This window comes from Eumetopias jubatus, unplaced genomic scaffold, assembly GCF_037043125.1.
Source record: "Eumetopias jubatus isolate StellerSeaLion01/CBP00866 unplaced genomic scaffold, mEumJub1_p1.0 scaffold_2, whole genome shotgun sequence".
Classification (NCBI taxonomy): Eukaryota; Metazoa; Chordata; class Mammalia; order Carnivora; family Otariidae; genus Eumetopias; species Eumetopias jubatus.
The window spans coordinates 69,369,877-69,514,055 of NW_028274808.1; the positions used below are offsets into that span (position 1 = coordinate 69,369,877).

At 37.8% G+C, this 144,179-nt stretch overlaps 1 protein-coding gene and 1 long non-coding RNA gene across 2 annotated transcripts; one reads left to right on the top strand and one right to left on the bottom strand.

Moving 5' to 3' along the window:
• Positions 1–7,343: 7,343 nt before the first annotated feature.
• On the bottom strand, positions 7,344–100,541 carry RXFP1 (relaxin family peptide receptor 1). Its single transcript, XM_028104361.2, has 18 exons — positions 100,457–100,541; positions 66,755–66,892; positions 47,427–47,525; positions 43,533–43,638; positions 38,590–38,661; positions 35,356–35,427; positions 31,267–31,338; positions 31,109–31,180; positions 30,457–30,531; positions 23,032–23,103; positions 20,638–20,709; positions 19,503–19,574; positions 16,207–16,278; positions 15,255–15,326; positions 13,224–13,453; positions 10,513–10,923; positions 9,569–9,787; positions 7,344–7,678 (listed from the first exon to the last, which is right to left on the bottom strand). Exons 1-18 carry the CDS (start codon positions 100,503–100,505, stop codon positions 7,377–7,379), a joined length of 2,277 nt encoding a protein of 758 aa, XP_027960162.2. The 5' UTR covers positions 100,506–100,541; the 3' UTR covers positions 7,344–7,376.
• Positions 53,189–65,276, top strand: LOC148164846 (uncharacterized). The gene is made up of 3 exons (XR_015767010.1): positions 53,189–53,276; positions 56,278–56,358; positions 65,158–65,276. It is a non-coding gene; the product is annotated as an uncharacterized LOC148164846 (long non-coding RNA).
• Positions 100,542–144,179: the final 43,638 nt, after the last annotated feature.

Sequence of the window (144,179 nt, forward strand, 5' to 3'; positions counted from 1 at the left end):
GTGGTAGCTAGCTTCCAGAGGGCCACAATAGTCTGCCTCCTGGTATTCATGCCCTGTATAGTTTCACACATTGAAGAGTGCTGACTTGTATAACTACTAGGAGATTGAGGAAACGCAGTGTGTGATTTCTGAGGCCATACCTTTGTCCGTTTTTCTATTATGTTTTGTCTTTCCCTTATCAATTTGTAGGTATTACATATTTGAATACTAAGTAATGATCTGTTGTCTATGCTTCAACTATCTTTTGTAGTTTGTGATTTATCTTTATATTTGTGGAGTTTTGTGAAATAAATGGTTTTAATTTTAATGAAAATCTTACCAATTTTTCATAAAAGTGCTTTCTGGGTCTTTTGGAAATGTCATAAAGATACCCTCCTTTACATCGTTCCAAAAGTTAAATTTTTGTTTTTAATGTTTAGGTGTTTAATCCATCTGAATTTTGCTTATGGTGTGATTTTGGGATCTTGTTTATTTTTGTATGTGTATTGGTGTTCCTCCAAGTATCAGTATTTTCAAATGCTACCTCTGTTATTCAATTACCATATAAGTGCTTGGTTCTGAGCTCATTATTCTATTCTGATCTATTTGCTTAACCCTATGCTAAGATTCCCTATAACTTTTGTTATAACTTTATCATAAATACGATATGTACTACTTTGATTTTTGTGTGTGTGACTTCCTTCCCCAACCATGTATGTATTTTTTATGTTAGAAAAGAAAAACCATGTTAGTTTATTTCTTATTTTGTTGAATTGTGGTCAGCTGAGGTTAACCCCTGATTTTAGGCAGTGAGCTTTCTGTGGACACTAACTTTATTCCTCAGCACTAAAACTCATAGCTGCTAGTGTCGGGAGTCTGGTAGGCCCAGAGCTCAGCTCTGTTTAGTTTCTGTTGCCATGTGTGGCCCACAGAGAAGTTCATCTTATTTTTAAGAGTTGCTTTTTTAAAAAGCATTCCTTTTTATATTTCTTTTTGCTCTGCTTCATGGGAGGGGTTGGGAAGGCTTCAAAACATAAACATTTTCTTAAAGACTTAAATTTTTTTCTTAGTAGCTCATTACCAGCTCTATATGAACCTCAGAGGAAACCTTAGTATTTTGACTAATGTTATTAAAGCCTTAAGAGGCCAAAGTGAATATGATGAATTTTTTTTTTAAGATTTTATTTGTATATTTATTTGACAGAGCGAGAGAGAGCAAGAGCACAAGCAAGGGGAGCAGCAGAGGGAGAGGGAGAAACAGGCTCTCCGCTGAGCAGAGAGCCCAACAATGGGCTTGATCTCAGGACCCTGGGATCATGACCTGAGCTGAAGGCAGAAGCTTAACCAACTGAGCCACCCAGGTGCCCAATATGATGACATTTTTAATATTAAAAATAATGTTTAAAAACTTCTGAGTATGAAATATGTGTTAGGCACCATGCTAGGAGGTTTATAAGCATTATTTCATATTAGCTTTTTGAGGAAAGATATTATTCCTATCTACAGAAACAGAATAGGAAAAAGCCTGATATGAAATAATTTGCCTGTGGGTCCCTTACACCAAAATTAATATCCTTATCTATACCATACCTAGCTACCTAGCTCTTGGTTAGACCTATTAGTATTCAAGCTTACTTTGTGGACTCTCCCCAATCATGATGGTTTATTTTATGTGTCGACAGGGTCACAGGATAGCCAGATTTTTGGTCAAACATTATGGGTGTTCCTTTGAGGGTATTCTTGGATGAGATTAACATATTGGTAGGTTGAGTATAGCAGATCGCCCCTGGGAATGTGGGTGAGCTTCATTCAATCAGTTGAAGTCCTGAATAGAACAAAAGCCTGCTCCTCCCCTGAGTAATAGCATTCTACCTGATGGCCTTGGAAAAGTGGCTCAGCTTGCCTGATGACCTTTGAACTAGGACATTGGTTTTTCTTAGTTCTACAGTAGCTTCTGGCCTTTGGATTCGAACTGGGACATGAGTTCTACAGATTTTGGACTTGCCAGCCTTCATAATCATGTGGGACAATTTCTTATAAATCTCTTTATAAATATATAGATTCGGGGTGCCTGTGTGGCTCAGTCATTAAGCGTCTGCCTTCGGCTCAGGTCATGATCCCAGGGTCCTGGGATCGAGCCCCGCATTGGGCTCCCTGCTCCGCGGGAAGCCTGCTTCTCCCTCTCCCACTCCCCCTGCTTGTGCTCCCTCTCTCGCTGTGTCTCTCTCTGTCAAATAAATAAATAAAATCTTTTATATATATATATAATATAGATTCTGTTTCTCTGGAGAATTCTAACACACTATTTAAAAATGGAACTTACACGTTTGTCCAGTCATCCATCATAGAATACTTGTGCTAATAACTGTATTATATTCAATTTTCTTCCCTTAGATTAATTTGAGAGCTCTAAATACTTGAGCAAATTACAACTGGAGGTATAGAAACTTGTTAGAAGGTTATTGCAAATATAGTGATGAGACATGATGGTGGCCCAAACTAAGGTATTCGGAATTGGAATAAAGAGACGTAGATAGATTCAAGAGCTGTTTATTAGATAGAATAATTAGATAATAGAATAATTCGATAATAAATTAGATAGGTGAGTTTGATATGGTGGATAAAGGAGAAGGAAGAGCCAAAGGATGACTCAAAGATTTCTAGGTTGGGCTGTTGTTACCATTCACCAAGATAGGGTCTTGAAGAGACTCAGGTGTTGGGGTCAGAGTCCATAATAATGACATTAAAAAGCCAGTGAGATACCCAAGTGTTAATGTCTAGGGGTAGTTGTATGCATAAGTGACTAATTTAGGAAAGAGAATAAGCTAAAGACAAAAATGTGGGAATCATCAGTATATACATAGTAATTGAAACCATAGGTTTCAACAGTAGGTAAGACTGCTACTCCATAGATAAGAAAAAGATTTAAAACAGTATAGGAGGCTTCTAGTGAAAGATTTTCTCTTTAAAAGAGGAGTACATTAGTAAAAATTAAATACATTTTTGAAGTATCAATTCACTAATTACTTTATTAAGCAGTGAAATGCATGGACCTCACTATTCTGGCTGCATATATCCCTTTCCCATTTATTGTTTTCCTTCAACTTTATCAGTGTCTAAATTGCTAAAAGGCAGTAAATAAGTAATTGCTTTGTGAGAGATTATGTACTAGCCTGATGTATTAGGAGCCCTTAAACTAAAAATAGAAAGAAAAGAAAGAAAGAAGATGAAAGAAAAGAAAGGAAGGAAGGAAGGAAGAAAGAAAGAAGAAAGAAAGGAAAGAAAGAAGGAAAAGGAAAGAAAAAAGAAAGAAAGAAAGAAAAGAGGAAGGAAGAAAAGTTGAGGTCTTTCTGATTTATTTTTTAATTTTAAAACACTTTGGTTTAACTTAGAGGATCACTCTGACCTAGAGCATGGTCCATGAGTTTTGGACCACAGTTTTTTTTGTAAGAGAGAAAACTATGACTTGTATCTGTATTAATTTAGTGCTTCTATCACACCTTTCACTGCAGTTAGTAGGAACTAGTTATATAGTATGCTAGTAAATTACTTATCAAATTAAATTAAATGGAAGTTATTCTGTTTGGGGAGGTGGAAGGATGGAAGAAATGAGTAGACTGAATAGACAAACCAAATTGCTTCTAGAAAATTATTTGAAAATATTTTAATTGCTAAAAATAGTTTCAGATGTATATTTTGTAAATTCACTGCATTCTAAGACCCTTAAACATAGGTTACAATCATAATTTTTGTAGGATTACATATTATCTAGTCTTCATGATTATTGCTTTTTTCTTTTAAAATTTTTTTTTAGAGAGAGAGAGCACGTGGGGGTAGAGAGAGGGGAAGAGTGTGAGAGAGAATCTTAAGCTGATCCCATTCCCAGCAGGGAGCCCCATATGGGCTCCACCTGGGGCTGGATCTCAGGACCCTGAGATCATAACCCTGAGATCATGACCTGAGCTGAAATCAAGAGTCGGACACTTAACTGACTGAGCCACCCAGGTGTCCCTGCTTTTTTCTTTTTCAGAAATTCTTTACTAGAAAAATATATTTCGGGGTGCCTGGGTGGCTCAGTCGGTTGAGCATCTGACTCTTGGTTTCCGCTTAGGTCGCAGTCTCAGGGTTGAGCCCCAGGTAGGGCTTCACACTCAGCCTGGAGTCTTGTCCCTCTCTCTCCCTGCCATGCCATGCCCCTCACCCCCATTTGCTAGCAAGCGTTCATGCTCGCACTCTCTCTCCCTCAAATAAATGAAATCTTTAAAAAAATATTTTTCTATTCTATTACTTATTAGTAATAAGACTTCTTAAGAATAATAAGTAATCCTCAAATAATCTTATAAGAGAATTTAAATATGCTTTCATTTTTGTAGGCTTTAAAAAATTATGTAGTCTGAGTAGTTAGAGAATTTATATTTTTTTTAAAGATTTTATCCATTTATCAGAGAAAGAGAGACAGAGGCAGGCAGAGGGAGAAGCAGACTCCCCGCTCAGCAAGGAGCCCGATGCAGGACTTGATCCCAGGACCCCGGGATCACGACCTGAGCCGAAGGCAGACGCCCAACCGACTGAGCCACCCAGGCGTCCCTTGACTATATTTTTTTAAAGATTTATTTATTTATTTTAGAGAGCGTGAGATAGAAACCATGGGGGAGTGAGGAGGAGAGGGAGATAAAGTCCAAACAACTCCAAGCTGAGCGCAGAGCCTGAGGTGGGGCTCGATCTCATAACCCTGAGATCACAACCTGAGCTGAAACCAAGAGTCAGATGCCCAACTGACTGAACAACCCAGGTGCCTTGAGAATTGAATATTATAAGAAGAACTATAGCTTTCTATTCTGATTTTTTGATGAAAGCATAACCATATTCCTCAGGTAGAAAATTTACTGGTATTATTCCAAGTAAGAACGGAAAGGACTCAAAGCAATCCATATTTTTAATAGAATTAAATTGTAGGCAATTTACTTTCAAAAGAAATCTATACAATTATATATTCAATAAATATATTTTTGATTCCAGTATTTTCATGTTTCAAACATTTTTGGTGTATTTAAAAGTACCTGAAAACATTTTATTCCTATTTAAAGATTTCAAATTATGAAACCAAAAAATTCCAATAGCTCAGAGACCAGAAGAATAACTAGCCAAAAAGTTAATCTCTTATGAACTGGCTGGCCATGCAAAAGGCAGGTAAATCCATCTCTTGATGACAACTACTTCCTCTTTGAAGTAAAACATGTACATGCAGATCTTTCCTTCCTTAACTTCTTGAATCAGTTCATTCTAGCTCTTCTTTCTTTTCCCTCTTGCCTGCTTTATTGAGATCTAACTCAAATTCATCCACCTAACATGTACAATTCAATGGCTTTTAGCGTATTCACACAGTTGTTTATCCATCACCACAATCAATTTGAGAACCTTTTTTCTGCCCAAGAAAATACCCTGTACTTTTTAGGCAGCATCCTCCCAACCCAATCACCCTCAGTAATCTCTAATTTACTTTCTGTCTCTATGAATTTGCTTCTTCTAGATATTTCATGTAAGTGGAATCATACAGTATTTGTCCTTTTGTGTCTGGCTGATTTCATACTCATCATGTTGTAGATGATGTGTCAGAACTTCATTCTTTCTTATAAATGGTTGAATAATATTCCATTGTATGTATATACCACACTTTGTTTATCCGTTTATTAGTTGATGGGCACTTGTGTTGTTTCCAACTTTTGGTTACTGTAAATAACTAACACAATGAGCATTTGCATACAAGTACCTGTTTGAGTCCTGTTTTGTATTCTTTTGGGTTTATACCCAGGGGTGAAATTGCTGGATCACATGGTAATTCAATGATAAGCTTTTGAGGAACCACCAAACTGTTCTCTATTGCAGCTGCAACATTTACATTCCAACAAGCAATGCAGAAGGGTTTCAATCTCCACATCCTTGTCAATACTTTTCTTCTTTTTTCTTTTGTTGTTTTAATTACAGCCTTTCTAGTACGTGTGATCTATCTCATTGTGGTTTTAGTTTTCATTTTTCTAATGATTACTGATGTTGAGCAACTTTTCAAGTACTTATTGGCCATTTGTCTATCTTTTTCGTGGAAATGTCTTTTTATGTCCTTTGCCCACTTTTAAATCGGGTTGTTTATCTTGAGTTGTAGGAGTTCTTTATATATTGTGGGTATTAACTCCTTCTCAGATATAGGATTTGCAAATATTTCCTTCCATTCTGCAGATTGTCTTTTTACTTTTTTTTTTAAAGATTTTATTTTTAACTAATCTCTATACCCATTGTGGGGCTTGGACTTACAACCCCAAGATCAAGAGTCACACATTCCACCTACTGAGCCAGTCAGGCACCCTACCCTGTCTTTTTACTTTTTTGATAACATTCTCTGGTGCATAAACTTTAATTTAGGTCAAGTCCAATTTATCAGTTTTCCCCTTTTTTTTACTTAAGATTTTGTTGTCACATCTAAGGATCCATTGCTAAATCCAAGGTCTTGAAGATTTACCCAAATGTTTTCTTCTAAGAGTTTTATGTCTTATATTTAGGTTGTTTAATTTTGAGTTAATTTTTTGTATATGGTATAAGGTAGGGGTCCAACCTCAATCCTTTGCATGTGAATATCCAATTGGCCCAGCATCATTTATTGAAAAGACAGTTCTTTCTTCCTTTGATTGTCTTGGTATCTTTGTTGAAAATCAATTGACTGTAAATGTGAGGATGCATAGAGAAGTGCTATTTTGAGTTTATATCAGAACATCTTTTTTCAGAGTAATATTGTGTATTACCTCTCAAGCATACAGGGACTTCAAGAGAGGTAAGATGAATTCTTAAAACAAAATATCTATTTTGCCAACAATCAGACATTTTTTCATTCCTCATTTTTCATTATATTGAGTATTCCAAAACCTTAAACCTTTATTTACAAGTGTCCATGATTATTGTTTTGCTGATATGCATGACAGACAAAGCTCTACCTTAAACTAAGAACTGCAAATGGCCTTTGTATATTCTGTTGCAGCTACACATAATTTGACATTGCAAATTGAAAACGTTCTATGCTGTGCGCTTCCAGAAATTTACTGCAGTGCTACGTGCATAATGGGTACTCAATAAATGCGTGGTAAAAGAATGAATAAATCTTTCTGAAGTAGATTTCTCTTAATTTCTTATGCAAAATATGTACTAATATATACACATTATCGATATAATTTATTTCCCTTTGTACGGGCCCCCATCACTTTGATTTTTCAAAAATAACCTCATGTCCTTGTAATAGCTTTATCTTAGCCATTATAAATTATTAATTTTGTGGCATTCATTTTATACTAATAAATCCATCGTGAAGCATCCCACAATATTCTCTGCATAGCAATGGGTTTCAGAGTCAGTTATGAATAGGAATTGAGTCTAGTTGATTGAGAAATTAGTGACAATTCACAGGGGTCTGTGAAAAGAGCTGGCTTTATTAACTCAGATGGTATCTCTTGCAGTGGCCACATTTCTACCCAGATGAATGATGGAGCATATGTTTTCTGACTTCCTTTGCTGTCAATAGATCTTCTTTGTCTGTAGTTATACCAAAACTGATGGATCATTTCTTTGAATGGTCTTGTGGTCAGAGTATACAGAATTGGGTTCAAAGCACTGTTGATAGGCAGAATAAAGATCACTACCCAAGAGGTTATGGTACCTAGAAGAGAAAAATGCAGTAGCTTTAGTGTTCAGGGATGTTTACAAGGTACAGAAACCCCTTTCCCTTGTTTCTCCCCCAGCCCCCTTTTGAGTCTCAATTTTTTCCCTTTGATGTCACATAATTAAATACCAAGTCTAATGTGTTTCCAGGATGTCTTTCCAGGGTGCCAGTGTTTGAGGGGAGTGCTGGTGCTGCAAAAAAACGGGGTTCTTTGCTAAGTAGCTTTTCTTGAATACACCCATAAAAGTATTCCATTAGGTAGAAATATTTTCCACCAAGTGATTGCATATCATTGTGATATGATTCCATTTTAGGAAAAGCAGTATCATTTAGCATTCAAATCATACCTTTTCCAATATTTTAATTGCTGGATAGTACATATAGTGTTTCTCAAAATATATAGATAGAGTTCTGCTATTTCTTTGGTTTTAAAAATAGGTATGCATTTTTAGACTTTTGACTAGATATTTATTTCAGTAAAAACATTGCTGGCTAAACTTATCTTAAAAATCACTATAGTACATAGGTAACTACCAAAAACTCAGATTTGTTATTATAATTTAATTGATGCTATTTTCCCTCTTTGTTGTTTATAAAATGTAGGATACTATTACCACCAATCACAGGATAAAACAAAATTAAAATTGTATGTTTATAACTTTTAAAAATGTGAATATATACTGCACTATCCTTATAATTAACAGCATTTTGCACATTTTTTGTTGTGATAAAATATACATAACATAAAATTTACCATTTTAATCATTTTTAAGTGTGCCATTCAGTGGTAATAAGTACATTCACAGTGTTGTGCAACCATCACCACCATCCATCTCCAGAACTTTTTCATCTTCCCCAATGGAAACTACATATCTATTAAACAATAACTCTTCATTCCCTTCTCCTCCCAACCCCTGACAACACATTCACAAACTTTCTGTCTCTATGAATTTGACTACTCTAGTTACCTCATACAGTGGAATCATACAATATTTTCCCTTTGTGACTGGCTTATTTCACTTAGCATGATGTCTTTAAGGTCCATTCATGTCGTACCATGTTTCAGAATTTCCTCCCTTTATAAAGCTGAGTAATAAACCATTTTGTGTGTATAACACACTTCGTTTATCCATGCATCCACTGATGGACACTTGGGTTATTTCCAGCGTTTGGCTCTCGTGAATAATGCTGCTATGAACATGGGTGTACCAATGTCTGTGTGAGTTCTTGCTTTTGATTCCTTTAATTCCCAGAATTAGAATTGTTGGGTCATATAGTATTTCTAGGTTTAATTTTTTGAGGAACCACCACGCTGTCTTCTATAGCAGCTCCTTACCAGTGATGCATAAGAGCTACAATTTCTCCAAATCCTCACCAGTTTGTGTTATTTTCTGTGTTTTTGATAGTAGCTATCCTAATGAGTGTGATGTACATTATTTTTAAATACCAAGAATGCATTCTTCAATCATCTCTCACACTCTGGGGTAATGTTCTCTAAATTGCTATGTAACCTGGGAAGAAAAATGTCTTATGTTCCCAAAAACAATGAAGTAAAAAAAAGAAAAAAAATGAAGTAAATATTCGACAATCATTTTTACCTGTTTGGTCATCTTAAGCATGGCATTATCAGAATTACAGAACACAGAGTGTTATTTATTTGAGTCGTTACTTTGTTCCAATAATAATTGTGTTTTAGGCATTTACGGAAATAACTGAACAGTTTCCTCCCAGTAAACTTTTGATTGATGAACAGAGCCTGAAGTACATATAACTCTGACTTACAATTCTTAAAATGAGTTGGTGTTAAGGATCCTAATTTTCTTTCTTAGAGGAACACTGCAGAGACAGACTTATTAATTTTTTACAGAAAGAAAAAAAACGTTGTACCTGGTATTTCTACCTGAAGCAATGAAAGAAATTTCAGTACAAAAATGGGTATCCAGCATAATGCATCAGTAAATACAATAAAGAAAAACCGTTTGGCAAGGATCATCTCTTTTTTAACTTGATTCCGTATTTCAGTTGCTGTTATTGCACTTTGATGAACGCTGTAAAACATGCTTCCATAGGAAAAGACTATGATGATAAATGCCGCCAAGTTAACACCTGTTTAGAATGTAAAGATTATTATTGATGTGTATTAGCATCCTTTCAAAACAAACACACATACTCTTAGCTGTTTGAACATGAATATGTTTTTTTGTTCTTCATAAGAATTACTAAGGTACACAAAAATAATGAATTTTTTAAAAATTTGAAGTAATGTTGAACTAATGAGGAATAAAGGAATTTTAATTTAAAAATGGCATATTAAAATGAGATTATAGTGATTCAATGACTATCCTGGGTCTTTTAAATTAATCTTTATAATTTTTTTAAATCATTCAATTAGTTTAAGTTATACTTTGAGAATATATATATATTTTTTTTTCTTTACCCTCCCCCGGAGAATATTTTTTACAAGAGAAAAACACTTGTATGTCTATTTTCAAGGCAAAGACTTGTGTGGCTATTTTGAATTTTTTCGTATTATAAGTGCAAAGGGTTAAAATATGTTTTATTTAGTATTATTAGGGTGACTGCACAAGATACAAGTATTTACTGTTTTGTCTTTTATTAAGGAGCATGTTGGAATTTATATGATAAAGTGGTCATTCAGGGCAAAAAATCCCTTTAGGGATATTCTGACAGAATCCGTCCCAATGTCAGTGAGAAAAACTGGTTAGAAGATCTGAAATAAAAATTTATAAACATTAGAAGAAATAATGAGACTGACATTATGATTTATTCTAGTCATTAAATAAAAGGACTTATAATCCAGAGTTTCTCACCAAGAAAAATTGTCACTGAATAAATCTGGGCTCCAGTACTTCCGGTATCTTCTGAATGAAGAGGGAAACACACTCCATTGGTGCCATAGTAGTTTTTGAAAAATTCCTTATTGGTCAATGGAATGAGAGCCACTATAAACCCAGCAATCCAAATAAGAATCAGAACTGTAATTGTTCTGCATTTTCTAGGTCTTAAAAACCTAAAAGGATAGACAATGCAGATATATTTTTCCAGTGTCAGAAATGTTAGAAGTAACACTGATACTTCAGTGGACAGAATGGCCAAAGATCCCACAAGCTGACAGTGAATACTCTCCATCCACAGCTGCGCATGCTTGTTGTATTCTCCACGAAACTTTAGGTCAAAGGCTCCAATCAGAAACAGATATATTCCCATTAGGCAATCAGCACCTATAGGATCAGTAGATGTTGCAAATTTAGAGAAATAAATAGGTATAATGGAATTAACAATAAGCGGTATTATTTTTAGTATTAGCGAAAAATGCCTAATTTACTTCCATCTTGGGAGGAGGTACTTTTTATTCTAACAGTTCATTTATGGGTAAGGACCTCTTCAGCAACTCTCTTCAAAAACCACCCTTGGGTGCCTGGGTGGCTCAGTTGGTTAAGCGACTGCCTTCAGCTCAGGTCATGATCCTGGAGTCCCGGGATCGAGTCCCGCATCGGGCTCCCTGCTCGGCGGGGAGTCTGCTTCTCCCTCTGACCCTCCTCCCTCTCATGCTCTCTATCTCTCATTGTCTCTGTCTCAAATAAATGAATAAAATCTTAAAAAAAAAAAAAACCACTCTTATAGCACCCTCTATAGCTAATTGTGTAATCGTTTCCTCTGTTTTTTAAAATTTTCAAGTCTGTGTGAGCAGGGATTTTGTCTGTTTTGTTTTCCATTCTGGTCTCATCACCTAGAGGTGTTGTTGAGTAAATGGATAAAATGCAATTATGTTGAGGGGCGCCTGAGTAGCTCAGTCGGTTAGGTGTCTGCCTTTGGCTCAGGTCATGATCCCAAGGTCCTGGGATTGAGTCCAGAGTCAGGCTCCCTGCTCAGTGGGGAGTCTGCTTCTCCCTCTGCCTGCCACTCCTCCTGCTTGTGCTCACTCTCTCTCTAAAATAAATAAATAAAATCTTTAAAAAAATGCAATTATGTTGAGCATTCGATTAGGGACCAATATAAGGATGTTATTATTTGGATCACCTCTTCTGCTGAAATATGCCCCTAGCTTAACAAACTAAGGATATTATCCAAAATCCTAGAGGAAATAATTCAGAAGTTGTTGTGATAGACTAATGACTATGAATTTTGGGGTCTATACTTTAGAAGATATGAATAATTAAGAAGAGCTCTATAGGGGCACCTGGGTGGCTCAGTCAGTTAACATCTGCCTTCAGTTCAGGTCATGATCCCTGGGTCATGAGATAGAGCCCCACATGGGGCTCCCTGTTCACCGGGGAACCTGCTTCTCCCTCTCCTCTACCACTCCCCCTGCTTGTATTCTCTTGCTCTCTCTCTCATATAAATAAATAAATAAAATCTTAAAAAAAAAAAAGTGCTCTATAGTCAGTACAATTTTGAAGGGCTTGAGTTATTTACCCAGAGCTGGTCTAAGCAAACCTGTTCTCTCTGATTCTCTCTTCTCATTTTTACATCTTTCTCTGTCTCTTTTTAGGCTCCCCCATCCCCCAAATCAGTTAATGTGATGCACTATTTGGTGATTTTGCTTTTTAAGCAAACATTTCATATCAGAGAGTAGGTGAGATTTTTTGACTACACAGGCATTCTACACAAGGTTTCTGAAATCACTTCACTGTATAAATCATAAAGCTGTCCCTAATCCTTAAAACACTGAAGTTATATTCTAGCCTTCACCAGAGAAATTGAGCATACTCAAAATTTTGTAATTAACAATACAAAGTAGTAACCAATTTCTGACTTCTATTTCTTAGGTAGCTTGCAATGAATAAAACAAACATTAAACTTTGAATGAAGGGGGGGAAGAAATGGACAGCACACATAAAGCAAAACATCATGTAATTTGATACTCGCTGGAGAAAGTATGGATACATTGTAGGCCACTTGACCCACACTATGAACAGCCTGAGCGACCACTGGTTTCTTGCTTATTTTCCTTTGTAGTCCTCATTTAACACAGTACTCTGCAGTCACATTTCAAAAACTTTAAAAAATTTAATACTATGTAAAAACATTTTCTTATTCAAATATTTCAAATTATGAATGGAAGAGATTTTAGTAGCACAGAAACCAGAAAAACAGCTATCAGTTAAGTCAATATCTATAATCCATACATGCAAACAAAAAAGTAAATACAATTCTGAGTGTAAAAATGTGACCGTGAAAAGTTGCCATTTTATTCATAGTAGAAGAGTTTATATGCTTTAACAAAACATGCCCTCAGAGAAGAAAACTAACGAACGAGATATTCTTTATGAGACAAAACTAATAAACAAGAGCTTCATTAATCTGTGTAAGGTAATTGAATTTTCCTGTTTTAAATACTTAGTTTCCTTCTCACCAAAGTCATTTTATTTTCATTACAGTGAATGTGAAAACAACATATAAGCAAAAAGGAGAAAAATGTAAAATCTTGTAATTCTACCGCTCTGTTTACTTATTTTCTAATACCAGTGCTTTTATGTATTTCAAAACTATAATTCTTCTTCAATCAAGAAATACTCACAGCAGAGAGAAATGATTGACATGGCATGTAGCTTGTTCTCAGACCTGATATAAGGTCTCATACAAATGACAAAGATGTTTCCAAAGCATGTAACTGCAGATACAACCCAGACAAACACTCTCTGAATAATGTTTGCCAAGAGGTTTTCTAGAGATGAGATCCCATCAGTGTTTGGTTTACAGCTGCGAACATGGGGTGCATACCCACAGTACTGGAATTTCTTAAAATATCTGATGCACAAAGAGAAAGTTAAATAAGATTTTAAATTTAATTCAGTGCCACTATACATTCATATTTCTTTTCTACATTTTCTCAGTAGAAAGAAAATGTCTTAATATGAGCCTCACATCATGTAAAACATTAAGGATACTAAAGGTTTACATTTTAATTCTTGTGAACTTGATTTCACTGCAAAAGAATATGTGGGTCAGAGCAGCAAATAGGCATCATGAATATACAAGTGTGCGACATGCCTCAAAACATAAATAAACCATTAGCATGGGATCAAGAGAATTAATCCATCTAAAGGAACTTTTATTGGATTTTTAGTGTTTACGTAGCTCCTATTTTTGCTTCAACTAATCTTTTCAGCCCTCAGGGGAAGAGGAAGCCAAATGTTTTCTCCTCTGGCTTCCGAGGCTTTTCTACTATAGAAGTTATTATGTGAGCTGTACCTGCCTGTTCACATGCTTATCTCTCGACCAGATTTTGGTATGTAATAAGGTGTCAATAAATATTTGTTCAGTTAATTTTTTCATCAATAGAGAGACCTCTCGTGTTGATGAGGACACTACCCAGATAATCAGTAATGACTACTGTGTTACCAGCAACACCAACACCATTTATTGAGCATCTTCTAGGTATCAGGAATCAACTCTCAGATCACCTCCATGAGCTAGTTATTAGCATCACCATAGGAGGAGATGAATCTTCAGTGGAGGCAAATTATGTGCTATGAAATTTTCTAATAAATGTAGAAATTGATTGAAGTTCAGATTAGATCTATTTGACTCTAACGCTATGTACTCTGGCAAAAATTATAAATTATTACAGTTTAGAGAGTTGGAGTAATACAAGATAAAAGCTTGACAATTACAATTACAGTATATTGTCCTGTTTTTAACTCTTGCTGCCTGAATCCTTTAGATCTGATATGGTTTCTGCCCAATTCAAGTCTGTTCCTTGAGTTGTTTCTTGGGTTTTATGAGGTATACCATTTTCTCCCAATAAACTCTGTTTGGCTTACATTAGTCCGAGTGTTATATGTTGTGTGCAATTAAAGAAACTTTTATAAGCATCTCTCTGAAGAGTTATGGAAAACAAAAGAAATGTCCTGCGTTAGACTTAAAATATAAGCAAAATTATAGAGTGGTGTTGGCTGACATGACACTTTCTAAATTGTTGAGACTTAATTACTCTGGCACGGAGATCATTCTAACCTCTGCTATAAGACTGCATTCAATTAAAGAAAAATGTTTCCAAAGCATGGAATCAATGGTACCATAATACACACTGTTTGAATGAAAGATTTTTCAAAGCTTGCTATTTTATCCATACACACTTGTTCCAATCATGTCCTGACATTGGCGGCAATTTTTACTGAGGAGGATTTCTCCATACTTTCCTCATTTACAGCAATTATTTACTTACAGTTATTTAGTGTTGCTTATATAAGTTCCTATTTCTTCATCTGGTAACACTTAGACAATGTGTGCGAATTACTAGCTCATCAGACAAATATCACTATGTATGAATGTTATCAGAGCTAAGGAGAGCTTATAAGACTGAGTGTGTTCTCTCCACACTCATGTTCTCTGACATTTAAAAAATCACCTTTGATTCTACCAAACCATGGAACACTAAAAATCATCCCATCCAATGGCAACACTTTAAGAATAATATTGTTTAGGCAAATGAGTCAGCGGAAAGTCTGATAGATTGGATGCATTGGGTATGGATGTATTAGCACAGTGCACATGGAAACATAAAAGATTGAAATCAAGGTGAAAAACAAGAAAAACATCTGCTTACATGTGAGAGAGATTCATTAGAGGTCTAAACATCCTTTGTTGGATATTTGAAATTTCAATTCCTTCTAGGCTGCTAAAAATATCAAATTAATTATCAAAATAACATATATTACAAGTGTGTAATAAAACGAGTTTTTGTGAAGGACAGTTTAATAAAATGCTGTCAGTTAACACCGATTGTGAACCAAACATTAATACTCAGCCTGCCCTATGCACTTACTTCCCCAACTCCTTTTTGATTCTGACATTTTACACAAATATCTCCTCCATTTGAATTTTTTTGATCCTTATAAATCATAACACATGCTTTGTGCATAGTAACTATTCAATAAGGGTGTGTGGAATAAATGAACACACATTATCTTTTAGATAATATTACAATAGCAGAGAGGTTTGACATTTTTCTAATAATTTTTAAATAATATATTTTTTCTAATAAGATGCCATTTTACTGAGAGAACATTTAAATTAAATGAACTGAAGCTTATATTTTAAAGGCAATTCTTAGACCATAACAGATTTGTGTGTGTGTGTGTGTGTGTGTGTGTGTGTGTGTGTGTGTGTGTGGTGTAAGTACTGATTTATATAATCTAGAATATTGCATCTTTGGGATAACAAGGGCTATAATAAAATCCTAGATACCAGTGTTAATGGAGAAATGAATATGCAGAGTTGCCTTCAGAAGATCAAAGCAAACAATCTAATATAAGCTCCTGGTGATTACAGAAAAATGTAAAATCATTAACTGATTTTTAGTTTATAAATATGTAAGATAAAACTTCTTGTTCATAGTCTAGTGAGCACTCATATGGTTTCGTGGTGTTTAACGCGTATCCCAGGAATAAAGTTTCTGATTTGAAAGAGTGTACAAATTTTATTTTATAAAATTTATTAGCTATTAGTATATAAATAACAATTTCATCATAAAACTATCCCCATAGGTATATACTTACAGAGACTTGAGTTTGACAAGATAATCAAATTGATCTGCTTGAATTTTCTGGATTGGGTTATGGGAAAGATTCCTGTTTTTTAAAAAAAGGCAGCAACAGGTCATTTCTAGAAACTGCTTAAGTAAAGAGAAAGTGTTATCTGTTGACCAGATTACTTTTAAACATTAACAAAAAAAGTGTAGTAACAGCACTTGCCTTACAGAGTTCATCAAATATTTAAACGAATTAATGGAGATAAAACACCTAGAATTGCGCCTGGCTCTTAATTAACACTATGATTTTGTTAGTGAGAGGGAGTGAAGACAACATAAGAATGAAAGTGGACTTGTCAAGAAATGGCTTTCACCATAGAATTAGTAGGGTGCTCTGCAAGAAACCACACATACTTCATCTTTTGCCTAGGATCTCATTTAGTTAAATGGAAAACAATCTCATTTTGTCAAAATTTGAACTGATGGAATCATCCTGAATATTTTTTACAATAAATCTTATGCCAAAGAGTGACATTTGTGCTAATGATTTGTGAGGCATGAAATGAAAAGTAAAAGGCTATAGCTGGGAACAAAGAGATAGAGACCAGAGTTATAGTGCAGCTCAATTTCGATAGAAAAAAATTTCAGAATCTTTGTAAAAAAAACCAAAAACCTTGAGACAAAAATCATTGATTAAAGGGAGCTTCTCAGGGCAAATTCTCTTAGAGAAATTTATTCTAGGTCAGATCGTTAGTTAAGTGGGGAAGCTTCTGGGAGGCAGTGATTGTAGAAAGAGAGGAAGAATGACAATGAAAATTGAGTTGTATAAAGAAATAAAGTGGACTCAACAGTCTAGGACTAGAAAGAAACTATCTGAACACAATACCGGCCATATATGAAAAGCCCACAGCTAACATCATCCTCAATGGTGAAAGGCTGAAAGCTTTTCCTACAAAATCAGTAATCAGACCAGGATGACCACTTTTGCTTCTATTCAACATAGTATTGGAAGTCTGGCCAGAGTAATTAGGCAAGGAAAAAAAAAGCATTCAAATTTGAAAGGGAGAAGTAAAATTATCTCTGTTCACATATGACATGATACTGTATGTAGAAAACCCTAAAGATTTCACACATATACACAGAATTGTTAGAACTTATAACTAAATGTAGCAAAGTTGCCAAATACAAAACCACTACACAAAAACTGAATGTGTTTTTATACGCTAACAATGAACAATCCAAAACGAAAATGCAAAAGGTAATTCAATTTACAATAGCATCAACAGAATCAAATATTTAGGAATAAACTTAACCAAGGAAGTGAAAGACTTGTGTTTGAAAATAAAATTTTGCCAAAAGAAATTTAAAAAGACACCACTAAAAGGAAAGACACTGTATGTTTATGGATTAGAAGACTTAATGTTGTCAAGATGTCAAACTCCCTGGGGCGCCTGGGTGGTGCACTCGGTTAAGCATCCAGCTCTTGGTTTTGGCTCAGGTCTTGATCTCAGGGTTGTGATCTTGAGCTCCTGGGATTGAGCCCGTGTCTGGCTCCACACTGAGTGCAGAGTCTGCTTAAGATTCTCTCTCTCCCTCCCTCCACTCCCATGCTCTCTCTCTAAAATAAATAAATACATGTTAAAAAAAAAGATGTCAATACTCCCCAAAATGACCCATTGATTCAGTGCAATCTCTGTCACAATCCTAATACTTCTGGCATAGAGAGAAAAATCCATTCTGAAATTTGCATGGAATCTCACAGGAGCTTGAATAGCTAAAGTAATTTTGAAAAAGAACAGAGCTGGAGGCTTAACACTTCCTAATTTCAAAACTTATTACAAAGCTACAGTAATCAGAACCGGGTGGTACTGTTACAAAGACAAGTATATAGACCAATGGAATAGGATAGACAGCAAAGGAATAAACCCTTGTATATATGGTGTCAAGACTGTTCAGTGGGGGAAAGGACAGTCTTTTCAACAAATAGAGCTGGGAAAACCAGACTGCTATCCACATACAAAAGAATGAACTTAGAACTTACCTTACATCATGTATAAAATTAACACAAAGTGGATCAAAGACCTAAATATAAAACTATAAAACTCTTAGGAAAAAAAACATAGGGGAAAAGCTTCAGGTCACTGGATTAAGCAATGATTTCTTGTATACAACACCATAAGCATAGGCAATGACAACAAAATAGAAAAATTTGACTACATGTAAATTAAAAAATTTTGTATGTCAAAGGAGACTATCAACAGTGTAAGGGCAATTTACTGAATAGAAGAAAATACTTGCAAATCATATATCTGAAAAGGATTTACTATCTAAAATATATAAAGAATTCCTACAATTCAACAACAGAAATCAACCCAATTAAAAAGATGGGCAAAAGACTTGAATAGACACTTCTCCAAAGAAGATATATGGCCAATAAGCCCATGAAAAGATGTTCAATATCATTAACCATTAGGGAAATGCAAATCAAAACCACAATGACATTTCACATCCATTAGGATGAATATAACCCCCCAAGATAGAAAAGAACAAGTGTTGTTGAAGATGTAGAGAAATTGGAACACCCGTGCACTGCTAGTAGAATGTGAAATGGTGTGGAAATCAGTGTGCTGTTTCCTCAAAAAGTTAACATGGAATTACCGTATGATCCAGCAATTTTACTTCTGGGGCTATATACTGAAAAGGATTCAAAGAAAGGTCTCAAACAGATATTTGTACACCCATGTTCAGAGCAGCATTACTAACAATAGCTAAAAGGTGGAAGGAACCCAAGTGTCCATTAATGGATGAATGGATAAACACAATGTGACATATATATATATGTATATTTACATATATATGTCACTATATATAGTGAATTACTATTTAGAATAATATTATGAATTAATGCTATTATTCAGAATAATATCCAGAAATTCTGACACATGCTACAAAACCTATGCACCTTGAAGACATTATGCTAAGTGAAATAAGCCAGTCACAAAAGGTCAACTATTGAATGATTCCATCTATATGGGGTACCTAGAATAGTCAAATTAATAAAAACAGAACAGAGATGCTGGTCAGGGGAGGTGATGAGGAGATATTGTTTAATAGGTATGGAGGTTCAGTTTGGGAGGATGAAAAAGTTCTGGAGATGGATGGTGGAGATGGTTGTACAACATGAATGTACTTAATATCACTGAACTGTACATTTAAAATGGTTAAAATGATAAATTTTGTGTTATGTATGTTATTACAGTTTAAAAGATAAAAGACATTAAAACAAACAAAGAAGTGAAACGACAAAATTAGTATCGGTCTTACAATTGTGAGAGCTCCTTCAGATCCTTAAATACTTGCGGTGGAAGATTTTCAATCTTATTACTTCCTAAATCCCTGGGGAAATAATTGCAACCATGTCATATCAGTTTCTTAAGACTTTATTCATTGTTCTGTAATTTGTTAGGAAATGATTATATAACTTTTTAACAGTGCTGTTAGTTACATTAATTACCAGAAGTCTAAATGTTTTAGAAAAGCGAGTGTAATGGGAAAATATAAAAATAATTTATCCCATTTCATCACTTCTTCAGAGACAAATGCTTGCTGATATTTTTTTATTTTCTAATTTAATTAATGTATGTGTTGTGCCTCTTTTCCCCTTCCCTTCATTCCTTTCTTCCTTTTACATTAGAGTAGGAATATGATTTGGAGCCTTAATTTTTGCACAGTTCAAACCCAAGTTGTTCAAGGGTCGACTGTAGTGGCTAGCCCAAACTTTAGCAAAATCCAGTTGAGAAAATTAATAGTAAAACATAAAAAAATTGTCTGAAGGACATGTACTTCATCCATTGCCCAACATATATTTTATTCTGATAATCAGCTACTATGTGCTCGGGCCATAAAGCTTTGGTTTATAGGAGCGCTGTTTTAATGCCCTTTGGAACTGGGTCACTGATCTTAAAAAAAGGACAGTATAGACAGTTGATTTAACTTATGTGTCTCTTACATTATTATAGGTTGGGATGTTATCCAAAGATGTCTAATTTCTTTGTGGATCCAAGATTATCTTTTATTTCCAGAATTAGCAAAGTATGTCTTTTTATCTTATAGTCTCTGAATCCTAACTCTTTAAGAAACTTAAAAACAAATGCGCTGTTCCTCTCTAGCAGTGGGACAGAGTGATGTAGGATGTATTTTATTTATTAAATTTACCCTGACTTTATTATTTCTTTGTAGCTATGTTTCCTTTATCTCATTTTCCTCAAATAGTTATTGTATATATGTATATATATTTTTTTAATGTGTATTTTTGTAAGCTATATAGAGTTCATTTATGGCTCAAAGTACATACAAATAATGCTAGGAAAAGAGATAAATATTTCTCAAATGTATAAAAGCATATATGTGTAACAAGTTTGAACTAAAACCATACAAACAAAAGTCTTATCAAACTTACAATTCATCTAGCTTCTGGAGAGGTGCAAAAGTATTTTGATTTAGGTGATTAATTTTGTTTTTCCTCATTACCCTGAAAGTGAAAAGAAAAATTTGTGGCTCCTTGAGGTAAGAGATAAATGAGTTTTTGGAGGGAAGATTAACAACCGGAAAAAAAAATAATTATATATAGTGCATTTTCACATCATGTATTTTTAGTATGGTTACTTACCCAGTCTAATTTTAGTTTTAAATTTCTCAAGTCTTTCAATGATGATAAAAATAAAATATTATTCAAATTTTTAAGTGAGGTAGGGAAGAACTCTGCAAGGGAAATAGTGAAAATGTGAATTCTTGAGAATACCGACTGAATTTCATGCACCGCAGAGCACCGAGAACTGGATTAAAGTCGCCTCTTCTTCAGTCCGCCTACTGCGTCTCTAACAGAATACCCCGCGCGCACGCGCCCAGTAGCACTCATACGCATCTGCTAGGTGATGCGACTTGGGGTGGAGTTGCCTAAGGATGTCTAATCTAAACTGGACCAATTCAGAAGATCTCTAGTTTGGGATGTTGAACCAGACTGTATGTAATTCCTTTTTTTTTTTTTTTTAAGATTCATTTATTTGACAGAGCGAGAGCGCACGAGCCGGCTCCCAGCTGAGCAGGGAGCCCCCGCTCTGGGCTCAATCCCAGGACCCTGAGATCATGCCCTGAGCCGAAGACAGATGCTTAACGGACTGAGCCACCCAGTTGCCCCACAGACTGTATGTATTTCTTGACCAGTACATTTCTGCACTGATCTCATGTATTATGAGCCAGCATAAAGGAGTAACTCATGGAAAAGTGTTAAAATCCCGTGGCCTGGGTGGCTCAGGCCATTAAGCGCCTGTCTTCGGCTCAGGTCATGATCCCAGGGCTCTGGGATCGAGCCCTATATGGAGTTATTTGCCCAGCGGGGAGCCGTCTTCTCCCTGTACCTGCAGTTCCCCTGCTTGTGCTCTCTTTCTCTCTGACAAGTAAATAAATAAGATCTTTTTAAAAAAGTCTTAAAATGTTTCCAATTCTTTAAATGTGTGATATTCTCAAAGGTTGGCCTTGTTCCATCTTGAAGTATTTATTTTCTCTCAGCTCTCCAAACCATTACCACCTCCTGCCAGTATCCCTAGACCAGAAAAGCACAAGCCCCTGCCAAGAGGGAACTCAAAAATGATTTCCTCACACAGAGGCTTCTTTAAGAACAAATAAAAGTAGAACAGCAAAGAAGTTGCAAGTTTTGGTCGATGTCCTTCAGGTGCAGTTTGGTTTCTTTTGGGCAGTTAGTAGGAACTGTTTTGCATGACTGATATAAAGCATCCCGCACCTGAAGACTGCTGAGCTCACTGTGCAAGAGTTCAAACATCTTAGTGGCTTGAACCCATTGGAATGGGGGATGCATATTGGAGGAAAATTTTTGTTGTATCAGTGATAGCTCTTGCATTGCCTGTACACAGAGGTCCTAGTATTATGTTTCTAGTATGGATTTCAAGATGGGTTCTGGGATGTTTCCAGAAGGATTCTAGTATAGTGGTTTTCAAAGTTTTCCCCTGGTAACTGCTCTTAAAAACATTGGGACATAACATACACCCACAGAACCCAAGACTCAAGAAACAGTACATTTAATTATCTGAACTGCATTCTGATACTTCTATTCAATTCAATTAAACTTTGTTTCATTAAAAAAGCAAGTCGGAAGACACCATATTGCTTTCATCACCCACTTGTGACTTTCAACCCACAGTTTGGAAAGCACTGTTCTAAAAGAATAACCCATAAATGAGGCAGTTGTGTTTTTATATTGAAAGAAGCTCCAGCCTCCTTCGCTTTCATGGAAAAATCAGTGTGAGTTTAAAATAGGCCAGAAAGACGTAAGGAGAAATTATACTCAATAACATTCTAAAGTTTATCCTGGTGTCCACAATTATATCTTCAGGGGTGTAGACATTCTGCGGTATTTTAAAAAATTCTGTTTGTAATTAACTTTTTTCCACAATCTTTACATTAATAATTTGCAAAGGGCAAACATTCTTACAGATTAAGACTAACTTAGTGTTTCTCAACTGAGATCCAAGGAGAGATTTTAGGTGGTCAATGAAAATTTCCTTCCATTAAAATGGGTATTATTTAAGTGTGAGAAAAACAGATCTCATAAATAGAGTACTGTTGTGATGATCCATGCATGTTGTGAATCTTGATGAAGCTTGGTGTGAACTTCAATAATTTTGCCAATGCACTTCAGTTTCAGAAAACCTCAAGTCATAAGTGAACATTTACCATAATTGCTGTGCATGTTTATGCTAACTTATGTTCATATAAATGATTAATTTTGTTTGTAAAGATATTTAACATCACTTCAAAAGGATAAAACACTACTTACAAAACAGTTAAATTACTGCAGGAAACAAAAGTCAAATTTCTTAAATTATGGATATGGTTGCCTTCAAAGTCCCTGAAACATAAAAACAAAAATGATGAAGCTAAATTTTAATCATAGAAATAAATTGGTCAAGAATTATTTGCTTTCTCATAAAATATCTTTTTTTCCACATGCTGTTTATTTCATATAGATTCCCACATGTAGCCACTTACATAAGAGCTGAAATAATACATATATGTACTGCTTCTTTTTCTGTGTTCATAGTAAAAATGTTTTGAGTCACATCTGTATCATATGTTCATATGGGTACATATGTTATCCTGAGAAATGTGAAGAGAATGAGAAGTCAAATTAAAAAATTTGTTATGATAAATATCCACTTCCTTACCAGATATTTAATAGCGATATGTGTTAAACATCTGTCTACACCGCTCCCTTGTGGTATATTCAATAAACTCATGTCCTTAAAAAATGACAACAACAAACAACAGAACATGTGTCTAGACTTACCAATGACATTTCTCTAAGTGGTGTGACCCTATTTGCTACAGAAGTCTGCAGAAGATTCTAATATTGCTGCAGAAGCTCCTGCTGTCAAAACAGTGTTTCACCTCTACGTCCCTTGCCTAAACACACCCTAGGAAAAATTCTCAATAACCTTTTACCACTGAGAACACCATTGTTTGCTTTATTATATTGCCACACAGGCCACGCTGTCCTTGGCTTTCCAACTTCCAGTTCAGGGAGATGCATAGAGACCCTACTTATGCTCCCTTGCTGTGTGATGCTGTCACCAGCAGGAGTCTGGTCTGAGAAGTAAAATGTGTCAAAAAACGTATATTTTAGTGTCTCTTCTTTATGGTGATCATGAAGGCATTCTTTTATTGTCCCTCTTTTGTCTTATCATTAGGTTTATGGTGGAAGTTTGTAGAACAGAGAGTTAGCCAAGGTTAGGGATATACTTTCAGGAGTAGGTCCTTAAATCTGTTCTGTCTACCCCAATACTTAGTTTTCTGGTCACCAAATAATATAGAGCTATTCAAGAACAATTGTGACTAAGGTATATGAGCTGAAGTGTGACACAGGTATGAAAATCTGCCAGGGAAACATGGGTAACATTAAAAGAAACACCTATATTCTACTGGGTAGGCTACATCTGGAATAGTCAGTTCTATTTTAGGCATTGCAATAAAAATAGACTTTGACAAATCAAGGCATATCTGAACAATCTGGAAGACCAGGATGTAAGGGGCCTAGAAATCAAGTCAGTTGAAGAAAAGGGTGTATTTGTAATAGAAAGGAGCAAAATAAGAGAGCTAGATTTGAAGTCAGGCTGTAGAAGATATCATAGTTGCATCAGGTTGCAACATTAGATTTACTGGATGAAGGACACAAAATATTTCAAATTTCAGCTCGCAATCTAGTGTCCAGAGAATAATCTTATTATTGCTATTGATATTTAGTAGAGGCAATATACCACAACTCAAGAATTTTGTAGACAGGATTTCTGTACTATATGGAATATTGTATTAAGTCTTAAATCTTGATTCTAGATCATCCTTCTAAAGAAAAAATTCTACTGTCCTATGAAATTGGAAACTAAGTACTTATAGTACTACTTTTTTTGGTCATTAGCTTTGGTCAAAACTTCTGGTCTCTCACAATATATATTGTCAGTGACAGAGACCATCCATTTCTTTCCTCTTTTATTGCTGTTACCGAGAATCTACCACCAGGTGGTGATGCTTTCTTAAGTCTCACAAAGTATCCATAGGTGAGCTGATAGTTTTTCTTGTTAGTTACTATTGTAACATCTTTTTTCCTAGTAAACCAACAAAAATATTTAAGTTTTAATTTATATTTATATATATATACTTATATAAGTATATATATTTAAGCATTAATTTACTAATTTGTAAAAATCAGTAGGAGGCACACCTCGAGGCATCATTTAGGGACTTTTGATTAAATTGTCAGTTTAGGTTAATTTTGAGTTCATTTTAACCTTTATTGGGAAATTTATTTTTGCTTTCTTCCTAAAATGAGAGGTTTTAGTCCTTGATACACAGGGATCCGGTTTGAGGCATAAACTTGAAAATTTGTTTCTTTGATCTGAAGAACAACAGTAACAACCCCCAAAATCTTGCCTGTTTCTTCTCAGCTTCCTCTCTTATCCCCTAGTGGCATTCTAAACATGCAAATCTCCTTAACCTCTACTTCCTCCCCCTACCTTTGAAACATTTCTGACTCCTATTTTAAGGAGAAAATTGAGGTGATGAGGCAGGGAGAACCCCCAGACCTACTCAACATCTACACACTTACCTGTATATGCACCTGGTCTCCTAGTCTCAAGAGGAAGAGTTGACCCTTCTCCTGTTTTAAGCTAATCCCTCCATCTGTTTCCTTGAGTTTGGTCTATGTATGTGTATGTCCTAAAATATATGATCAATTTTGGTGAATGTTCTTTGGACGTTGTTTGCTTTCAGGTTTATATCTATTAGAATTAGGTGCAGGTAAGTCTGGCAGATACCCAACCATAACAGCATAAATACATAACTACAGTTTGGTAGTCCAGGGCTAATTTGGTAGTTTCACAAAGTTGTTTCATGTTCACTTTTTACATGCCCTTGTCTTCATGGTCCGGGATGATGCTAAAGCTTGAGCCATCATATCCATGTTTTCTGGATAAGGAAAGAGAGGAAAAGCCTGCCTATTTCTCCTTAGGGATATTTCCCAGAAGTTCTACACTGTACTTCGTCCACCTTATTCACTGGAGCTTAGTCATGTGGCTATATCAAGATGTAGGAAATCTGGGGATGTCGTATTTTTGCTGGGCACACTGCTGTCCCAAATAGATCAGTTCTGTTATTGAAAAGGGACATTTCAGTTTGATATACATAAATTAGAGTTAGCTCATTAGTTATGTTATTTAGTTCTTCATATTTTTTTTGTTACTATATCAATTATTTGGTGCATATATATTTATAATGTAATATCTTTTGTGAGAAATTGCACACTATAGCATTTAAATGTCCTTCTTAGTGTTGTTTAATGAAAATTGGCCAGAATTTTGTATACTTCGATAAAAAAATGTCTGTTTTTTTGTTTTTTGTTTTTGGTTTGCATCTATATGGAATACTTTAGACCAGTCTTTTATTTTTGATCTGTCTTAATCACTTAGTTATAGTTGTGGGCTTTTTTTTGTAAATAGCAATGAATTAGGTTTTGTTTTGTGAGCCAATGTGAAGATCTCTCTCTCTTTTTTTTAAAGATTTTATTTATTTATTTGACAGAGACACAGAGAGAGAGGGAACACAAGCAGGGGGAGTGGGAAAGGGAGAAGCAGGCTTCCTGCAGAACAGGGAGCCCAATGCGGGGCTGGATCCCAGTACCCTGGGATCATGACCTGAGCCGAAGGCAGATGCTTAACCATCTGAGCCACCCAGGCGCCCCCTCTTTTCTTTTTCTTTTTTATTTTTTTTAAAGATTTTATTTATTTACTTGCGAGAGAGAGAATGAGAGATAGAAAGCACGAGAGGGAAGAGGGTCAGAGGGAGAAGCAGACTCCCTGCTGAGCAGGGAGCACGATATGGGACTCGATCCTGGGCCGGGACTCATGACCTGAGCCGAGGGCAGTGGGTTAACCAACTGAGCCACCCAGGCGCCCTCTTTTCCTTTTAATAAGTAAGTTAAACCTGCTTAAGTGTACTGATATGACTAATTTAGCTGACTTTAAATACCAGACTTCAGTCTGCTATTTAAAAATATTACCACATGGTTTTTATAGGTTAAAAAAACTCTCAACAAATTAAAAAAACTTCCTTTTAATCTTTAGAAAGGTTTGTATATTCTATTGGTTATCTTTATAACTTTACCCAATACATCGTATCTTCTCTTTCTTAGAGAATAACAATACTTATTAATTTCCTATTATAATTTTTATTATAAGCAATGATAAAATGAGAATATGTTGTCTTCCTTTCTGCTCCTCTACTTTTCTCCCACCATATGATTTTGGTCAGTTATATGCTTTTTATTAATGTTTGCCTTAGGAATATCAAATATCCACATATTGGTAGATTTGTTGGTTTTAAGTGATGTATTTTGATTCCTGGATATTTTTCTTTATAGTTCCATGGTTATCGCTTTATTCATTTTGAAACTGTTTACTTATCTAAGATTATTATGTCTTCTTGCTGAATTGACCCCTTTATCATTGTGTGATATCCCTCTTTATCCCTGGTATAGTCCCTGTTCTAAAGTCTATTTTTTCAATATTATTTTGTAGATGATAAAGTTCCTTCTCATCCATGCCAAGAGAGCAATGTTGTTTTGTGGCTTTCGGTATCCTAAGCATAATCTTTGTTGGAACAGGATCGTAATATATGTACTCTTTGGTGACTTTTTCTTTATAATTCATATTACGTTCTTGAAACTGAGCCATGTTGATTGAAGTAGGGCTAGTTCATTCATTCTAAATGCTGTGTGTGTATCACATTTTATTTTTCCATCTGGGTCCATGTCTTCCAGCACCTTGCTCCATAATGTATCTTATCGTTTTCTATAGTTTCAAATTCTTCATATTAGCTTCTCTTGCCTATAAATAAACCTACTTTGTCTCCCATCAAAATAAGTTTAATTTACTCTCTTGATCTTTAGTTCACCTTTGGCTATTGCCCCATCTGTTCATGGGCTTATTTACTACTTATATGTCTAACTTTTTGAATTTCCAAACTTCTATTGTGGTGTTTACAGTTTTCATTTTTTGCTTTGAAAGAACTATAACAAAGGTTTTAATCTGTTGTCTGTCGTATGTCTTGCAAGCATATTATCCTGGGCTGTCATATGTCTCTTATTTTATGCATATTTTTCCACTAAATCAGTTAAATAATTTTTTTTTACTAACACATCTAACAGATTTTTCAGTTTATACTTTGCTAAATAAAAGTTCATGTGCAAGGTAAAGGTATTGTGATTAGTTTTAAAATAAATGAATATTTATAAAGCAAAAATTATTATTACTAGCATTAAAATTGGGATAATACTGGGCGCCTGGGTGGCTCAGTTGGTTAAGCGACTACCTTCGGCTCAGGTCATGATCCTGGAGTCTTGGGATCGAGTCCCACATTGGGCTCCCTGCTCGGCAGGGAGTCTGCTTCTCCCTCTGACCCTCTTTCCTCTCATGCTCTCTATCTCTCATTCTCTCTCTCTCTCTCTCAAATAAATAAAATCTTTAAAAAAAATAAAATAAAATTGGGATAATACTATCAGGAATGCATATGAGATGACTTGTTTGGGTAGTTAAAATTTAAAGATAGTAACTTTAGTGATGAAATTGTAAAAAGTCTGCCTCTTTAGTAGTAAATCTTTTTTTTTAGATTTATTTATTGTATTGTGAGAGAGAAAGAGAGCTGGCATGTGGGAGCGGGGGGAGGAACAGAGGGGGAGGGAGAGGGAGAAGGAGAGAGAATCTCAAGCAGACCCCGCACAGAGCATGGAGCCCAACCTGGGGCTCGATCTCAGGACCCTGAGATCATGACCTAGCTGAAACCAAGAGTTGGACGCTTAACCAGGGGTGCCTCTGTGGCTCAATTGATTAAGCCTCTGACTCTTGATTTCGGTTCAGGTGGTGGTCTCATGGTGGTGGGATCAAGCCCCATATGAGGCTCACAGTTCAGTGGGGAGTCTGCTTGGGATCCTCTCTTCCTCTCTCACTGCCCCTCCCCCAACCTGCACACATGCTCTCTCTCTCTCCAAATAAATAAATCTTAAAAAAAATAAGAGTTGGAAGCTTAACCGATTGAGCCATCCAGGTGCCCCTTTAGTAATAAATCTTAATTATTTAAAAGCACCTGGGTGGCTCAGTTGGTTAAGCATCTGCCTTTGGCTCAAGTCATGATTCTGGGGTCCTGGGATCCAGCACTGTATGTGGCTCCCTGCTCAGTGGGGAGTCTGCTTCTCCTTCCTACCCAACCCCCCAGCACAAGCATGCTCTCTCTCTCAAATAAATAAATAAAATCTTAAAAAAAATAAAGTTTTATCTGAGATGTATATTTGGCTGTCTTTTTAAAAGCAAAGGAAATGCTTATTAATGTATGGCATAATATCTCCTACATTTGCTTCTGGTCTCAGCGCATGAATTTTTAATTGCTAATTTACTTGTGTAAATATTAATCAATTTTGCTTTATTACTAAGTTTGGATTACTGAGCATGTAATAACTGTTTAATGTGTTTATTTGAAAAAAATTTAATTACAACAAAGGATATTGAACTTAATTTGCCCTTTTCTTGAATACTTTAGCTTGTCAACAAGGGGGGCTACTATGCTGTCATACCAAGACGCCCCCTGGACTCAGTAATGATTCTGGGGATGTTTGTCTTCCTCTAAATAGTTCCAAACTAGTGTGTTTTGAATTATTATGTCTGTTTTTTATAGCATTTCCCACTCTTGCTTTACTATCAAGTTGAGAGTTGTCACTTCACACTAATGTTTTGAACTTATCTTTCCCCTCTACTTTTTTTTTTTAAAGATTTTATTTGTCTATTTGTCAGAGAGAGAGAGAGAGAGAGCGAGCACAAGCAAGGGGGTAGCGGCAGGCGGAGGGAGAAGCAGGCTCCCTGCTGAGGAAGGAGCCCGATGCAGGACTCGATCCCAGCACCCTGCGATCATGACCTGAGCCAAAGGCAGATGCTTAATGACTGAGCCACCCAGGTGCCCTTTTCCCCCTCTACTTTTAATCTGGCTCTTCTACTCTGCTGTGAGCTTAGAAATCAAGCAACAAACAAAACTTCTGAGACTTTCTTACAAAATGAGAGACAGCAGAAGTTTTCATATAATACTGTGTATGTGGTTTATTGAATAAACTTTCAAATAGTTATTTTGGTTACTTATTTCTTCATTTTTACCTGCATTTTAAATAGACAAATTTACTGGGTAACTGAGCTCTGAATAGGTAGAGTGATACTTATTACCATAAGCAAAGTTACTGTAAACATTTCCATGAAACATATTCTATTGTGATTAGACTTCAAAAATAAATTCTAAGTATCATATTCCCATGAGGCAGAATTTAGGAATGAGACTAAAGTGTCTTGGTCTTTCTGTATCAAATTATTAGGTGAAAACAGACCGACAGAAGGAAGGAAGAAAGAGATGTTCTATAGCTGCTGGACATCCCTTCTGTCTTTCTTCTTCCTGCCTCCAAATTTTTTTGTGCACGTGGGAGGTGTTTTATCTTGGCGAGAGTCTAGAGGAGTTGGTTTAGACAATGGGCACGTTTAATAACAAAACCATGCTAAAGTAATTTGAGGAAATGTGATATGACATTAACAACCTATCATTTTTAAAAACCTAATATCCAAAATGAACTAGGCAAAACCAGGAAAGTTAGCTGACTTCTTTAAGAAAAGGTTCATCAACTTACAGCCAATGCAGTCTTGGCATGTGCTGGCAAAGAGGTTTATCTGGTAAATGGATGAGGACGTTATTCATCAATGCTCTGAAAAAGAAACGAAAGAAAAGAAGTCACATTTTTCTGGTTCTTTTCTCATCTTAAGTCAAACATGGTATTATCATTATCCTTTTTGAAACCACCAAAATCTAATAAGTTAGTTGTCTTCTCTTTTTTTTCTGTAAGTCTTGTTATATTTAAGTGCTTGTTAGTAATAAAATTCGACAAATGATAGTTGTCAAATGGAGGAAGCAGCAATGTTAGTAACTGAAGGAAAGCCTGTGCCCTTCAAAAGTGGGTAGTGAGAAGGAGTTGATTTTCGATTAATGTTATTTTTCTTTACCAAGATTAATACAGGGCAGTAATGGTGTGCTTTAGAATATTTCAATAAAACATGCCAGTAATTTAGTTTTGATGGGCTGATGTCCTAGAAGACAGAAGATCTTATAAAATCATTAAAACTACAAAATAGCCTCACAGAATATGATTAAAAGATGGTTGGTACTTGGAAAGGCTTTTGGGGGCTTTAACAATTCCATATTTAATGCTGTTGAACTTAAAGCAGTCATTTTTTTTCATGTCTTTTCCTTCAATTGAAATATTTGCTTTAATTTTTAGTACTTACAAGAGAATAAGAGAATTTAGTCCATAAAATGTTAGTGGGGAAATTCGACTGAGGTGATTATCTTCAATTATCCTGCCAGCCAGAAGAAAAAATTGATTCATTTATATATTTAGAATATAAAAACTAATACTATAAAATGCCACATAAATTAAACATACAGCCATTCTAGTCTGTGGAGATCTTCAAAAACACCCGGCTTCAAGAAAGTTATTCTGTTATGACTGAGATACCTGAAAAAAGAGAAATGACTCCAATAAATGTGTTACCTTCTTTTTTCTTGATTTTTTAAAGATTTTATTTTTCAGTAATCTCTACACCCAACGTGGGACTCAAACTCACAATCCTGAGATCAAGAGTCGCGTGCTCTTCTGACTGAGCCAGCAAGGCGCCCCAAATGTGTTACTTTCTTGATATCTTACAATAAGGAAAGGAAAAACAAGAATCATCCATCTTAGATTTTCTTATATGCTATTCTCATCACACCTTTTCCCTTCTTTTGGGTCTCTAAAAGGTCTTTGTCACTTACCTTTTTATGTCTAGATTTTAGTTCACCTTTAATCAATCAATCACTCTATTCATTCATTCACCTATGCCTTTACTCATCAAATTGTTTTGCGCACCTACTCTGTGGCACTATCATCCCTTTCTCTGAGGGGCTTTGAGTCTAGAGGGAAGACAGAATATGAACAAGTTATTATAGTAACGTGGGGAAGAGAGAGAAGTTTATAAGGTATGGTTGTTCTGACATTGGAGCGGAGAATTTGGCTTTGTTGGGGGTGGGGAGAGCAGAGTGTGGAGGAGTCAGGACACAGAAGCCTTTACTAAAGGGGGCACAATTGGATGAATGGAGATTTGGATGAAGATGTCATTCGCAAAACAAAGAATGGGTAGGAGTTCATATAGGCAGAGGAGATTGCTTATGCAAAGGCAAGAGGTCAGAGAGAGAGCCACAAGTGAGGGGATCACCAGGCATTTCAGTGCAGCCTCACCATGAAGGGGCTGGGAAGAGAGACAGAGGATGACCCTGGGAGGCAGGTGGGGGTCTGTTCTGGGAAAAAAGGACATTGCATGCCTTACCAAAGAGTTTGACCCCACCTTACCTACCCAACTTTACTTCTTATGCTTCTTCAGAGTGAACCAACTCTGTTCTGTTACGTGGATCTTGCCCTCCCTTCGTGTTTATTCCTACCTCAGTCTCTTTAGGACAGCAATGCACTGCGTGACTCTGCTGTCAGCTTGAGTCCTGGCTTTGCTACTTATTAACAGTGTGACCCTAAGGAAGCTGTTAACTTCTGAAAGCCTCAGTTTCCCCAACTCTAAAATGGAGGTAATATTAGTACCTGCTTTATTGGGTTGTGGTAAGATTGGAGGCAATGTATGACATAAGCACTCAGTACATATTTATTACAACAGCACCTCTGTTCATGCCTACAATTCTGATTTCTTTCCTTTTCTTTTTCCTCTCTGCCTATGATTCATATGCAAGTTTTAGTTGAAATTTTACTTCCATGGATACATGGACCACATTGATTTCTCTCTTTTCTCCATTCTGACAGTTTTTAGAGTTGACATCTTACAAAATTTCTCCTGCCGGCTGTCTCCCCTGTCTCCAGAAAGTTTGACCTTTGCTTAGGGATAGCAAGAGATGATGCCCCGTATTAGAACCCCTTCTTTCCCTCCCCTGTAAACTTGGAACCCCATTTAGGCACAGGAAGGTTGTAGAATAACTACAACACTTTTCATGACCACCTCAGGGCTCTCCTTTATTTATTTATTTATTTATTTATTTATTTATTTATTTATCTATTTACTTATTTATATTTATTCATTATTTATTTATTTACTTGCTTTTTCTTTCAAGATTTTATTTAAATTCAAGTTAGTTAACATAGAGTGTAGTATTAATTTCAGGAGTAGAATTTAGTAATTCATCACTTGCATATAACACCCAGCGCTCATCCCAACAAGTGCCCTCCTTAATGCCCATCACCCACTTACCCCTCCTCCCACCCCCCTCCCCTCCAGCCACCCTCAGTTCCCTACAGTTAAGAGTCTCTTATAGTTTGCCTCCCTCTCTGGTTTTATCTTATTTTGTTTTTCCTTCCCTTCTCCTCTGTTCATCTGTTTTGTTTCTTAAATTCCACATATGAGTGAAATCATATGGTATTTGTCTTTCTCTGACTGACTTATTTCACTCAGCATAATACCCTCCAGTTCCATCCACGTCGTTGCAAATGGCAAGATTTCTTTCTTTTTGATGGCTGAGTAATAATCTATTGTGTGTATATATATATACACACATTTTCTTTATCCATTCCTCGTTTGATAGACATTTGGGCTCTTTCCATATCTTGACTATTGTGGACAGTGATGCTACAAATATTGGGGTGCATGTGCCTCAGGGGTCTCCTTTTAAAGCCAATAGCAATCCCCTAGGTACATTTGACCCCCTCCCATATCCTATACCCCTCTGTTTAGCCCAGTCCTCTTTATTTTCCTGAGTCATCCTTCATTGCTCCAGACCCCAAATGGTCACTCATTTCAGTGAATCTTTTTTTTTAAGATTTATTTTATTTATTTATTTTAGAGAGCAAGAGAGTGAGAGAGAGCATGTGCATGCACAAGGGGGAGAGGGGCATAGGGAAAGGGAGAGAATCTCAAGCAGACTCCGCTCTGAGTGCAGAGCCCAGTGATGCCAGGCTCGATCCCACGATCCTGAGATCATGACCTGAGCCAAAATGAAGAGTCGGACGCTTAACTGACTGAACTGCCCAGGCGCCCTTTTCAGTGAATCTTAATAGCAGTTTTGATCTGAACAACACAGGTTTAGGATTTAATTAAGTAACTTCTTTTCATCATTCTTTAATTGTTGTGTGCATGCTGGTTTTGTTTCCCCGCCCTAGGTCATAAGCTTCTGGGGTGCAAGAGGCATGCCTCTCTCTAAGTGGTAGCGTAGCCCTTTTCCTGAAACATTAGGGTGTAAGCTGCTGGAAGGCAACCTGTCTGACTTATCTTTCTATCCCACCTCCCCGTGGTGTCTAGCTGAAAAATTTACACACTCTAAGGGCTAATGAATATTTATGGAAGAATGAAAAGCAGGAATCCAATGATTGTCACTGATAACCTGGAAGTATGTAACAGCTTTTTTTTTTAATTTTTTTTTTAAAGATTTTATTTATTTATTCATGAGAGACAGAGGAGGAGAGAGAGAGAGGGAGAGAGAGAAAGAGGGAGAAGCAGAGGGAGAAGCAGGCTCCCAAGGAGCAGGGAGCCCGATGCGGGACTCGATCCTAGGACCCCGGGATCATGACCTGAGCCGAAGGCAGACGCTTAACGACTGAGCCACCCAGGCACCCAGTATGTAACAGCTTTAACATCCAAACAATATTCCAGTGCTATGAGTAACCATGGAAGGAGATGGAGGACCCTTTAAAATTTGTGGTACTAGTCTTCACATCCGTTGAACTTTATACCAAATCTGGACTGTCTTTCACATCCATTGAACATTAAACCAAGCAAAAGTTTTGAACAGATTCATGGGGGATTGGAGAGAAAGATAGTCAGGAGTCTCGTGGGAATGAATCCAATATGGACTTTGGGTGATTTGCCAAGACAGGAAAGAGCCGGGTGGGCTAGAAGGGTGGAGGACTTGGCAAAAGTGGTTACTCTTAGGACATCGAGTCTCCAGGGCCCTTCTTCCATTTTGCTGGTGAAATGATTAGATAGCTTTTCCTCAGTCTCAAACCCTCATGCCACAAACTAGGAATCTGACTGGAATGAGTTTCTTGGATTAGGATTAAAAAAAGTGGTGTGATATGGAAAGTAAGGGGGCAGAAATAGAAATATAGGGAGTTGTTGATTTATGCGAGTTTTGGTTATATTTCCACGCCATTACTTCTTACAGGAGGTTAGGTTCAGCTGCTTAGTAAAACTCAGTGAAATGGAACTTTGAGAAAGCCAATCTTAAAAAGCTTTGCTAACTACAATGAAATATTACTTCATACCCATTAGGATGGCTGTTTTAGGGAAAAAAAAAAAACCCAAACAACAAACCCCTAGAAAAGAAGAAGTATTGATGAAGATGTGAAGAAATAAGGGCTGTTGAAGTCAGGACTCACGCAGGAGCTTGTCTGAGTCGGAACCCCAAGGACACAGGGCTGTGCTGACCCTTCCACGGATGTGGGCAGGAGGGCTGTGTGCAATGGACGAACTGTGGAATGGGCAAACTAATTGGCACGGGTACTTACAGTTTAGTAAGACTGTAGAGTCCTCTGAACGCATAGATGGGTACGGATCTAATCTTATTGTTTTGTAGGCATCTGTGGAGAGAATTATAAAAAAAAATGATAATGAAAGAGCGTTTCAGTTTTGCAAGATGTAAAGAGCTCTTTGGTGCCTGTAGCAAAATAGGAATGTATTTAATGGCTCTGAATGTACGTTGTAATTGGTTAAGATGGTATATTTTACATCCTATGTATTTCACCGCAATAAACATTTTTTTATTTTATTTTAGTTTTTTTAAAAGATTTTATTTATTTATTCATGAGAGAAAGAAAGAGAGAGAGGCAGAGGGAGAAGCAGGCTCCCAAGAAGCAGGGAGCCCGATGTGGGACCTGATCCCAGGACCCTGGGATCATGACCTGAGCTGAAGGCAGACACTTAACCATCTGAGCCACCCAGGCGCCCAATAAACATTTTTTTAATTAAAAAAAGGTAAACATAACACAATAAGTTAGGGAAACTAGATATCATGTCATTTTGTTTTGCTATTAAGTTCGGGTATGATTAAGCAAGTTTTATTTAGAAATTCTAGTTATAAGGATGAACATTTAGTAGTTAAAATTTAATATTTGAATTTTCTATAAGTAAAACTTTAATGCACAGTAGGCACTCAATAATCAAACAGTCCCAGAAGTCAGACTTTTTAACATTTCCTGCTGTAATAGAAAGATTGGCATTTAGCAAAGAGCTGGCAAAAGTACAAGTATGTGATATCTTTAAGGCCCTGGATCATATTCTATGTTAATCACAAATCTGCCCAACAAGTCAACTTTAATTTTGTTAATTTGACACCCCAAGCCTTGCTCCAAAAAGTGTTTGAGGAAGCTTATAAGGAGTATTTATGGCAAAAGAAAAAAAAGAAGTAAAAAGACTCAGGATTAGAAGAATATAAATTAGACTGGCGCGTCAAGACAAGAATGCAGTCTTAAATAGTTAACTAGTCATCCAGGATGATTGGCCTTGGGCTAACTGGAGGTCAAAGGAAATAGGTACCGGAGCACAAGCAAATGCATCAAATGCACCCTTGCAAAGCTTTGTACCTCTGCATGTACTGGCCCCAGGTTGTAAGAAATGACACAGTAAGGGCTTTGAGCCTGACTTCTTGTTCTGAATACAGGTCATCATTGTCCTTTAGGGCGTTCTGAAGTTTATATGTATATATTTTTATAAATATTGGGAGCAATAAGGAAGAAACCAATATGAACACATTTTTTTAAAAAAGATTTATTTATTTGAGAGAGAGAGAGAGAGAGAGAGAGAGCGCGAGCATGGGGCGGGGGGGGGGCAGAGGGAGAGGGAGAGAGAATCTCCAGCAGACTACCTGCTGAGCACAGAGCCCAACTCAGGTTCGATCTCACAACCCTGAGATCATGACCTGAGCCAAAATCAAGAGTCGGACATGGGATGCCTGAGTGGCTCAGTTGGTTATGCGTCTGCCTTCAGCTCAGGTCATGATTCCAGAGTCCCAGAATCAAGGCCCGCATCAGGCTCCTCCCTGCTCAGTAGGGAGTCTCCTTCTGCCTCTGACCCTCCCCCCTCTCATGTTCTCGCTCTCAAATAAATGAATAAATAAATAAAATCTTAAAAAAAAAAGAGTTGGACACTTAACCAACTGAGCCACCCCGGCAACCTCAGCATGAACAAATTCTTAGTTAATTAGAAATTTTGACTAAATAGGATTCCCTATTTCTCCAACATGCAAGAAAACCTAACTGTGATTGTAAAAATGTTATTATTAAATTTATTATGCTTTTAACAATTTCACAGAACATGCTGTGGTTCCAATTACATAATAGGGAATGCATCTTTCTCACTAATACACAGCGAACCTTTAGCATGTATTTATTTGTTCCTAAGTATTTTAATGATTAGTGATTAATAGACTGTATTGCATGGAGGTTGAGCAAAGCTGTATCTCTAATAATCAGGTAGAATTTTTTTTTTTTAATTAGGCTATTTTGATCTACTAGTTAAAACAAACTGGCTGTTCAAGAAGTAATTTGGGGCGCCTGGCTGGCTCAGTCAGTAGAGCACGTGACTCTTGATCTCGGGGTTGTGGGTGTGAGCCCCACTTTGGGTGTAGAGAGATTACTTAAAAAAGAAAATCTTTAAAAAATTAGTTCAATGTTTATTATGTAAAAATACTGAACTACTGTGTTATATAAACCTGAATTTTGATATTTAAATTGGGAGTATTAACGCCTTTTAAACGTGTGGACATAAGGTGGTGCTACAGATCAGAAAAATTCTTCAGTCTCCAAAAATCATAAAATAGAATACTGAAGCATCCTCTTGAAGTTTTTACATAAAGCCTAATTTTGAGAAGTTCTTCTCTGCTGATTGTTAAACATCCAGAATAAAGTTTTGAAAGTCATTTTTATTGAAATTTTTATTTTTTAAATGTGAAACATACTTTTTTGCAGATTATCTGGGTTTTGAGTACATTTCATTGGATGAAGTAGATTAATTTTTCTTCTGCTTTTGCTCAATTTCTATTTGTTTTCTTAAAGAAGAATGTACAGATAGATATAGATCTATGTGTGAGGTTTCTTCAGTGTAAAACCAGAACTAAAACAGACATAGGTATGAAAATGAAACTAGGAATTCTGAGATGTTTTCTAGTTAGCATGATTCAGGCACAGGATATTTAAACCCAACAGTTCAAGTATGATATGATTTAGTCACAGAGTTGGACTAAATAGCAGGTAAACATAACCCGGGCCATTATGGATTTTTGGAGTATACACAAAAATGCTGAACTGATGGGAATCTAGCATGTCAGATGCTACTTGAGGCGAAAATAAAACAACCTGCATGGCAGATATGAAAATGGAATTAAGTCCCCCAAACAACATACTCTGGGGTTTCAAACCACCACGACTTGCTCTCTTAGCTGGAGACTGAATTTGCAAACATGTGGAAGAAAATTCTTCACAGGCCAGTGTGTGGCAGGACAACTCAAAACTTACGTGCTCCAGTTTTTTTGGAAATACGTATCTGTAATTTTTCTAGAATGGCTTCTAGAACTCCTCAAAAAAAAAAAAAAGTTGCCTGGTAGTCTCTAGCTAACAGCTAAATAATTTCCTGAGGAGGCACTAGACTTAATGGTATAGTGTTGGTCTGTGCAGAAGTGGGAAGAGATAGATAGGCCAAAACAATGTGAGTTAATTTTAACACTGGGAATTAAATTTTTTTCTTACAGCTTCTGAAGATTATGGTACTTCTTGAAGCCATCAGGAGGAAGCTTTCTTATTAAGTTCCACTGAAGTGACCTGAAATAAATGTAAGTTGTGGTTCTTAAAGTGTTTTTTTCTTTACTTTTATACTACAACAGTATAAATAATTCTAAGCTTTATTTACTTTAGCATCAGCTCTCAGGAAACATTTTATTTCATGATGTTACTCTCATATCCATAGTACCATTTGAACTAGGTCTAACTGTTAGTTTTGTATTATTACAGATATTTATCTTTTCTTAAATTTAGGTTACAACATTGTCATTCTAACAAAACACAAAAGTAATGAAACTGGGAAAACAGTTGTCAGTTACATTTTCTTTCCTCTTTTTATTTAACAGGAACTAGAAAGCATCTCATTTTTGAAGTGGCAATAAAAATAGTGTGTTCTGTTTAAAGCACATTCAAGAACTTAGGTAATTTTATATTCTTCAATATTTCATTGCTCACATCCCACTACCTTTACTTCCTTTTAAAATTCTTTATGAAGGCAACTGTCAATTGGTAAGTACAACTGAACCGTCTTTATTCAATAAGTGATTTCATTTCAATTTCTAGTAAATTGTATAGATTCACTTGAATCACAATTTGATATGTAGCTTGCCGCAAACCAGGTCCACATAATTGTGGTTCTACTGGGAAGGATTTAAACCTTTAATTTTTTAAAGAAAAGCAATGTAAGGTAGTAGGAAAAAAAAATTAAAGAAGCAAAAAACCAAACCAAACAGAACAACACCCAGACCATTGCAGCTGGAGTCTCTTGCATGAACCATACATAATCTTTCCTTGTCAGTCTCTTTAGCTGTGAAAGCATCTATTTGTACTAGATGACCTGTAATAATATAATGCAATTGTTACTATCTTTATATGGAACAGATGCTCCTTGTTAAGTGAACAATAGACTGCATTGTGTGCAGGTTGTCTGCTGTGGGATATGCATTTGGAGATGCTTGATAGGCAAAAAGGACTCAGGTTATGACAACATCATACAGTAGGCACTACCAGTGTTAGTTGTTATGTTGGTTTGGACCAGTGTTGCTTAAACTTGATAATGAAGACTTCTTAAAGCAAAATAGTTTCTCAGACTCCTCAGGACACAGTTTTGGAATCTAACTTGCGAAATGCTATTCTAGAGTCTAGGAGACCATGTATCCTCAACAGGTATGTTATTGCTCCACGGTGTGAAAACCGGTTCTTAAGGAGGGAAAAAACATCTTACCTTTTTAAATGGATGAAGAACAGGTATACATAAACAGAGATATAGTATATGTGTTCTATTAGAATTTCACAGGAGGGGACAAATAGAAAAAAATGCCTAAAAGGGCTTGGGGGCAGTAATGAAAAGAAAAAAATTTAAGAAACACTGTTCTGGACTATACATAGCAGTCATTTAGTGGTTTTTAATGAATGAATGCCAAAGGCTGATTAACTATGAACTCTCTCTTGAAATCTTTCTTAGCTGCCAGGCTATCACTAAATGTTCTTTCATTCCTTATGTTAGCTAATTGAGAATTCCTGTTCTACTAATCATTCTTCCTTGGCTTGGATCTTCAATTCTGCTTTACATCCTGTATTACATGTTTGTGTTGTATAAAAATGAACAGTTGAATATTTGAGTTTGATTTAAAAATATGGATTAAAGCTTAGTGTGTTTTCAAAAATGTGCTCATTCATTCATACATTCATTCATCTTCTCAACATATGTTGAATTCCATTTGCACTTTGGAAGAAAAGGATAATGTCACTGCTCTTAAGAAGCTTATACTCTATTTGGGTGACAAAGAACATATTTTGTCTATAAATAGAGAGTTTTCTTTGGACCATGACTTCAGTTTTATAGCCCAGGGCTAAAAAGGCCATCATCTTGTTTTATTTTTTATTTTATTTATTTTCTTGTGACTTCAGTTAAAAAACAGTGTTTAGAGCTTATTATACTCCATTAGGAACTTTGGAGGATACATAGAAAAGCCAAATTGTAGGTCCCCATTGAGCTTATGGCACTTCCCTTTTTCTGGTAGAGAAGATTAGGACTCCAATCACTATAGCACAAGGAAGAATGTTCGATGTGCTTCAGAGAGACACAAGTGAGATTCTAATGAGAGAATCCAAGAGGAAGAGCCTAACTGCACGTGAGTGGGAAAGTTACTCTGGAGGGAAGGAAAGCAAATTTAAGGATTCCTTAAGTAATGTTTCTTAGAAAGTTGGTTTTTTTTTTTTTTTATTGACAGTGCCTAGGATTTTTAGGCTACTTCTTTCTAAATGATGTCAAATATTTTAACAAATAGCATTCTCCATATTTTCATAATATCCTGTTGAAATCGAAAAAGGTAGGTGGTATTATTCTCAATGAATAGGACAAGCCAAAAAACTTTTTAATATGATAAATTCTTGTGTTTTAAAGTGTAATATTCCAAGTCTGACTCTTTACAAAGTGGTGTGTGTAGGCGAAAGAGAGAAACTACTTAGTTTAATTATTATTGTCAAAGCTAGGCATAGTTTTGATAAAGTTCTTACAATCAGATTATGTAGTTTAGTGATTGAATTCTAGGATCTGTTATAGTCAGCCTTCACACAGTCAAAACTACCAGTTAGGAAGCCAGAACAATGCATAAATAATCATATATTTGTTTGTCTTTTATGTTCAATTGCGTTTATGAATTGTCTTAAAAATCCCAACTTCAATACATATTACTTGGATTATTGGTTTTTTTGATACTTATATATGATTTAGTCCATTTCCGACATTTCCCTGTGAGAGTTCCAATTCAAGATACGGAACGAGCTCAGTAATAAAATTTGATATTTATTCTTCTAACATATTTGCTGTGAAGCCCACAGTTCCTTTTCTCTATGGAATTGAATGAAGGCTGGGGCGAGGTATGATGTTGAGTCAGAGTTCTGCAGAGTAAAGTAGAAATGGACAACCTGAATCAAGCTGCTCAACCCAAAGCACAAGAAATTGCTATTTTTTAACAAAAAATAAAGTGTTACAGACATAAACTCCTGAGCTTTATTTCTCCATCTTCAAATTCCTGTTGAGAATTTCTACTGACTGACCTGTTCACTTCAAGTTGAAAAAGGCATCTAAAATTGGAGTCCTAATCTTTCCCACTTACTGTCACCCAGTCTCCCCATTCTCCCACCACTCTGTTACTCAGGATAGAAACTCTGAAGTCATCTTGGACCCTTCCTTCTCCCTTGCTTCCCTGTAGCCCATCTTCACGAGGAGCTGTCCCATCCCAGTTTCTATACCAAGGCTTGAAAACTGGTGGCTCACAGGAGTGCACACACTTCTTTATGAATATATGTACGAATGGTTGTACAATGGCTGTATGAATGTATGTATGAATGTCCTGAGCCAGAACAGTGTTTTACTTTAACTTGAATCCGAATGCCTTTGGGTATTCTTTAGGGGCATGAACTCTCTGGTTAGTATTGCCTATCTTCTTCCATCCCTCCAGTTCTGTCTCTTTCTTCCTTTCTTATGCAAAGTTTAGCTAAGTTGTAGAAGAACGGATTCAATTCTTACTTTCAGGAAAGTGAAAAATGAGACTGGCAGCATCGGGGTATTCTTTGACTCATTTTCTGATAATTTGATACAAACAGTGGGGGTGATAAATGTTTCTCTTTGAAAATAGAATGAAATCATCTCAAGTTTTATACCGAGCAGGTCCAGTCATGATTTAAATCATGGAAACTCTCCACAGAACCTCAGATTATTATTTTATTCTAGTAAAATATTATTATTGTTTTCTAGGAAGACTAATTACTATGGAAGAGAGCTCTGGTGACTTGAGGATAGGATAGAATGTTAGCCTTAGTCCGGGTGGGACTGTCACTTGTTTCCTTTGGAAAACAAGTCTTTGTGGTTTAACCTGCTTGATGTTCTTAGCTCATTGCCAATTTGGATAAGTTCTTTAGGTCACCATCAGTTGAGGAAACCCACCCAGATTTTGTTAATTTAATGCCACCACTGTCTACAGGAACTCTGAGCTCTAGCTCTCTCTGCCTCTTATAGTTCAAGCATATGAGTTGCTGTGTTATGTGGTTTGGGTTGGCAAAGGCAGGACTTATTTGTAAACTTAAGAATTACTCCTATTTTGTCTTCTTATACTCAAAAGTCAGAGCCATACGGCACTAAAACATCTGGATGAAACAAAAAACTCAGCAAAAACATTGGATTAAAGTATCTACCTTCCCCTTATTTCTTTTAAAATGTTTCAGACAAATGTGTGTGACTGTGTTGCTAAAGTTTGCTGAATTCAAATTAGTACTGGATCAACAAACCACTTAGTATGAGGATAATTTTCTTCTACATACATAAGTTTGAGTTACTCGGGGTGGGGGGGGGGAAACAACATCAACATCTCTGAGCCAAATGTGATTCAGGAGAGTTAGATTTTAAATATGAATTCATAAAAATGAATATGTTATCCAATTTATTTCACTTGTTTTCTTTTTTTTATTCATAGGTAAGAGTGTTTACAACAAAGTTCTAAAAGAGCTCTTTCAATAAATGTCAGTTCTTGTAATAAGAAAACTCTATATAATAGTTTAACTGGCAGCCTTTTCTCTTTAGTAGCACACAAATGATGACATCTTTTGTTTAGATAAAATATGATACTAAATACTAAATAGGATTATTATGAAGGTCTAAATAAGTTACTATATCTAAATACTCCACAGGTTTATTATGAGGGACTAAATAAATTAATATGTAGAATAATTTAGAGTGGGGCCTAACATTTAATGAATGTAAAATAAATAGCAGCAATCATTATAATTGACCGAGAGCAATGACATCATCTTTGAATAAAAATGCATTAATAATGACAAGGCCTTAATTATGATACAGTTTTACAGGTGCTATTCTGGCTGTCAGGATGAAGCCATTCTTTTCTACTTACATTACAGTCACATTTGAAGAAACTGACGGAACAGCTCGTAAATTGGTCTCATCACAGTCAACCTCTAAACCTCGGCAAAGACATTGCATGGGCACAGAACCGACCACTGAATAAGGAGGAAGTTGTAAGGAATGGGGGTAGTGAGGGACCAGGAAGAGGAGGGTGATGAAAAGAAAGAAATGAAAAGCTATGAGAAAATTATTTAGTACAAAAGTATGTTTTACCTAAGCAATATGGGCAATGCTTTAAATTAAGGTTACAAAGTTTGTTTTTAATTTAATGTTAAAATGATGCTACGACATTAAACAGACACATTTACCAGCCCATGCATTTCTGTAAATAGCTGACAGCTCTTCTCTGTTTATTGCAAAATGAATGAAGTCATCTGCTTTTACTCACCCGAGGAGAGTGGTTATGTCCAGGGGTGACATGATAGTGTGTGATGGGCTTTAATGTCCATTATTAAAGCTGCTATTTAAGAATAAAGTATTTATTAATGGCATAATCAAACCCTTAATGGAAGACTAGGTCATTTCTAACTAGTGAGGAAGAGAACTAAACACGAACTTATAGTGTTGGTAGAATTCTTTTTTTTTCTTCTGGAAAATTCAGGAGTTCTCTAAAGGATTATTTTTAAATGATCTTCTTTTGGCTTATGTGGGGATGTAAGGATGTCTAAAATGTCATTTATGGGAATGAACTTTTTTTATGCATAGCCAGCCTTCTATTCTCCCTGCTAGTGTCAGGAAGAGGGAGAACTGGATGTATGACTTTGGCCATCTTGTGGGACCGCAGTCATAGTCTTAAAGATGTGACCCCATAGTTCTAAAGTCTACTAGAGACTTGCAATGATGTGTTCATCTAGCTCAACAGTAGAAGAGGATTGTTATTCAGTATAATAGAGTCTGATTCCTGCCTTTGTGGGGGAATGGTTGATTAACGAGAACCACAAGGAGTGCTTCCCCTCTCCATTTACTTTGAGACCCTAACCCGTACAGCAGAGGTTACAGACTCCTGTCTGCAGGGCCCTGGTGAAATGGGTGTAGGCCTTGTCCAGATGTCCCAGTGGAGCAGCGTCTCCTGTCGTCATGTTAGGACAGGCGTATGTGTAGCCAAGTCAACAACTTTCTCAAAGAAGCCAGAAATACAATTCTGTGTAGATAATTACCTATTTAAAAAATGAGGATAGCCAACTCAAAATATTTTAAAACATCACAGAACAAACAAAATTTTCTATGAGAATTTTCTGCTTGTAGGCTTCCAGTTTTTGATCTTTTACAGTAAAGCTTCCAGAGAGCTGAAAAGTGTCTTAATGGCAAAGTAGAGATTTCTATGACAAAGCTGGTGGATGATTATTAATGAGCACAGCTGGCTAGTAAATAGGAGACTTTGACCTAGTAAATATCCCTTTGCTCAGCTATGGGGTGACAGGTGTTCTTCCTCTCTTCCCGAATAACTCTACCGCCTATTTTACAGGGTTATAAGAGATCAAAATCATAACTTAGGTTTTGTGTTTTCTGTAAACAGAATCTCCGCCAAGAACTTTTAAACAGTTTTATGGTTGTAAGTAACCATTTTGGCTGTGGATCTCTGAAGCTGAACACTGATTTTGTCTCCAAGTTATAAGCCACATCCAACATGAGTGTTGTGTGGTGGGGAGAATGTGGGTTGGGAAAGAGGGTGGAGGTTTTGAGAGTGAGACTAGGAAGGGTAAAAATGGACGGAGTGAAATTAGCATTATTTCCAGCATGTTTTTTCTGTTTACATTGACGGAGTTAAGATAATTCACATATGTTGATTACAGGGTTACCTGTAATAGGGAAAAATGAAAAAAATAACACTGAAATATCCAGCATCAAAAGAATGATTAAGCACATTATGACACTTAAAATATATTATATAGTATATTCAAAAAGAGCTTGTAACAGCATGGATACCTGATTATGCTAAAATGCTAAATGAAAATATGATAAAAATGGTTTGTACAGGAAATTTCAACAATGTTAAAATAAAAAAGATGAATAATGTGCCAGCAGATTAATGCTGGTAGCCTCTGAGTGGTGAAATTATGGTTGAGCAAGCAAACAATTCTTTCTAAATCTTTGTACTTTCCATATCCCTCAAATTTGAACTTTAATACTATGTTAATGATATAGTTTCCATGATATTGTTCCTGAGAGGTGACTTTATAAATGTGAATTCCTCACTTCCTTCACCCAGCCGAAAATTATTATAAGCCATTCTAGTTTAATTTCCAATAAATCCTTATAATAATCTGATTTAAATAAAGTGGTAAAATAGGAACTTTAAGTTTCACCCCCAAATTTTACCCTACACTTTTCATTCTGTTTTATACTGCTTTTATGCTTGAAAAGGACATTTAATTATTTATTACCACCCCTTCCTGAACTGTCTTTAAAGAACTCTAATTGAATATTATATATTTGTTCTTTACCAAAAACTGATAATTTTTTTTTTTTTGATATGTCATTTACTGTATAGCTCCATTCTTCCCATTGGTTATACTTAGGACACATTTCTCCCAGAGTTCAGGATTAGGCAAAAGTTATCTCTCTTGCTGACTTGATCTGTTTCCCCGCTCCCCCCCATTTGTTTGTTTTTGCTTTACAAGCCAGGCTATAAAAGTTATGTAACCCATTATCTTCCTTCTTTAGCCTGATGACTACAAAATTCAGAACTAAGCTTTGGACACAGGTATTGAACTTTTCTCAGTGAGGATTTCCTTATATAATTTTTCTTCCCATTCCTTTCCCCATTCACTGTTGATTTTTATGTCTTATATGTTATATTAATGGCTTAAGTCTGTTAGTATCCAGATTTTTATTGTAAACTGCCTAAAATTCAGTTGGGAATAAGAAGATATAAAAAGATTCAATTAAAATTTAAGAAATGAAAAGGAAAGGCTATTCAATAAAACAAAAAAAAATCAAAACTATGTTTTGAGATAACATGGCATAATCCATTAATTTTTTTGCATTATATTAGCAGGTAAATTATACCTGTTACCTTTTTTCTTTCCCAAAAGGTTTTAGGGATCAAATAATTTGGTCTCTGTGAGAAAATGTGAGGCTGAGACAGATTGCTGAGTAGCCTGTGGGTTTACAGGATGGATGTATGTTCCCTTAAATTGGGAACTGTTAGTAGCTTTTTATTAATGTCATTTGAATACTGAAGACAAAAAAAAAATTAAACCTTTTTAAAAAAGCTGGACTTCACAATTTGTGATAGAACATAAAGGAAAAATTATAGTAAAGGGTCCCCCTCCCCCCTACTATCTAACCAAGGACCAAATTTTAACTCCAAGGCACAAATTTACATTTGCATAATTAGAACAAACAAAATTTCTTTAAAGGAGTTGTTTATGAGATCTTCCTGTTCTAAAATATCACAGTCAGTCCTGAGGTTATACCCTCCCACAGCCCCTCCCGTGGTTTTGGAAGTTTTCAGCATGTGACTAAGCATAGCAGGTTATAATTAACGAGGCTTTTTTGCAGCTCTAAAGTAGTTTAGACCCCAGAAGCTTTTCACTTGCAAATATTAAAATGCGGAACAGCTTCTCTGTTCTTCTGTTTCTACAGTTTCTTTTGTATCAGAGTCTATAATGATTGTGAAAAAGGGACATAAGATAGCAACCCTGACTGATGGACATTAATTTTGTTCACAATATCTGGCATGATATATTGCTTTTATACTTAAGATCCCTGAGTCACTTTTAAATAAAATCCCCAAATTAAGGCTGCATGTCTAATAGAGTTTGCTGTTAGAAAACTATAGTGTACCATTTAAAAAAAATATGTTGGATCCAACTTTTAAAAACATGGTTTCTTTTTATGAACTCATGGAAATAGAGACTCAATCCTTCTGATTACTTACAGCATTCAGATGTTTGCGTCTCAAAGTGATATGGGGAAGTCATTCTGTAGTAATTGGTGAAATACTTGTCAAATTGCAAAGACCATCCATTGTTGTCACCTAAAATAAAAATCAGAGAGCAGAAAAGTTCAAGAAAACAGAAATATTCTGGTGTGTTGGGAAAAACGGTTCTTCTCTTTAAAAGAAACAAGAGATTCTCAGACCTAGTGAGATAAACATCTCTGGGAGCTTATTGACAAATGCAAATTTCTGGGTCCCCCACCTAGAGGTCCTGATTTTATAGGTCCAGATGGGTCCCCAAGTCTCCATTATGGGGACTGTAGGTGATTCTTCAGCAAGTAGTGTTTGAACCACATTTAAAGAAACAGTACTTTCTTAAGTATTGAAATACAACACACTGATCCTAGCATATTAATTATGATTCCCTCAATCTTCTTCTATCATTTAAACTGATGTTTGAGGTATGTCGACATGGATAGACAGTCATGATTGTTAAAGAAAAGAAGAAAAAAATAACATGCCCAGCATGATTGCATTCCATTTTTTTTTCTTTTTAAAAGGGCACTATGGTGTCACATGGATGGTTTTAAGAGGAGTTCTCTTCTGAAGGCTTACCATATTTTCTCATCTATATTTTCTGATTTTGATATTCAACTCCTGTATAATTTAAAAAAACCCACAAGAATAGTAAACGTCTTTCTTTGGGGAGAAAAAAAGAAAATAATTTTTTTCACAAAATTCTTTATGACCTTTGAGTTATTTTTAAACATAAGAGACAATGAAGCCAATCATGTGATAGAATGGACTATGAATGGGGCTGTAGGCACAACTTCTCTGGAGATCTTTGCAGATGGTACAAGCCTTCACCCTACTGGGGGAATTTGAATGTGATCCTTTCCAGAGGTTCTAAATTTTTTTCAGAATGCGGCCAGGACTCTTTAAGGATGCATAAACATATGAGCAGATGAAAAAACTATAAAGTTTATCCTGTTTTTATAAACTAGTATTAAATCTAGCATTGATTTTTTTTTTTTTAAAGATTTCACTTATTTATTTGAGAGAGAGTGACAGAGATAGAGAGAGCAGAAGCGGGGAGGAGAGGGAGAAGCAGGCTCCCCGCTGAGCAGAGAGCCTGACTTGGGGCTTGATCCCAGGACCCCAGAATCATGACCTGAGCTGGAGGCAGACACTTAACTGACTGAGCCACCCAGGTACCCCCAATCTAGCATTGATTTTATAAATTATTTCTGCCATGGATGTGTAATTCAAATCTGAGACTTAAATCCAGATATTACAACTTTGTACAGTTGCGTAGATTTGGTGACATGGTCTTGATCATATCCATGGTTCCTCGGTTTACCACAGGCATCTCAAATTCAACATTTCTAAGATGCGGTTCATTACATTTTTCCATATAATCTTGTTACTCCTCCTAAATTCTCTGGATTGGTGAATGGTCCCCACAATCTATCAAACTGCCTGAAACTGAAAGGTTAAATTTCTGGGAATATGCTCATATCTGAAGAAATATAATTCGTATGATTTTCCCCCTTCTCCAGGTTATTTTCTTATTTTTCCACACTCATTAACTCCTCCATGAAGATCATCTTTGGAAAAGGAAAGGTATAGTAACATAAATGCTATTTATACTTGTAAAATTGACTTCCTTTTCTAAAGAAACCCCATGAAAAGAAGAGATTATTTAAACATTGTATTTAAAATATTCTACTTCTTTTAGCATGCATCATTAGTTTTAAAACTTGTCTGTTACAGAAGACTTCAAAATAAAGGTAGCAAAGTAATAGAATGAGACCTCAGTTCAGAGGGAGATAAGTGATGGATGGCCCTCAAGTTTACCAACCGTGTTGGTAAAACCATTATTTTTATTTTTCATTTGAATGCAAATTTTATTTCACAAAAAGACAACATGATTCCTCCAAAATAAAAATCAGGAACACCTTTACAGCTTTCATTCCAACCAGGCAGACGCATTGTGCCTTCCTGTGCCACCACGCTCATCACACATTCACGGCGGCCCTCGCCGCTGGAGGGTTGGGCACCACGAGGCTGCCCGGAAACCTCCGGAGAAAATGCACATTCTAAATCTATTTTCCAATCAAACTTTCCAGTGAATGTTGGCATTACCCAGGAGGATATGTGAGATATGTGTAAGGCTGAAACTCCAAAGGATCAAAGTGGTTAGCCATCAGACATAGTCCAGTCCCCAGTGTTGATTAGGCAGGTCTGGAGGGGGATGACCGGAGGTCAGGGTGGCACTGGTAACTGGCCTGTCCACAAACTCCACAGTGCACAGCTCTGGGCCATTGTCGCCACAGGGTGCACACACTCCAGTTACAGAACCTTGATGGTGTTTGGGGCTGATGTCACCAGGCTGTGCCGTGGCACAAATAGAGTCATCTAGGGGCCCCGCGCTGGCCAGTATTACCTGAGGTTAAAGCCATTCAGCAGGAAACCCCAGCTGGGCACCAGTAACTAGGTGGCCAGGAGCAACATCCTAGAAATAGCAAATACCAGCCATCAAATACCCAGGAACCAGTTCAAGGTGCCTCCCCAGCCTCTGACATCATGAGGATGACTTCTCGAGCACAGAAACAGGAATATAAACACCTTCTTCTTTGTATGAAATCTCTTTTTTCTTAAGGGCTCCCCTCCAGACCCCAATCTGGAGTGGTTTCTGTTTCCTTCTCCCAGAAGAGATTGTGGATAAAGACTCTCAAGGATGGAAACATTGGATTGATGATCTGATCTGGTTGGTTTTGAAGATAATGGTAATACTGTTACTATCAGAAAATAGGACGCTCAAAGGTTATGGCACACGGTGACAAAGGAGTTCCTTAAATGATCATTTATGGCTTCCTTATGACACGCCTCTTAGAAGGCTACACTCTGGCAAAGTGGTTGTTATGATAAATCATTAGAATGAAAATGAGGAATTTCAAGGGTTATGGAATAAGATAGCTATGGAGATGTCCTGGAGAGATTAAAGCAAGGAAATGATATGCCCGGGGTTTAACATTATCAGTTTGAAAAAGTTCAGAGAACCAGGGGGCTTCCATGACCGCTCTAAGATAATCTTTTATATCTTGTGGTCTCAGAGTTGATGTAACCTCGAATCAGGTAGAATCTGATCCAATGGGTTACCAAGTTTACAGTATAAGCCTAATTCATGTGTAGTTATCTCTTTTAAGTGAACATTAGGACCCTGGTTTGGAAGGAGACCCTGTGAACTGTGATGGGACATTTGAATGTGTTGAGTTGAATTTGAATACTCTAAATCCTTAGCCCGTGCAACCTCTCCTGTCAGCAGAAGCAGCTCCCTTCCCCTGCCCCATGAGGTTGGCTGTAGTTTGTGGGAGACATGTGAGTTACTTTACTTGAGGTGAATAACTTGTGAAGTCTCTCCAGGCCCCACACTTTGAGCATTCTTCTTTGACCCCCAGCCTATTATAAGCACATCCCAGAAGCCAAGGACAAGTTGGACTTAGAAAGTGAAGACTGACATACCAAAAGATTTTGCTCTTTTAGATAAGCAGAAACCCAAGGAAATTGTGCAGGAGCAATTTCTGAGCGTGCTAGACCAGGAGGAGAGACTATAACTTGGATTGGGCAAAGTTCATCAATACAGGTTTCTGGATTCAGTGTGCTAGCTCAAGCAGTAGTTTGCCAGATTGTTGACTGAATCCAGACTCAATGTTACCTTAGGCTAAATAAAGTTGAGAGGGTAATCCTAAGGGGTACTGATTGAGTCACCGAAGGGGTAGATCACAACGAACATGGCTATTGCGTTGTAGAGCTGCAATGGACCTGTGGTGGATACTGTAGATTGACTTGCTCAACCTCCATTCAGTTCCCCCTTCATTGGTGTGTTCCTGGAAAGCAGAGACTGAAAAGCTTACAACAACATCTCTCATCTCCTTCACAGCCAGGATGGGGTGCACTCACACATATTTTGGCTGCTAGAAGAGAAGTAGAGATCATTTTCCTGCTGGTATGTCTAAAACAGAGACATCATGTTAAGAGGCAATCACGGCAGCGGCAGGGCAATTTGGGTACCGGCAGCTTTGTGGGTGCAAAGAGGCAGTTGTGTTAGTGGTAGGGGCATCAGGATCAGCAGTGGTGGTGGTAGCCACTGTCTCAGTCTCTGGGTTGTAGCTAGGTGGTGTGCTGTTGGATTCAATGACACCAAGGGGAGCTTTGCGGACGCCCAGTCCCAGCCAGACTGAGAATTTTGTAAGTATCTGATTTCTGCTTAACATACCTAGAATGGGTTCTGTTTTATGCATTAAAACCCTGATAGATACAGAGACCCTTTGAATTATTGGATTAAAATGTGGTTTAAGTGTGATTGGACATTTACAGCATTTGGGGAGCTCAAGTGGAATCTCAAGAGTAAGAACAAGGCAGTGCATTTTTTCTGAAACTGAGCTTCATTGTAGTTTAGTTTTGTGGTCTTGCTACAGAAATGATGACACTTTTCAACATTTTTCTTCATCTCCCATGTGGGTTCTGGGGACAGGGTCAGGAGCCTTACAAAATGTTCTACTCTTCTGGGCTCCAAAGTTATCTATTTGTATTGCTTCTTGGCCTTTTGGCTAAGATTGAGTGCAGAATTTTCTGTTTGTTTCCTTGCCTGTCAGGTTTTGGTTTAGGGCATTGGCTTGTCCCCCTTTCCTGGTTTGGCTGTGTTTGTTGGCTTTTTGGCAAGTTTTTATTTTTAAAAACTTGGTTCATATCTTTAGATATAAGAAAGGAGAATTTTGTGAGAGATTTTGATTCCCCCCTTTTATTTTATTTAAAAAAATTTTTTTTAAAGATTTTATTTGTTTGTTAGAGAGAGAGAGAGAGAGATAGAGAGAGAAAGCACAATCAGGGGCAGGGGCAGAGGGCAGAGAGAGAAACAGGCTCCCCTCTGAGCAGGGAGCCCAATGTGGGACTTGATCCCAGGACCCTGGGATCATGACCTGAGCCGAAGGCAGACGCTTAACCATCTGAGCCACCCAGGCGTCCCTTGATTCCCCCATTTTAGCAGAGAAATTGAATATTAGCACTTAGCACTGAGAAAACTTGTGCTTAGCAAATACCTACTATACTGTAGTAGGTACTTTATTTTGTCCACATAACTCTATCTGATCATTATTGTCATTTCCATTTACAGGTGGAAAAACTGCTTCTAAGAAGTTTAAGTGAAACACTAAAAATTATTAAAGAGTTAAAACAGTAAAATTATTTTCACATTCTCTTTTCTAAGTCAAATACATGATTTATCAGTTGATAGTCTACCAACAGAATTCCAACTTTTGCGTGATGTCAGCTTTAAATAGTTATTACTGTTTACTACCTATTTTTCTGTTGTCTATTTCATTTCCATTATTGAGGCTCTTACATCAGAATTGCGTGAGCTATACAAAGATTCATTAAAATAACAACCAGAAGTAGTTATTAACTGAAATTTAAGTTCATTGCTATTGTTACTTATGGAATAAGTGAGAGCATTGTAAATCATTAAAATATTACTAAAAATTAATTTAAAAAACAAATTAATTTTCATATTTATGTAATGATTTTTATATATTTATAAATGTCATAAATAAAACAAGTAAGATAAGTCATTTGGCTCTGGCTATGATGAGGCATTAATTATTTTTATAAGCAAGTTTGTTGTGTATCTACAGAGCAAGGGAGGAAGTGGTTTGCAAAGGTCTGAAGAATTTCTCCTTGCAGGCTGCCAGTGCTTTGTTGGTTTTGTAGGAGGGGGATGTACACACCCCATGTTCATGTTCACGTTCTGAGATATCCACCCAGACCTCAGAAAACAGCAATGGAAATCAGGTGAGGTGACAGCATTCCAGAACACAGGGCTGTTTCTGTGGTTAGTGTTTCACTGCTGCTAGGAAATTTATGAGATTAGGGGGTTGGGTCAGTGCCAGTAGATGTTGATTTTCATTCACTCTGGTTCTTAGCAGGCCCTGTATTGAACTGAACTTTTACAAATGAACTATTTCAATGTGCTGCATTTTTACCATTAACTTACAGTGCAGTGCTTGAAATCACGGGTTTGGGGCCCTGTGCTAATCCTTGGTCCCTCACCATTGCTCTCTAATTTAAGGGGTTCACTGTATATGGCCTTGGCTGCAACATTTAGGTCCAACAAATTCACAGAGTGTAGTTATTTATGCTGCTTCTCTTTTTCTTTTTTTAAAGATTCATTTATTTGGGGCACCTGGGTGGCTCAGTGGTTAAGCAACTACTTTCAGCTCAGGTCATGATCCCAGGGTCCTGGGATCGAGCCCCGCATCAGGCTCCCTGCTCAGCAGGGAGCGTGCTTCTCCTTCTCTCACTCCCCCCTGCTTGTGTTCTCTGTCTCGCTCACTCTCTCTTTCTTTCAAATAAATAAATAAAATCTCGGGAAAAAAAGATTTATTTATTTATTTTAGAGAGAGAGCGAGCAGGAGTGGGGGGGTGGGGGTGGAGAAGGGCAGGGAGAGGAAGAGAGAACCTCAAGCAGACTGCCCTCTGAGCACGGAGCCCTAGGCAGGGCTCAATCCCAGGACCCTGCGATCATGACCTAACTGAAACCAAGAGTTGGACATTTAACTGACCGAGCCAACCCAGGAGCCCCTCTTTTCTTTTTCTTAATCTTATTCCTTTCCTCTCCCTTTCTACCTTATTGTACCTCAACACAACACACACACAGAAAAAAAGGGAGTGAAAGAAGAGGAGAAGAAGAGGTGATATCAGGATAGATGTGGGGAATTTTAGAATGCAGAAGGAAGTGGGATAAACCTGCTTATACTTCCCCAAGATAGAACATACCTTTTTCCAGGGAGATCTTTTTTTCAACAGCAACATCTTCAAACACACAAGCTTTTTAGTAATTAGCTTTTACCTTCCCTTCCATCTTCCCAAAGCATTTGCTTCTTCCCACCCATTACTTCCTCCCACCAGAAGGCAGGAACATAGAACATAGGAATTGTAGCCAAAGTTGCAAAATTGGAAACTTAGCATTTTTAAGAAAACAGCTTTTGGTATGTGTGTTTCTATATTTTAATTCCTTCATTTTTAAGGACGTGTGGGGCAGTGAGCAGAATGGTTTTTCATACTTGAGTAATGATCCCCCTGAAGTTTGATTCTCTGATTTCTCTTGAGGTATCCCAAGGTAGCGTAATGAGTGCTGTCCTCAAAGAACACTGTGGTAGGGGTTATGGGTTCCTATGTGTTAGTATTGCTGCATGAACAGCATTGATGACAGATATATATTTACTAAAAAAATGATTTTTCTAGCTAAAAAATGATGTAATGATGCTAGTGTTAAAAAGGAGACAGCAGGCCCCAAATGGTGTCACTGGTGCTAATCCCCACATCAGCAAACCGAGACTTAATACCTAACCTAACGGCAGTCTTAACTCCCCAGGAATGTGACCTTTAACCAGCCAACCTGAAATTTCCCGGTTAGCACTAGGAGGTAATCTGCTGATAACCCCCTTCTGTTTCTCTTAGGAGGGCAACCTTGCCTAAAACAATGCATTCTTTGTTAATAATTTCCTTTTTTTGGTTCCCCCTCTGCCTTTAGAAAACTTTTCTTTCTTTTTTTTTAAATTTTATTTATTTATTTGAGAGAGAGAACATGAGCGGAGGAGAGGGGCGGAGGGAGAGGGAGAAGCAGACTCTCCACTGAACAGGGAGCCCAATTCAGGGCTCAATCGCAGGACTCTGGGATCATGACCTCAGCCAAAGGCAGACGCTTAACCGACTGAGCCACCCAGGTGCCCCTAGAAACCTTTCCTTTTCTATGGCTCAACAGAGCTTCTTTCTACCTGCTAGCTTGGATGCTGCTTGATTCATGAATCATTAAATAAAGCCAATTGATCAATTTATTCAGTTGAATATTTGTTATTTAACACAGTGTGGATAAAAATTAATGACACAGACCAAGAAAAATCTGGTGTGCATGCTGCATGGGCTCAGTAGATATTCGCTGAGTGAATGAATGAATGAATGAATGAGGCTCTATCCTCAAACACACTTCAGAGAAAATCCAGTCTCTTCTTCTACAGTAAAATTTGGGAACTGGGGCACTTACCGAAAACACAGTTTTCCAGTCTCTTCCATTGGACATTCTGATTTACGTGGTCAGTAGGGGGTCTAGGGATCTATATTTTTCATAGGTGTCCCAGCTGAGTCTTAGAGCCAAGGTTTGGGAGAACTGCATTAGGAAATTCACCCCGGTCAGCTACAGCCCTTCCCACATGTGGTGGAACACAGCTTGATTTTGTAACAGAAAAATCCTGTCAATCAGAGGAAGCATATTTCTTTTCCTTTAGCAAAATTGCTGACTGTTAATAAATAATGAGTAGTCCAAACACTTAAATAAGACTAATGCAAGTGGTCCCTCATTTAAGGGCACGTTGCTTATATCTTTCTTATTATACTTACTGTAATCTGTTTCATACTATGCTTATTTATATGTGTATTTTATCTCCTTATGAGAGTATAGTAGGAAATAATCTTAGAAACTTAAGCATTTTTTATATACTTCAGTGACTACAGAGTACTTTTTAGCATATTTAAAATGTGGTATAGGAAATACTAAAACATTATTTCGCTTGCACCAAGTGTTTGTTATAATTTAGTTTTATGGAAAACTGGATTACACATCAATGAGAATTCTGGACAAGGCACCTCTCCCGCCCGTGTTCTCAGATTCTCCTGGCACTGGTGTGGGGTGCGGGGCAGGGGTGGAGGTTCAAGGGATGAGGTCTGGACGTGAATGGGAAAGGCCCAAGTTTCTTTTCTTTCTTCTTTTTTTAAAATATGTTTTTATTTATTTTAGGTAGGCTCCATACCCAACATGGGGCTTGAACTCACGACCCTGAGATCAAGAGTTGCATGCCCCACTGACTGAGCCAGCCAGGTACGCCCCAGGTCCAAGTTTCTTGAATGCACTAAATTGCTATGGTGCTATTATCAGGCTTTCCTCAAATAGTTTCCTGGGTTTCTCCATGAGAAGAGAGCTCTGTGGTGAAATATGTTTAGAAATACTGCGTCCTATATCTCCACTTAGGATTAATAATGCATGCTGGCAGGAGGAAAGGAGAAGTCAGGCATTAAAGAAATATCTTGAATTTTGTTGAATTCTTGTTATAAGACGCCATACATTTTGGAAAGTGTTTGCTTTTGCATTTGCATAAGAAAGAGTATGCCTAGATCACTGGTTTTCAAAACGTAGATCCAGGACCAGCAGCATCAGCATCACTTGGGGACTTGGAAGAAAAGCATATTCTTGAGCCACACTCCAGGGGCATTGAATCTGAAACTGGAGATGGGGCCGAGCCATCTAGGTTTTAACAAGCCTGATCTGCTGGCCTGCTCAAGTTTGAAAACTGCTGCTGTGCACTGATTAATCACTTTCTAGGTGTTCTGAATATGGCAATAAAATTGTCTATGCATGGGAAAGTGAATCATTTCAAAATGTTAATGAGTGTGGGGTGCCTGGGTGGCTCAGCCGTTAAGTGTCTGCCTTCGGCTCAGGTCATGATCCCGCGGTCCTGGGATTGAGCCCCGTGTGGGCCTCCTTGCTCAGTGGGAAGCCTGTTTCTCCCTCTCCCACTCCCCCTGCTTGTGCTCTTTCTCTCGCTGTGTCTCTCTCTGTCAAATAAATAAATAAAATCTTAAAAAAGGAGATGTTAACGGGTGTGATATTCATCTGCTGTGTTCGTTAAACGCAGATTTCTGGGCTCCTGTACCACCTACAAGTTCAGCATTTCAGAGGGTGGAGCTCAGAACTCTAGCGCCTCTCACCAGCCCCCAGGACAATGCTGCAGCTAGTTCTGAGACCTGCCTTCCCAAAAGTTCGCACAGATTTGCAGGAGCCACTCCTTTGATATTTGGGTTTTGAATAATCAAAAGTTAAGGGACTTGAGTCTCTGAGAGGAGGCCAGAACAAAGGAGGATATAAGGATGCTGCACTGAACGGTCTTGTCTTTTGTTCAAATGAAGGCGTTAAGTCCCATGGGTTACAGAGCATACCTGCTTATTGACTAATGAATGAATAATTTATAAAGTTTGGATTTACGTAAAGTGGGGCATTCCTGATTCTTAGACATTTACTCAATTCTCAGCACCCATTCTTGGGATAAATGGAGAATCTTTTTCTCAGAAAGTAATGATCCCCAAAGTAAAGGTGCCCAGGGCCATTAGAATAAACCTTTGGACTGCTGGCTGGCCAGGCAGAACAATTCTCCCAGCTAACTATGTGACAATAGTAGTTTGCTGGAAAGAATGCAGTAGCCTGTTTGTAGGCTTTTAATACCTTTGGACGCAACTCTGAAGAAATTAAGGTGTGTGACGTTATCTTGGGCCTATTTTAAAGGAAATTAAGGCCACTAAAGAAACTGTCCTTTGTGGCCTATCTAGTAGGAAGTGCTCTGAGATGGAAGTTTTGGTGAAGTTAACCCAAACATTGTTAAACATTGTTGGATAAACAGTGAGGTTAAATTGAGGTTTGTCGGGAAGCCTGGGTGGCTCAGTCGGTTAAGCGTCTGCCATCAGCTCAGGTCATGATCCCAGGGTCCTGGAATCGAGTCCCGCATCTGGCTCCTTGCTCAGCAGGGAATCTGCTTCTCCCTCTGCCTGCAACTCCCCCTGCTTGTGCTCTCTCTCTCTCTTTCTCTGACAAATAAGTAAAATCTTAAAAAAAAAAATGAATTGAGGTTTGTCAAGCAAAGGGGGAAAAAAAGAGAGGAGCAAACCGAGAAACAGACTCTTGACTGTAGAGAACAAACTGATGATCACCAGACGGGAGGTGGGTGGGGATGGGTGAAATAGGTGATGGGGATTCAGGAGGGCACTTGTGGTGATGAGCACCAGGTGTTGTATGGAAGTGTTGAATTACAGGTGTTGAATCCATACTACACTGTATGTTAACTAACTGGAATTTAAATAAAAGCTTAAAAAAATAAACTGAGGTTTGTCTGTATAGAAAAGTCAAGGGTTCAGCTACTTAGGTAGTGCCCATTCTATTTTGAGAATAAGAGATCGAAAACCACGTATTTTTGAGCATACAATGCATGCTTGTATATTAATACATACTCATGACCCATGTCACTTTTCCTCTTGCATTTTTAACCTTAAAAAAGGTAAGTCACCAACTTTAAGTGGAATATTCTAAAGTGAGAAGAGCTAAGTTCTACATCAAACTTCCTGGCATTGCCATCATTCTGACACCTGGATAAAAAGCTGTATTTAGGAAATGAAGGAATATTTGATGTTCCAGAATTTTCAATTCAGGCTCAGTTACAAATTAAAGGAGTCCTTGAATACACTTCAAACGTTCTTAACATCTTTTTAAAATTTAAAAATATATGTTATCACCATCACACTCGTAAATAAATACTGTGTATCTAATTCTCATAGGTTAGGAAGTGTCAAGCCAGTGACAGGAAAATATTTTGGGGTATTAACAAAGTTTTTCTTCCCTTGAATTTTTTGCATTCTCTGTCCTTTTACCTACAGCAGGCAGCTAAATTTTTCCACTTTCATTACCTTGGGGAAAGGACAAGCAGAAGCTTGCAGATAACAAAAGGAGTCAAATTCTTAGCAATTGATTTTCAAAGGCCTATATTTGAGCATTGAGATTTGGAAAAACAAAAAAGGAGGGCGGGCTTTGCTGTTCCTCATCTGCACAAGATACCTGGACCAGAGAAGGAGAGAATGGAAGGGTCTTCTTGCCCTCCCTTCTCCCTAGGCAGCAGAATCTGGGGGAAACCAGAAACTCCTTACCTTCATTACATCTGCAAAGACCTTATTTCCAAATAAGGTCACATTCTGAGGTTGTAGGTGGACATGAATTTTTAGCAGATACTAGCCTACTACACCACTCAAAATGTATTAGAAGAGATTTCTATTTCCCCTGTGGATGATAGAAATACTAACATGGAAACAGAATAACAAATGTCTTCATCTTTTTTCCTGTAGACATCCTTTTCCTCTGCTAAAGTGAGGAATGTTCAAAGAATCTACTGAGGGGGGCACCTGGGTGGCTCAGATGGTTAAGCGTCTGCCTTTGGCTCAGGTCATGATCCCAGGGTCCTGGGATCGAGTCCCGAATCGGGCTCCCTGCTAGGCAGGGAGCCTGCTTCTCCCTCTGCCTCCCTCTCTCTCTCTCTCTCTGACTCTCATGAATAAATAAATAAAACATTAAAAAAAAAAGAATCTACTGAGGGATGGTATCAGAGCTTGGGTCCTCATGGTAGAGTAATTCAACTTGGCTCCAATAGGGGGATGAGGTGGGTTGATGTGACTTCGACGGAGAGCCCTCTTTGTATGACCATCTGCTTATAATACAAAAGAAGGAATGCTAGCAAATTTCTAATCTGGAAATGCAGAGTTCTTTTTATTTTTATTTTTTTAAAGATTTTATTTATTTATTTCAGAGAGAGAGAGAGAGAATGAGAGATAGAAAGCACGAGAGGGAAGAGGGTCAGAGGGAGAAGCAGACTCCCTGCTGAGCAGGAAGCCCGATGTGGGACTCGATCCCGGGACTCCAGGATCATGACCTGAGCTGAAGGCAGTCGCTTAACCAACTGAGCCACCCAGGTGCCCCGGAGTTCTTTTTAAATAAGAATCTAGAGGTAGTGAATAAATGCCATAGTATCTGAGAATTTGATTCTACTTTATTATTTCATTTTTACTACTGAGTTAGTACTCAGTTTAAAATGGACATAAATGATTTCTCGGTGAAGGTTTCACCTTTTTCTAATCCAATTCCCTCAGTATTTACCCAGATGTATTCTCCCAAGTATCTGAGAGTTTTAGCTGAAAAAGCGAAAGGTCCCACTTTTTTTGATTTGTCATTCTTGCAACAAATACTGCTCTAATGATTCCTGAAGTTTTTTTTTTTTTTTTTTTTTTGGTCCCTAGCCTTGTTTGATCGCATCTGTGACAGTTCTGAGAAGAAAAATGGGTTAGTGATACATGGCAAAAACATATGGAAAATTGTGTGGGAATATATCAAATGGTATAACTCAGGGGAAAAATTGTTCATTTTCATATTGAAGCTTATCAGTAAGGATCAAAGTTATAAAAATGGTGCAATTGATTTTGACAAATGTGTGTCTGTATATGTCTATGAATTCTGTATTGCCCAAATATTTTAGGAAGAAAGGGATTTTTGTGAATGCAGTGGAAAACTTTAAATCTATTGCTTTTGTTTGCATTGTGTCCATGAAAAATGTTCAGTGAGTAGATGTGTTATATTTTTTATACTGAGACATTTTATTTTATTTTTATATTCAGTAAACTATCCCATTATCGAGAAATTATTTTTTAAAAGAAAACTGGGAATTCAATAGCCAAATCAGAGTGCTTCTTTAAAATGCCTGTGATAATACAAAGGTTGTATTTTTTTTCCAAATATATTTAGTTCATATTCCAGTTCAATACATGAGGAATCAGTTTAATTTATTTAATGGTGTTTCATTTTCTTGGTGACTCTGCTAAATTTTATTACTACTATTTTGATTTGACTTACTTTTCTATTTTAATAATTATTATTAGTGTCAATGTTAAGTAGCTTGGAGGTATGTTTTTGGATATATCTTAAAAGTTCTAATTAAGGAAAAGTAGTCCCCTTCCATTACAAAAAATTTTTTTATTTGGCAATATGCTGTTAAGTCGTAAATGATCCCTCTAAAATTGATTTTTAGCTGTGGGTTTTTCTTTAATTTATATGTTAAGATACTGTATTTTATGTGATTATAAATATATTTAATGATGCTTATTCAAATATGCATGAGATTTACATATTTTGAAAAGAACCAACTTTCTGACTTAATTTAATTGGCATTAAACAGAATATAAACATGAATATCTTAAAAATGAACAGCCAGGGGAACACAAATTACCCAGACACTATAAAATGAGAAGAAGGAAAAAAAAAAAACAACCCACAGCTGGTGAAGGGGATTCGGTAATAAGATACAAGAGAAATAACTGCATTTCATCATTTTTATCACCCGGGGCCCTAAAGGTGGTGGTGAAATTCTGTTATCCTTCCTGGGATGTCCTAGCCTACTCACCCATGGACAGCAACAGCGTGTCAGCTGACCATGGTTGAGGTTTTGACCAGAGTTCAATTTTTTTTTAATATATGTATTTCTAGATGACTGCAACCAATGCAGTGTCAGGGTTTCTTACAGAAACGAACACATTTGATTATAATGATAATGGAGTTTGTTAGCAAATGAGCATGCTGGCATACCATGGAACACTTGATTCTCGTTTATTTCTACTGATGTTCCTATTTCACGTGTATTCCTTATTTTCTGCTCGCTTGGGTGTCGGTCAGTGGTTCTCAAAGTGTAGTGTGCGTCGGAATGACTTAAAGAGCTTGCAGAAACATTGTTCAGCCACTGGCTGAGTTTCGGATTCACCCGGGCTGGTCTGGGGCCTGAGAACTTGCATTCTTAACTTCGTGGCTAATGCTGAGGAGTTTGGTCCAGAACTACACGGGGAGATTCGCTGGTCTAGATGAATTTCAGGAGAGATATATTTCTTTTCTTTTTTTAAAAAAAGATTTTATTTATTTATTCATAAGAGACAGAGAGAGAGAGAGAGAGAGAGAGAGAGAGAGAGAGAGGCAGAGGGAGAAGCAGGCTCCCCACTGAGCAGGGAGCCCAATGCGGGACTCAATCCCAGGACCCTGGGATCATGACCTGAGCTGAAGGTAGACACTTAACGACTGAGCCACCCAGGCGCCCAAGAGATATATTTCTGACATAAAACCAGTAATAGTTTAACATAGTATTTGTTACATAGACATGTTTTCATAAGAAGAGATTATGATTTCACCCATATTTCCAAAACTAGATTTGAGGGTTTTCAAATGTTGGCAATGGTGAATAAAGGAGGTTTTAAAATAGTATACTCTTTTTGGTCTAATAAAAACATTTTAATATTAATTGCTTTTCAAATGTCACTTGTATTTTTAATTAGTATTTTTGATTAAACAAAATGCTGTTCATTTTCATATGCCAAAATTTAAGGTCTTTATATACATCTATAGCTAGAACTTGAGTTATTTCATCTGTGACCTGAATATTTTATTTTTATGAATGAATTCCCTGCTCATGTCAGAGGTCCTTAAGACAACAAATTAGTAAAACTTTCAGAACAGATTGCTTATACTATTTTGACTCAACTTGTTTCACACTTCCCTTCATACATACAGACCAGGATTTCCCTGTTTTGAAGTCCAGTCAAATATAAGCAATTCCTGGGATCGAATTAAAAAGATGTAAACTCGAGAGTAACTACTGAATATAGGGGTCAATAATCTGATCTGCACAGATTGATTCCCTGATAGATAGATAGATATAGATACATGTAATTCACTTAATTCTCACAACAAATTTATTATTCCAATCTCACAAATAAGGAAAATGGGACTGAGCCAAAAAATGATTTGCCCAGGCAGGTAACAACATACAGAAAGAGGCACTTCTAGGATCTGAGCCTGAGCTTTCTGATGCCTGGTTGAGGAATCTTCCAACAATTCTGTTTCTATTTAAAGAGAAATCAAAGAAGGTAAGGAAAAGTCATTATTGTTGTGATTATTTTTGTAAACTACTGACAATATAATAATTTTACACGAGTGAATTCTGAGTGCTAATTGGGGGAAATTGATTCCAACTCAGGATTAAATCGTTTTTTAGGAGATTTCTGTTTTAGTCAATGACAGGGATTAGGAATCTTTTTTGCCTTTTAAAAACTATAAAACCTTTTGCAAAGGTTTGATGTTATGGATACTTTTTATTGAAAGTCTACATGTGCACAAATATACAGCATTTTATAGTTTCCAGGGAATTCACAGAACCCCCTGAAGATTTTCTTTCTTTTTTTTTTTAAAGATTTTATTTATTTATTTGACAGAGAGAGACACAGCGAGAGAGGGAACACCAGCAGGGGGAGTGGGAGAGGGAGAAGCAGGCTTCCTGCTGAGCAGGGAGCCCGATGCGGGACTCGATCCCAGGACCCTGGAATCATGACCCGAGACGAAGGCAGAGGCTTAACGACTGAGCCACCCAGGCCCCCCCCCCCGCCAAGATTTTCTTGAACCTCAGAGTCTACTTACAATAAAATACAAGCCACTATTCTGGGATACACAGCCCAAGGGTGCAGTAGGGGTGGCAGGTATCTATTGAGTGCCACATAGAAATTAAAAGCAACTGCTTGGGTTTTTTTCTTTGGAGGTAAAGATATTAAAATCTATTTAACAACCAGTTTATAAACTTAATGAGGTGAGCGAAATGATAATTAAAGTCTAATTTATGAATATTGTGATAGACTCCGTTTGAGAGAGAAAAGAATAGAGGAAAAGACAAGCATGAAAGGGAAGTTGAGAGAGAGTGAAAAAAGGGATGGGGACAGTTACGGGGGCAGAATGGAAGTGGGGAGACACATGGAAACGATAAGATGGAATGAGAGAGAATGGCTCTCAGATCCAGAGAGCTGAATAAAGACTGGGAGGGAGAAAAAGTCAAAGAGGTGGAAAAAGAAGAAACCATGATGGGTGGATACATCTCTAACCCGACTTTTATTCCGATTGGTATTGTTTTCACAAGAGTTAAGTCCATCCTTGTCACCAGAACTCAAATTCTAAGTATAAAGGAATAGGCCTTAATATTTTCTCTGTTGTATTCTCTCTATTAAAATTCACCAAGATAATTAATCAGGATAACTAACATAATTAAGGTGCAAATCTACAAATCTACACAGTTTACCTTCCCCCCCCCAATAAACTATAATTACATTTTCAGGAGATGTGGGAAAACTTACCCACCTCCTGACTATCCCATAATCAATAGGATACACGTGCACCCACCGACCCACACACAGGCACACACACATCTACTTGTATGAACATGTAACTACAAAAGCAAGCGTATGGAAAAATATCATTCCTTCAAATATGAGCTGCTGTTTCAATAAGTAAATAGACAAACCATGGTTGTTCCTAGAGATATTTAAATTGTTTAACTAACAGGACTTCCTAAAGTCACCACGTGGGGACTCTGAGTCATTGAGAGTTAATATCAATGCTTGTGGGAAAAGCAATCATAATAGCACCCGTGGTAGAATTTGCAGAAGAGGCTGCAGTCCCTGCCTTCCCTCTGCGCAAGCCCCTGGCAGTGTGCCTTTGCAGCCCCTCTTAGCAGGGGTAGGGGCCCATTTGACCCCTTGAAACATGGCCGACCTTGTGACTCGCTTCGGCAAGGACGTGGGGCGAGTGCGCCGTTTTTGAGCCTAGGTGTCAAGAGGCCTTGTACGCTTCCAGTTCACTCCTGAGTGCCATGTCTCTACTGCGGGAACAAGCTTGGCTTGACCTGCGGGAGGACCACTCTGGAGCTGAGTCACTCTGGTTATCTCAGCCGAGGTCCCAGGCATGACGACAAAGCTGATCCACAGATAACCGCAGATGCCTGAGAAAGTCCAACTGAGCTGAGTTGTTGACCCACCGAATGGCCAGCGAAATAGATGATTACTTCTTATGTCACTAAGTTTGTAATAATAACAGCTCACTGATACACAACTTAACATTTACTGAATGCTAATTAGGTGTCAAGTACTGGGCTGAGCATCTTAGATACAGGATCTCATTGAATCTTTTGAAGACTGGGTGGTCACAGATCCTTTTATTATTCTCATTTCACAGAGCAGAAAACAGCCATTTTAACCCTCTTCATAGCCAGAACTGAAGTCCAGATCTCCCGAGCCTGATCTCCACATCTGAATTTGCTGGATGGTAAATCCTGAGAAACTTGAGTAACTAAGTATCACGGTGAGGATTGTTACTTTTGTTACTTGGTTTCTTTAAATTTAGCACTCAAGCAGGAACTCCCAAGCTTTTTTTTCACTGAGAAACTACTTTTGGTGGCAAATTTCCTGTTGCACGAAGTTTTTTCCTGCTTCCTGCCAACATTTCCACTGGTGGGAAGCCCTGAAGCCACTTTCTCTATCTGAACTGCTCGCAGCTTGAGAGTGGCTGGCAGTGGGCAGAACACTGTTTTCTTTTCTTCTTCTTTTTTTAATTTGTTCAGTATTCAGGTATTTTAACAAGATAGAGTATATATTTTTATATTACATATAAAATTTTATATTTATATATACTTGTATCTAATATATATTTAATTATAATCACGCATATATATTTAAAAATATATTTTTAAAGAAGAAAACACATATGTATAGCCATCCAAATCAAAGGCAATTTTAGCTTAAGCTCACCAGTTTAGAAAGTGTGTTTTGAGTTAACCTCCACCATCTAGAGACAATGTTCCAAACATTGAAGAGTTAACTCCTTCAAAGTCGTGCCTTAAAAAGTCTCTAATACTTCAGGGAGTGAAGACATCAAGTCCTCCTCAATGTATTATTTAGACAGCACTTCAAATCGTCATGCCTGTTTTTGTCCTCCAAAAATAGTACCTTATTTCTCCATGAGTGAGAAATCTTATTATATTTACATTATTAACCAAAGCCCATTTTCCTAGTGAGTCAAATCCAGCCAACTGAAGTTCTTTTATACATTTGTGTTTTTGAGGCTTCAGAAATTTGAACAAAATTCTAACCCAAAGCCAAGTTTTCCAGATATTCTTGCTGGCTGGAAGCCCTACTTGTTGGCTTTACAAGATTATAAATATGATTGTTGGTTAAGTAATAGGTAGGGAGGACTTAATTGTTTGTTCTTTTCTAGGAGGTCTCTTTTGTCCTTCAGAACTGTAGTCAGCAAAAGATAAGAAAGGGCAATAGCCGTTAACACTTAACTAGCACTTGCTGTATGCCTCTTTCTTCTAATCTCTTACATATAATCTTCCCAAATTCAAAGGGTCAGTTTCCAAACCCTTTCCTAACATGAGAAAACGGAGGCAAAGAGAGGCTAAAACACATTCGCAAGACTACATCATTGGTTATCGTTGTACCCGAGTTCAAACCCGGCAGTCTGGCTCCAGAGCCCATATTCTCAGTTTCTACACCCTTCTGCCGGTAAGATGCTCACTGGACCGGTTTGCGGGATAAAAAACTATGTGCACAATCACCACTTTCCTGAAATATTGGCTGTGAGACTAACACATTGAAAAGAATGGATGTTTTAAGCTAATAAAAGAAATGTAAGATTTCCTTAAGTGACATCTATTTTGTATTTCAACTGAGTTTTCTCTTTCCCCTTTTCTCCTTGGGAGATGTGTCAGCGACTTCAGTTCGCTGCGTCCGCCCCGGGTCCGGCGGTGACTACGGGCGGGCGCTTCACTCACCGCAGTTGTCCTCATCAGCCCGGTTGCCGCAGTCGTCCACTCCGTTGCAGTGAAGTAGCTGAGGCAGGCACTTGGTGATATTCCCACAGGGGAAATAGCCGAGGGAACACTCGACATCCTGCCCGCTCCCAGGAACCACTGATGAAGAACGAGGAGAGAAGGTTAATAAAAAAACATTTCAAAAAGTGGTTTTCTCCCAGTATCCTAAAACAGGCTCTCATTCTGTCAGGTATAGATGGGAGCCTCACCTTGCTCACTAGCCTGAGGCCAGCTCTTTTCCAAGAACCTCCATGCTATTGGGACGTTCTTTTCCATGTTCCCAGAAGATGCCAGGAATCTCCTTTCTTTGCCTTTTCTCGTGTTGTTTCCCACGTGGAATGTCACATATAACCGTCCTCCTGCGGTTGGTTGTGGGAGCAGGACGGGGCGGGGGGGCGGTGGCGTCCCCCCTGCTCCCACAACCAACCCTTCTTTTTCTATGAAATGTCTGCCATACTTTAGAGTTTAACTCAGTTCCTTTCTTCTCTTTCAAAAACCTCTCAGCCAATCATTTAAAAAATCAGGAATTTATTGAGTTCTCAGAATCAAGGTTGGTCTGGTACTAGAGGAAGAACACATAGAGACCATCAGGAAAGTACATGCACCTGCTCACTCACAGATTGGATAGTTCCTATGTGTGAGGCTTTGTGCAAGATTTTGTGCAAACTGCACTGAATGAAATAAAGTTCCTGCCCTTTCCAGATGGGCTTTTTTCACTTAGTAACATGCATTTAAAGATCCTCTATGTCTTTTTATGGCTTAATAACTAATTTCTTTTTAGTACTGAATAATATTCCATTGTCTGAATGTACCCACAGAAGGACATCTGTAGGTTGCACCCAAATTTTGGCAGTTATGAATAAAGTTGCTATAAAAATCCATATGCAGGTTTTTGTGTGGATATAAAGTAACGATGCCACTTTATAACCTCAGATTTATATAAACTTTGAAGATTACTGGGGACTCCCAAATGTAATTCTGTTGCTTATTATCCTTATCAAGTTTGTACCTGCTTGGAACTTTCTCGAATATTGTCAATTATAAGAAATAAGAACAGAATAGCTTGAACTGTCAATAGCATTTATTTTGTAAAAATGTATTTGTAATCTGTCATCAAGACATGAAAAGAATAAAAATGGCTATTTTCTTTGTAAAGATGCCGCAGGACATTTAATAACAGGGCAAGTGACATTTTTATAGAGAAGAAATCTAGTTATGTCAGGTTTTGACTGTACTTAGTTTTTCAGAGCACATCATTTGTTGAAGGAAATGGTTAAATCTATGTAATAATGAGCTATGTTGTAAATAGTACTTTCACTTGTGAAATTATTTTAAAATTATCAATATTTTTTTCAACAAACTGATTAAAATTAAGTCAAAGGATTTGTGTACCACTGGATGTCACTGGTAGAACATCATACATTTCAGAGACTTCAAGTGTACATAAAATAAGGTTAATTTGTGTTGATACTGACTTTTGATATCTTTATTAATGTCTTAAGAACAAAATTTAAAATTTAAGGGTTTCAGGGATGCCTGGCTGGGTCAGTCCATAGAGCATGAGACTCTTGATCTCGGGTTCATGTGTTCGAGCCCCACATTGGGTGTGCAGCTTACTTAAAAAAAAATAAAAATCAGGGGTTTCAGAAAAATTCTTTGATGAATTGTCAGCCTTCAGCCACAGTTACTGTTAGAAGATGTTTTAACTAGACATACCTGCCTGTGTTTTCATGCTGCTGTTTTGAAAATTCTTCCAGAGTAACTTATTTTTATGGATATTATGCTCTTATGTCCTATCTTTTAAGTTTATCTTTAGAAGCAGATACAGCTCTTCAATGATTGTGCCATGAAATTAACTCCACGTTTTTATAACATTATGATTCAAAGATATATTTAAAGTCTTAAATAGTGATATTGGGTGCCTGGGTGGCTCAGTTGGTTAAGCGAATGCCTTCGGCTCAGGTCATGATCCTGGAGTCCCGGGATCGAGTCCTGCATCGGGGCTCCCTGCTCAGCAGGGAGTCTGCTTCTCCCTCTGACCCTCCCCACTCTCATGTGCTCTCTGTCTCTCTCATTCTTTCTCTTTCAAATAAATAAATAAATAAATAAATCTTTAAAAAAATAAAGTCTTAAATAGTGATATTTTAAAAATAACTTTATTTTGAGGTGGTATCAAACTTAAAGTTTCAAATATAGTATAAAGAATGAATCCCCCCCCCCAAATCATTTGAGAATAAGTTTCCGATCAGATGCTCCATCACACCTAAAAATTTTGGTTGTGTTTTTTTCTATAAGCAAGGGCATTCTCCTACATAACCAAGCTAGAACCATCAAAATAAGGAAATTAACATTGATGCCTTACTACCATGTCAACCTCAGAATCCATTCATGTTTCACATATTGCTCAAAAGTCCTTTATAGTAAAAGAATCTAGTTCATAATCCTTGCGTTTAATTGTCACATTTCTTTAGTTTCCTTCAATCTATAGTTTCTTAGTCTTTCTTTATCTTTTATGACCTCGACACTTATGAAGATTGCAAGTTGAACATTTTGTAGAATGTCCCTAAATTTTGGTTGTATGATATTTCATCAAAATTAGATTTACATTATGCACCTTTGGCAAGAAATTCACAGAAGTGATGCTCATTTCAGCCTGTTATGCAAGATTTTGATTTGTCCCATTACTGATGATGATCACTTTGGTCACTTGGTTAAGGTGATGTCTCCAAAACTCCTCCACTGTAAAGTTAGCTTTTGTAATTAATAAGCATTTTGTAGGGGGGAATTCCAATTCCCAGCCAACACTAGAAGGTTCAGTCTATTTTTTTCCCTTTACATATCTCTAACTCCCTTCTCTGACAATGAGAAACTGCTTTCTGTTATCCTTAATATAGTTATTATCTTGACAGATCCTCTTCCTGCATGGTCGCCCTCCTCACCCCCATTCAGTTCTGACTCCTGGTAATGGGCATTTTTCCTATATGAGCACTCTCCTTGCCCTGTTAGAAACCTGATACACGATACCAGACACCAGCTCCCTCCGTGGACACCTCCTCACCCCAGCCTGGCCCCAAAATTCCTCTCTGGGCTAGCACAGCTCCTCTGTCTCGCTCAGCACAGAAGGATACCTTTCTCTGATCACCAAATAGCTTTAGGGCTCCATGATAGAATGATAGAGTAAGGGGCCAGTATAAGATGGTTATCGGAGAATTTTGCAGTTGAAGGGGATCATATTATGCCACCCCAAAATATGCCACTTTGGCCTAAGTATTAAGACAGTTAAAGACAGTTAAAAACAAACAAACAAACACAGGGAGGGCTCTCTGCCCTCCACCATCAGTCTAAAAGCAGGGCAAAAATTTCCCTTTTTGAAGGTGTCTTCTTCCACCTTCCATATAAGGAGGAGAACAACTCTTGTCACTGGAGATGGAAAGTTGGCACCAAGGTGAGTCTGCACAAACAAACCTTACTAAAATAACCTTTTTCTTCCAACTTGGGACTAAAATCTTAATAATAAACATTTTTTGGAGGCAAAGTTCCTAGTGGTTTATCATTAATGGAATAAAACTTAGCTTTTACTTTTTGACAGACCTTGACAGAAATGCACAAGCACTTACAATTTTGTCTAGGGAACTCATGAAAATGCCAACTCGAAGGTGAAATTATAACCCTTATTGTGAAACAACCTTAAATGTTAATATGGAACATTTTAATATGGTTGCTCTGAAGTCAATGCCTAAGGGCATCTCTGTTCAGTTAAATCTAAAATAAAGTAGGTGAGTGTAATTGGTACATTTCATTAAAATGTTTATTGTGTTTCTGTTCAGCTATGACTCGTGTAAACACTAAGGTAAGAGTGTCATTGGATTCTACAACTTATTTCCCGCATTTGAAATCCTTTTTATGATCTCTGGAAAATATGCAATATTCTATTTTCTTAGATAATTACAGCATCAAGACTATAGAGATAGTTTACTAAATACCTTGTTAGGAAGTAAAATAAACACACATGTGTGCACACACATGCATGCACATGCGCACACAAACTTTCCCTACATTCAGTCCTTTTATTTTATTTTAATATTTTATTTTTTTAAATATTTTATTTATTTACTTGAAAGAGAGAAAAAGTGCACAGAGGGAGAGTGAGAGGGAGAAGCAGACTCCCTTCTTAGCAGGGAGTCTGACACGGGGCTCAATCCCAGGACCTTGAGATCATGACCTGAGCTGAAGGCAGATGCTTAATCGACTGAGCCATCCAGGCGCCCACAGTCCATTTATTTTAAAAGATAATTTCTATCTTAAATGATGACTGCCGATAACTATTTAAGATATATTTTTTAAAGATTTATTTATTTGTCAGAGAGAGGGAGAGAGAGCACGTGCATGCGCACAAACAGGAGGGGGGTGGGAGGCAGAAGGAGAAGCAGGTTCCCCGCTGAGCCAGGAGCCCAGTGTAGGGCTTGATCCCAGGACCCCGGGATCATGACCTGAGCCTAAGGCAGACGCTTAACTGACTGAGCCACCCAGGTGTCCCACTATTTAAGATATTTAAAAACAAAACAAAAATATCAGTCACAGCAGAGGTTTGTTAGATACATGGGGCAATTTCGGAACTATATATTCACATATGTATGTTGAACAATAGTCTGTATAGTTTGATCTGATTTATATAAAATAAAGGCGATATAATACTTGTGTTTATAAAATGCTGATGTATTCACAACAAACCGTCAACAGTGGTCGTCTTTGGGAAGTGGGACCAGTAATTGCAGGACAAAGGGGAGATTTTACTCTGCAGTTTATATCTTCAAGAAAATTTGGACTTGTTTTTTAAAAGCGAGTACTGCTTTAATAATAATAAAATAATCAGGTTATTTACAAGCAGTTCAAATGTGTGAAAATTTGGTTTCTTAGCTATAGATTAAAAAATCTCACTTGTAATAGTAGTTAGCTCTCTTTAGACCTTTTGAAACAAGGTAATATAAGGTCAGTGGGTCTCAAACAGGAATGATTTTTCCTTGTACCCCAGGGATCAAATGGCAAAGTCTGGAGACATTTTTTATTGGCATGACAGGGAGAGGGGAGGGCTGCTGTTGGCATCTAAGAAGTAGAGTCCAGGGATGCTGGTAAACATCTCACAATGCATAGGAAGGCTCCCCCAAACAAAGATCTCTCTGTCCTAATGACAGTAGTGCCCAGGTTGAGAAACCCAGGACTCGGCATTGTTGAAGAATCAATGGGAAAGCACTCCATGACTGCAGACTACTAACACATGAGCTCACTTGCAGAACAGGCAATTGATTAATTAATACTCAGTGGCTATTCATCTTCTAGTAGAGACTTTCCAATAGATTTTAAGAGATTTTAGAAGTAGACAGACGTTACCAAACAGAGGGACCAGTGCAGCTGTTGTGTCTCTGGATTGCTGTTGTTTTGACAATTGAGAAAGCGGCCACACCTTGTTATGTCCACTAATGCCAGGGAGGACGTTCATGGTAGTTAGAAAGAATAATTTCTTAGCTATAAGGATTATTAAACAATGGATTGGATTACTGAGACGGTCTCTGGAGGTTCTGAAAAGTTGGATAGATAATTTAAGTATATTTTGCCAAAAGTAAAAGAATCAGCCACAAAACATTTTCAGGCCTCTTGAACTAGTTCCATGAATCTATGAATAACAAAACAGATGTTTAAAAGGAAGGATTATTTGGGGCGCCTGGGTGGCTCACTCATTAAGCGTCTGCCTTTGGCTCAGGTCATGATCCCAAGGTCCTGGGATCGAGCCCCACATCTGGCTCCCTGCTCCGCGGGAAGCCTGCTTCTCCCTCTCCCACTCCCCCTGCTTGTGTTCCCTCTCTCGCTGTCTCTCTCTCTCTCTGTCAAATAAATAAATAAAATCTTAAAAAAAGGAGGTATTATTTAAAAGGACATTTTAGACTTCAAATTTGAGCGTTTGAGATGTGTGCACTCTGTACACGCAAAAAATCTTGAAAAAAATTCAATTGTATATACCTCAATAAAGTTGAAAAAACAGCCAAAAAGAAAATTTATTTGTCCTGACAAAATTCAGGTACTCAACAGCTCTTAATGATATTGCCTCAGCCCAGTTTCTCTCATTTTAAATATTTTATTATGATTTTTTTCATAACTTACACTGCTGTGGATAAATTAAACATAGTTTCCCAGGAATTATGCCTTTCTCTAGGTGGAGAGGATTAAGAACACACTTACCGTGGGGCGACTGGGTGGCTCAGTCAGTTAAGCATGTGACTCTTGATTTCAGCTCAGGTCATGATCTTGAGGTTGTGAGATTGAGGCTCTGTGCTGGGTGTGGAGCCTGCTTGGGTTTCTCTCTCTCCCTCTGCCCTTTCTCCCTGCCTCCCCACCCCCCACGCATGCGTGCTCTCTTTCTTAAAAAAAAAAAAAATTACACTTGTCATGATGAGCACTGAGTAATATATGGAATTGCTGAATCATTATATTGTACACCTGACAGTAATATAACACTGTATGTTAATTACACTTGAATAAAAAATAAAATACCATTCTCCCAACTAAAACAAACAAACCGTGCTTCCAGCAACAACAACAAAGAATTATGACTTTATCGTTCTTTGTCCTGATTCCAGTCTGACTTAAGGTCTCACACAGAACTGACCCAAGGACAGACTGCAGTCCCCAGATGTGTCATGCACATTGCTGTTTCCTACCAACAAAATGGCAGTAAATAGGCAGTGTGATTTCCTCATTTACCTGCCAATATCTTATACTTTCTTAGGACTCACATATCACCTTCCTCTGAAAGCTTCTATTTCTTCTCTAGGCTGGATTGTATACCTCTTCTCTGGTTTCTTAGCATCCTGTACTTATCCCATTTTAACAGCCCCCTGTTGCACTATATTATAATTGTTGTCCACATATGTCTCTCCTGTCAGCATTCTGGGGGCAGAGAGGCTGTGTCTCAAATTATGGTCATATTCCCGTGCTTAGGTAGCATAAGATGGCAATCAATACTTATGAATGAATGAATGAATGAATGAATGAATAAATGAATGAAAGAATGAATGATATGTGGTGAATTGAATTAACTGGAGATGGACTGAATTTTCATTAGCATTATCTGCCCATTCTCACCAGCTTAATAGTTCATGCCCTATTTCACTCATATCCTCCCTATATCACTAGTCTAGGAGAACATAAGAACATGCCATTAAAAATAACTTCCCATAAAAACCAAGATAAAAGAACCTAGAAAAATAAAGCAAAATGTCTTACATTTTTATTAAGTTCATGTCTTCCATATATTTCCATTAAATTTGATCTAATTTTTAAAAATCTCAGCTTACATAAGAACTTCTTACTAAGTATGTCCCGCGGCAAGAGAAACAAAAGCAAAAATGAACTATTGGGCCTTTATCAAGATAAAAACTTCTGCACAGCAAAGGAAACAATAAAAAAAACTAAAAGGCAACCAAAGGAATGGGAAAAGATACTGCAAATGACATATCTGATAAAGGGTTAGTATCCAAAATATATAAAGAACTTATCAAACTCAACACCCAAAAACCAAATAATCCAATTAAAAAGTGGCAGAAGACATGAATAGACATTTTTCCAAAGAGGACATTCAGATGGCCAACAGACACATGAAAAGATGCTTAACATCACTAATCAGGGAAATACAACTCAAAACTACAATGAGATATCACCTCACACCTGTCAGAACAGCTAAAATTAACAACACAGGAAATGACAGGTGTTGGTGAGGATGTGGGGAAAGGGGAAGTCTCTTGCACTGCTGGTGGGAACGCAAACTGGTGCAGCCACTCTGGAAAACAGTACGCAGTTTCCTCAAAAAGTTAAAAATAGAAGCAACATATGATCCAGCAATTGCACCACTGGATATTTACCCCAAGAATACAAAAATACTAATTCAAAGAGATACATGCACTCTGATGTTTATAGCAGCATTACCAACAATAGCCAAATTATGGAAAGAGCCCAAAATGTCCATCAACTGCTGAATGGATAAAGAAGAGGTGGTATATATATAAAATGAGATCTTCTCATTTTCAACAACGTGAATGGAACTAGAGAGTATTATGCTAAGTGAACTAAGTCAGAGAAAGACAAATACCATGTGATTTCACTCATGTAGAATTTAAGAAACAGAACAAATGAACATAGTGGGGAAAAAAGAGAGGCAAACCAAGAAATAGGCTCTTAACTCTAGAGAACAACCTGATGGTTACCAAGGAGAGGTGGGGAGTTTGGGGGAGGATGGGCTAAACAGGTAATGGGGATTAAGGAGGGCTTGTTGTGATGAGCACTGGGCATTGTATGTAAGTAATGAATCGCTAAATTCTACACCTGAAACTAATATTGCACTATATGTTAACTAACTAGAATTTAAACAGAAATTTGGAGAAAGAAAAAAAATCTTGGCTTATTCGTGGGGTCTTAGAATTTGGTGGGATAAAGTTTGAAAATAACGGCTGAGGTTTTTTTCTTTCCTGAAATTTTTTTGTTGCATGGGCTCTTCACTTATTTCAGTGATATTCATTGTTTTTTGAGGCGGGCAAGTATAGCTGAGAACCAAGGAATACATTACTACTGGAATTAACTTATAAACTTTTAGATGAAGCGTTATTATTGAAAGCCTGGATTTCCATTGCAAGAGCCCTCAATTTTTTTTTAAACTTTAATTTATTTATTTGAGAGAGAGAGAGAGAGAGAGAGATCATGGCAGGTGGGGCAGAAGAGGGAGAGAAAGAATCTCAAGCTGACTCAGCGCTGAGTGCAGAGCTGGCCTTGGGGCTTGATCCCATGACCCTGAGATCCCATGACCTGAGCAGAGACCAAGAGTGAGATGCTCAACTGACTGAGCCACCCAGGGCGTTCCTGCAAGAGCCAGAATTTTGAGGAGAGAATATTTCTTTTCCTTTAAGCTCCAAAGGCTGATTTGTGTGGAGAACTTAGAACATAAAATTTATACATAAACCAGAGTGAGAATGCATATGTGATGGTTAGTTGTATGTGTTAACTTGGCGAGGCTCTAGTACCCAGTTTTTCATTCCAGTACTAAGCTAGGCATTACTGTGAAGGCATTTTGTAAATGGGATTAACATCTGCAATCACTTTAAGTAAAGGAAATTACCCTGAATAATGTGGGTGGGCCTCATCCAATCAGTTGAAGACTTTAAGAGCAGAGATTGAGGTTTCTCTGCGGAAGAAGAAATTCTTCCTGTGGACTACAGCGTCAGCTCCTTCCCAAGAGTTTCTAGCCTGATGGATTTCAGACTTGACCAGACAGACCCCACAACCAAGTAAGCCAATTCTTTGAAATAAATCTTACTATATATCTATATCTACCAATCTATACATATAAATGCATGTACACATACATATGTATGAGCATATATGAAAATAATATGAACATAAAAATCACCATATGTATGTATGTGTATATATGTATAGAGTGAGAAATATATAAAAATAAAAAATATATATATCCTATTGCTTCTTTTTCTCTGGTAGAACCTTGACTGAATAAGATGAGGTAATTTTCCTGCCTCCCAAAGATATTCATCAGAAGAGGAAATGGATTGGACGGAATCTCCGTGCCTCTGGGCTGGGACCAAATAATCTGGAGGGAAGATCAAAAAGTAGTAGGAAATTATGCCCTTGGTGAGTAAAGAGATCACAAACTTCAGTGGACCTTCTTCACCCCCACTACATAGTTTGACCATGGTAGAATAAAACAGAGATGTGTTTAAGGATAAAGACCTGAGCACTCCTTTTTACATTCTCTTATTTTATGAAATCCTGGACTGGAATGGAAAGGTGTCCTGAAATCGACGGCACTCCCCAGAGGGACAGAAGTAGCGGGGGAATGAGCCAGCCGACTGGGAGAGGTGGGGGAGGAAGCTGCAGACTGCCCCGTGTGAGGCAGACTGCGGAAGAGTGTGGGGGAGCAGATGTCTCTGCAACAGAGATGACAGGAATGGAGAACCAGGTACCAAGCATGCGTGGTGTGGTTTCCTGTGTGAAAGATCCCCCAGTGGACAAAAGGACCAAAAGCCAGATGCCCCGCCCACCCGAGGCCAGATGACACAAAAAACATGGTGCAGTATAGATCCCACTTCTGGAGAGGAGAGGAGACATTGGAGGTGGAGAGCTTTGACTCAGGCAAAATATTTTTTTTTTTTAAGATTTTATTTATTTATTTGAGAGAGAGAATGAAAGAGAATGAGCACATGAGAGGGGGGAGGGTCAGAGGGAGAAGCAGACTCCCTGCTGAGCAGGGAGCCCGGGACTCCAGGATCATGACCTGAGCCGAAGGCAGTCGCGCCCGACTCAGGCAAAATATTAACCCAAAAGATATTGAAAGGAATAAAGTAAGAAAACAGAAGTGATTGGATTACCTGGAGGCACATTAAGTTTTCTGTTATGCGCAGCAGTGGGCATTCAGGTCAATTTCATTTATTGGGAAATTAAGTTCCATGATTCTAACCCCTAAGTTCCTAAAAGGAGTTTCACTATTTCTGTATTACTTGTGTCTAAATTGTATTGTTGGAGCCGCATTAAAAAAATGGCATATTCTATTGTGTGTATATTTTTTAAAAACAGATTTAAATCAAGCACTGTGGAGTTCAAAGTATATTTTAAATGGGTTCTTTCCAGAATTACAGAATCACTGAGATGAATTCCAACCTTAATCTACTCAAAGGCTACCAAGCTGCTACCATGCAAATCCTTTCTGGAAGAAGGTAACTCCTTAAGCAAAATGTGTAGGATTAGCTCGTCCTGATTGCTAGGAAAGAGCTGCTTGGTTTATTTTGCATGCTCAGTGACGGGCTATTCCTGGGAAGCATTTGGAAATCTTCATTGAAGGAATAAGTAGTAGCTCTCCAAACAGAGCAGTTGCGATTCACAAATCTGGCTGTTGTTGGTTTGCAGAAAATGTATCCCTTCTACATTTACTTTTATGGCGAAGCCGAAACTTCAGTTCTATCCAGTTCTGTTTCTCTTGGACCTGCACGTGTAGGGCTAGACTTGGCAAGAAAAAGCACATGATCTATTTCATAATAGGACCTGAATATTGGGGGGCTCTTAATGCTGCTCAGAGGAGCCCCACTATTCCCCCCCACTGCCTCTCCCTGCAGACCACCCTCACATACTCCACCTCCCCGCCCTTGTTGCAGATGAGCCCTCTTTGCTCTTGCAGAAAGTCCGCCCTCCCCCTGAGCTACAGGTATCACCTCCTCTCCCTTACTCAGGACACAATCCACTGATTCCTTCTTCTCGCTAGGCATCATCAATTTTTACTGCTTTCCTGGCTCATTTTCGAGAGCCTGAAAATGTGCTGTTCTGTCTCCCTTCCAAAGAACAAAACAAAAGAAAAAAAAATTCGTGACTCCATTTTCCATGCCAGTTCCGTTCCCATTTCTTGTCTCCCCTTTTTAGCAAAACTTGTCAACCATGTTCTTCTATACGGGCTTCTGTGATAGAATTTTTGTGTTTAGCTTTACCTCCAAAGTTTCAGAAAGCTATCGAATACTATCTTAATCTCCCTTGTGAATTTGGGTTATCATGTTGAACAGCACAATGATAGCTTTGGGGCCTTTTGAGGGGATTTGTGTCCTATAAATTTGACCACAGACTCCTGTGCCTTGTAGAGTTTTTCTTTGCAATTCTTCACCAGCTGTCTGCTTCACCCATCATTAATGTTTGCCTCTCTAGTCTTAGTCCTCTAATTACTGTTTCTAATTTTGTACTTGAACTGGCTGTAGCTACAAATGCAGATACTCAGACATGATAAACTTCTGTGTAAAAATGAGCAAATATGCTATGAACGAGGGCCTGAAAAAGAACAAGATTTCTTTCCTCTTCTTTTGTTTTGTAATGGTTTTTAAGAATCAAAATTTTGAGGTTCCAGATAAGTGATCTTCAGTTGGATGAGATGTTATAAACATTTCTTAGGGCTTAGTATTCTGCCATAATAAGTATTCAGTAAGAATTTATTGAATGGATGTACATATTTTCCAACACAAAGAGTAGCCACAGTTTCTGAATTCTCTATTTATGCATTTCTAGCATATTCCTCAAATCATGACAAAACTGTTTTCTCGACATCCAACCATCACATTTTATTCCTACTCACTGGTACGACAGCAGTCAGTTTTATTGATTAGTGATGTAGCCAAGAAATAGAGATCCTAAATCAAGGGCAGTTATATTTCTTAATAGCTCTTCCATCCAGCACCTTATTTCCATTCCTACTGTCTCAACTGATTCCAGTCCATATTATGTTCAGGTAATACATTTTAGTGGTTTCCTTTTGATTACACTTTTAGCCTTCTAGTCAAAGAGGTCCCAACTCTCCATAACCTACCTTTTTTTAAACCTAAGAATCCATTACTTTAATTTTTTGCTCTGATTGATAGTTTTTTTCTTTCATGTTTTTGAGCACTTACACTATGTAAGGGCTAGGCTAAGCACGTCACATGCTTTGCTTCATTTTATCCTCAGGACAATCCCATGAAATAATTATTAATATTATCATGACTTTACAGTTTAGAAGGTAAGGCATAAAGGAGTAAGTTGTGTGGGATCGCAGAACTGTTAAGTGACAGGATTGATGCAGACTCAGGTCTGACTTCCTTTAGAGCATGTGTTCTTAACACGGTACCTCAACTCATTCCCCCATATTGACCTGCTTGTGAGCCCCTGAAAACTCATTCATATTTCAACTTCCTTTTTTGGCTTATGACAGGGTCTTCTGCATATCTTCTGTTTCTGAATCTTACCCTTTATGATCAAGGTCAATTTTACCTTCTGACGGTCTTCCTCTTTGACTTCTATTCTGGATGATTTGTTTTCTTAAATCTTTCCAGTGCAAGGAAGAAATACAACTTCATCAGGGTATTTTATGTTTGTGTTACTTCTAACATGGATTTTCTAAGATATTTCCCCACAAAGTCAAAGACGAACATAATGCATCTAAATAGACATTTTCCCGTTGTTTCTTGGCAGACGTGTTGGAGATGGCAGCTTTGTAAATTCAGACTCATGGTTCATATGGCACAATGATTTCCAATGAAGACAGTGACTTCTTACCCTGGTTTCTCCTTCCTTCCTATTTAGAAAGTAAAAGGTTTCTCCTTCCTTCATATTTAGAAAGTAAAAAATTTAAAAAGGGGAAAATACAATTCTCATGATCTTTCCTCTTAGAGAAGTTTCCAGAAATAAACAACTGAATTGATGAATCCTTGTGGAGAACTTTATATTTAAATGGCCGAGGTATGGGCAAGAGGAACCATCAGAACAAAGTGGAGAGATATGCGCCATTTATTCTGATATTTAGTATCAATACTGATGTTGAGCGGAGTTATGTTTTATTCTTGGGCATACCTCTAAATTGATGGGCAAATTTGGGCAAGTCACTTCCTCTTGCTGGATTTCAGGTTTCCTCACATGTCAAGAGAAGAGACAGTACCAGCTGTTGTAATATTATTTGACTCTGGGTGGAAGATAAAATGTTAACAAAAATGTTTGAAAGTTCGTTTTTCAAGAAGTACTAGGAAGAGAAGATAAATGAAGAAAAATTGAGAAGAAATATAGAATGAAAATGAGAAGTAGAGAATGGAGCCAGTTAAATAGTGATTGGGAGGAGAGAGAGGAATTTCTAGTTGCCTGCTCATTATCCATTTCCCCCTTCCCTTTCATAATGGGATCCTCCCCCCTTTTTTTTGTGGTGACACAGTACTGGAAAATGAAATGACAGGCCTCAACAATAATGGTACTGCTATTCCTAGCGTTCCGTGCTCCCTTGTCTGTTAGGCAGTCTATGTGACCAAATTCCTACCAATGAGATGTAAGAAGTAAAAGTTTTCTTGGGGAATTTCTGGACAAGCTATTGCTTTCCTGATTAAAGGGGAGAGGTGGAGTTTCATGTCAGTCTTTCCCTTCTTCCTGCTTTGAACGTGGACTTAATGTCTGGTGTTACAGTAGCCATCTTGGCATGCATTAGGAAATAAGCATTTAACACAATAACCAATGCACAAAAGAAGGTGGAGTGAAAGAAAGAGCTTAGGATCCTAATGGTACGGCTGAACAGCTGATCCAGTGTCAGCAGGCACTTACTTCTGGATGGTGTTCATGTGAGAAAAATAAACTCTTATTTGTTTAAGCCACTGTTGCTTGGTCTTTCTCTTTGTGGCACCTAGAATGCATTTCTGATGCAGAGGGGCTTGATGAAAATAGTGATGCAGACTCCCTACCCTGGAGGGGAGCATGAGAACTATAAATGTATCTAGGTAAAGGAACCTAGGAAGATGAAAATCATTGCCAACAGGTGAAGGCAAAGTGTGGGCTTAGGTTAAGGCTTCAGAAATGACTTTTAGCCTGGGTGAGTCATTTAAGCATCTACCTTCAGCTCAGGTCATGATCCCAGGGGTCCTGGGATCAACATCCTGGGTTCCCGGGATAGAGCCCTGCGTCAGGCTCCCTGTTTAGCGGGGAGCCTTCTTTTCCCTATTCCCCATTCCCTGCTCATGCTCTCTCTCTCGCATAAATAAATACAATCTTAAGAATAAATGACTTTGAAGGTTAGTCAGCATAGATAAGTGTGATGTTTTTGTTTGAAAATTGGCGGAGAACAATGCAAAGAACAAATGAGATGTGGAAACAGGGAGTTCTGTGAGCCCTATTTTAAAGATAAAATGATGCAATATGAGGAGACACTTTAACAAGAGATGAGCCCCCAAACATAGCATGTAGCTTTCCCCTGGTATATTTCCATGACAGCTTCTGTAACAGGCTTGTGTTTGAAAAAAAGGTATTATTTTAGGTATCTATAAAAGCATACCCTTGAATCAGACAAACCCAAACTAAGGAATGTTCTACAGAACAACATTCTTCAAAACTCATGTCATTGTCTTCAGATTAAAGGAGACTACAGACCTGTGGCTGCTGAATGCAAAGTGTGATCTTGGATTGGAGCCTGGATTAGAAAAACAAATAATTTTTTTTCTATAAAGGTCATAATTAGGGTAATTGATGAACTATAAATATGGACTTTATGTTAGAAAGTCTGATTTTTATCAGTGTTAGATTTTTCTGAATTTAATTGTCGTATGAGGGCTAAGAAAATGTTATTCTTAGGAGGAAGGATCATGATGTTTGCAACTTACTCTGAAATTGTTCAGCAAGAAAAACGTGTAATTTGTGTGTTTGGTGAGAGATTTAGAAAGCAAGTGCGGGACGATGTTAACAATAGGTGAATCCAGGTGAAAGGCATAGGGGTGTTCGTTTACTGCTTTTGTAATCTTTTCGCAGGTTTAAAATTTTTCAAAATAAAATTTAAAAAGGTTTGGTAAATATCTTAATCTTTTAACTTACTGTAGCTAAAAAGCTTTGTCAAGTTCCATTTTAAAAATGTTTATTATATCTAACCTCCCCTCTGCCTGGTATTTGGGCACATACCCACACAATTTTTGAATAAATATGAAATTACCTGGACACCATATATGTGTGTGTGTGTAATGTATGTATACTTTAAGTTTTCTAAGAATTATGGGTGTGAGACACAAACAACTTTAAATGCCAGACATATTATTTATAAGATATGTCATTCCATATCATCTGTGTGTTTATGACCTGGAGTCTGTAGTTTCTTCCCCCATCTTTAACCCAAAGGACAATTTCAAGGGCATATTTATAGACCATGAGAGTTGGACAAGTTTTAATTGGATGTGACATAGATGTCTCAAGGTACGCAGTGGGGATATTACCTCTGAGGGAGAAATAACAATAAGCGAGACTCTGAATATCATGACAGGACTGTTCCGCGCACCACGGACTATTGACTGACTGCATGTCTGCAGGCTAGGTTGACCATGGCTTCCTTTTTAGAATTCCCATGGTGGCTGTTATTTTGTTAATAACATCTGTCATGGACTTAATTTTAATGCTTTTCCATATAGCTACTTATTATTCAGCAAAGTCAAAGAGGCTTATTTAAATTGGAATATTTTCCTGCTTGTGCCTTTTCTTAGAATTACCACAACCTCAGACAATGGCAGTCCTCAAGACTTGCTAGCACCACAGGGGTGCTACCTGTTCCCAGTGTAGGCTAAGTGTGGCTACTGCCGGGTGGGGGGAGTTATTCTTGGAAGTTCCCATTTGTGCCCTTGTGGATTTTGTGCGGACAGTTGAGATGGAATGACATATCTTATAAATAATATGCCTGGCATTTAAAGTTGTTTGTGTCTCACACCCGTAATTCTCAGAAAACTTAAAGTATACATACATTACACACACGCACATACACACACACACACACACACACATGGTGTCCAGGTAATTTCATATTTATTCAAAAATTGTGTGGGTATGTGCCCAAATACCAGGCAGAGGGGAGGTTAGATATAATCAACTTCTCTGTTTCCTCTTCTGGAACACGGGGATTAGTAAAATCTCCCTTCCGGTTTTTTGGCATGATTAGATGAAGCTAATGGATGTGAAAGGGTCCCTCACTGCCTTTCACAGAAGTCACGAGTACTATGTGCGAATTTCCCTTCTTTCTAAGTCCATTGTTTTTAATTTCCAGGTTATTTCTATTGTGACTAACAGCTGTGCTGAGAATATCTTTAAGAGAATCCCTTCCATCCAATCAATCATGGATCCATGAAATTGTAAGCATCATAGGCTGAATATTGGCCCAGCTGCTAAGAGTCACATGTGGCCCACTTTGATACTAAGACCCTCTCTGATACCAAGTAGTTATTGCTTATACCTTTCTTTTCTTATTGATGTCTATCAGGAATTAGTTAATACTCTCCTTAATCTTTTGTAGGGCACCCCCACCCTCAAACCTTTCATGATTGATTTCTAACGAACATGGCTCTCCGTGGGTACTGATTTGTGTTGTTGACTGCCTGACTGCCTGTTTCTGTCCACTCTGCCATCTCAAATTAAGCTGAAGCCTGTACTGGGAGATGGTTACTAATTCAGGTCACCAGGTTAGGCAGTGAGGAAGGGTTCATCTTCTCTTCTTTGGTCCTACTCTAGTATGGCTGTTACCAGCTGGGCTCCCTCTGAGTGGTTGCCTGCTGACCTACCCATCTTTTCTCAGGTCATTAGACCAATAAATGCGTTGGGTGCTCATCTGTGGCAGGTGAGGGGAAGCATCGTTCCTCCAGAATTGAATTATTAAGCAGAGAATCTCTACTTTACATGGCCATTTTCCTATATATTCTTCTCTCCTTTTAAAAGAAAATTCCTTTTGCTCCTCTCTGACCCTTATAATTCCTTTTGCCTTCTCTCACCTTTTAGAGATAAAAGATTCTCTCTCTCTCGTTGCCCCTCACCTTGCACCTGTGATCCGTTAGCAAGGGCTGGCGACTTTCTCTTCACAGCTTATCCTGAATGTGCCAATGTCTCCCCCTCTCGGCTTCTTTCTTCCCTCACAGGGTCTGCCACTGTCTTTTCTTAACTGCAGTTGTCTCTCACTTGGACTTCCTGCTTCTCTTTTAACTTGTTCTACATACATTAGCCGGAGTGATCTTTCAAAAAGAAATCAGATCACAAAAATATCCTCTTTCAAAACTTATAATGCCACCCCATTATTCTTAGGATAAAAATCCAAACTCTCTACTCTCCCCTTTCGACCTTCCATGAGTGAGACACTCCTGTTCACTGATTTGGTTTCTTTCCACTTTTCCTGCTTCACTTAATTTCAGCCATATTGACTGTCCTCTGGATGGGCTGTTTGTTCCTACTTTAGAGTCTTTGAGTTAGCTGTTCTCTCCACCTGGATACCTGGATTGGTCTTCCCCTGGGTCATGTCTGACTATTGCTCATTACTCAGTTTTCAGCATAAATATCCCTGCCTTACAGAAATTGGGATCACTCTATCTCAAGTCTCTCCACATTCCTTGCTAGTTAACTATCCTATTACACTGTTGTTGTTGTTTTTTTTCTTCCTCCTTCTTCACAACACTTATTACTATGAGGGACATTTTATTTATTAGTTTATCTTTTTATTTTTTTTAAGAGTTATTTATTTTTGCACATGTGTGGTGCAAAAGAAAGAGAGTGCATGAACAGGGGGGAGGGGCAGAGGGAGAAGCAGACTCCCCGCTGAGGAGGGAGCCCAATGTGGGGACTCCACCCCAGGACCCTGGGATCATGACCTAGGCCGAAGGCAAACGCTTAACAATTGAGCCACCCAGGCGCCCCAGCAGTGGTTTTTACATAATGTTTACAATATCTGCAAAAGGAGCCCATTTTCAGTTGTGTGTCCCTTTTAGCACCACAATCTAACCAACTGAGCTAACCAGCCAACTCACTCATCTATCTCCTTTAGTTCAATGCTTACAGGAATAATACTTGGAGGAAAAATAAAATATACTCTTATTTTGAAGATGTTCTGGGCAAGCTGGTTTTCTAAATAGCATGACCATGGATCTGTAATTTTTAGGGAGACCAGAAATTTGCTGAGGGTTGAGGGCATCTTTGCTGCATGATCAGTAACGTGCCCTAAACTTTCAGCACCATTTCGCCCCATTCTTACTGTGACCTTCATCAAGGAAACGCCAAGATATAAAGTAATGAATGTACACTTGTGCCCAAAACTTATCATGAGTAGTGCTACTGATTAAAACACAAACATATTAAAACAAAGAATAAAATTAATATCTTACAGATATTATGCCTTGACCCTATGAACACAATATTTTACATTATTTATATCTATACTGTTTTCCCACTATTGTGAGGTTACTGTGTATTGTGAGTTGCTGAATAAAATCCCATAAGTTTGTTTACTGACACTTTCTTAGTAACAGCTTTGTGTTGCAAAGTTACTCATTGGTTAAGGAGTAGAGATTGTACTTTTAGATAGTACCTTCCATTTGATTCAAATAAACACATTGTCCACCTATCGTCCATTATTGCATGTATGTTTATTAACAATGTTTTCTATTGTGTTTTGTCTTTTGCCTTGTTTTTAATATGGATCCAAAAGCTTTATGCGATTAAAGAAAACAGTGAGAAAATAACACAAGAAAAATAGGAAACATGTAAATACAGGCACAGAGTGGATCAAAAGACTCTTTTGGGAACTAGAAGTAGGGATAATCATTGGATGTTTGTGAAGTGCAATGTCAAAAAAAGCCAGTCATATCATAATCAGGGTAGTAGACGAAAACTTTGTCTTGTATTCTACACATATTTTGTGTATTTTATAGGTAGAAGTCGGGAAGAAAATATATTAAAAATATATTAAGGACCTATGAAAACAATGTAAAAACCAGCAGCCAAATTGACTTGGTCATAGCCTCTACCTCTCTAGTGACTTGAGTGCAGTGGACACTTTCTTTAGGGATTGTTTTCAGTGTCTCACATTCCAGATCATTTTTGGTAAGTTGCCAGAGTAACTTCCTAAACAATCCATCTCTTCATATCATTCTGTGCATAACTTCTACTGTAACACTTATGTACTATGGTCCAAAGTCCATTTTTTTTTTTTTTTTAAAGATTTTATCCATTTATGTGACAGAGAGACAGCGAGAGAGGGAACACAAGCAGGGGGAGTGGGAGAGGGAGAAGCAGTTTCCCCGCCGAGCAGGGAGCCTGATGCGGGGCTCCATCCCAGGACCCTGGGACCATTACCTGAGCCGAAGGCAGACGCTTAACAACTGAGCCACCCAGGTGCCCCCCAAAGTCCATTCTTGAGAGTGGCTTACAAAGACTTCATAATCTGGTTCCAATGATCTTCTTTAACTTTATCTGTGTTTGCTCCCCTGCTATTCTTAAGCCACCCCTGCTTCTCATCATTTCCTGCACCTGCCATGCCCTTTCCTGCCTCTGTGGCCTTGTCCACACTCTATCTGTGCCTGCCAGTGACTTCTCCTTTTCCCCAGGAAGCAGTCAGTGGCGTATCTGAACTGAGTTCAACTTGCTTGATCAGTTTGCTCATCTGTAATTGGGAATAGAAATATTTGTTCTATAAAATGAGAGATAACGTGCTATAATTATGTATCATGATTTTGGCATTTGTATGAGGAGTGGAAAGAACTCAGACTTTGGTGTCAGATACACCCGAGTTCAAGTTCCTAAATTAAGCACTTAGAAGCCGGTGATCTTAGCAAATGCCTAAATCTGAGACAGTCCCTCATGTGGAGAGGTGAGAACACATTTACCCTCTAGGGTTCATGTGAGGATTTAATTAGGCAATACCTTCAAGTGTTTATCTTCAACCAGAACTTCAATAATGTAACTGACTCTAGTTATAACTTAGCAATATAAATACTTCATGTTAATAATATAAATATGGTAATTTTGGTCTAGCACATTTTGTGTATCTAAGTACACAGAATATAGCACATTATAATATATATTAAACATTTGCAGCAGTTTCCCCAGAGTAAGTTTATAAGTAATGTAGGTTCCTGGAGACCCATTGGAGAAGGGTGTTTGTGATAGTGCAGCTTCTCCTGGATGAGAGCATCATGTCAGACTATTCTTTGCTCCTTCCTAATGTCAAGCACAAACTCTATTGTTTCACACATTCTATTAGAAGAAAGTTAGTAGTTAAACACGATGATTTGGGATTTTTCACAATTCAAATAAAACTTTTGTATTTTGGTGTTTTGATCTATAATATTGTGATCAGTGTTGGTTAGAACAACAGGAAAAGAAAACATATAGTAAAATGTAGAGAAAAAAGATTAAAAATAAAAATTACGCAAAAGTAGGTTTAAGTAGAATAAGAGGAACCAGTTCGGGCAACAGAATGAAAGGGTGGGAAAAAAATGGTACCAGCAAAAATATGGGAGATAGTCATTATATTTGGGTTAGAATCCAGATAGAATAGGTACATTTTCATGTGACTTAAAAAAAACACAAAACCCACACCAAAGGAAGATATTCCTTTGATAAAGTGAATAACCCTACCCACCATTATTTAAGTTGTGAATATTTTTATTTTCCTTTAGAATTTTCTCAAAAGTGAGAATAAACATGTATATTCACTTGTATCCACTTACCATTATTGGGAAATCCAGATAAATATTTGATATTAAATATTTTGCAAAATTTTCAAGAGTTCCTATTGTACTAAAGTATGGCATTATAATTAGTTTTTCAAATTACTATGGCTTTGTATATATAATTCCTGCATCAAATGCTGCATGCTTTTATCACATATCTAAATTTTCTTCTTTCTTAGTTATTCATTTTTTACCTTCTGCCACTAACACAAGGCAGTTGGACTGTGCTTTATTGCTCAAGGAAGGCAGAGCACAAAAGGGCCTTTCTGGAATAGTCAAATTCTTGCCCGAGTTGCAAAGCTTAAAAGTCATGACTTTCAACTGCAAAAGCCAGGTACTTGAGAGAGCATAATTTTCCTGTTTATTTATTTTTTTGAATTCTACCATCTTGGTTTTGACTGTCAAGACCAAATGCTGAAGGACTCAGAGAAGTGAGTGTTTCCCCAACCTATAGAAGTGGGTAAGCATGTGTGATACCCTCAAAGCAGTTTTCTTGAAATCAGTGGGAACAAAATGTGAGGATGAAAGACACTGTCAACTTGGAATCTAAAGCTCCTTTGGGGAAGAGGGGAGGTGGAAATCACCGAGAGAGCTTGGGGGGTTGCCCAAACAAAGGTGATTCTTGTCCCAAATCCTAAGACGCAGCTCAAGGAAAGGGCAAGTCTCCAGCAGAAGCCATATGTCCTACGTGATGTGAGGGGGGCAGGCGAGCTGTGGTGCGAGGTAAGCTAGCACAGGGGCTGAGTCTGCCCCAAATCTCCCTGGGCTCCCGACAGGTGAAGGACAGTTGAGGGTTTCCTATGCTCTCCGGAGAAGCCTGGCTACGAGCAGACCGTCAATGTAGAGAGGCATTGTTGCCGGGTGAGAAGCATGTGGATTATTCGGCCCTGCTAGCTGGAGAACATGGAAGTGTCTGAAAGCTTTGGTGAGTGCTGATGCCAACACCTGACAGAGGAGCTAAACCTCACACAGAGCTGGCAAAGTTACTGTAGGTGTTCATCCCTCCACCTGCCCTCCACTTCCATGTTTCAGAAGCCGCCTCTGAACCTACATGCTACTGGGTGGAGGGGGAAAATGCGTGGGTGGACTGGGTAAGAATTCTTAAGGGATTAACATTGTACTTTAAAGATAAAGTTGCCAATTTTTAAATGAAGCTACTTTGAATTAGCAAATTGAAATGTCTCTCATTTTTTGTGGGAGTCACAGGCTCTGAGTGGAGTCACAGAAACAAAATTTCACCTTTGCACATCTGAGATTTGTGGCCTAAAAATGAAAATTTGTATATTATATCCTATATCTGGTTTTGATATACTTAATATTAATGATGGGATAAAGCCATTACTCTTGTGTGTCTGTGTGTGTTTACCTTCTCCTCAATCCTTAAATTTCATGACCGATAATGTTGGCATTGCCTTTTAACCTTCTTCTCTGAACTCCTCCCCTACCCTCTCCTCCCTGAGGAGGGAAAAACGCCCAAAAACTGGGAGATGAATTTTCCTGAAAAAAGTAGTCAGAATAGAAAACAAATTTTGAGCGCAAGGAGACGATGGGCCAGAGGAGCGTGTTGTATCAGGAGTGCATGAGGAGTGAGGGCTGAGTGATGGGGGGAAAGGAGGCAGGAGGGTGTCCATGCGGTCTTGCATCAAAGAGAGAAATCTGGGGAAAGAGTCAAATGTCCTTGGAGATTGAAGAGTGATAGAGAAGAGACTGCATGGGACTTCAATAAGACTCGTGTAGACTATATATAATAGATGATTCTTTAAATCTTTTCAGAGGCATGAATAAAGGTGAATGCCCTTGTTCTATATGAGTTTCATTAAATGTGAACCCATTAGATCACGTATAATAGCTTTATAAATGTTACAATAACACCATCACCAACACATACATGCCTCAGCTTGTTCCTTATGCTGTCTCTCCATCATGGACTGCTGGGAGATTTCACTGAATTCTCTAATCTCTTAGAGCTTACTCTCCATTTGCGAATACTCCTTATTTTTATTCCAGACAATGTAGCATCATTCTTCCTTTGATTCCTCCATAACACACTGGCTTGTTAAGTGCCATTCTTCTTGATCAGTACCTCATTCATTCCTTAGTTATCTATTCAGGTATTCATTAGAGTTGTACCACAGGCAAAATGTCAAGGGGATTTAATCATGACAAAATGTTTGCCCTTGACATATCTGTTCACATCTTTCAGTTAATAATTCTAGCCTGGGGGAGACGAACCAGGAGAGATGATGGACTCTGAAAAACAAACTGAGGTTTCTAGAGGGGAGGAGGGTAGGGGGATGGGTTAGCCTGGTGATGGGTATTAAAGAGGGCACATTCTGCATGGAGCACTGGGTGTTATGAACAAACAATGAATCATGGAACACTACACCAAAACAAATGATGTAATATATGGTGATTAACATAACAATAAAAAATAAAAAAAAAATAATTCTAGCCTGTGCCTATTTGGATCTATCTTATGAGCCAGACATTAAAGCTGTCATAGATTGTGAACTCCTAGAGCGAAGGGAATAAGTCTATTTAATTTCTTGGTGCAGCTCCTCCTAGGTAATAACTATCATGGACCACGAGAATAATATTGAACCTGCTATATATTACCACTGTAGAAAGTTTGAGAAAGATGCCTAAGAGCCAGCAGCACTACAAGAAGATTTGTATAGATTTTTTTCAATTAAAATGGATTTGGTGGACAAATGATTTGCTACATTATTTCAGGTCAACTCTGGGGATGAATGCTCAGTTGCTGAGAAAAGTTATTGAATTTGAACAAACAAAAACAATCCCTCTTTCCAGGGAGCTCTCAAGATCAGGGGTGAGGGCTGCAAGCAGAAGGGGAGAAATAAAAATCTAAAATTTAACTTGGCTAAACTAGCCACCTCTCTTGATTTTAACACAAAGAGGGAGGTTAAGAGAATCTAACAGAAAGCATGACTGATGATGTCTTCTTGTCTAAGCTGAAAATGGGTGAGAAAGTAGAAACATTTATAAACCATGAAGCAGTTTTGCAGTTTGCAACAAATCAGTCACAACTAGGAAAGTAAAAATGGCGTATCTTCTGGCCCATTGAAAAAGAGTCAAACATTTCTAGCCCGCTCTGGGAAAAGCCTATTAAAATATCAAAAGGCTGAGGGAGAGCAGGTGGAGAGAAGAGGCTGAAAAGGAACAACAAGGATCCCAGGTTTTGTGGGTGAATCTAATGGCAGCACCAATTGTGTTCTATCTCAGAAGCTGGTGCCTGATGCACCTGAGAATGTAATCAGTTATTTTCATTAATTTATACCTGCGCCATGGAACCTGGATATAAGCTTTCAAAACAGCTTTGTGCGGTAGCTTATGTGATGTCTCTCAGGAGATCCAGGCATGTACATTTATAAATTTTGTTCAAAATTTGTCAGTTCATGTCCATCAGCATGTTTTATTCTCTAATATTTCAATTTCAAATCTATAAAGTAACATTTATCTGTTTCAATGGCTACACCTAGAGGAACCCACAGGATGATATCTCCCTTACCGCTGTGAGGATCAGATGTTGGAACCATCTTACTGAATGTTGTAAAAATTAGCCAAAATGTCCCTGAATGCAGGTAACTGCAAAATGGGTGCATATGTAATCTGCAGAAAGTGTGTTTAATAGGGAACTATCCTCTGTGAATGTCTTAACTCATGGGGAGGGGATCTTAAGGTTAAGACGTAGGTAGAAATAAGAATTCTGCTTGCAAGACTGGGGGCCAAGAGGCAAGAGTTTCTCCTGGTGTGTGTTTTGTCAGGAGGTATGGTGAGGCGGAGGAATAGAGTCAATGGTTAAGATGAAAAGGGAGAAACCAGGTGGTGGACAGGGACAAGAGGAACTGGTTAGGGCGCCTGGGTGGTTCAGTTGGTTAAGCGACTGCCTTCGGCTCAGGTCATGATCCTGGAGTCCCGGGATCGAGTCCCGCATCGGGCTCCCTGCTCAGCGGGGAGTCTGCTTCTCCCTCTGACCCTCTTCCCTCTTGTGCTCTGTCTCTCATTCTCTCTCTCAAATAAATAAATAAAATCTTAAAAAAAAAAAAAAAGAGGAACTGGTTGATTAGAACTGGAAATCAGTATCTGGGCCTCTTGGAGACCAGGCAGGGAAATGCTGCTGATTCCACTCGGCACGAAGCAGACTGTAGGTGGGAGAGATGAAAAGGAGGAGAAAGTGAGCACACAGCAGGATCAAAGCCTGAAGGAGGTGGGAAAGTGGCCAGGGAGACACGCTCAATTTTCACATACCCACTTCATGTCAAAGCAAAGACCATCTCACTGCACAGGATAAGGAGGAAATCAGACTGGCGTGGTAGCAGATAGCTTACTACCAGTGTGGGATTTATTTGCTACCAAATCATGAATTGTTAATGCCTTTGGGTAGCTTTGCACAACAGTGAAGATGCATTGCATTGCTTCTCTAGGTGTCCTTTCAATGTCCGTGAAGTCGGGAAACGTGTTACTCTATCACAGGAAATTGTGTGTGTTGAGGTGGGGTGAGGGAGGAAAAGAGCTAGTTAGGGTGATTCTATTCAACATGAACATGGTCTCAACTGTATCTCCCCTCACTGTCACCAACCTCAGCACAGGCAGAAAGACATGGTATTCTTTTTTGGGGGGAGAGGTTAAGTGTATATAGGTATTTGGTACCCAAGCTATTTGGGGGTACCTAGAGAAAAGAAAGCATCTGTCTGGAAACTAGAAGTGTCAGGAAGATTCTGATAGTCTACAAATCACTCCTGAGGAGTTGACAAAGTTTCTTCCACCATAGCTTCAGTGGACACCTATAGAGCAATCCTCAGGCTCCCCCATCTTAGAGGGATGGCCCCAAGGGCCAGATTCAGTATCTGCAGGGCATATGATGGAAAGGGTTGTATCTTTGAAGGCAATTTAGTTGTGGGGCACAGGGTGGCTCAGTTGGTTAAGTGTCTGACTCTTGGTTTCAGCTCAGGTCATGATCTCAGGCTCGAGATTAAGCCCTGAGTCAGGTTCCACTCTCAACGGGGAGTCTGCTTCTCTTCCTCTCCCTCTGCCCTTCCCCCCAACTTGTGTGCTCTCTCTCTCTCTCTTTCTCTAAAATAAATAAATAAATCTTTAAAGACAATTTAGTTGTCTGAGGAATAGCATGGGAGCACGGACTGAAGAGGGAATACAGATAATGAAAACATCCACTGGATCTTAATCTACTCTGAGATTGATAAAAGCCCCTTTCATTAAAGTTTCTCTGGGTCTGATGGCAAGCATGGACTTGGAGAGGCATGATCAGACCCTTCTATCCCTCCCCGTTCTCTACACAGTTGTGCAAATGATTTAAAATGTTTATCTACTAGGCAGGCATGTGAATAATGATTATACTAAGCTAGGTGTATTGGCAAAGTCTTAATCTTTGAGGCTAACATTTTGGTGGATAATAAATTTAATAACCTCGGTGTAGTTTCTCGCTACTTTAAGGTGATATTCTACGTTTCTGATATTTCCTGCCCTTCTTGCCCTACACATGAAATTTGGAGGCCCATTTTTAAGAGTCAGTAAAGAATAATACAATGGACAACAAAAGGGAGCACAGCTGTATGACCTCATTTTCTTCCTATGTAAAAAATGAGGGTGTTGTACTCTATGAGCTTTGACTTTCTCTTAAACTCAAAAGCCTAATTTTATGAAACTTAAATTAAAAAAGCATTGCATTTGAGAGACATAAGATGAAACTGCCTAACTAGATAGCAATTCACGGGAAACTCAGTTGCTGGAAACAGAAAAAAAATTATTTTTCTTTAAATATATTAGTTAAGAGTTAAGAGAAATGATGGTTAGGGGACAGCAGCGTAATTAGATGCTTTAATGAATTAGCTCCTGTAATTGTATGGCCTCTCAGTTCAAGTGCATATTCAGTTCTCTAGCAAAAACAAAATATTTTAACTCTTGGCTGTCTTTTAAGAAGGGTGGGTCCTACTGTTAAAAATATATCAGATTATCTGCTGTCCCTTTTTGTAACTAATCATATGGGTGATATTTGGTTCAACTGAGCACCTTGACTAAAGGTGGAGTTGAGTTTGGAGACAGGGACTCAGGCCAGAGAGCAGTGTTGTTCTTCACCATGGAAGGAGAACTTGAGTTCCAGGGACAATACTGGGGGGAAGTTGAGGAGGCATGTTGGAGGCAGAGAGTGGAGAGAGGAGCTAGGACAATTGCCAGAAGCAGGGGCTCCACATGGTGTAGAGCTGCAGGTGCAAAATCCCCAAGAGTCCTCCTCACAAAGGTTAATTCTCAGAGGGTTTTTTTGGAGAGTTCTGATTATTTAAAAAAAGATATATTCATTATTATGGAAGATTTAAGAAATCAGGTGACCCTAGTTAATTCAGGTAAGACTGAAATAATTATAACATGAATTGACTTAGCAAAAAAAAAAAAAAAATCAAAGAGCCAAATTACTATAAAATACAACTGTTTCTTTCTTTAGAGAGAATGTGTGCATGGAGGAGGGGGGTGGTGGGGAGGGACAGAGGGAGGGAGAGAGTGAGAATCTTAAATAAGCAGGCTCCACGACCAGCATGGAGCTCAATCTCACAAACCTGAGATCATGACTTGAGCTGAAATCAAGAGTCAGATGATTAACCAACTGAGCCATCCAGGCACCCCAGGAAAATATCAGTTTCTAACACAAGTAACAGGAGATCTCATTTATACTATCCTTTTTTTGTTTCTTCTTAATTTGACTTTTGGCATTGTTGTGATAGACAATAAAACCCAAATTTGAAATATTCATGGCTTGCCGGGCCCTGTTTATCTCCAAAGAAGGAAAAAGCTTTTGGTTGTTCTGATCAGGGTGAAGGATGAAAGTGCAAAATTGAAGAGGATGAGAGAGTATTGGATCCCTATGTACAAGACAAGAAACAGAGCTAATGGTGTTGTGGGTATAGTAAGGGGAGAATATATCCAGGAGGACGGAGAGGTAGGCTAAGATAGGAATTGAGTAAATATTTATTGGTACTTTTTATGTGCATAGTTCTGTGTCAGGTGCTGAAAATAAAAGTGCTTTCTAATAAAAATCGTGGGGTCAATACAGAGTGAGTTTAATTTTTCTATACATTCAAATTATTTACATGTGTATCCTAATTCTTCTGTTGGTGTACACTGAGAGATGTCTGTAGAGCAGATGGCACCAGCTCCTAAGAGGAGATCCATAAATACTGGGCATGGATTTCTTGAACTTCCCTGGAATGTGGAGGGCCTTACCCCAGGTTGTGCAAACCTTGTTTTTGTTTGGGTATACCAGTTTTGTGACTTTGGGCTGGTCAATATTTGTTTATTGCTTAATCTCTAAAATGGAGAAATATCTAACTTGCCTCAAGGCCAGTGAATTAGAGGAGACGATCTTTTAAGGACCCTTTTAATTCTAAGATATGATAGTATTGGAAAATATTAGAGCCGAATCATGTTTTACTAACATAGGCTTTTCAAGGAGATAGGCTTGGAATGAAATCTCTTTTGCAACAATTACTAGGGAATGATGCAGGGCATGCTACTCAATATTTCTCATTTTGTGTTTCCTCCTTTGCAAAATGAGAATATCTCTTAGGGCTTTTATAGGGATAAAATCAGATAATGTTTATAAAGCATTTAGTACATAGTTCATGGTCCATAGAAAGCTCTCAATAAATGGTAAATATAACAACTACAATTATAACCACAATCATAGTGCTTGAAATAAAAATGTTATAAGTATTTATAGTTTTTCAGACAAAACAAAATAAAAAACCACACCTAAGTAGAACACCCAATTCCAAGCACATTTCAGTTCAACAAGTTTGTCTCAATGTGTGAAATTATGTTTGTGAAACTATTTAGTTCACAAATGTGGTACCTTGTTTCCCTTTATACAGATGACGATGATGTATTTGCACAGACTTGTTAATTTTCTTTCTACTTAAAATTTAAAAATATGATTCCAAACTCAAAGAACAATACAAAATTATTAATAACCTTCAAAAATGTAGGGTGGAATGATACAAAATTCTACAGTTTGCGTATTGGAGAGTTTATTCTCTCATCTTTTGGAGGCGGGTAAATAGCTCAGTATTCTCTTTTTTCACATCCTGACGGTCTGTTCTGGGAGAACCTCTTCCTTTCTCCTTTTTAATGGTTAGAGAAAAATTGCTAGAAGATATGCCTGTTTTAAGACCTAAAGAAAAGCCCAGATGGTCTTGTGAGTATCCATTTGGAATCTACAAGTGAGGACTTTCCCAGCTGGATCAGTTCTTGGCAAAATACTGAAGTGGAACAAGTTTATGTTTGGGCTTCTTCTGTTTCCTATTTCTTCACTGGTTCCCCATCTCTCCGAAGTATTAAGTAAAATGATTGTTTTTGTTTAATGATACTGTTTAAGTAATAAGTAAAGCATTTGCTGATAAGGACTTAAGATACGATTCTTCTTGGGGATTGTTTTTTAACTTTTAGTTTTGAAATATTGTAGACTCACAAGAAGCTGCAAAAATAGCACAGAGAGGTCCTATATACTCTTTACCCAACTTCCCCTAATGGTGAAATCTTATATAACCACAGTACCTTATCAAAACTAATAAATCAACATTGGCACAATATAGCTAACTAGACTACAGGCAGAGGAATTTTTGGAGAATTAGAAATTCTCAAGGGTGAAAGAAAACCTTTTCTAAATCTTAAAGTTGCCTTGATCTGTGTACATCTAGGTTTTCGCCCTTGTCTCACTGATAATCCTAGATTAACTTTCTGTCTTCTCCATTCTCTCCTTCAGACTAGGGACCATGCTGTAGTCACCCTTTAGTCTCATGCTTATTAAGGTAACTGGCATTCAGTAAATATTTTTGGTTAAAAAGGTAACTAATAGTTGCTTACGTCTCTACACACATGATCTCTCAGAGTGTTCACAGTCTAGGAGAAAGAGTAGAGGCTTTAAAAGCATGCAAATCTTGAGTCTTATTATTTTTTATGAGCCTGAGTCTTGTGACAAGGTACTGAATGTCCTTGGGTCTTGCCTTCCTTGTGTACTTCATTTTATCTACATAATAGAGTTGTAAAGATTCAAGGAGGTAATTTATGTAATAAAGAAACAAACATAGGGCTCTGGGATGTGGATAGGGTGAAAGATTTTATTTCCATTTTACAAACTAAGACTTGAGAGGGTAACTCATTGCTGCAAATCTTAGAACCAGTATGTGGTGGTTGGGCCAGCAGTCTTCCAGGAGATCCCATTGCCTTTCCCAGGCAACAGAGGAGTGGATTAAAAAACAAACTAACAAACAAACAAACAAACAAACAATAACCACCAAAGGGTAGTTACAGAGATTTAAGATTTTGTTCTTATGTACTTGTTGACTTCTTTTGCTCTGTGCATAGGAAACCCTCTCTTGGTGGAGCTGGATGGTGAGATAAAATAGGAGATGAATTATGGGTGTGGGTTGCTATTTTGGAGGTTCCCACCAAATACCCTTCCACCCTCCCCACTCAGTTGACACCCTATAGCCAGGAATCCTGCTTGCCAAACTCTGCATCAGATGTTTGTGCCTTCATCCTTTGCAGATGGCATGGAAGGATGAGAACTTGGAACCCTTAAGTAGTCACACTTCAATGTCAAAAAAAATATTTTTTAAATCACAGGATAAATTAAATTTGGAAAAGTTGGAGGTTTTTGACATCATCATCATCACCATCATTATCATCTACTTTTTATTTTCTGTTCATGAAAATAATTTTTTTAACAAAAGAGAATATGTAAACAGGGAACTTTTTTTACTAAGTTGAATTGGCTGGTAACACATTAGCTAAAGTTGCTTTTCAACCTGCCCTGAACACCTTTTACATATCCTTGAGTTTATCATATTAGAATTCCATTTTCCATATTAGAATGCCTAACTTGGAAGAATTCCTTTGGCTTATTGAATCTATTCATTTCATTGAAATGGAATAGGAAATAGTAAAATGTTTGATTTATGAGGGTTTTGGCTACAAATGTTAAAAAGTCTGGTAGCTTAAATGCTTGGATTATAATGAGAAACATTCACTTTTTTGTGGTGGTTTGCAATGTGGCTTTTGGCCCTCTGGTTAAGAAAATGGGTAATGCATCTTAAACATAGGAACTGAAACCATGAAAATTCTAGGAGAAAACATAGAAACAAAGCTCTTTGATATGGATTTTGGTAATGATTTTTTGGATATGGCACCTGAAGCACAAGCAACACAATAAAAAATAAATAAGTGGGACTACACCAAACTTACAAGCTTCTGTGCAGCAAAGAAAATCATCAACAAAGTGAAAAGAAAACATACAGAATAGGAAAAAGATTTGCAAATCATATACCTGATCAGGGATTCATATCCAAAACATTACAAGAACTCATACAACTCAATAGCAAAAAACCAAATAACCCAATTAAAAAATGGGCAAAGGACCTGAATAGATATTTCTCCAAAGAAGACATATGCAGGGCCAATGGGTACATGAAAAGATGCTCAACATCACTAGTCATACGCTAGGAAAATGTGAATCAAAACCACAATGAGATACCATCTCATACCTTTTAGAATGGCTATCATCAAAAGGACAAGAGATAAGAAAGCTGGCATGGATGTGGAGAAAAGTGAATCCTTGTATGCTGTTGGTGGAATTGCAAATTGGCATAGCCACTATGGAAGGATCCTCAAAAAATTAAAAATAGAACTACCATATGATCCAGCAATTGCACTTCTGGAAATATATCCAAAGGTAATGAAAACCCTAACTCATTATAATATGCACCCCAGTATTCACAGCAGCATTATTTACAATAGCCAAGGCATAAAAACAAGCTACATGTCCATCCATGGATGACGGAATAAAGAAGTAGTGATACACACACACACACACATGTATATATATACACATACACACACACTGGAATATTATTCAGTGATAAAAAGGAGAAAATTCTATTGTTTGTGACACATGGAGGGAACCTGAAGGCATTATGCTAAAGTGAATTAAGTCAGATAGTGAAAGACAAATACTGTATGACCTCACTTATATGTGGAACCTTAAAAAAAAAAAGCAAGTCTGAAACTTGTGGAAAAGAGAGATAAAACTTGTGGTTACCAGAAATAATGGGGGGTGGGGAGTGGGGGAAGGGAAGGAAAGTGGTCAAAAGATACAAGCTTCCAGTTATAAGGGAAAAAGTGCTAGGGATGTCATGTCCAGCATGATGATGACAGCCCCCAATGCAGTATGATATATAGAACAGGTGTCAAGAGAGTAAATCCTAAGAGTTCTGATCATAAGGAAACAATTTTTCCCCCTTTATTCTGTTCTCTTTTCTTTTATATTGTATCTATAAATAAGATGGATGTTAGCTGAACCTGTTGTGTAGTCACTTCACAATATATATAAATCAAACCATCGTTCTTTTTGACTTAAACTTCTCCAGTGATGTATGTCAATTATTTCTCAATAAAACTGGAATGAAAAATGGAATTTCAGTTACCAAGATTAGAGACAGAGAAAGCTAGGAGCTAGAATGTTGCTCCAGGATTCTGAATTGTTGCCTTGGTTTTGATGCTGTCTCTCACATTTGACCATTAAAGTAAAGCATACTGGAGGTCAAGAGAAGAAAGGAAAAAAAAATCACTGATGCAAGACATGCCATCAGAACTGGGAGAGTTTGGATGGAAATTTACTTGGGGACACTGTCAATAGAATATCTTAGGGAAACTGACTTCTGCAAACTTTTAAGATATGGAGGGATGTAAACATGCATGTGAATTCTAAATTTGTTAAAGCTTACTCCCAGCATCATAAGGTGTTAAAGATACACAGAAAGTTTTCTTTCTTGATTTGCTTTGGCTTTCTCGTCACTTATTACCTAGGAAATCTGAACATTTTATTTCTACTTACATAATATCATTTAAATGGGGTTGAATGCAGAATGACTCTCTCTTGATTTACATTTTTTTTTTCTGAAAAATAAACTATAGCACACATAGAGCAAGAATTGTCATTATAACAAAAGTAAAAATGCCCATTTGGGCTCCTGGGCTGTGCTTTTCATTGCTTTGTGCTTTTCCCTGCTTTTCTTTCAAGGAAGAGTGAGAGATCTTGTTAAATAAAAAAAGAGTTTTATGAATGCATTTCTCAGTGAGAAGGCACACCTATGATATCAAATCACAAAGACAGGGACCACGAAACATTAAAACTACACACAAACCGGAATAAATGTAGACTCTACCAGAATATTTCAAATGGGCATCTTACTTGAACACAACCTCTTTAAAGATTGCTTCTCTTGAGATATTATCAAATTATTTATAAAATAATTGTTGCTTAAACAAATTGGTTGTTATGAAGCATAGGTTTGTATGCCATGTTAATCTTGCTTAACTGTGACTCTGCCAATATAGTCCAGTTTCTAATATAAATACCAGAAATGACTTAAGAATAATTCTGAAGTGAAATTACAGTTTTATCAGAAAAAAACAGTTTTATATTAAAAGCATAAATGTAACTGATGAACATTTGTAATTGTGATTAGTTCATACAATATTATTAAGGTATACAAAATTAAATACTGAGCATACTTACAATATTTACCCAAAATTAAGATGTAGAAGAAGACGGGGCCAGATGTCATTTCCTTCTTTCTGAGCAACTGATTAATAAAAGTGAGTAGTTGGCTCTCGGCTCCTGAGTCGCACACAGCTCACGGTGGTTGTGTGCTATTTCCGTCTGCAATCTTAGCAGCTACAAAGCAGTCCTCCCTCCTTCCTCTCTCATTTCCTCTCCCTTTCTTTCCATTCCCTTTTCTTTTCTTTCTTCCTTTCTGTTTCTCAGAATCTCTCCTCCCACCCGCCTTCTCTAAAAGTCTCAGTATCCTTCTTTACACCCCCCTCCACACACCGCCCCCCCCGCCACAGCAAACACACCCCCCCCAGCGTGAACCCAGACAAAGCTGAGCAGTGAGCAAAAGTTTCAGACAGAGAACATACAAGCTCTTCTTGTTGATTCTAAACATCTTTTCTTCTATGTCCTGCAACAGTCTACAAACGAGGGTGTGTGTGAACTGACAAATGTCTGAGCTGATCAAAGTCACACTTACTAGAAAGAAACTGAGAGATACATCACAAACGGAAAATCTTTTTCCCTCAGTGCCTTGGGACTAGGAAAAGAACAGAACTACACAGGGCAAAATGCCTTTGTGGAATTAACTATAAGGCAGGAATTAAAATGTACCTATAGCAATCTTTTGTGATCTGAGTTTAGGCATTTGAATGATAGGCTATTGTGTAAAGAAAAATACAAAGGAATAAAAAACAAATCTTAAATTTTCTTGAGCTCGTGAATTTTCCTACAAGTGGAGACAACGCTAGGTCATTGGTTGTGGAGTAAAGCCGTCCTGGGTTTGAATCGTAGTCTGATTCAAAGTGTGAGTTGTGTAGGTGCTTGCTCTTGGCTGAACGTTTCTTTTCTGGGGGAAAATATCTATTCAGCGACATGGCGGTGATGATCAGCCCCATGCATACTGAATGTCTGGAATACGTTCTAGCACAAAATAGGTGGTGACCAAATGGCAGCCATTCATATGATGATGACTTTTATCAGGGGGAAAAAAAAGCATGCAAATGTCAAGAACATTTCCATGCAAAGCTTTTTCTTTTAACCAGGCTGTATCATGCTTATTTTGCAGCTTAATAGTTTATGGCTAAAACAACTGGGTAGCACCTTACCAGGAGAAATTGGCTTGTGAGGTTAATGCCTCCTAATCACTCTACATGTAGAATCTATTTAAATTACACGTCTCTGTATCATCGACATCAACATAAGAAGCTTATTTCTAAATGGTAGCTAAAAGGTTATTTTAACACTACTTTTCTTTTTTCCTGTAGATGTAATTAATACCACGAAAGGAGAAATGAGGTATAGGAATCTTTACAAGTCTTTTACATGTTGGTAGATTTATTTAATGAAGACATTGTTATTTTAGTAGAAATGTTTATGGTTAACTGAATTTGAACACTCATTTAATGCTCATTAAGTGTTTATTCTTTATAATAATACTTGAAATGTTTTAAGTGGTTAATGATTTTTTACTTATTGTAGAAATAGTGTCTCCTAGAAGGATGCTGAGGGACATATCAAGGGCAATATCTGAAGGGGAACCCATAGGAAGCTTCTCAACAGTAAAGCTGAGGAACTTGCTTTGAGAATTGTCCAGCACAAAGTAAACTCCTGACACTGAGTTTTCAAAGAAATCCGGAGGTTATTTTGTTAGCTTTGAGCATTTTGCCTGAGCTGATTATTGCAGACGTATACAATTAGCAGGCCAATAGCCAGGAAGTAGTCTTTAACAATATATACATGCATTGTATTTTTAATCTCAAATTATCCATGCAAAACTTCAAAATAATTTCTCATTTCACTGAGACTATGTTAGATTTTGCTGAAATAGATACTTCTCTGAAGGAACAATTTTAGACTTCTTCTTCTTCTTCTTCTTTTTTTTTTTTTTTAAAGAATATCACTTCTTTCTTATTTTAAGCCAAGACAGTGAATCTGGAGTATTAGTCTCATATAGGTATATTAGTGGAAAAAACCCAGGAGTGAACATAGAGTGCCCCTACCACACATTGTAGCAGACAGTATTGGTATTTTGGGCCAGAAAATTCTTTGTTGTGAGGTGCTGTCCTTTGCATTGTAGAATATTTAGCAGCATCCCTGGCCTCTACCCACTAGATGTCAATAGCACTCCCTAGTTGGGACAGTTAAAAATGTCTCCAGACATAGGCAAATGTCCCCTGGGGGGCAAACTTGCCCCTGGTGGACAACAACTGCATTGTAGCAAAAGACTTGCCTGAGCAATGTTTGAGTATTGATTTTTACTAAATAATTAAAATAGAATTCTTCTCACTTAAAATTTTAATGAACATGTGTTTCCTCATTTTGTTCTTCTGCAGGTTGAAGACCTACATTAAAGAGTTTTAAAACCAAACAGATGGTGTGTGTTCCTAGCCTTCTCTTCCTGCTCATATTGTTCAATTATCAATGTACACTAGGGGCCTGATAGAATCTGTGATGTCATTGCCTCTGTTTGGCTGAGTACTTCATGGTTTTCCACATTAGATTTGGTGCTGACTCAGGCTAATAGTTAACACCCTTTCTTACCTTGGAACCTTTCGAAAATCTTACTGAGGCTCTCTGAATAATAACAAAACTTTCTATTTGAAAATTACTTCTCGGGGCGCCTGGGTGGCTCAGTCGTTAAGTGTCTGCCTTCGGCTCAGGTCATGGTCCCGGGGTCCTGGGATTGAGCCCCGCATCGGGCTCCCTGCTTGGTGGGAAGCCTGCTTCCCCCTCTCCCACTCCCCCTGCTTGTGTTCCCTCTCTCACTGTCTCTTTCTTTGTCAAATAAATAAATAAAATCTTAAAAAAAAAAAAAAAAGGAAAATTACTTCTCAGAACAGCCTGGTGAGTCAAGCCAGACAAGCATCATCAATCCGTGTGCACTATATGGATTCAAGTTTCTAATCTGTGGTGTTTCCATCCACTGAAATCACTAGTATGTTCTTCAGCATCAGATAATAAAATTAGATCGTGACACTTAAGGGCTTTTTGTCTGTGTGTCTCAACCTACTTGCCACAATCATTTCCAATTGTAGAAATAGCCGTTAATGTTTGACAGCAGACATGGGCAAGTCTCATTGAAAGACGTTGGTAAAATCTCAGTCAGAGCCTCATGATGTAGAGATATTCAGGCAACAGTGAACCAACTCATGAACTTAGAATAAGCACAATCCCAGGGCTAAAATGCATGCTGTCAAGTTGTTCATCCTATGGATCCATTCCTAACTGACAGCTGTCAGTCAGGCAACACTCTTGAGATACTCATCATCTCTAAATCATACCAAGGCAGTTTTAGCTGCCTTGATTTAACATTAATTGCACAATTCTGAAATGAAATGACTTCTGGTGAATGATAACAAGCAAAATGTACACTGGGACAGAGCTACGAATAGGTACAGGTATTTCAAAAGATATTTTATACAAAATCTAAACTATTTCACCCTAGATGGAAGTGATCAGAAGCTATTATGTCACTTAGCAGAAAATCAACCATTAAATGGTAAACCAAATCCCATGTGGGTTCACGTGTTGACTTTGAGGGATATAATAGGGATGCAACAGAATTGAACAATCCTCTGCAGAGTTGATAGAGTGAAGAAGGTAAGGACAGGGTTAACGAGCTCAACACTATCTCTGTATGCATCTATCTGTTTATCTATCTGTCGATCATGATCTAATGCAGTAAATATCAGTTGCTGGCTTTCCTTAAGTGAAAGCTATGTACAGAACTTAGTACTATGAACCTTGCCTTACTTAGTTGCCCCCAACTATTGTAATCAACAACATTCAAGTTTTAGGCTCATTCTATCTGGATTGAGCCTACATGGTTCTAGATCAACCGTATAAAAGGAGAAATGTCGTCTGTCGATTGAGACAGTGGGTGGGATCAGGAAACTGCAGTTGCTGATTCATCCCCGGCAGCCTGCGTGCTCGCTGGGCCGTATCATCCTTCTGCACGTGCTCAGCCATGATAGGTTTCAACTGCTCTAGGTTCCTAGCTTGATCTTCAGCTCCCCTGCTGCCAGAGAAGCCTTGCCTCTAACCCTGGCTCACTTGCCTAGGATTCTGCTTGTTCTGCACTCCATGGGGTCCACCCTACAGGAGATTCAGTGCTCTTAGCCCTAGTTTCATAATCCCAGCGTTCTCCCTTGAATGCACTATCTTAACAGTCTGCTGCTGATGCCGCTACATGGCTCACGTGAGACTACGTGATTTATGCAAGGGGCATCTCCTATATGCTGGAAAGTGAAATAGAATAGAAAAGTAAAGGTGGCTTGTTCCAGTAGTACCAGTATAAGATGGGCAGGTAGTTTTCCAATTTTGCCGCTGATTAGACATGTAACCTCTGATAAGTCACTTAAATGCCTATGGTCCTCGGTTTTTCACTTGGGAAATAATGAGTTGATCTTTTATTTATTTGTTTAATTTTTTAAAAAAATTTTTAAGTAATCTCTACACCCAAGGTGGGGCTTGAACTCACAACCCCGAGATCAAGAGTCACATGTTCTACTGACTGAGCCAGCTGGTTTCCCAATTCAATAGTTGATCTTTTAGATGAATTATAGCTCTGTTGTTTTAAGAAACATAATACTCTGCTTCAGAAAAATTTATAATTTAGTGTGTAATGCATATACATGATTTACCTAAAATATAATTTTACCGAATCTCTCAATGAATGTGGATCGGTGCCATTGAACATAAGGTAATAAAAAAGGTATGAGAGGGCACCAAGGAGGCTCGAACAGAAAACTAGGTGGAGTCAACTATGGAAGCTTATTTTAGAAAATTTGTGTAGTGAGTTTGGAAGGCAGAGAAGGTCATGGGCTGATAGAGAGTAATAGAAGCAACATTTCACTTCAAAGACAAGTGCGTGCAAACGTGCCAATAGTGGTTCTAAGTGACTCTAGGCCAACATAACAAGAAATGGTATCGTAAAGTTTTGGGGTAATCAGCTGTTGGGGAGTGTCAGACATTACGTTGACTAGATAACAAAAAGTAGATATAAAAGTTGATATCAATTTCTGAGCAACAAATTGATAAAATCAAAAGAAGACTAATAAAGAACATTGGTCTCATGACCATGTGATGCAGAAGATGAGAAAGAACAGACTTTAGCCAGGGAGATGAGGCTGCTGTGTAACAGATGTAAGTCAGCTTAGGGTTTGGTGTGACTGCGAAGGCTGCTAACACCAGCCACTCCCAGAAAGAAAACAGTTTTAATCATGGTTGATTCTGAACAGACTTTGACTTTAAAACAGGGATGTCTAATAGGAGTACAAAGTGAGCCACACATGCAATTGAAATTTTCTAGTAGCCACATTAAAAGAAGTAAAAAGAAACGGGTAAAATTAATTTTGATAATATATTTTATTTAACTCAATATATCCAATATATTACCATTTCAACATGTAATCAGTATGTTCCTTTGTTTTTACTGCCTTTGAAATCTGGGATAGATATCTTACACATGCAGCACCTCTCAATTTGGACTAGCCACCTTTCAAGTGCTCAGTACTGGACCGTGCAGCTCTAGGGCATGGTGTAAGAGGTTTCTTTAAGATTCCACCAGAAGTTTTTAGATCTGAAGGTCAAAGAAAAATGATCATTTTATGTTTAAGTGCAATTTTAATAACAACAATGGGAACAACATAAGGTTACCAAACAGTTCATCAAGTACAAAAATTAACAAGAACATAAGTGTTACTTACCACTTTTTTGCCATCATTTTATAAATGTAAGGACATTTGAATACCACAAAATTAGGGAAGATACAATGTTCAGACATAAAACAATCCTTTAAATTAAATATGTTTAGTTTCATAAAAAATGATGACATTGTCTTTATTTTTCTCGTTTTGCTGCAAATAAAAGTAAAGACTTCTCCAAGACCCTGTGTGTGGACCGTAATTTAGGAACTACTGATTTGGTCTAGGCTCAGAGTCTCTCTGGCAGCTCAGGTCCTTTAAAACTCTGATGGATTGCTTTGAGGCCCTCAGCTATTACCCAAAAAATTTAGAGTCTTGGTCAATGAATCTAGAGACTACCTTTGTAGGTCTCCCTTTTAGTATGTGCTGGAGTCTCCAGCCTTATTTTAAAGGCTGCTACCCTGGCTTCTGCTTCAAGGCAAGGAGAATAATTCGTGGGTTCACGTGGCAGAGCTAATCTGCCATTTAATGGTAGGATGCATTGCAGGGATTGGCACCTGATGAAGTGGGGCATTGTTACCTCTGTAACTCAGAGGTTGTCCAGTGGGGCATCTTGGAGAAAGGTTGGGAAGTCAGGGTTTCCTTATTTCTTTAGCTCTTTCTAGGTATTCCTTTTCTTAGTCAGGGCCCTAACTTTTGGTTTGGGTACGTAATTGGATTTTTGCAATGCTGTAAAAAAAAAAAAAATCATCATCTGACCTATAGAGATCTCTGTAGAAAAGGCCTTTCTTAACACAGGTTTTTTTCTTTTTCTTTTTGAAGGGCTCTATCAATATACACTAGATTATATGCTGTGATAAAATGTAACCACAAAAATCTCAGTTGCTCAAATCACCAGAAATTTCTCACTCTACCATGACCATCATGGGTCAGTAGGGGGCTCTAATCACTACAGTCTCTCAGGTATCAGACTGATGGAGGTTCCATATTGACACATGCATCCATGATCATCAGGGCAGGAAAAAGGTAACATGGTAAATTGCACACTGGCTTTTAGAGATTCTACCTGAAAGTGACACACATCATATCTGCTCACATTTCATTGGCCTAATTTCAAAATTGGTATGGGAAGGACAATTCAACCATGTGCCTGGAAGGAGGAGAGCAGAAATATTTTGATGAACAGCACTAACAACAACTTCAATCTGCCTTTCTGATTACCTATGAGTATAATACACTAATCTCTTTTCTAAGGGAGACATTCCAGCAGTTGAATCCAGTCACAGTATCAAGCCCACAGGTCAGGGTCTCTGAGTGATGTATTGTGGGTACTTCTCACATGATGTCTAGCAGTGGTTTCTCTTGACTAAACATCTATGAACTAAATATCTATGAACTAAAAAGATAGTTGTAATAAATATTCTTACTGGAAAGCGAAAGGTGAGGACAAACCCTGCAGATAGTTGTGTGCAGCAATTCTGAAATCCTGCTGGGAAGATGAGATGGGGCTCCTTACCCTGAGGACGGGGAATGTTCTTTAATTAGACTAAACCTACTCCCTGGGAGGGGCTCTCTTGTCCATTGTTCACTGTGGCCCTTGGTCCGCACTCTGGAGGGCCTTCCTTTGTATTATCTGATTTTCCACATCTACACTGGACATTGAAGAATATGCCCTTCAATGTCCAGAGTTGGGGGCTGAGCAGAATTCACAGCTTCTTTTTTGCTTTCAGAAGGTTGGGTATCACCATCTTTTTTTTTTAATTTAAAATTTTTAAGCTCAGGTTGATAGTCCTTGTAGCAGTACTTCTCTCTCAAGGGCTTAGTTGTGTTACTTGATTCCAATTAATTTCATGTGTTCATGGTCACCTCTGTAGTTCTTTTCTCAGAAAAGTTTTGTGGACATAATTCCCTGATTTACCATACTACTTTTTTTTTGTCCCCATGCTTCTGTATATCTCTGTATTTAATGGCTTAATTGCAACTAACTTGTCCATTAAGTTTTGTTGGGACAGCCACTTCCTGTGTTCTCCCTGAGCCATTTGGTCCAATTGAAAGGATTTACAGAATCACAATCTTAGTTGGGTCCTTACTCTCAGAAATTTCAGTGCCCTTTGGGGCACCTGGGTGGCTCAGTCAGTTAAGCGTCTGACTTCAGCTCAGGTCATAATCTTGGGGTCCTGGGATCGAGCCCCATTGCCAAGCCCCTGCCAAGCAGGGAGTCTGCTTTTCCTTCTCCCCTCTGCCTTCCTTCTTCCCCTCCCCCCTCCCCCTTCCCCTCCCCCTCTCCCTTCCTCCTCCCCCTTCTCCTCCCCCCTTTCCCTCCCCCAGCTCATGCTCTCTCTCTCACAAATAAATGAATAAAATCTTATACGAAAACAATGGATCGTGGATCACCACATCAAAAACTAATGATGTATTGTATGGTGACTAATGTAACATAATAAAATAAATTAAAAAAATGAATAAATTCTTAAAAAAAAAGTTTCCCCTCATGTTAACAATGGATGTAATGGCCATAACATTAATTTGATCCTTACTGCAAGGCTGATTTTGATTGGCCTTTGTTGCTAAGAGATTTTTTTTTTCTTGCTAAGAGAATTTTTCAATTTTATTTTTTACTGGTTGTGGTTGGGAAGCACACAGTTCTTTCAGTCCTTCAAGTGCTGAATTTCTGGATTCTATTTCTTCTTCCTCCCTCCCTCCCCCCTCCCTTTCTTTCTTTCTTTCTTTTCTTTCTCCCTTCCTTCCTTCCTTCCTTCCTTCCTTCCTTCCTTCCTTCCTTCCTTCCTTTCTTTCTTTCTTTCTTTCTTTCTTTCTTTCTTTCTTTCTTTCTTTCTTTCTTTCTTTCTTTTCTTTCTTTTCTTTCTTTCTTTCTTTTCTTTCTCTTTCCAAACTGGCCAATTCTTTGCTAAGCTCATTTGCTTTTTGTAAAATCTTGTGAGACATAGCCAATGGCAACCAGCAATGGCAACAGCAGCTGCTAAATTTCTATGATCTCTTGTCCTAGGATTACAATTTCATTAGGTACACTGTCTGCTTGCTGGGTTATCACTGGTGACAATATTATCAAATTCTTTGTCACTGTGTAACATGGATAACTATCCTTACAGCTTCTACAACAGTTTTTTCCTATATGTCACTTGGCCTTTCAGCCAATATTACATATTCTCTTTTTGTTGTTATGACAGCACGCCATGTCTAGTTACCAATTTCTGAATCAGCCAGCATATGCTAAGTTGAGCTTCAGTAAAAAAACAGTTCCTATGGAAGTTTATTTCTCACGTTGTGATCACTCAGTGACCCAAACTGACAATAGTGTTTCTCGATACTCATTTTCACAATTGTTGTAGGGAAAAGGGAAGGTGGCGTGCCATGAGCTGGTCCTAAGACCTGACAGGTGGTAGTTTAATCAGATGACTTTTTGTTGAATAACTAAGTTGCCAATTTCCCAGTCTGGGATAGATGAATCTTTATTGCTTTCCACCTCTTATCAACTCGGTTATGCCCACATTTTAGCTTCTCTTATTTATGACAATCCACTTCCCATTTTTGTATTTGTCAGGACTCCCTGGAGGGCAGGTGACAGAAATCCAACTCAGCCAAGCTCATCAAGTCTCTTTGTCTGTATCTATAGGTCTCTTCCTCCTTTCTCTATTATTTTTTGCTTCTGCTTCTCTCTGCTTTATTACTTTAGAGAGATTTTTCTCTATATTTTGACATAATGGCTACTATTAACCTCTGGTTCTTATCTTTTCAGATCCATGAATTAAGCATTGTGTCTAGGGGAACAGGGCCTTGTAATTATCTGAGACTAGATTATGAATTTCTCTGGATGATTAGAAGGTAGTATAGGACAAATTATCAGAAGATGGAGGATGGTGGGCAGGTACACAGTCTACCACAAGCCAGAACTTTCCTCTGTGAGTAAGTATAGAAGGAAATAGCACCAAGGCTGAACATGTTTAGGACATGCTCAGAATTGGTGAGTATAAGTAAGAGGAAAATGGGGCAGGGGTTGGGGTGAGGACTGAGAAAAAGAAGGATTGACAGAGGTAAAGACAGATGGTAAATAAATGGATCAGTAACTGATGTACATCGAAGGAGAATATTGTCAGGTTTTATGAGTTGGTGTATATGAACTTATGAAAACCATGAAAAGTGACTGCTGTTATCACAATAGTCATAAATGCAAATATTAAAAAAGCAGTATATCAACATGCAATTAAGTTTATGATTTTGCTATGTGAAGACAGATCAGTTTTGTCATATTACTCTCCTTCTGGTGAGATAACACTCTTCAGGCTGTGTGACTGAAATAAGGTGTGGGGATAAGAAATCCTAGTTGTGAAAACAAAAATGTGTCTCCTAGTTCTCATTGAATCTTCTTTTAGAATTACTTGAGGTCAAATCTGAGTTCCTGGGATTTCTAATTAATGTGCCAGGTAACTGGCTGTTGCCCATGTTAGCTCATCAGGAAATAGCTATAAGGAATTTCTTTGGTATTGTATCTTCCAGAAACTAAGCAAACTTGGGTCTGGGAGTAAAAATCTTAATGAAGACATTTTTTTGGCAGCTCCTCATTCCCATCCTGTTTATAGGTTGCTATTTGCCTTTTGAAATGTGAAGTTGGCTTTTCTCCACAACTTGTCAATCCACAAACATATCAAATAGTCATACATTGATAAGGGTCAAATATCTTACCAGATTTGCTATAGGGAAAAATTTGCTGTATTTCTGGATGGAATATTGTGGGACACGGGTACGTGTCAGAACCAAGGGGGAGGTGGAAAGGAGGTATGAGAGGAACAGCAGCTTCAATCATGGCACAAAGAGACAAATTATGGACTAGAGCTGAGTGGAATCCTGGAAGTTCAAACTGTAAACACCAAGAATCAAACGCACTTAACGAAAGTTAAGGCACTAACAATTCTTGGGTACTAACAGTGAGTGAAGAGGGTAGGAAGGCAGGTGGGATGAGAATGAGACCCTGAGTGTGTATGGCCAATGAGCCCACCTTGTGTGCTGGACCTCTTGCCTCTGAGACTATTATTAGCCAGCAGATGGGACACCTTAGACTGTTCCTGATAGTCACGTGTGTCTGGAATCTGATCCCTGGTGATTTCCTGGAGGAGAGAACCTTGGGAAAACAGTGATGCATTAAAGGATTAGGAAGAGTAGGGTTGGAGAGATGATGAATCCAGGTGTGTTTTGTCGAATTAGTCAATTGATGGCAAACTTTATTTACTTGCATATCTTTGATGATTGTTTTTGGATTTATCTTTTTTCTTTCTTTAGGATAAGTAGTATCTATTCTTCAACTTAGCAATTTACTCATTTTTGTCAATTTTGCCCAAATTAACTTTATAAGGTGATTAGGATTTAGACTTTATATGTCTCCTCACCATAGCTGTAATTTATATCCTTTGGAAAGGCTGGGAGAATTGGCATTTTTAGCATGGTTAGGATGTTTTTGAGCAGGGTTGTTATTAAGACCATGCTTGATTATTAAATGACACAAGAATAACAATCCAAAGTTCTGAGAAGTAAACTTGTCACCTTGAAGTTATCCTTGTCACTACAGAATTCTCTTTATCTGCACTAGTTAGTGGGCAGCAGAGGAGTTAGTTTTCAGAAAGCTGAACAGTGAGAGGCAGTCAACAAACACACTAATTTAAAAAAGTGCTTCAAATTAACATAAAAAATATACAGAACCTAAAGTCAATTAAAATTAAGTTCTCAGGCAAACATGTTTAATAATTTGAAGTTTCAAATTTTTAATGAATTAAAAAATATTTCCTTTGGACATTAATTTACACCATAAGATTTAGGAAACTGATGTGGGGCACTAATTTATTTCAAGGGCTACTCTTATTTATTCTCTAACATAGTATGTGCATTTAATGTAAGTTGATTTTTTGATTAAATGCCATTTCTTACATTATCACATAAATGGTGATATGATAATATGTTGTATGAATTGGAAATGAAAAAAAGGTGGCTTTGTTTTAAAAGAGGTACAAATAATTGGTAGCAAACCACATCCATATAATCATGTATGACTTGGGGCGCCTGGGTAGCTCAGTCATTGAGTGTCTGCCTTCAGCTCAGGTCATGATCCCAGGGTCCTGGGATCGAGCCCCACATTGGGCTCCCTGCCCAGTGGGGAAGCCTGCTTCTCCCTCTCCCACTCCCCCTGCTTGTGTTCCTGCTCTCGCTCTCTCTCTCTGTCAAATAAATAAATAGTCTTAAAAAAAAAATCATGTATGACTTTAGAAAAATTTTACTTTAATTAAGTTGTTTTTTAAGGGTCATACAGTGTCTTTAACCTATTATTTTGAAATGAAAGATACATGTTCTTTGGAAAACTGTCTAAAAACTAAAATAAAATTAATAGCTGTGCTTAAAAATAGATACAGTATAATAATGTTAGACATATTTTTGATTTGAAAGAATGGATATTTATAATATTATTTCTTACTAAAATTCTTTTAAGAAATATTATGAGGTCGGGGTGCCTGGGTGGCTCAGTTGCTTTGGCGTCCGACTCTTGATTTCTGCTCAGCTCATGTTCTCAGGGTTGCGAGATCGAGCCCCATGTTGGGCTCTGACCTCGGCATGGAGCCTTCTTAAGATTCTCTCTCTCACCCTGTCCCTCTGCCCCTCCCAACCTGCTCACACGCACACACTCTATTAAAAAGAAAAATAAAAAAAATAAAAACATTTTTAAAGAAATGTTGTGATGTCTTGATAAATTTTAGAGTCAGAAGTATGAAAGTTTTCATTTTCTTTAGTAGTAATTTAAAGTTATTTTTTGTAACACTTTTTACTTCTTATTGGGCCTCTAGGACAGTCTCTAACAGTGGTTCTCATAGTGTGGGCCTGGGAACTGGTTAGAAGCACAAATTGTCCAGCCTCATCTACTGAATCAGAAATTTAGTGGTAGAGCCCACTGATCTATGGTTTAACAAGCCTTTCAGGTGATTGCGATACATACTCAAGTTTGAGAACCATTGGTCTAGGTGGAGTGAGATCTTTCTTGTCTCATTGGAGATGTGAAAAAATAGTGAAGAATTTTTGTCCTCAGGTATAGGTCCTTTGAATGGGTAAAACCACATTAGTATAGAATGGCCATCAGCACAGATCATTAGACAAAAACAATGAGAGTTCTTATGGTGGCTTTTCAAGTTGGCAATTTGGAAAACAAACCACAGTAGCAATGCGGGGGGACTGCTGGGAAAAAGTATGTTTATTTAAGTCCCAGAAAAATGTATTTTTGCAAGTGGTTAAAAATTGTCACCAGGCTTCGGGCCAGATGCTAAAAAGAAATCAAGGTAGTCTAGAAGACCAATCAGTGACTTAAAAACTATTTTATCTTTTTAATTGTTTATTTTGGAAGACATGTCTTAGGAATCTGTGAAGGAATTTTAAGAATGTTAAGTGTTCTCTTAAATCAGTAATGTAGGGAGCAATGGGGTAGATATATATAGGAATAAGCAGCTGGTTCTACACTGCCTGCTTTTGATGGGAACAAGAAAATCTTGTATTTTAAATACCACATTTGAGGCCCAGTGATTTTAGAAAGTTCTGTTAGGAAGACCTAAAGCCAAGCTCTATTGTTGGAACCAAACCTGGGCCTGCTGTATCTTTAATTCCAAGTGAAACACCTGCTCGCAGATCACATTGCCATTTTAAGTGCAGTAAAGCAAATGTAATTGTGAAACTCTCTTGCAGAAGGACTTTGATAGTTATAGGAATAAGGAATATTGCCAAATGCCATATGACATCCTGATGAAATATTTACTGAACTAATTTACATTAACTGATTTACTTTATTAAAAAATATACACAGTTCTTAAAGAATCTCCAAGTTAATGTATGATTTCTCCCACTGAACTAAAAGTGATTTCAACTGCGTAAGTAGGCTGTGGTTACCAGCCGAACAGATTTTCTTTATTTAGAAGCAAATGATGTAAGTAAGAGTTACGAATGTCTAGTGTATAAGGAGATTTGGTTTTGCTGAGTTCTGAATTTTAATTTAAATACCTACCCATGCTATTTAAAAGAGGTTTCAGACTCTTGCAGTTATAGGAAATTGTGTGCTGGGATTTATGTTCTAATCATCTAATTTGAAAAGGTAAAAATAAATAGAGGAAGACAAATATTGTTATGATATTTATATGTGGAATCTCAAAATGCTGAACTTGTAGAACCAGAGAGTAGAATGGTGGTTACCGGGGGCTGGGGGGTGGAGGAATTGGGGAGATGTTGTTTAAGGGCATCAATTTGAAACTAGAAGATGAATAGTTCTAGAAATCAAATGTGTAGCATGGTTATTATAGTCAATAATACTGTATTATGTACTTCAAAATTTCTAAGAGACTAGATCTTGTATGTTCTCACCACAAAAAGGAAATGATAATTATGTGCCATAGAAGTGTTAGCTAAAGCTAAAGTGGTAATCATATTGCAGTATGTATCAAATCAACATGTGGTACACCTTAAACTGTAAAGGTGTGTAACAATGTTATATGTAAATCATGTCTCAATCAAAACGAATAGACTGAGGTGCATTTTTTCTTGAGCTCTAGTAAGAAGTGGTTATGAGACCAATGCAGGAAATGTTACCTTCCTTTATTTTTCTAAATAAATTTTTGGTTCTATACCCACCCCCACCTGGCTTCATTCTTCTCTTCCTTGGATGACACGGGAATCCCGGACCCTGGATGTCCTGGGTGGTTGCCATAGTTACCATTGCTTTTTCAATATGTGACCGCAGATGTCAACAATTTTGCAGCCCTGGTGCTTGAGACAGTGATGCCGTTTTCTGAGTCTGGCTCCTCTATAAGGTCAAACATAGTGGACATTTACCCTTACTTTCTAAGCCAGGTGCGTAAGGCTCAGAACTCAGGAAGCTCTCTACTTTCTGCTTTAGAACTTTTCTTCCCCTTTGAGATGTTGCTTATGAGCTGGGCACAGGTCCCAGCACTTATAAAGCCTGCCATCCTATGGACCTCTCTGTCTTGCAGAAGCCAAACCCGTTGCTTGAGACTTAAGTGAAGAACTTCTTCTGGCCTAGAGTAGCCTGTTCCCCTACATTTCCCTCAGGGACTCTGGAACCCTAACATTTCCTGGATTGGCACAGGAATAATTTTTTTTTTTAAGGGGAATCTTCTAAAATCTAATCTCTAATATCTCCCTCCCCCAGTCAAATTGAGATTGGGAACAGAAAAATTTGGTTATTGTTTAGGAAAAGGAAATTGGGTGAGACTCAAGGGAGTACAGAGGAAGCATGACACACCTAAGAAGGTGTGGTGCTGAAAGCCCCGAGGGGCTCACTTTCCTTTCCAACTGGATTTGCTCCAAAAGTGGGCAATGGCTGGGGCACCTGGGTGGCTCCGTCGGTTGAGTGAACGACTCTTGATTTTTGGCTCAGGTCAGGATCTTAGTGTCCTGGGATTAAGCCCTGCTTTGGGCGCTGCACCCAGCGCAGACTCTGCTTGTCCCTCTCCCTTTGCTTCTTCCCCCACTCTCTCCCTCTCTCTCAAATATTATGCATGCATAAATAAATAAATAAAATCTTCAAAAGTGGGCAATGGCTTCTAAGAAACACCAACGTCCCAGGGGCCCTAGCAGCATGTCCTTGCTTACTCCCATACTAGCTAACCATTCACCCGGAAAACCATGACAGAGAATGAGAGTGAAAAATAGAGCGACTCAGTCCCTTTTCCTTTCAGCTCTTCCTGATTTTTCAGTAAGTCAAAGGTGGAGAGTGTTGCAGAATGTGTGGTGTCAAAAGGTGACATGAAAATAGTTAAGTTAGTTCTGTGCAGTGTTTTTCCACTGTTTCACTAAGTATTTATGTACAAGCTACAAAACACAAATCCTGTAAGTTTGGTGATTTTGCATACAAGTTAAAGGTTCTTATAGGTGCACTTAAAACCAGCATTATATGATGTAAAGGTGGATGACAAAATTCATGCTAATAATTTAAAATTTTAATTTCTTGAGGCACTGGGGTGGCTCATTTGTTAAGCGTCTGCCTTCAACTCAGGTCATGATCCCAGGGTCCTAGGATCCAGTAGCATCTGGCTCCCTGCTCAGCGGGGAGTCTGCTTCTCCCTCTCCCTCTGCCTGCCCTTCCGCCTGCTTGTGCACCCTCCCTCTCTCTTTCTCAAATAAATAAATAAAATCTTTAAAAAAATAAAATTTTAATTTCCTTTTACCTAGAACAATATTAAATAGGAAATTTATTTCCTATTTAATAGGGAAACAGAAAGAAAGAGAGAGAGAGAGAGAAGCTGTGGGAAAAAAGGAAATGTTATATATTTTTATACTTTTAATGGCAGTTTGCTCTGCTTTTTAAAAAAGGGGAGTCCGACATTTTCATTTTGCATGGGACTTTGTACGTCGTGGAGCTGGCCTTGTGCCTGTACCAAAGAAAATGATGGCCACATGTCAACTTGCCTTGTTCCTTTCTCGGCTCTTAGGAGTCCCTATAGCAACGAGGTCATGGCTGCCACTTTGAAAATACAGCCATCCCACTCAGTATTCCTTTGACTCTTTAAAAAATGCATTCGTTTACAAGCTCTTTGATTGCAGAGACCACCTCCTACCTGCACTGTTTATTATATAGAGACTCTTTTCCTTATTGTCAGATAGATGTATTTGTTACACCTGCATCTCAGAAGCTGAATTTAATATCTTAAAATCTAACCAACTGTTGCTCTGGCGTCTAAGGGCGGAAGTGTGGGGTACGTTGCCCAGGGTGGGATTTCTTCTTGTCTTGCTAAGTTTATTTATAGCAAGTGGTAAGCAGGACTTAAATATCAAAACTAAGGAAACATGTCTACATTCAGTGAGATAATTTCCTACAATTCTGAGAAATAAGATATTTTGTTGAAAATGAGTGTGTAGCATCATGTTAAAATTGTTGAAATGCCTCTTAATGTTGTTTAATGACTTTAATGTTCTTGTAACTCAAATTGCCCTCAAAAGCAGACTTCATTTTTCCTTGGTGAACATTTATAGCCTAAATGCCTTAGGACATTATATTTCACAGCATTTAGCTTATAATAAAAGCCTTTTGAGTTGTCCAGTTTGGTTGGCCTTCAGCAAATTTTGACAAGGGCTCCATCGGTTCCTATTTAGCATTATGGATTATAGAATAAAATAGAAAGCGTAGCTCACATAAATAATAATTTTTATTAACAGAAAAGAAAACTGACAAATGAATATAAATTTCAGTGCTGAATCCTTTTCATTATTTTATTTAGTTATCTGTTTTATTTTTCTCCCTTTGCCCCTGCAGTCCGTGATGGCACTCTGCCTGAATTGCTATTTGTAGCGTTAGGAAATAAATGGGAAGATACATGTTCCCATGTTCACTTAGTCATTCATTCAAAAAATATATATGAACCACCTGAATCTAATCTATTTTTGGAACAAGAAAAGGCAAAAATCAAATGGAAAAAATGGCAGATGGTCTCCAATACCAGTGGATCAAATAATCACTCAACAATTAGATTCCTTGTGTTCCAGGTACCAGAGACTCAGGCTTCCTGCCTGCAGGAAACTTCCCTGTTAGTGGTGGAGGTATACCATAAATATGTATGTGTGCTTGAGCTAAGTGGTAGAGAAGGCCTTGCTGAGAGTTGGCATTCAAGCTGTACCCTGAATGATGGGATGGGGACATTCTCATATTTGAAATCCTTCCTTCTCTTGGACCCCGGCCTGAATCTTTCTGCTTCTCTGTCTCTCTTGCTGCCAGCAACTTTTCAGACTCTATTTTGGTCATGATGCCTTTTATGTGTATGAACAGGATGCCTTTTATGGGTTCTTCAGGGTGTGCTTCCTAGATGTCTTCATTTCTGAATCTAGACCTCTGGTTCAAAACTTTTTGGGGTAATGAATTTTGGAGAATCTGAAGAAAGATATAGACCCTATTCCCATGTGAAATGAACATGCTCACAGAATCTGTACATAATTTTTAGGGGATTAAAAGAACCTGCTGAAGATTACTCATAGAAACTATAGAGGTGTTTGAACCCCACACTTGAGGACCCCTCCTTTACTGGTTAATTTCAACCTGGTTCTCTTCCTTTAATTTCCACATATTTTCATCTGTTACTTCTTTTGAATCCTTTCAATAGTACATAATAATGTACTACATGCATAATACATACATAATAATGTTCAATTCAGAACTGGATGTTTGGTCCTAGTACTTTAGCCAATTCAACAATTATATATATCTTTTATCCTTGAAAAATTGAAGATCTTGTGGTAGATGGGAGTTAAGGAATGTTGATTAGATTTATACATGATACTATCAGACAAAGCAATTTAAGGCAATACAATACAGAAAGTAAAAGTGCTGAGAAAATATATATGGTTAAGCATCAACATATCTGGCATTGAGATGGGTAGAAAACAAGTGAGGCCAACATAAAGTATTCACTAAGCACTGATATACGCATATCAGTGATTTTTGGTAGTGGGGAAATCTTAATGGGGAACTATCATGGCAGTGCAAAGAATGGCAGCCTGAGATTTCTTTCCTGTGATTCTTTCACCTGCGATTTCATTCTCAGCTGTGCTCCAAGAAGCCCACTTGAGGAAGGAGCTGTGCTCTGATTTTTTCCCAGGTGGAACGACATCTGTGCTTCTACCTCTCACCCCCACAGAAGCAGTTCTTATTTCATTTGTTTTACATTTTTGTCTTCTCTGGATGATTTTATTTAAACACAGAGTTCCAGGAAAGAAATAGAAAGAAAATCATTGTTATGGATGATGAATAAAGTTACTTTCTACCCAAAATATTTCTTTTCATTGTTTGGATTCTTCCATCAAAAATCAGAATGTTAAAATGTTATTTTATTTTGAAGATTTTATTTATTTATTTGAGAGAGAGAGAGAGAGAGAGCTCCAGGAGGGGGGAGGGACAGAGGGAGAGGGAGCAGCAGGCTCCCAGCTGAACACCCATGTGGGGCTTGATCCCAGGACCTTGGGATCATGACCTGAGCTAAAGGCAGATGCTTAACTGAGCCACCCAGGAGCCCCAAAATGTTGTTTTAGATAGCATTATTTATGTTTACTATACGAATGTATGATGTGTCTGATTCGAGAGTTCTAAGATTCACAAGATTTTACTGTCTAGGTCTTAAGTGAAAATTACTTTCATTTTTCCTAGCTGTAATTTTGTAGAATCATAGGTTTTAGCAAGTGAAAGAAAACCCAAGGCAATGTCTGGCCACCTTCTGACTTTGTGGGTTAGTTATAATTATTTACATTTTACAGATGTCATACCTGAGGCTCAAAAAATGACTTGGCCAAGATGTATTATGACAATGAGTGCCAATGAAAATTAGATCTTTCATGTAAGTGTGTATAGATTTTGCATTAAATATGGTTGACTATTCACATCTTGAATACTTTGCTAATTAGTACCAAACAAAATATGAATAAATCAGTGGATCAAGTTTTCACAATTTCAACATGGGTTAATATATTACTTAATTGCTAGATGTCATCAGTTTTCTATTTCTTTAATAAATATTTTCTTTTCTTCTTTTCTTCTTTCCTTTAATAGAAACTGGTTCTCATTTTATGGTTACTGCTCCCTTGCAGCCACCTAAAAGAAGTCTATATATTCTCTTACTTCAGGGAGACATTGGAAACACATCCTGCATCTTACTTTTTTCTAATAGCACTTGCTGATTATAATACCCCCTGAGTAAATCTTATCTCCACCCTTCCGAGATTTATCCTTTCAGCTACCCCTCTTTCTTCCCCTCTTTTCCTTCCCTCTCAGTTACTTCCTCTCATTCAGGGGAGACTAACCAACTAGCTAATGATCTCCTCTAAGTCTTACCATTATCCTGAGTGACTTCCAGGTCCACAAGAAAAACCCATACCATTTTCTAGAAGTTTCTTTTTTTTTTTAAGATTTTATTTATTTATTCATGAGAGACAGAGAGAGAGAGAGAGAGAGCATGAGCAGGGAGAGAGGCAGAGGCAGAGGGAGAAGCAGGCTCCCAACGAGCGGGGAGCCTGATGCGGGACTCAATCCCAGGACCCTGGGATCATGACCTGAGCCGAAGGCAGACGCTTAACCATCTGAGCCACCCAGGCGCCCTTTCTAGAAGTTTCTTGACTTTTTCACTCCATTGACCCTCCTTTCCGCTTCATTTTCATCAGCCTTCTGTGGATATATCTGGGATATCACCAAGGATTGTTCCACTTTGGACCAATACCTTATGGACATGGTCCCAGTCTAGAATCTTCAATCTCATGGGAAATTCATGGCTGAGACAGCTAGCTATGTACCAAAAATTCATGTCCCCCTTCCTTAATGTAGAGCTTTTTTTTTTTTTTTTTTGGTTAGGAAGTGGCTATATAACCAAATTATTATATTTCTTAACAGCTCTTACATTTAGGTAGGGGCAGTAATTCTTGCCAAGGACCCTGAATGTAAGTGATATAATTCCAAGTCCAGGTGATTAAGAAGCAAGTGTACTTTCTTTGGTCTGCTGGATGAATTGCATGTCCAGGGATGACCTTGGAAAGCAATGTTGAAAATATTAGGTCATCTGTTAGCCTATGTCCCTGAATGCCTGTTGGAGCAGAAGCCTTCATCTATCCTAATCATCACCACTCAAGTGAGTGCATTTTTGGATTAAGCTATTGGAATACTGGTACTTGTCACAGCAGCCAGTAATGCTCTGATTATTATTAATAGCTAAATATATTTTCTTGATCTTCCCCCTTTCTATCTTTTTCATTTTTTTCTATAATCCATTTAGAATACCTGGCTAACACTTTCTTGCTAATCTTTAACCAGGTAAACCTTTGTCTTTAAGTCCCTCCTGCTGAGAAAACCCACGAACTTGGATCTATATAATCATATACTATTTTGCTTATGTCTCTACTAGTCTGTGCTGTTGGAGAATATCACATAACTATGTAGACTTCCACACTACAAATTCATGGTCTCCATTTCCTACTCCATTCTCTGAGTGGTTGTTTTTAAATGATAATTTTTTCATATCAACCTCTGGCTTAAATGTCTTTGTCAAAGCAATCTTGAGAAAGAAGAACAAAGGTGGAGACATCATGTTTCCTGATTCCAAATTATGCTACAAAGCTATAGTAATCAAAACAGTATGGTATTGGCATAAAAACAGACAATATAGATCAATAGAACAGAATGGGAGGGCCCCAAAATAAGTGCAGGCATATATGGTCAATTAACTTATAACAAAGTAGCCAAGAATGTACAACGGGGAAAGGACAGTCTCTTTAATAATTGGTACTGAGAAGACTGGAAAGCCACATGCAAAAAATAAAACTGGACTACTATCTTACACCATACACAAAAATTAAGTCAAAATAGATTAAAGACTTGAAACTAAGACATGAAATCATAAAAAGTCTGAGAAGAAAACAAGTGAGGTAATCTCCTTGACATCAGTCTTAGCAATGATTTTTTTGGATTTGCCACCAAAAAGAAAGGCAACAAAAGTGAAAATAAATAAGGGGGACTAAAGTAAACCAAAAAGCTTCTGCACAGCAAAGAAAACCAACAACAAAATGAAAAGGCAACCTACCAAATACAGAAAATATTTGTAAATCATATATCTGATAAGGGGTTAATATCCAAAATATATAAAGAACCCCTACAATTCAATAGCAAAAAAAAAAAAGCACAAAAAACCAATTAAAAAATGAGCAGAATATCTGAATAGACATTTTTCCAAAGAAGATATGCACATGGCCAATAGGTACATGAAATGATAAAACATTATAAATCATCAGGGAATGCAAATCAAAACTGCAATAAGATATCACCTAACACCTGTTAGAATGGCTGTCATCAGGAAGACAAGAGATAAAAAGTGTTGGTGAGGGTGTGGAGAAAATAAAACCTTTGTGCACTGTGGTGGGAATGTAAATTGGTGCAGCCACTAGGGAAAACGGTATGGAGGGTCCTCAAAAATTAAAAACAGAACTACCATATAATCCAGCAATTCTACTTCTGGGCATTTATCTGAAAAACAAAAACAAAAACAGTAACTGGAAAAGATATATGCACCCCCATGTTCATTGCAACATTATTTATAATAGCCAAGACCTATTATAAATAGCAGCCTAAGTGTCCATTGATGGATGAGTGGATAAAGAAATTGTAAGTATATATATATGTATATATACACACACACACACATATATTTGGAATATTATAATATCATAAAAAAGAAAGAAATTTTGCCATTTGTAGCAACATGGGTGGATCTTGAGGACGTTATGTTAAGTGAAAGGAATCAGAGAAAGACAGAAACTGCATGATCTCACTTACATGTGCAATCTGAACACACACATACACACAGACCCACAAAATGAGCTCATAGATACAGAGGACAGACTGGTGGTTGCCAGAGGTAGGAGTTGGGGGTGGGTACAATAGGTGGAGGGGTCAAAAGGTATCACTTCCCGTTGTGAAATAAATGAGTCATGGGAATGTGCATACAGCATAGTAACTATAGATTATAATCCTGTATTGCGTATTTGAAAGTTATGAAGATAACATATCTTAAAGGTTCTCATCTCAAGAAAAAGAATTTGTAAGTGTGTATGGTGATGGATATTAATTAGACTTATGGTGGTGATTATTTCACAATACATGCAAATATCAAATTATTATGTTGTATATCTAAAGCTAATATAAGTTATATGTCAATTATATTTCAGTAAAAATATTTAATGGTTCTTCATTGCTTTAAGAATAAAATAATAGTAGACATCTACACACTGATATTGTAAGGGTAAACAAATGCAATTATGCATTTTTGTTGATCATTGGTAAACATTGTTCCATAGATTGATAATAGCAAAACCATTGATCTAACTTTTTTTAAAGATTTTATTTATTTATTTATTAGAGAGAGAGAGGGAGAGAGAGAACGTGTGTGTGCAAATTTGGGGAGGGGCAGAGGGAGAGGGAGAGGCAGAGAATCTCTAGCAGACTCTGTGCTAAGCATGGAGCCTGATGCAAGGCTCAAGATCACCACCCGAAGATCTTGACCTGAGCTGAAACCAAGAGTCCTATGGTTAACTGACTGAGCCACCCAGTCGCCCCACCATTAGTCTAACTTTTTATTATCTTAATCGGCTTTGGCTCTTTTTCAGAAATCATTTATGTTTTAATGAAATTTTTGAGTCATTCTCTCTCTTGCTGAAAGTGGAGTGGTAAAATCTGCAACTATGATTCTGGACTTGTCCATTGCTCCATTAATGCTATTTTTTTTCATATATTCTAAAACTCTGTTATTAGGTGCATACACATTTATGATTGTTATATCTTTCTGATATTTTGGTCCTTTTATCATAATAAAATGTTCCTCATTATCTCTGATAATACTGTTTGTCTTGAAGTCTAATTTATCTGATATTAATGTAGATACTCTAGTCTTTTTCATGCTTACAGGTGGCATGGAGAATTTTCCCCAACTATTTAATTTCCATCTATTTGCATATGTATATTTAAAGTACATCTCTTTAAAGTAGCATATATTGGGGCCTTTTAAAAATTTGTTCTGATAATCTCTGTCTTATAATAGAGGGTGTTTAGTCTGATAACATTTTTTAAAAAAGAATTTATTTATTTGAGAGGGAGAGAAAGAGAGAGCAGCAGTAGGCGAAGGGGCAGAGGGAGAGGGAGAAGTAGACTCCCTTCTGAGCAGGGAGGTAGACCGGGGCTCAATGGGGAGCCTGCTTCTCCCTCTTCCTCTGCCATTCTCCCTGCTTGCGCTCTCTTGCTCTCAGTCAAATAAATAAATAAAATCTTAAAAAAAAAAGAGAGAGAGAGACAGGTCCTGGCTAATGTCTCACCTAGTTATTAAGTACCTGTTATCAGGGCACCAGAGTGGTTCAGTTGTTAAGCGTCTGCCTTCGGCTCGGGTCATGCTCCCAGCGTCCTGGGATTGAGCCCCCCATCTGGCTCCCTGCTCATCGGGAAGTCTGCTTCTCTCTCTCCCACGCCCCCTGCTTGTGTTCCCTCTCTTGCTCTCTCTCTCTCTCTTTGTCAAACAACTACATAAAATCTTTAAAAAAAATACCTGTTATCTTAGGAATATGACAGGGATGTCAACTATCACAACTCTTGTTCAACATAGTACTAGAAGTCCTAGCCTCAGCAATCAGACAATAAGAAGAAATAAAAGTCATCCAAATTGGTAAAGAAGAAGTCAAACTCTCACTCTTTGCAAATAATATGATCCTTTATGGGGAGAACCCAAAAGACTCCACCCCAAAATTGCTAGAACTCATACAGGAATTCAGCAAAGTAGCAAAATATAAAACCAATGCACAGAAATCAGTTGCATTTCTATACACTAACAATGAGACAGAAGAAAGAGAAATTAAGGAGTTGATCCCATTTACAATTGCACCAAAAACCATAAGATACCTAGAAATAAACCTAACCAAAGAGGCAAAGGATCTGTCCTCAGAAAACTACAGAATACTCATGAAAGAAGTTTGAGGAAGACACAAAGAAATGGAAAAACTTTCCATGCTCATGGGTTGGAAGAATAAATATTGTTAAAATGTTTATGCTACCGGGGGCCTGGGTGGCTCAGATGATTAAGCATCTGCCTTTGGCTCCGGTCATGATCCGAGAGTCCTGGGATCGAGTCCTGCATCGGGCTCCCTGCTCCTTGGGAGCCTGCTTCTCCCTCTGCCTCTCTCTCTCTCTCTCTCTGTCTCTCATGAATAAATAAATAAAATCTTAAAAAAATATAAAATGTTTATGCTACCTAGAGCAATCTATACATTCAATGCAATCTCTATCAAAATATCATTAACTTTTTTCAAAGAAATGGAACAAATAATCCTAAAATTTGTGTGGTACCAGAAAAGACCCTGAATAGCCAGAGGAATGTTGAAAAAGAAAAGCAAAGCTGGAGGCATCACAATTCCGGACTTCAAGCTCTATTACAAAGCTGTCAAAATCAAGACGGTATGGTACTGGCACAAAAACAGACACATAGATCAATGGAACAGAATAGAGAGCCCAGAAATGGACCCTCAACTCCATGGTCCACTAATCTTTGGCAAAGCAGGAAAGAATATCCAATGGAAAAAAGACAGTATCTTCAACAAATGGTGTTGGGAAAATTGGACAGCCACATGCAGAAGAGTAAACTAGACCATTTCCTTCCACTATACACAAAAATAGACTCAAAATGGATGAAACACTTCAATGTGAGACAGGAATCCATTAAAATCCTAGAGAAGAACACAGGCAGCAACTGCTTCGACCTAGCAACTTCTTGCTAGACACGTCTCCAAAGGCAAGGGAAGCAAGGGCAAAAATGAACTATTGGGACTTCATCAAGATAAAAAGCTTTTGCACAGCAAAGGAAACAGTCAACAAAACCAAAAGACAGCTGACAGAATGGGAGAAGATATTTGCAAATGACATCAGATAAAGGTATACCAGATACTTGCAAATGACATATCTATAAAGAACTTATGAAACTCAACACCCAAAGAACAAATAATCCAATCAAGAAATGGGAAGAGACATGAACAGATATTTCTCCAAAGAAGACATACAAATGGCCAACAAACACATGAAGAAATGCTCCACATCACTCGGCATCAGGGAAATACAAATCAAAACCACAATGAGATACTGCCTTACACCAGTAAGAACAGTTAAAATTAACAAGTCAGGAAACAACAGGTGTTGGTGAGGATGTGGAGAAGGGGAACCCTCCTACACTGTTGGTGGGAATGCAAGCTGGTGCAGCCACTCTGGAAAACAGTATGGAGGTTCCTCAAAAAGTTGAAAATAGAGCTACCCTACAACCCAGCAATTGCACTACTGGGTATTTACCCCAAAGATACAAATGTAGTGACCCAAAGGGGTACATGCACCCCGATGTTTATAGCAGCAATGTCCACAATAGCCAAACTATGGAAAGAGCCCAGATGTCCATCAACAGATGAATAGATAAAGAAGATGTGGTATATGTATACAATAGAATACTATTTAGCCATCAAAAAAAGAAATCTTGCCATTTGCAATGACATGGATGGAACTAGAGGGTATTATGCTAAGTGAAATAAGTCAATCAGAGAGACACAGTTATCATATGGTCTCACTGATATGTGGAATTTAAGAAGCAAAACAGAAGATCAGAGGGGAAGGGAGGGAAAACTAAAACAAGATGAAATCAGAGAGGGAGACAAACCATAAGAGACTCTTAATCATAGGAAACAAACTGAGGATTGCTGGAGGGGAGGGGGGTGAGTGGGTTAAGGTAACTGGGTGATGGACATGAAAGAAGACATGTGATGTAAAAAGCACCGGGTATTATATAAGACTGATGAATCACTGAACTCTACTCTGAAACTAATAATACATAATATATTAATTAATTGAATTTAACTTAAAAAATGCCCATTATCTTGAATTTCATTCATAAATGGAATTTTTCTTTCATTGCCTGCAAAAAGCATCTCTCACTTTCAAATTTATTTTACTTTCTATTTATCAGGGCTATGACTGTTTTTGCCGTTCTAGAGGCCTCCTGGTTTCTCTTGTAATAAAGTCATTTAAAAAAATGTATCAAGATAAGTTTTCAATTAGAAGTTTGGCAAAGTGTTTTATCTACAAAGGCAAAATATAATTGAATAGAGATAAAAACCATGGAAATATACCTGACAAATTAGGATATATATTATAGTAAATATTTGAACCTTTGAATGTTTATCTTAACTGAAAATATTGAACCTTTGAATGATTATCTTAACTTAAAAATTTTAAATTAGAAGCTGCCTCAGCTATGAGTTTAATACGTGAAATGACAAATATGTGACAGCATGATGGCCACTTCATTTAATGACACTTTCCATAGGTTCCAAAAGTTATATCCTGGTGTATGTTGAAAACGATTTCATTGAGAGTGGGAAGTTTGGGCAAACCAAGACAGTATATAAAGTCACTTTCTTTTTTCAAGTCAAATGTGTGCGAACTCAAGGGGGTGAGGAGGACACGCCACCCCCAAGTACGCTACTTTGGCATAAGGGTTATTTTGAACTGAAACAATTGAGCATCCGCAGATGCAGGAGGAGTTCTCTTCCCTCTCCCCTTTTCTGCCTAAGAACAGAGCATAGATTTTCCTTTGTGAAGGTGCCCCCTTCTCCTGTCCCAGGAAGAGGAGAGCAACTCTTATCACCAGTGATGCAGAAATGACAATAAGATGAGTCTGCATAAACAAACCTGACTTAAAAAACCCTTATCTCCCATTAGTTCCCCCATAGATTTCCTAGTCGCTTAGCCACAGTTTATCATACCTCAAAGCCCAAACCCCTTTTCCTTTGTTAAAATGATATATACAAACCCCTGAGACTAAGTGCTGCTTTGAGTTTCACTTACTTTCTGTGAACTCCTATGCATGTAAGATATTAATAAAGTTTATGTTCCCTTTGTCCTGTTACTCTGTCTTTTGTCAGTTAAATTTGCAGGCTGCCAGTCAGTGAAACTAAGAGGGAAGGGGACAAAACAAAACAATTTTAACACTGTCTGAGGAAGAAAATTATGCATCCCTATCAAAACTGTTTAGAAACCTCTGCTTAGTGATGTTTACTTCTGGCTAGTTGCTGGTACAGCCAGAGGTCCCCCAAAATGGCTTTTTCAGGATGGAAAACTCTTTGCTTTTTTACAAGCTTAGGGAGATGAGTCAGTGGGAAGGTGAAAATGTTAGAGAGGGAAAATGTACGTGGGTCTTCAGGTCCCTTAGTAGTTGTGGAAGTTTGGCATCTAGGACAAGGGAAGAATTAGAAGAGGGCAAGGATAAAGTATATGTGAGAAATTATATATAATAAAGAGGTGAAGAAGTTGGTGGTTGATGGAACTTTTATGGCATTAACCTTGTTTTCACAACAAAGCAGGAGGCCAAGGCTTTTGGTTAGATTTGGGGAAGGGAGGTGTTACATGGGGGAGTTTTATCCTCAATTTATAGCACTGTATCTGCCTATTTGGAGTTAAATTGCCCCCTTCTCCCCCTATGCAAATTCATATGTTGAATTCCTAATCCTCAATACCTCAGAATGGGACTTTATTTGGAAATAGGGTCCTTGCAGATGTAATTAGTCAAGATGAGGTGATACTGGGATAGGGTAGGCCCCTAATCCAATATAACTGGTGTTGTCATAAAAAGGGGGAAATTTGGGCACAGACACACAGAGAAGGAAGACAATGTAAAGAAGCATAGGGAAAAGATAGTCATCTACAAGCCAAGGAGAGATGCCTAAAACAGATCCTTCCTTCACGGCCCTCAGAAGCAATCAACTCTACTGACACCTAGATTTTGGACTTTTAGCTTTCAGAACCATGAGACAATAAATTTCTGTTGTCTAAACCACTTAGTCTGTGTTACTTTGTCACGGCAACCCAAACAAACAAATATATTGGCCATGGTAGTAGAAATTAATCCTTGGTGAATTGAATGGAAGAATGAATAAATAAATGCATGGACAAGTGCAAAAATGACTCTCAGGGTTGAGGATAAGAAGAAAAATTTCTAACCAGTGGTGAAGTTGTCCCAGAGGGTTGAAATAGTCCTCAGAGTTCAGTCGATGAGTTGGAGAAAATAATGAATTTGAAATTCAAATGAAGATAACTGGAAGGAAGGTGATAAATTGTTTAGAAGGAATGAGGTGGAGTAAGGCAAGGTTAAACCCTTTATCCTGTCCCACTGAATTAAGGAGGGATTGGAAAAAGTGAATCTTAACCAACTGAGCAGCTGGGGCTGTGGTTTAAAAAGTATTCATTATCTTCACTGTCCTAGATGTCATGTTCACTGATTCATCATTGAAATACTCCAGAAAGTTCTCTTTTAAGCTATCAGCATCCGCAAAGCAGTTGGGTGTTAAGCGAAGAGGCCAAAGATGTGTGTACATACTAATGTTTTCTACTTTGATAATTTTGGCATCCTTTTTAAATAGGTCCTTTGGATAGTTTCCTCTTGTCTACCTTGATAAAATCATGGATATTTTCAAATATTCTTCCTCACATCTCCTTAGGTGCTTTGAACACACAATGATATGCTATAGAAGCCAAAAGGGAAAATACAAATGCCTTTTAGGTAATAAATATCAGACTTTAGTCATTAACTTTCAAAGGAGTGTTTTATAGGCAATATCTATAAAAGTGAATAACAATAACAAAATATTAAGAAATAAGACACTAGATTATAAATGTGTTTTATGTTACATATTATTTAGTCCTACAGGAAAATATTTACAAGATGATGTTGGATTCACAGAAGAGTGGATGTTGTAGTTAAAATGCTGCTGAAAGGATCTTTTGTGTGTTGTTGCAGTCTCAGGGAGGTCAGTGGACCTGTAGCATGATGCTTGTTGAGCTTTGGAGGGTCCCTAGGCTTGGTTGCCAATGGCTTAGAAGTGTTATTTTTTATTTGGCCTTGGTTCTTCCTATTGAAAAAAGCTTCCTATTTCTCATTTCTGTTCTTCCTCTGCAGTTGTTATGCTTCTAGTGTTATAGAGCTAACTTAAAAAAAAAAATTACCTCTTGAAGTCACACAATTGACTCCTATCCAGGGGATCATACAGAAAATATGTGTTAAAATGCTGCATTTTTTAAAAAAGATTTTATTTATTTATTTGTCAGAGAGAGAGAACGCATCAGGCAGAGGGAGAAGCAGGCCTCCCACTGAGCAGGGTGCCCGACTGGGGGCTCGATCCCAGGACCCTGGGATCATGACCTGAGCCGAAGGCAGACACTTAACCAACTGAGCCACCTAGTCATCCCTAACCTGCTGCATTTATGGTGGGCTCATTAGCCTGGGAAGTAGATAATCTATGAAAAACATTTAGAGTTAATGTCCCACTTCTTATGTTGGTGCAGATAATTAACATGGTTTTCTTGCCCAAGGAAATCATCTAAACTTATTTCTTCTTCTGTAGAATTTGGAGAACCCCAGAGAAACAGAACCAATAGGGGATCTCTATGTCTATGTCTATCTAAGGAGAGATTCTATCTATCTATCTATCTATCTATCTATCTATCTATCTATCTATCTATCTATCTATCATCTATCTATCCATCCATCCATTATCTATCAATCTATCTAAGAGATTTATTATAAGATATTAGTGCATATAATTATGGAGGCTGACAAGTCCCTTGATCTTCCTGGATCTCTGCAAGCTGGAGACCCAGAAAAGCCAGTAGTGTAGTTCGAAGGCCTAAGAAGTGGAGGGTTGATGGTGCAGATACCAATATGGGTTAGAAGGTCTGAGAACCAGGAGTGCCTAGGGCTGAAAAAGATCGATGTCGCAACTCAAATAGTTAAGAAGTAAGTGAATTCAAGCCTCCTCTACCTTTTTGTTTCATTCAGGTCCTCAGTGGATTGGATGATGTCTGCCCACATTGGGGAGGGCCATCTGCTTTACTCAGCCCACCAATTCAAATGCTAATCTCTTCTGGAAACATCCCCACAGACACACCCAGAAATAACTTTTAATTAGTTATCTAGGCACCCCTTGGCCATGTCAAGTTGACACACAAAATTAACGATCACAACTACCCAACCCAGGAAGCTGTCTTCACTCTAGAACTTGATCTCAGTTCCATGTTGCTATTCAGCCAATCACTGAGTCATGCTATATAGTTAAATTTATGTAGCTTTCCTAAGTGAACTGTAACCGTTTGGTTTGTAGCCTCTTGTCTTGGAGAAAATGTATATTTTTCTCCTTTATCTCCCTCTCTAATCTCAATAATACCACTTGCCTTAGTCTTTTCCATAAATTCAGCCTATAATCTCCCAGGCAAGTCTCTTTTTGTCACTTCCCAAAGGACCTACCAAATTGTGAGACACAGATGTTGCAGACATTGCAGAAATACAGATTGATGTTTGCATAATTAATTGTCTGACTCAGATTGCACTTAAACAGTTAAGAATTTGATTGAGTTTGTCTGGTGAGCTCACAGATCACTGGGCACTTTTCAGCCAATTCATGGAGGCCTGGACTGGCAGGTTATTTGAGAACCAAAGGAAATCTGGTAAGAAACAAATGGAATGCTTCTAAATATCGGGTTATTAATGTTTATTAGTTTAGCTAAAACTTTTGAGCACTTACTCTGTGCCAAACACCAGAGTAAAAGGCTTTACATTTAGCAGTAATTATGGGGAAGAATTATCCCTGTTTTTCAGACAAGGAAATTAAGGCTTAAAGAATTAAGCAACTTGCTCAAAGTCACAGAGCTTATATGGCATTTAAGTGGGTGGGATTTGAACCTAAGTTTGTCTAAATTTCCAGTGCCTGCTTTCCACAAGGGAGATACTCTTTTGCTATTAACTTATGTTTGAGATAGGGACTCAACTGCTGTCAAGAACAAATATCTCAGCTGCACTGCTCGGAGCGTTGTCAGTAGCTGTCTCTAATAATTGTTCCCGTACTCAGCTGGCTCTTAGGCATTTATTAAACTCTGCCTCACATTCTTGAGCATGTTTCCTATAAATATTTCCAGTTTTAGGTTGACTGCCCTTGTTCTATGTTTCCTTCAAGGGTTATAACACCAGTTTGATCTGAGGGAGTGATTTTCGCCTTAACACCCCAGCTACATAATATTAAAGGGGCATTTGAGGTTTTCTTACGTAATTACTGCATAACCTGCCCTGCCCCCTGCCCCCATAAAGGGTGTAAGCTTACACAACCCTGGTTATTATTCCCAGGGTGATTTTAGAGTTTATGTGTGCATATGTTTGTGTGTGCATTCATATTGGGAAAGCAAAGATAAAACATGATAAATTGATGTTAACCTTAAGATCTCTTCATTTTCTCTAGTAATTGCACAAGTCACATGTGAAACTAATTACAAAAGGTCATACTGAGTGGTACACTAGTTAAAATGCTTTGGGTTTACATTATTCATGGAAAGATTAAGCATGGGAAAATCCAATTTTTGTAAAAATTATTTCCAAAAAGAGTCAAATAACTCTAAAATCACTATAGTTTGGATGTCCTTCTATTTCAATGAGATGATTCTCTGAAAAATGCACATTTTGTTTTGTTTATGAGGATACCTAGTATATTAAGTTTGGCATTTTCAACAAACGCTGTTCAGAGACTTAGCTTTTACCTAAATATTTTATACATGCTGTATTATTTGACCATCTGTTGTCTTTGACATATTGTTTTTCTCTTTAGGTTTTATTTATTTATTGCTTTTAAAGTTGTCTTTCAGTGAGTTACCCATTTAATTATTTATAGCTACATGTCTGCATGTGAAGTAAAGACCATTTGTTGTCTTTTAAAGGGTCTTACATACATACCATTCCCAGTTTGTATGTAATATGTGTTTTCATGAACAGCTGTCAGCCCTGGGTGGTAGATTGCTGGGAAGACTGGTCAGAACAAAATGGCACAAATACCCAGAGACTTTGATGGATGAAGGACAGAAAGGGAAACATGATGCTATAAGCTGGAGAAAGCAAAGTGAGTTGACGCTGACTATGAATAAACAAGTACCATAAATTCAGAGGATGAAACTGACATCGAAGTCAAGGGATGGTGACATCAGAGTCAAAGGTGTCAGGGAAGGCTACTGGAGTTGGAACAGAGATCTGGAGGAGGTGGTACAATTCAGACAAGAGTGGAGGGCATAGGGTTTAACAGAATAAGAATACAGTGAAGTGACCGGGAAGAGTCTCAGGGTCTAATAACAACTGGTGGGTCTATAATAAATATAATTCTTCATTTTTGGAAAAGAGAAGGATAATGTTTGGAAGCTGGGTGGCACTTCCCAGCCTAGAAAAAGACATGGGACTGAAGATTTGTTTATTTATTTATTTATTTATTTATTTTGCTAATCATTTCAATAAGGAGAAAGCTAAATCCTCCTGGGATACTGACTTCTTGACTGTCATATTCTGAGGAATAATGATATAATATTTGTAATTGGTAAGGCTCAATTTGGAATTATTCCATAAAGTAAATATCAAGGCCTTTTGTTTTGGTGCCAGATATCAGCTAAGGTATCTATGATCAGGAGTTTCAGGTATAAATACGTGCCCATCTTTTATTAAAGATTTTTTTATTTATTTGACAGAGAGACAGTGAGAGAGGGAACACAAGCAGGGGGAGTGGGAGAGGGAGAAGCAGGCTCTCCACCGAGCAGGGAGCCTAATGTAGGACTCCATCCCAGACCCTGGGATCATGACCTGAGCCAAAGGCAGACGCTTAACGACTGAGCCACCCAGGTGCCCCTATGTGCCCATCTTTTAAATGGTAATATTGGGTTTTGCTTTTTGATAATCTTAAAATGTGTCTCTGCAGTAAATAAAGAGGAAACCATGAGATTACTATAGAAATTACAGTTGAGGCTAGTATTCTCATGAAGATAAGCCATCCGTCTTCCCTATACAACCATTCCTAATTAGCGCTCATCACTCTTGCTGTGTCAGAAAACTCCAATTTTGATGGTGAAATTAGAGTTGCCAACCGCTTGATGAGGTCAGTAAAATGATTCATGGGTGCAAAACAGGCAATTTTTGGAAAGGCTAGGTGCTGGTTTATGCAACTGGCCTGATTATAGACACAGCTGATGGCTCAGAAAGGCAGACTTTGGAACACTATGTGTGGGTCTTTCCATAAACATGAATTGTTCTTGAAAAATTTGCTGGGTTTGGTGGTAGTCTTCTTCTCCACGAGAGATGAATGTTTCCATTCACCGATGTCAAAAGACTAAATCTCACCATTAGTTTTGGAAATCTGAAAGAGCAGAGCTTTTAAAAGGTGTAAGTTTTCTTTTTTTTAAAGAGATATTTGAAACTCTGGCAAGAGTCTTGCACTATAATTTGTATAAAGTGGGATGCATTCATGGAAAAAGAGGTTATTGTGCAAACTACTGGGATTCTGGGAAACTAAGATAACATCAGTATCATAATACTAATTTAGTAAACTTACACTTTATTTCTCTCTCTCCCACTGATTAAACTTACTGGATGACCTTAAATGAGTCATTTAATGTCTTTGTACCTCAATTCTTCTCTAGAAAATGTAAATTAAGTTGACACACAGTACAAATAAGAGCTTATTTCTAATCCTTGGATCTTCAGGTATTTTGTATGTACTTATAATAACATTGTCCATCTTCCAAATGAATTTATAAAGCAATCAGATTTCAGAAGAATCAGACGTGGAAATAGAAACTTTTTAACTTCTTGTTTGAAATTTATCCATAACAGATAAATGAAGTTTTACATCCATTGCCCTTTTCCCTCCACTAAAGTGCCAATTTTCTTGAGCAAAACAAAATCACTGCTTGTTCCTTTATTTTTCAAGAATCATCAGTATTTTCTTATTGTGTTTTTTTCCTAAATAAATCACGTGTTTTAAAATAGGACCTCTCTAAATATTTTATAAGCCAAATTTATTTTTTGATTGAGTCGGAGGTCCTTTGTTTATTTTAGAGCAATGATCTGGTCCTGAGATTCCATTCTAAAATTTAAACCACGAGTCTAATATTTCTCAAAAATTATCCTGAAAAAAATTAATGATACAAGATTTTATAGAATTGAACTCTTTTTTTTTCCATTAGAACACAAATTCAAGTTCTTGTGTTAATTTCAGGAAAAAGAACTTGAAAGAGGAAACTTATTTATTTTTTTAAAGATTTTTTTAAGTTTATTAATTTGAGACACAGAGATACAGAGAAAGAGAGAGAGAGAGAGAGAACGAGGAGAGGGAGAGGCAGGCTTCCTGCTGAGCAAGGAGCCTGATGTGGGGCTCGATCCCAGAATCCTGGGATCATGACCTGAGCTGAAGGCAGATGCTTAACCATCTGAGCCACCCAGGTGCCCCAAAAGAGGAAACTTATTCCCAAGAGTGATCTCTAAATGAAAGATTGAGTTATATTATACATTTTGTAATAAGGTTCTTGATTCTGATTACATATAACTTAAAATAATTTATTAATTGGTTTTATGTGAAGTTGGATGTCAAATTTGGCTGCTTAATGGAATCACCTAGGGAGCTTAATATGTGATACATAGTCCAGGTATTCTGACCCAATTGCTCTGGATCTGGCTTTGGTATCATGAGTTTGAAGAGCTCACCAGGTGATTCTCATGTGTAGCCACTGGTCTAGAGATAGGACATGATTGGAAAGCAAGAGACAAGAGCTCTTAAAAATAAAAAAAATAAAAAAAAAAAAGAGACAAGAGCTCTTGACAGCATAGCCTACAAGTTTCAGGACCAGATAAGAGCAACTTAACTCAGATGGTGATTGAGAGTGGCACTAATACCAAAGGTTTGGTCAATCTTTCATATATGAGAGGATGACCTGACGTGAGGAATCATTAAATTAATTAAACAAGGAGGCCAATAGACTGATATGGCTCGAATGCTCACATAAACAATCGAGCTTGCATAAACAAACCAAAATCTAAGCCTGTAAATGCCTCAAGGTTACAAAGTTGAAACATAAGGACAACAAACAGCTAGGTAGGCCTTCAGCGGTAGCCAATCAATCATTTCCTTTCTTTGTTCCCCCCTTTTCTCTATAAAAGTGCTTCTCCTTGTTCCTGTCAGTGGATTATTCCCAATCACCTGCAGTTTGGTGCTGTTCGATTAGAATTGGTTTTAGCTCAAATAAACTCTTAAAATTAAAAAAAAAAAGATATCAGCCCCAACAATAACCTCTATCAAATAGAATAAGGTACAAGACAGAGGGTAAACATTACCTTTACCACACTGCCTCTAGCTAAGATGAAACTTCAAGATGGCAGATGTCTTATTCTCATCCAGAAGGTTTGACCTTGTAAAATATAGCCTTGGATTGGCAGTGATGAAATCGTCCCAGGTTTCTGGAGGGTTTATCTGACTAATTCCTACTGTGTACATTTCTGTGTTATTGTAATAACAGGTAGGAACAAACCTTTGGCCTTTTCTAATCTCTGTTTCTGGCAACAGTATCACAACATAACAGAAGAATAAAAGTATTTTCTGACTCCAGGGTGATTTCTCTTTAGAAATCTTTGAGAACAATTTTTCTTTTAAGTATAAAAAAACCCCTTTGCTTTCTTTGTCATAAAGATGGAATATTTACAAGGGTCTGAGAGACCTTTGTTCTGGACAGATTTTGAAAACTCTCTAAAGAAAGCTGGATGGGCTTTCATATAAGCATAATTATTCAGAAAATATACCACATTCCTTCTGAGCTGAAACAGTACATCCTTTAATAAAAATAAGAACTGCTACTCGAGGAAATGAAAATAGGAAAGGTGGCATGAATCAATGTTTCTACAATTACAGATGTCATCTAGGTGCTTTGTCTTGTGTACACTTAGGTGACTCACTGCTGTCTTATGTCCTTGCTTCCTGTGTGTAACGAAGCAAGATGGTCACTACTGGTTCCCAATTTGGAGACAATTTGGGTTTAGAGTGAACTGCAGCTAAGATTAGTTTTGGAGGTGATGCTGACACCGTCTGATTGCAGAATTTACCTCTAAATTGTTTTAGTTCTGAAGATGCTCCAGGAAGGCTCATCATGCTGACCATTCAATGTTTCTTTGGCTGATAATTAAAATATTTTGCTCATTACATAACAATAACTAGGAATGACTCCAATATCATCAAACACCTTACATATTGAGCTAACTCAATGGAAATTTAAACTAATTCATGTAATAAAATGTAAAATCTTTAAATAAAATCTGAATGAGGAAAAATATAAAATAATGTGAGACAGGGAGAAGGAATGTAAACATGCAGGTCATAGTGTTTTGCATACATAGTTACTGAAGTTGAGTAGGAAATTGCTTCTAGGCTTCCTGGTTTTTGAAGATAAAGGGGAACGAGAAAAGATTATATATGTCATTTATAAAGAGAAAATACACTATTCTTAGGGAAATCGTCATATTATTCTTAGAAAAGCAAGACAAGTAAAATCTCCAAAAATCATTGTCTGAGGGAGGAGAGTTGTACTCTCCGTGTCCCCCTTGGTCAGTAAATTTCTTAAATCATTAGAGGATACCATGTTTGTCAAGAACATTGACAAACATTGAGAAAGTGTTCTGTCAGTCTACATTGGCTCAGTGGACACAGCATGTGCTATCAATTCTTTTCTGGAGACCTCATCAACAATCAGGTCTGAGGATTTATAAGGAGTTGTATTTATGTTAATCCACCAATCCTCAAATAATGTCACTACTACTGTTATATACTCTCAGTTGGAGTCATTCCTGGTACTAAAATGATATCCACATAAAAGCATTTGGGTCCCTGTTGCTTTTAATTTATGTAATATCTATAGATTATTCAGGGTGAAAATTAAGACAGGTGCTTTTATCTCTGGCAGTACTTCAGAATCTTTCATGGAAAAATGAGTGAATATGCCCAGGCCCCACAAGAATTCCACGAAATCAGAATATCTGGGGACAAAAGACCAGCATCAATATTTTTTAAAAAGTTTTGCAGGTAATTTTGATGTAGAGTCAGGGTTGAAAATCACTGCCCTAGTAGTTGCTACTGTCTGCCAAAGAAAAGAGATAACACTTAAAAGTGAGGAGAAAGAGGAGGATTACATACTAGCAACCACCTTAAAAAATCAATTGGTACCAGGGTACCTGACTGGCTCAGTCAGTAGGGGATGTGATTCTTGATCTTAGTGTTAATAAGTTCAAGCCCCACATTGGGTGTACAGATCACTTAAAAATAAAATCTTAAAAAAGTTGACCAGTACTGTCTTCTGTATTTTAGAATTGCTTCAGAATATAGCCAGTTCTTTATAAAAATTTATTCACGTGCTATTTATAAAAAGCATGGCGTTTAAGAACTCTAATAGCATGGCCATTAATTATTCCTATAAAACATTTAATAAAAAATGACTTCCTAATATATTAAAACTTCTGTAATAATAACTTGATCCAAAATAGAAGTAACCCCTGGCCACCTCTGTTCCATGCACTGATCTCATATATCTTCGTTTTCTACCTTCCACTCACATTAAGATAGTTTGCTTAAGAGGCCCTGAACAATGTGGAATGGAGATTGTGCAGAGCTGAGTGAAGTCAAAATGACTTTCAGAAGTTTCCTATCCATTAGGTCTTATTTCTGTAGTTAATATGGCCAAGGATAGATGGTCTGTGAAACACAAAGGCTGTACACAATGTTATCTCAAACAAATATGTCTGATGGCTCAGCAGTACAGATAAGTTATTAATACAGAAATACCGTTTTGGAATTCGAAGTCTAACTTATCTCTGAAGGTAGATGCATGCCTGCCATGAATATTATTTGTGTTTCTTTTATATCCAAACCTCACACAATATGTCAGCATGATTCTTCTCAAATTGGAGTGTGTTTTAAATAAGAAAGAAAAACATTGTGTATTTTAAATAAGAGAAAAATCTATTATTAGATGGATAGAACAGAAAGCTTATTGTTGCTTGTGGTATGAATTTGACACTCTACCATTTAATTGGGTGTCTGAGTTTTGGTTATATGGCTCATGGTCAGAACTCACCTCAAGATCCCTAATTCCCATGGTCTAGTATCCATGCTATTTATCTTAAGGCTCTCTCTCTTTGCCTGGAGACCACATAGTTATAATAAATAGGTATGGAGATGCTTTCTACTTCCCCTCTTTTCTTTCCTCAATGTATTAACACTCTTCTTTACCTCTCTGTATTGAGTTTCTTTTGTTCAGTCTCTGGATCTTTCTGTCCATCCACCTGAGTCTCTTACTTTCTCCATTTTGTGATAGGCTATAGGAACTGGTATCTCTTGGGGCACCTGGTTGGCTCAGTCAGTTAAGTGTCTGCCTTTGGCTCACATCATGATACCAGGGTCCTGGGATCGAGTCCCACATTGGGCTTCCTGCTCAGCAGGAAGCCTGCTTCTCCCTGTCCCCCCTACTCTCTCTCTAATAAATAAATAAAGTCTTTAAAAAAAAAGGAATTGGCATCTCTCCTCTACATGCTACACATTTCCATTGGCATATTTAACAGGGGGCTGGAAAATTGCTCTTATATTCTTGGGATGAGTTCAGAGAGTCGTTTTTGACTCATTACATACCTAAGGTTTTTATGTTATTTGAATTTTATTCTGTTTGGGGTTGAAAACTTTGACTACAATGTATGCAAGTAAATTAGGAAAGATGTCTCAGTTCATATGAAAGGAATGGAAAAATGAACTTCTTGTGACATAAGACATTTCCAGCCCTATTGTAATCTGCACTTAAAGAAACAGGATGGAAAAATCAGTATGATACCTTTAATACTTACATATTAAGCATTAGACATCATGTAACATAGATTTCTGGTCTCAAAGAATTTATAGTTTTGTTAGTTAGAAAAGACAAAAACTTCATAACAGAGAATTTAATGCATTTTAATTTGGAGCTTACTTTCCCAGTTTGTTCACTGTAACTCCTGAGAGTCTCAATATTGTAGAGAATATTGAAAAATCATGATTGACTCCTTTACACATCTATGAATTCTTACTTTATCTGGGCTTCAACAGAGTCAGACTTAATCAATTCCTTTTCCTATTTCTCACAGCAACTATCTTATGTCCTCCCCAACCCTTGTTGGTTCTTTTTTAAAAAACCACTTTGTCCTCACCAACAACTATTGTTTCTTGTGTTGTTGATTTTAGCCATTCTGACAGGTGGGAGGTGATATCTCATCGTGGTTTTGATTTGCATTTCCCTGATGATCAGTGATATTGAGCATCTTTTCATGTATCTGTTAGTCATCTATGTCTTCTTGGGAAAAATGTCTATTCATGTTTTCTGCCCTTTTTTTTAGTTGGATTATTAGTTTTTTGGGTGTGGAGTTTTAGAAGTTCTTTATATATTTTTGATACTAATCCTTTATCAGATATGTCATTTGCAAATATTTTCTCCCATTCTGCAGGCTTTTAGTTTTGTTGATTGTTTCCTTTGCTGTGCAGAAGCTCTTTTGATGAAGTTCCTGTAGTTTATTTTTGCTCTTGTTCCTTTTGTCTCAGGAGACATATCTAGAAAGATGTTGCTCCAGTCAATGTCAAAGAGGTTACTGTCTGTGTTCTCCTCTAGGATTTTAATGGCAAGGATGTGGGTAAGGGGGAACCCTCCTACCCTGGTGGTGGGAATGCAAATTTGTGTAGCCACTCTGGAAAAACAGTATGGAGGGTTCTTAAAAAGTTAAAAATAGAACTACCCTAGGATCCAGCAATTGCACTACTAGATACTTATCTAAAGAATACAAAAATACCAATTCAAAGGGATACATGCACTCCAATGTTTATAGCATCATTATCAACAATAGCCAAACCATGGAAAGAGCCCAACTGTCCATTGACAGATGAATGGATGAAGAAGATGTGGTATATATACAATGGGATATTACTCAACCATCACAAAGAATGAAATCTTGCCATCTGCAATGACATGGATGGAGCTAGAGAGTATTATGCTAAGAGAAATAACTCAGTCAGAAAAGACAAATATCATATGATTTCACTCATATGTGGAATTTAAGAAAGAAAACAAATGAGCATGGGGAAAAAAAAGAGAGAGAAAGGCAAAACAAGAAACAGACTCTTACCTTAGAGAAGGAACTGATGGCTACTGGAGGGGAGGTGGTTGGGTGGGATGGGTGAAATACATGATGGGGATTAAGGAGTGCACTTGTGATGAGCGCCGGGTATTATATGGATGTGTTGAATCACTAAATTGTATACCTGAAACTGGTATTTCACCGTATGTTAACTAACTGGAATTTAAATAAAAACTAAAAAAAATAAAAATAAAAACCACTTTATTAAGTTATAATTGACATAAAAAAAGCTGTACATATTTAATATACACAACTTAATGAGTTTGGAGATAAGTATACATCTGTGTAACCAACACCACAGTCTATGCCATAATCATATTCATTACTTCCAAAAGTTTCCTCCTGTGCCATTAATTAATTATTTTTATTTTTGTGCATTATTCTTAGGTAAATGTTTCTTGTTACAGTCATTTCCTGAGGTTGGATTTGTCCATTTCTATCCTAATGACCTGGGATCCTCTCTACATCTGAATTTGGTCATAATTAGCTTGAGTCACTTGGGTCAACCTAAATCCTTTTATTGGTCTCCATGTCTCTGCTCCTTTATTCCAATTTATGCCACCTTTATTACCTTGTTCCAGCCTCTATATTTCCCTTGTAGTTTTGTTTGTATTCCTGTGATTTTGGTTTTGTTTGATATGATTTTTTGTTTTTGTTCTTAGTAATGCTTCCCTTAAAAGTCTCAGTCTCTCAGTATTGTAATAAGTGCCCATGAGCTTGTCTTATTGACTCCAGTCGTGACCCTCCCTTCAGTTTTCACATCAGCGCTCTCCACATGCAATTTCCCGTGCACGTAATATATGATCTTTCATATATTGGTTTCTTCCTGCATCTCCATCTGCTCTCCAAATGCACAAATTTCTGCCATATTGTACTATTTACTGTAATCCCAGCAAGTTTGAATTCTGACACCATTTGAGAGAGTCCAGGAGTGCTCTAGGCATTCCTCAGTCTGAGGTATAAAGAAAAGCAATACAAAGGCATAATAAAAAAATGAACAAAAACATTAAAATAATTTTACAATAAAGAAATATGAATTATCCAGTGTCTAGATAATTAAGTAATGTTAGTTATAATAATAATATGTCATTTTCAACTATCAAATTGATACAAAATTTTAAAAATAATGAAACCTAGTATGTGTTCTGTGTGAGAAGTTTTTATTATACTCACAATCACCTAGAAACAGGAGGCATGTCATGCCTGCAGGGCCACACAGAAAAGCACAGACAAGATGAGCAGGCTGGGGGGCGGGGGAGAAGGAGAAGAAAGAGGGAGGGGGAGAGAGTTGTTGCTGGGTAGGACCCTTTACAGGGGCTTTTCTGGGAGGGACTGGATGAGACAAGGTAAGTAAGGAAGATAGTTTGAATAATATGGGTGGGCTCTGGGCTGTTAGGGTGATTCTTAGTTGTCCAGTTATTGGCCCTGGGTGATTAAGGTGGGAATAGTCCTTCTCAGAGTGCTTGAGCATGATAAAATGAGGCAGATGGGGTATGGGCTAGGATTGGTAGGTTTGCATATCAAAGACATGCTTCCAGGCAAATCCTTTACTATGTCTAGGAATTAGCTAACCCTAGGAGGGACAATTGTTCCCCAGTTAGCAGGCTCCAGATGCCAGAGCATCAAGAATACACAAAATAAAAAAAAATGTAGTCAACACAATGATCGTGGGTAATCTCAAATACATGTCGTAAAAATTGTTTCCCTCTTTGAATCACCAATTTTCTTCAAGAGTCTTGTGAGAGAAGAACAAAGTTAGAGAACTTTCACCATTTGATTTCAAGGACTACTATAAAGCTACAGTAATATCACAGAGTGGTATTGACATAAGGTTAGATAAACAGATCAATGGAACAGAAGAGAAGGTCCTCACCAATTGATATTTGAAAAGGTTAGCAGTTCAATTCAATTCAATTCAATTCAATGGGTAAAAACAGTCTTTTCAACAAATAGGGCTGGAATAACTGGTAAATATATGGGGGGAAAATGGACCTTAACACTCATCTGATACTGCACTCAAAATTAATTAGAGTGAAGCATGGACTCAACATCAAAACTAAAATCATAAAGTTTATAGAGGAAAGTTTCTTCCATAAGAACAAACCCTTCCACATGATCTTCATGATCTTGGAGTAGGCAGAGATTTCTTAGAGAGGACAATAAATCCACTAACTTCAATAGAAAGAAAATTAAGGAATTTACCTCACTGGAATTAACATATAAAGAAAGAAAAGCCCAATAATAAAAAAAAATGGTCCAATGAAAATGAGCAAAACTCTTAAATACACATCTCACTGAAGAGACCCAAATAGATAATAATCTAAAGAAGAGGTGCTCAACATCATTAGTTATCAGGGAAATGCAAATTAAGTACAGGATGAATTGCCACTTTTTACTCCCAGTGAAATGGCTAAAATTAAAAAGACCAGGAGGAGGAGCAAGATGGCGGAGGAGTAGGAGACCTAAATTTCTTCTGGTCCCAGGAATTCAGCTAGATAGGGATCAAACCATTCTGAACACCTATGAACTCAACAGGAGATCGAAGGAAAGAATAGCAGCAACTCTCTGAACAGAAAAGCAACCACTTTCTGGAAGGTAGGATGTGCGGAGAAGTGAATCCTAGGCCATATTCAGGAGGATAGACGGCGGGGGAGGGGGCCTCTGTCAGCTGCTACCAGCAAGTGATAGAGCAGCGGAGCACAAAATTGGAACTTTTAGAAGTCTGCTCCGCTGAGGGACGTCACTCCAGTGGCTAAGCGGGGGGTGGAACCCTCGTGGGACAGTGTGGTCTCAGGACCCTCGGGGTCACAGAAAGACCGGGGGGTGCCTGAGTGCGGCAGAGCTCCCAGGTATCGGAGCGGGGAAGCCGGCTGCAGAGACAGAGCCAAGGGGCTCTCAGCTCAGGTTTGCCATAAACCATGATCTGCGGCACAGTCGGGCCACTGCTCTTCCAGAAGGGACCCAACAAGCGGCAGATCCAGGGAGACTCCCCTTCCTCCCCCAGGAGGAGTGGCAGGGGAGTGCACCGCAGGGATCTGCTGGGTTTGGAGACTCCACACAGGGTGGAGTGCCAGAGATAGAAATGCTCAGTCACAGGCCAGGTGAGAACGGAGTGCGGCTGAAGACTGGGGAGATGGGAGTGACTGACTGCTTTTCTCTGGGGGTGCACTGAGGAGTGGGGCCCCAAGTTCTCAGCTCCTCCGGGGGCAGAGATTGGGAGGCTGCCATTTTCACTCTTTGTCCTCCAAAGCTGTGTGGAAAGCTTGCAGGGAAAAAAAGCTGAGAGCAAACCTGAGCAGATTACCTAGCCTGGCCCCAGCAAGGGCAGGGCAATTCCACCTCTGGGAAAGACAGTTGGGAACCACGGCAACAGGTCCCTCCCCCAGAAGACCAGCAAGAACCCCC

Bases quoted from the DNA above. Each gene is read 5' to 3' on its own strand.
- RXFP1 (XM_028104361.2), bottom strand. From the start codon at position 100,505: ATGACATCTGGCCCCGTCTTCTTCTACATCTTAATTTTGGGTAAATAT. The intron at 16,279-19,502 runs GTAAGACCGATA...TTTAAAAAACAG, and splicing joins CTGAAGGAGCTCTCACAATT to GAATCTTTCCCATAACCCAA. The intron at 10,924-13,223 runs GTGAGTATTTCT...CTGATCCTATAG, and splicing joins GTCAATCATTTCTCTCTGCT to GTGCTGATTGCCTAATGGGA.